The 117892-nt window shown below is 32.5% G+C and overlaps 9 protein-coding genes and 1 long non-coding RNA gene across 15 annotated transcripts; 6 read left to right on the top strand and 4 right to left on the bottom strand.

Moving 5' to 3' along the window:
* Positions 1-1878: 1878 nt before the first annotated feature.
* On the top strand, positions 1879-11612 carry LOC148618925 (uncharacterized). The gene is made up of 6 exons (XM_088578294.1): positions 1879-2108; positions 7804-7917; positions 8183-8252; positions 9260-9392; positions 10713-10821; positions 11422-11612. The coding sequence occupies exons 1-6, from the start codon at positions 1998-2000 to the stop codon at positions 11536-11538; spliced, it is 654 nt and encodes a 217-aa protein (XP_088434420.1). The 5' UTR covers positions 1879-1997; the 3' UTR covers positions 11539-11612.
* On the bottom strand, positions 2891-15806 carry LOC148618924 (uncharacterized). The gene is made up of 2 exons (XR_015921497.1): positions 15557-15806; positions 2891-3044 (listed from the first exon to the last, which is right to left on the bottom strand). It is a non-coding gene; the product is annotated as an uncharacterized LOC148618924 (long non-coding RNA).
* Positions 15807-24840: 9034 nt separating this feature from the next.
* Positions 24841-28159, top strand: LOC148618923 (monocarboxylate transporter 13-like). The gene is made up of 6 exons (XM_088577010.1): positions 24841-25042; positions 25765-25881; positions 26181-26324; positions 26613-26880; positions 27179-27834; positions 27975-28159. Exons 1-6 carry the CDS (start codon positions 24841-24843, stop codon positions 28157-28159), a joined length of 1572 nt encoding a protein of 523 aa, XP_088433136.1.
* Positions 28160-41180: 13021 nt separating this feature from the next.
* On the bottom strand, positions 41181-59759 carry LOC148618922 (tetratricopeptide repeat protein 38-like). Of its 3 annotated transcripts, XM_088578291.1 has the most exons (15): positions 59696-59752; positions 56018-56095; positions 52717-52791; positions 50099-50180; positions 49651-49822; positions 48769-48942; positions 48416-48491; positions 47834-47953; positions 47348-47407; positions 44924-44962; positions 44604-44685; positions 44149-44314; positions 43188-43344; positions 41996-42069; positions 41181-41808 (listed from the first exon to the last, which is right to left on the bottom strand). In XM_088578291.1, exons 1-15 carry the CDS (start codon positions 59720-59722, stop codon positions 41718-41720), a joined length of 1473 nt encoding a protein of 490 aa, XP_088434417.1. In that variant the 5' UTR covers positions 59723-59752; the 3' UTR covers positions 41181-41717. The 3 variants fall into 3 exon arrangements, with proteins under 3 accessions (XP_088434417.1, XP_088434418.1, XP_088434419.1); XM_088578292.1 differs by lacking the exon at positions 52717-52791 and having other exon boundaries at positions 59696-59759; XM_088578293.1 differs by lacking the exons at positions 52717-52791; positions 56018-56095; positions 59696-59752 and adding an exon at positions 50328-51386.
* LOC148618921 (monocarboxylate transporter 14-like) lies at positions 58740-67140 on the top strand. 2 transcript variants are annotated; one of them, XM_088578290.1, is made up of 7 exons: positions 58740-58867; positions 62297-62500; positions 62719-62835; positions 63583-63726; positions 65069-65336; positions 65646-65743; positions 66551-67140. In XM_088578290.1, the coding sequence occupies exons 2-7, from the start codon at positions 62314-62316 to the stop codon at positions 66694-66696; spliced, it is 960 nt and encodes a 319-aa protein (XP_088434416.1). In that variant the 5' UTR covers positions 58740-58867; positions 62297-62313; the 3' UTR covers positions 66697-67140. The 2 variants fall into 2 exon arrangements, with proteins under 2 accessions (XP_088434416.1, XP_088434415.1); XM_088578289.1 differs by having other exon boundaries at positions 65646-66304.
* Positions 67141-69381: 2241 nt separating this feature from the next.
* Positions 69382-85681, bottom strand: LOC148618920 (tetratricopeptide repeat protein 38-like). Of its 2 annotated transcripts, none has more exons than XM_088578283.1 (14): positions 85542-85681; positions 83110-83187; positions 82488-82569; positions 81923-82094; positions 81399-81572; positions 78482-78557; positions 77738-77857; positions 77293-77352; positions 76659-76697; positions 76317-76398; positions 75811-75976; positions 73867-74023; positions 71137-71210; positions 69382-70073 (listed from the first exon to the last, which is right to left on the bottom strand). In XM_088578283.1, exons 1-14 carry the CDS (start codon positions 85641-85643, stop codon positions 69983-69985), a joined length of 1473 nt encoding a protein of 490 aa, XP_088434409.1. In that variant the 5' UTR covers positions 85644-85681; the 3' UTR covers positions 69382-69982. The 2 variants fall into 2 exon arrangements, with proteins under 2 accessions (XP_088434409.1, XP_088434411.1); XM_088578285.1 differs by having other exon boundaries at positions 81923-82088.
* LOC148618918 (monocarboxylate transporter 7-like) lies at positions 85660-95032 on the top strand. Its single transcript, XM_088578287.1, has 5 exons — positions 85660-85764; positions 88202-88434; positions 88952-89046; positions 89901-90044; positions 94923-95032. The coding sequence occupies exons 3-5, from the start codon at positions 89028-89030 to the stop codon at positions 95030-95032; spliced, it is 273 nt and encodes a 90-aa protein (XP_088434413.1). The 5' UTR covers positions 85660-85764; positions 88202-88434; positions 88952-89027.
* On the top strand, positions 93320-94928 carry LOC148618919 (uncharacterized; the record flags this gene model as incomplete). The annotated part of the gene is made up of 1 exon (XM_088578288.1): positions 93320-94928. A coding segment is annotated over one exon (411 nt), but the record flags the coding sequence as incomplete, so codon positions are not given.
* A 432-nt stretch (positions 95033-95464) lies between the features above and the next one.
* Positions 95465-99514, bottom strand: LOC148618917 (uncharacterized). The gene is made up of 5 exons (XM_088578286.1): positions 99377-99514; positions 98169-98462; positions 97872-97931; positions 96910-96985; positions 95465-95671 (listed from the first exon to the last, which is right to left on the bottom strand). The coding sequence occupies exons 1-5, from the start codon at positions 99447-99449 to the stop codon at positions 95503-95505; spliced, it is 672 nt and encodes a 223-aa protein (XP_088434412.1). The 5' UTR covers positions 99450-99514; the 3' UTR covers positions 95465-95502.
* A 1390-nt stretch (positions 99515-100904) lies between these two features.
* LOC148618916 (uncharacterized) lies at positions 100905-117657 on the top strand. Of its 2 annotated transcripts, XR_015921496.1 has the most exons (4): positions 100905-101095; positions 107113-107258; positions 108664-109096; positions 114687-117657. XR_015921496.1 is itself a non-coding variant. In XM_088578282.1 (3 exons), the coding sequence occupies exons 1-3, from the start codon at positions 101041-101043 to the stop codon at positions 108892-108894; spliced, it is 432 nt and encodes a 143-aa protein (XP_088434408.1). In that variant the 5' UTR covers positions 100905-101040; the 3' UTR covers positions 108895-109257. The 2 variants fall into 2 exon arrangements, 1 of the variants encoding a protein (XP_088434408.1); XM_088578282.1 differs by lacking the exon at positions 114687-117657 and having other exon boundaries at positions 108664-109257.
* The last annotated feature ends 235 nt before the right edge of the window (positions 117658-117892 follow it).

The raw sequence follows: 117892 nt of genomic DNA, 5'->3' as shown, positions 1-117892 counted from the left end.
ATGACCCCCAATGTAGCAATTCCGACAAAAAACTTCAAAACCAAATAATTCGTCTGCTTCTAACGGTCGTTGTAGGTGAAAAAAAGCAAATAAACTCAAAAGTACACTAGCTACAGGTTAATTGGGACCTTAATTACATGTATTTCAATTGTTGTAAAACTCAATATACAATAAAAATGAAAGAAAAATCATAGTACCATTTGTTTCTTGAAGTTTTGCCTTGGAAAAATGCACATGTTTTCAAAATAACTTATATAATTAGTCTTCTGATTTTCGTACTGCTTTGCACATAAGGCCACCACCAGAGGCATCCACGACTGCCTGTCTTGGTAACAATGTTGGAATTTCCCCAATGTCCAATCCTTTTCTTTCATCTTTTTCCCGCTGACATTCTCCAAGTCTCCTTTGGTCTACTTCTCCATGCACTTTTTAGCCCACTTGGCCGAAAAACATGGCCGCCTTGGTAAAAATAGAACATAGGGGTGAGACAGTTGATTTCGCATATATCTCTAAAACCGTTAGGTTTAGCTAAATTCTGACATCCGGTAAAAGTGTTCAGCATGATAAGATCTATCTGATGTCAAATTTTCGTTTTAATCTGTTAAGTCATGTTGGAGTTATTGCCATTTTTCAACCTTATTTTGCTATTTTTAATGATATTTCTTTCAAAAATTTTCTCCTCTGACACTACTTGACCAATTGAAACCAAACTTGATCATGTGACCAGTATTTTTGCTGCTGAAGATACTAGCTGATTGGCTTTATCTGGCATACTTATAGTATATCGATGACGACGATTTCATCCTCGAAATCCAGATTTTCTAGTATTTATGCCATTGTCAAATTAGTTCTTTTCCGTTTGACCTCTTCGTAGTTAATTCTCCCAATTTAGCCAATACAGAAGATGAATAGGAGAGGAAAAAGTAGACATCCTTTAATGTAATCTTGCCTGCTTTTTACGTCGTAGATAATCAACAATAGCTGAAATTTCGTTAACTCAGGATCACTTTACTAAGAACTTTCATGGAACCGAACCTCTGTAGTTGTTATAATCAGATAAATCTCTTTTTTTCAGGTAATTTAATGATGAGACCAGTTTTCCATAAGGATTGGTATTTCCACACTTTCCCAAATGTTCTTAAAAATATTAGGTAGGCTTAGATGCAAATACCACATGATACCCCTAGAAACGACTTCCACATATAACAAACTTGCAAAAAAAAAAAAAAAAAAAAATGCCAATTTTAGTACATGTAGTAGTCTTTATAAAAATCATGTAAATTCTGCAATGTGTGATACACCTAAAATAAGGTTAAACATGATTTTTTTATCAAGTTGTTTTGTGGGACTATATGATGAAATGTATTATGCAAGCTGTCAGCTCTTAGGAGATAATCCACATTGAAAATCCTATAGTTTCTATTGTATTTTAGTGTAATTTACAGAGATATCTCCCTTAATTTTGAACTCTATATATATGCAGTACATTCTTTTATTTTTTATCTTCTAAAAGAAGGGGTTATATGAGAAGCCACATAATAATTTCTGTTAACCATAACATCAAAAATAAAAATATATAGGCTTTCCAACCATGAATAACATTTTGCATGGTTCTTACCTAGAGTGCTACTTAAAATTACTTTGCTTAAATGGGAACTTTAGGAGTTTTAAAGCTACTTAATCTACTAGTACTCGCTCGCAAGGAGTTTATGGTCAGCCCTTCCCGATTGCCTAGCTCGAACTTGTTACTTCTAAGTTTGTTTATTTTGAAACATCTCTAATTTATTTTTTAATGCATACTTGCGCTTAAATGTTTGATTGCACTGATTGTATTTTCTTTAAATCAACACTTTATTGTTAAGTATTCCTACGCGTTCGCTCTTCGGTTATAGAGGCTCGAATTGGTGTTCCACTGTAAACAACTAACGCGGCTTGTTTGAACTAATGTATGAAACGAGACATACAGAGAAAGAACTGTGATAAATATAGATACTTCGATGCCCTTCAGCTCAATGGCATCTGACAATCCTTGGAACGCAACAAGCAGTGCCCTTATTCCCCTGTCAAACACATTAAAGATTGCGGAAACCACCGGTCATATCAAGAAGGTAAGAACTAAGATAGTAACTAGTAATATGTATTGTAAGTACTATACGGTTTAGTCAATTCTGAAAAAAAAATGGTCTCATTTTGTTGAAATAAAGCTGTTTTGAGGCAGTCCGCACGGAAATTTTAAGTGTTTTGTCATAAAAAAGTACATTTTTTTTGTAATCCTTGGTGTGTGGAGGTTCAACTTCAAGTCATTTATAAGTAATTTAGTGATTATTGTTATAAAATCCAGTAGCCATGGTAACATACTGAAAAAAAATTGTATTGAGTTTTAGTCCAATCAGGGGTGCCTTTTCAAAACTAACAGTCAAATACTCTCGTCTGACTAACCACTTCTGGCTCAAATGGCCACCCCTATGTTATGTAGTACCAAAAACACACTGAACCTAGATCTATGCATTGTAAGTGCATAATTTATTTGTGTGTATTCAGATCGTAAGTAATCAAAATAAAGCTGAGAATGTGTACTTTAAAATCATATTTGTAATTTACTACCAAAGTGTATGAATATTGTTTACATGTGTGGGTAATTGCCTCCATGCTGTCAGTTAGCAGTAAAGGTAAAAATGTGGGTTTTCTGTATTATTTATTCAAGTAAATTTTGTAAAGAATTTCTGCAATTATCATACCATTAGCATAATGGTTTTGGAAGCCTTGTTTTCCAAGCTTCGCAACAGTATGTAACTTTAAGATGTCATTTGTCCTTGGAATTCAGTGAAACTTTGAAAATTACTTGTTTAACATGTAAAGTAATGGAAACATTAGAAGTGGTTAGTGAGACTTATGTTTTAATTTTTAATTGTCAACATATTTGTCCAGTGTGGTGAACACGGTTTTCAACAAATGGTCAGCATTCCAATGGGAACAGATTGTGCTCTTCAACTTGCTGACCTGTTCCTTCACTCTTATGAGGCTGACTTTATAGCTGATCTGATCTGAAAGAAAGAATATCATTTAGCTAGATCGTTTAATCTCAGTTTCCGCCATGTAGATGACGTATTATCTTCAAACAATCCTAATTTTGGGGATTTAATACATCGCATCTACCCAAAAAAAACTTGAGATAAAGGATACTACAGACACTGTGAAGTCAGTCTCATATCTTGACCGACACTTAGATTAGAAATCGATGGTAAAGGAAAACTATGGACCAAACTTTACGACAAACATGATGACTTCTCATTCAGAATTGTCAACTTTCCTTTCAACTGTGGCAACATCCCTTCAGCACCTGCGTATGGAGTGTTTATATCACAACTCATACATTATGCTAGAGCTTGATGAGACTATGCAGACTTTTTGTATCACTCTAAAATTGTAACAAATAGGCTTCTAGAGCAGGGTTATGTTGCTACAATATTGAAGTTATCACTACAAAAGTTTTATGGTCGTCATCATGAACTCATGGATTGATACGGTGTATTCATCTATGCCATGAAAACTTATTTCTTCAACGTGTAATAGTTTTCCTTTCCTCTTTTGTTTACCCTGAACTTGACTTTTTATGAGCAACTTGGTGGGTGTTTCTAGAAAAGCAGAGGGCAATTACTATACCGGTGCACCTGGTCCATGCTCCCAGTTTTTAGTGGAGTCAGAGTTGCTCATTTGCTTTTGTTATTTTGTATGTATGATTTTAGTTACTTTATGTTCTTTGTTGTGTATGTCTATTTTTCATGTCTGGTCTTTGTCCCTGGATTACATTCTTTTGATTGCTGCTATAACCTTGGTTCCCTTGATTACTCTTTTAGAAAATGTCAGCACAGAATGAAAACATGCATGGAGTAGGTGGAAAAAGGGTAAAAAGGATAACACCCTTTTCGATTCATTCTCTCGCAAATTTAGTTCCAAAAGTTCGTGCAAAATAAGGTATTTTGAAAATCAGTCATCTGATGAGGAAAGAACCTAATACAGCAGGGGACTGAAATGTCCTGGATACCATTCTTCATTTAAATTACACCTGTTTACCATTACATACTTGTATATTACATCTGTCTATGTATAAATGCCTAACTACATTTAAACAATATATCCACCAAATTTCAACTATTAATTTTAAGTTTTACAAAATTTGACCGGGTCAACTAGGTATGTGAAACAGTGCACCTAAGTGTAATTGTATAGTGCACCCTAAGAATCCCCATTTGTTTAGTCCAAGATTGCTCTGACGTGCCACCACATACCATACCACAAAAGGAAGATTGGTTCATTAATTTTTTGGGTTCTGGTTGTGAATTCATGACAATAATTTAAGTAACTACTTGTATATGTTAAGTGTTTGAATCTGAAATTGTATCAAAATATTCCATACCACAAAAGGAAGGCTGGGAAAGATTTTTTTACATTTATTTGCAAATTAATGTACAAGGTTTGATACCTCAAAGGTAGATTTTTATGAATTTAATTACTTGAATTTAAAAAAAATGGAGGAAAAAGTGGCCAACAATAAACAATATCTTTAAGTTTTTATAGATTTTTTTTTTTGTCTAATTGCAATCTTATCAGAAAGCTTATATTGTACATGAATACTACGTGTATGTCAAACATTTACTTTAATCACAATCCAAAGTCAGAGCTGTACCAATTTTGAAATAATAGTGAATGTTGGTTTCATACTTGTCCCAACAGTACAGGGACATCTGCAATCATACATTTTTTGTACATGAACATGTATCAAGCTGTGCCCGATCTTTTTATAAAATTAAATTAGAGGCAGCTGTTTTGCTGTGCTGAGTTGTCATGTGAGCAATGGCTCTCAGCAGTATGTTACATGTATAAGGTCATATGACAGAAAGCAGAAAGCAGAAAGCAGCACCAGGTATATTTAAGGATACATGATACATGTTGTACTTGCCTGTTTATGGTCAAACTCATATTAAGGTCATTTAACTTTGCTTTAATAATCATTGTAGTAATTATTTTCTTTGTTTAAACTGGATGACATATTTTGTTTTACAAACTAGTTCACAATATGGGCCTCTGCATAATATACAGCATCAGTTATAAAAAAAAATATTATATCAGTGGTGTAGCTAGAGTTAATCAATGTGTAGGCATAAGGCCCTCAGCGGGTGAAGCCCCCACCCCCATGAAGCTCCTGGGATTTAGGAAACATAGATGATGTTTGTAATTGAAAAAATACCCCAAAAAGCAATGACTCATCACAGTTAAGATCTTTAAAAGTAATCATAGGAAGTTGAAATTTTACAATTTTGATGATTCTTGTATGCTTGTCAAAGGGATTATTGTCTTATTGTTTCTATTATATATTGTGTCATTTTCTGGTATCCTTTCATTATCAGTGATTTGCTTATATTAGCAAGATTAGTTGAAATTCATTAAATAGCGAAATCTTTAAATTCGTGTATTACTAGTATATAGATCAACTATTGGTATCAAAACATGCAAATGAAGAAAAAAACACATCATGCAGATATCAGTCAACCTCTTTACTGGTTTCAGAAGAGTTTACAGGTCTAGTCAGTCTAATAAATGAGGGCCATCTTCCTGTTTTTGTGTGATACAAAATTGTCAGTTACTTTCTCTACATTTATAGGAACATCCCAGTGAATGTGCAACAACCCTAATGATTTTTTGTTGTTGGTATGTACGCCTGGGTGTTTTGACGTAAACGTAGCTACGCACCTGTATATAAAGAACACTAAAACAAAATATTAAAACAAGCTCACCTGTAAGCATATTTAAAATAGATTTTCAGAAGTAAAAATCTTAATATACATGTAAAAGAAATCCTGTAAGCTACATGTATCATTCTACTTCAAGCCGATACCCCAAAAAATGTTAAAGATAGACACAGTAAGCTAGGGAACCACTGTAGGTAGGGTACTAGGAAACAGACATAATTTTTTTTGGTGGGTGGGGGGGGGGGCTCACTTGTTACAGTGCTCCATTTGTTTCCAAGAACAAATAACTCCACTGCACATAATGTCCCTTTGAAGGTAAGTGCATACAAGTTAGAAATTTTAGTTATTAATCTTTAGTCCATTTACTCTGTAAAGGACTTAGTTTCTTGATGTAATACTAAATTTTCTAGTGAAATCCTTCAGGCAATTTAAGTTTTTTAACTTGTTTGTAATCCTGGTTCATGTACATTTGTGCAACAACTCTCTTAAATTGTCATTATGTAATGCATACTATGCACATTTTTGTATTTCATGATTAAAAAGATCATGTGTTTTAACAAGGAATTATTTTAAATTTAAAAATGTAGATTTAAACTTTACCCTACTAATGCTTCAGTGTTCTCCCTAGGCCATTATAGCGCTGTACTTTGCAGCACTATTATTCCTTAGCACTGTACTATCAGTAATTAATTTTACTTACTTGTAAAATGCACTATGAGCACTGTGCTATAATTTTGGATGAAGGCTATAAGAGCTGTGCTATGCCAGTAAGCACTGTGCTATTTAAAAATTATGGGGAGAATATTGTAAGGGAGTTAGTCGTGCTGTCATGACTAAGGGGGGTTTAGTAAGTTTTCTTTGCCTTTTGTTATCAAACTATTGTTTGTTTGTTCGTTGGGGTTTAACGTCCGAGCAGCAATATTTCAGCTGTATTCAGACAATGAACATGAAATTGATGATAAAATGAACATGAAATGATGATGAAATGAAAATGGGATGGGACACAAGGACAATGAGGTCGACACATTTTGATTGCCACTGGAAATCGGAAGAGATGGGTAGGATCGGGCAATTTAGCCTCCTGTGGCGGAGCCCTATGGTTCCTACTCCGGGAAAATACCACAGTAGGGTTCTTTAATGTGCGAGGAACGTGGCATCTTTCCCAACACAGTGCACCACTATGGTTTGCGGTCAGGTTTTCCGTATTATAGCCTGACAACCCCAGCATGTAACATGCCAGGGGTACCCCATTCCACCACTGGGGCACACATTCCAGTTGCTCTGTGGGCAGAGCGTCCTAGCCCCCGGCTAGGGTTCTGAGCACTATTTAGTCGCCTTTTACGACAAGCTTAGCGCTTTTTGACACCCGGACCTGCATGGGGCGTTATCAAACCTTACTTCTTAGCCATGCTGTTAATTTTACAAATGATTTGTTTTGCCATTTTCTAAATTCCAAAATAATTTCAAATCAAAATAATACTTTCTTTTAAAGACATTTATTTTTCATGCACATTGTTATAATTTTTTGGTTGTTTTATGTACATGTAAGCACATTTCAATATCCCCTGTAAAAAAGTTATGTTACATATATATAGAAGTCATCAAGTTTGTTTGCAAAATATATTGTAATCATGCATGCATTCATAACTCCTCCAATTTTGATGAAAATCTGTAGAAAGGATGGGCAAACGTGCAAATTTGAAACTGAAACGGTGTATCCATCTGCACCATGAAGACTGATTTGTTCATTGTGTCATAGTTTTCCTCTTCTCTTTCGTCTACTCCGGACTTGACTTTTTATGAGCAACTCAGTGGGTGTTTCTAGAAAAGCAGAGGACACTTACCCTACCAGTGCATAGTGGAGTTCGAGTTGCTCATTTGCTTTTGTTACTTTGTATGTATTATTTTAGTTACTGAATGTTCTTTGTTGTGTATACCTGTTTTCCGTGTTTGGTCTTTGTCCCTGGATTACTTTCTTTTGATTTCCACTAGAACATTGGTTCCCTTGATTACTCTTAAACCTTTGAATTCACTTTTAATTCTTCTATTACAGAGAATAGACTTTGATGTACATAATGTTTCAGATGATCACCATTACAAACTACCATCCCTTAAACTTATATCACAGCTGAAAGGTCTTAGTAAAATGAGAAAGGAACACAATAAGGTATATGCACTTGTATTAAGCATACCAAATATACATGTAATGCACTCTTCTTTCTTTTTAATTTTAAATGTAACAATTTATCTCTTTGCCATTATAATAAGTTCTACTTTAAGATACAGTACAAAATTGTCTGCATTTAATTGTTAGTGATAGGTTTCAGGAGGTTTATCTGTAAACCAACATTTATATTCATATGCCAAATATTTGACAAGATTCATTTTAAAAATGCATTATATGACTAAAACATGCTGTCTCTTTTTTGTAGATAAACTTGGAAGTGCAAGCTAGAATGCAAGATAAGGAGACAAGTGATTTAACACATTTGAAAATACTGGGTAGGAATTTATTTCTTGATTTTTGGATAGTTTTGATGTATTAGTTTTGATAGATGAGGAAAATATGCCACCTGAACTGTCTGGTTAGTTAACTATTGAACTATATTCTTGATGTACTTGAAAATAGAATCCAATTGTATATCAGCTTGTACTCATACATTTTTATGTAAAAGGGGTATATACTTGCTTCCAGCCCTGTTTTCTAGTTAAAATTTCAGCTTACCAACTGAAGAGATCACCATATTTTTGTATTAAAAAGATGACTAAACATGAAAAAAAAATATATATCAGCATTTACAAAATATGTGTGTCCAAAATAAGGTCACACTGTATCATACATGTATATGCCACTTCCAATAATTTCTTACAAAATTTTGATGTTTTTCACTGGCCGCATATTATCTGCATTCCACGACAAACTATATATTCTGTCAAAAGATATAGTAGGTTTTCAAGGTTGTAATAACTGAATTGTTGACTCATGTAGCCAATATCTCCTTCATAGAAAAATAGGATAAAATAAAGTTTTTTTCTGTCAGTTTGGTAGAAGTAACACATTTGGCTCCATGTTTCTATAAGGTTTCCATGACATACTGGTACGTTAGTGAACAGAAAAGGAGTTTGATGATGAAACTTGAAACCCTCCAAGCTGTTAATTCCTAATGGTCTGAGTGTTATGAGTTGCTGAATCCAAAAATCCTCTAATTTTACAAATTACAAAACAACTGTTCAGGGATGTTATCCATGTCAATACATGCGAAGTACATGTACTTCTCTTTATTCATAAAAAAAAGGTTTTATTGGAGAAGTATGCAGGGTTTTACTCATATTTTGACTTGACCAAGTTTATTTTCGGGCAGAATTTGATATAAACAAGCATACCCCTTTACTTTTATACATGTTCGTATTTTCTACTTTTCCTCTCTAGCCTTATTCAATTTTGTATGCTTCATGTCTATCCCACTCTTACAACATTAGACATTTACATGTATTATAAACTGTTTTAGGCTTGAAAATAGACAAAGTGAAAAGTTTAAACAGTCACCTACAGTCAGTTATAGACAGCAAAGCACAGCTACTTACTAGATTACAACAACCATATGTTGGAGAATTCATAAAACTAGAGGCCCAATATCACAGGTAAAGAATATTTAAGTCTTTTATAGTGTACTTGTATCAAAATTACAGATGTAGAGTATCAAATTCAGAAGTTTTAACTAGTGTTTTTAACATTTTGAAATATATTTACTTATTACAGTCTTTATGATATGAGAAAAAGTTCTGATTTTGCCAAATATTTATGTTGATTGTGACATTCAAATCAAGATGGACGATGCCAATTTTAAAATAGTTTTACCTTCTAAAGCAACTAACAAATGATATTATCTGAGAATATATAAAAAAAACATACTCTTAAAAAAGTGTCTGCCTATGTGTAAAACATACTGACAGAGTGTTAGAATAGGTACCTTAAAATTTACAATGTTACCAGTGATGTTTGATGTTACAGGAATGCTGCTTTAAAATTATTTGTTGTCAGAAGTTATTTGAAGAAGTAAATATGCTTTTGGAATTAGATAGTAGGTGCTGAATGTTAAATTTCTGATAGCTTATCGAGTGATGATATGTAAACATTGGCTTGCTAACATACAAGTATCAAATGTTTCTAAAAGTTAAATGATTATTGTGTGATAATCATATGATATTCATACTTAAACTGAAACTTACAATGTATGTGAATCATTTCACATTCAGTGGGTATGATATACATATGTGAATCATGTCACACTCGATTGATATGATATACATATGTGAATCATGTCACACAATGGATATGATATACATGTGTGAATCATTTCACATTTGATGGATATGATGTACATATGTGAATCATGTCACACTCAATGGATATGATATACATGTGTGAATCATTTCACATTTGATGGATATGATGTACATATGTGAATCATGTCACACTTGATGGATATGATATACATGTGTGAATCATGTCACACTCAATGGATATGATATACATGTGTGAATCATTTCACATTTGATGGATATGATGTACATATGTGAATCATGTCACACTTGATGGATATGATATACATATGTGAATCATGTCACACTCGATTGATATGATGTACATATGTGAATCATGTCACACTCAATGGATATGATAAACATGTGTGAATCATTTCACACTTGATGGATATGATATACATATGTGAATCATGTCACACTCAATGGATATGATAAACATGTGTGAATCATTTCACAATCAATGGATATGATATTCATACATGTATGTTGTATTATTTTCACATGTAGTAGACGATGGAACAACCAACAATAAAGTTAATTCAATTCCTCTGTAGCAAATATTATTATTATATAATAGGATATAAAATAAAACACTTGATTTTTTTATTACAATTATTTTAAATGTTTTTATTTAAGATATGCAAGTGAATTTTTACCACAGATGGCACCACTTTTAGCAGATTTAAGCACACATTTAGATAACATAGCATGGATGAAATTCCTTAAGTTACCTGATTCTAAAATGGTGAGTTTTATTATATATTAACATTTTCTGTGGATGATAAAAATGGTCTTTGTTTAAATTAAACATTCTTTGCAATGGAGATATCCATGTTTGTATAATTAACTGTGTGTTTTGGAGCCAAATTAACCATATGATAAACTGATAAAAGTGATTTCATGTGCAAATTCAAAATAAAAGGCAAGCTTAGACATTTTTTAAATGCATAAAATGATGGATATTGAAATTACAGTAATTAACATTTATTATATTGAGAATTGATTCAATACAGACAGTTTTGTGTGAGTTTGTCCAGAGGAATTTTGTTATAATTAATGTACCAAGAAGTCAAATGAACTCTTAATCATCTCAAGGTCAATGTTAAAAAACAAGTCTTATTGTTGTTACTAATTACCATTGTACTATTTTATATATTTTGGTTCTATTTAGTGCATTTAAATCAAATAAACTTACATTGAGAAACTGTGTATTAACAGATCATATAACAAGAGGTTTTGAAGAAAAAATGACTCCTTTTGATAATGATAAACAATTATTCATAGGTCTTTATTTCTTTTAGACTTATCCTCACATCTCAAAGTTAAACTGTATTGTTTATTTCAGGATACAATGTTAACAGAGTTAGGAACTACATTGGCTTCTCTACAGACCACTTTCCAGTCTCTATGTCAGATGAGGAATAGTATGACCAATGTTTATGCTCACCAGCCTGTAGATTGATATCATTACAGTTAGATCTGTTATTGCATGTTTTTTTTCCTACATTTTGTTGATAATAAATATTTTTTATATAATACTGTAGTGAATTTAATGTATTCAATGATTAAACAACATGCATGTCATATTAACAATTAGTTCAGGGTGAATGCTTGAAATTCTGCTTTACATGTAGGTGCTCACCATACATGTACATGTAGATGGCAATACACACATAATATGGCTTGCTCTTGCTATTTAGATAGAAAAAGTAAAAATTTTGGGGTGGTTTTAAAAACAGAGGGGACAGATTTCTTAATATTCATCTACAATGATTTTTTTATCTCTTGATTCCAAATTGATGTAGATTGAAAGTGTTGGAATACTAGAGTAAAAGTTATGAAGGGTAAATATGCAGACAAAATCACTAACACAAACTGGTAACATTAACATCATAAACAAACTACCCACAGAAAACAAGCAGCAATAATAAATTGGAAAATTTAATACAAGTCACTGCAAATGGTAGAGATAATTTATTATGCAGAATAAGAAACCATCGAACAAATGATGCTCTTGTCATATTTTAACATAACTAGAGCCCTTTCTGCATAGAAATCTGTATTTTTTAGGAAACCATGCATTCATCCACCTCTTCATCAACCAAGCCAAGAATAAAAGCTGTTGCATAGTGCCAATTTTATGTAAAATCTACAACATTTTTATATTAAAAGTAAAACAACTTTATGAAAAACTAACACTTATAATGTATATCAAAGAGCTGTTGGCTTAAACCTAGGAAGTCACTAGTTTTTTATAAGTATTTTAAAAACTGTTGAAGACACTAGTCGTAATCCGCTTATGACAATTTGTTCTTTTTGTATTTCAAAGAAGATTTATTACTTAAAATAAGATCAGTGCTTTTATCACTACTAAAACCAAATATCTACACAAAACTGATGATTCAAAATTACATTTAAATTTCGTTTTCATTTTCTCTTTATTTTGTTTCATTCATTTCGTTTTTATTTTGTTTCTCAATGTGTAATCATACAACGTATTTTTAGGTTTAAACGTAATCACGTGGAATCCGTATATGGATATCAAAGGCATTGATCAAATATAGTTCAGACTTCTATATATGTATTTGAATTTTTCTTTGACAATCATTTATGAAAAGTATAAAATTTAAATCGTATACGATAAAAAGGCAGTATATTTATACAAAATAATCAATTTATCCCTTCGGCTCCTGCATATGGAGTGTTCATATCACAACTCATACGTTATGCCAAAGCTTGCCGAAACTACGCAGACTTTTTGTATCGTGCTACAACTCTAACAAATAGGCTTCTGGAATAGGGTTATGTTGCTACAAGATTGAAGTCATCACTACAGAAGTTCTATGGTCGTCATCATGAACTCGTGGATCGTTATGGTGTATCCATCAGCACCATGAAAACTGATTTATTCAACGGGTCATAGTTTTCTTTTCCTCGTTTGTCTACCCCGGACTTGACTTTTTATGACCAACTCGGCGGGTGTTTCTAGAAAAGCAGAGGACGCTTACCCTACCGGTGCACCTGGTCCATGCTCCCAGTTTTTAGTGGCGTCCGAGTTGCTCATTTGCTTTTGTTACTTTGTATGTATGATTTTAGTTACTTGATGTTCTTTGTTGTGTATGTCTGTTTTCCATGTCTGGTCTTTGTCCCTGGATTACATTCTTTTGATTACCGCTATAACCTTGGTTCCCTTGATTACTCTTTGATACATTTTAATATTCATCTGCAAGATCTCTTTTGCGACGGAAGTAATTTTAAGGCGGTTATCAACCGGATGTCCTTTCATCGACATCAGATGGTTATAAGACTCAGAAGTCACATGATTTCCGAATAAAAATTAAGTAAATTTTGTTGGTTTCTGGCATGCATGACACCTCCTTACTAATATTTCTAAAGACTGCAAGTTAGGCCATATCCACATTTCATTACATTCTTCTGTGTTTCTCATTTTCTCACATTGTTACTTTAAAATTGCAAGGACTTAATTTAGTGCCTTTGTGTCCACTTTTTCCCAGAAAGGGTAGCTGAAAATCAATTCAAACCCAAATTAATTTTCAATATTGATTCTAGCATATTAAGGAAAAAATTGAATGGGTATATATAGGCATATTGTTTACTAATTCCATTCCAGCATTGGACCTAAATAAAGCACTGTTAAAACATGAATTATTTTGGGTTTCGGAAAATTACTAAAACAGAATATATATTATATCATCAGAAATGTGTTGAACGGAATGGAATTAGTTTATACCAATGTAACCGTAACACCTGGGAAAGGGCCCAACTCGAGTGTAAGCCGGTCAAAATGGCGTTTTAATTTAAGAGGAAAAGTATTAACAAGCGTTGTGTTTCGAGGCTCTTGTTGAAATAGGTAGCTCTGCGTTTTGTCCAGCACAATTAGTACTGGAAATGAAATGCAATCTTTAAGTCGGGACTTTATATTTTAAAAATAATTAACGTGTGATAGAAGGACGTCTGTCTTGGTAGTATAACCTTAAAATTGAACAGCATTTGACACATGAACAAAAACGTGTATTGGGGAGAGTAATCAACGGAACCAAAATTCTAGCGGAAATTAAAAAAATGTATTCCAGGGACAAAGACCTGACATGGAAAACAGACAAACACAACAAAGAACATAAAGTAACTAAAATAATACATACAAAGTAACAAAAGTAATTGAGCAACTCGAACTCCACTAAAAACTGGGAACATGGACCAGGTGCACCGGTAGGAAAGCATGCCTTTTCGCCTGTCCGTCCACCCGTCTGATTTTTTTGCAACTTTCGTTTCCTTCTATGATTTTTTAAATAAAAGTTGAGTTTATTCGTATTGCGATTAGTAGGGCTAACGACAAGGTAATTATTCCTGAAAATATGTTTCGAACTGAAAGAAACAGACAGAACGTCAATTAACAAGTCAAAAATTAGACGTGTGAATCATTTGCAGTTTTCCAGTAATTTAACGTCCACTCCATTTGAAGATCACTCCATGCCTAATGAAATTGAAAGGTAGCGAAAAGTTGTCGTATTGAATTTTGACAAGACGTCAATTGCAAAATTGATATATAGCAGAAAGTATGATTTAATAATCTCGCAATTTCATGATTAAAGTCATTTCGATAGAATATGGGACTAATGTGTCGACGATGTCTTAACAGAAACCCGAAAGGTGAAACTTTCCGCGCATTTTATTCCGTAATCGATCTAAGCAGAAGCGACTGTTAAGGAAGATTTGTGAAGCTTTTGGCAGATGACTGATGATGTCACGAGAAGTACCAGCATGCACACACAAACGGCAATGTTAAATCATTTGTTACGCAGAATTTTTAACATTTGACAAATAGTGTAACACTACCGCATTGCGTGCATGCTGGTTCTTTTCAGAAAAATGAATTAAAATCATGTGTCAAAGCTTAACAAATAATTTTAATTAGATTTTTCCGGGATCCTGCACGCGTTATATGAACATGTAGTGGAGCAAAAACTGTCTAGCAACAGATTTAAATATGTTGTACAAATGTATTACGTGGCCGAAAGGGCAAAATAACATTGCAAAATAAGTTATATTTATTAATCAAATACTTTTGCTACGAAAGCTATTTTGTTTCAACCTATCTATTACAAATCAGTCGAAAAGACATTTATAATAAAGAAAAAAAATCATTACGCAAGGTGAAAATAACGTGGGTGTTACGATAACAGATTGGATTTTTTGTCATATTTTCGGGAACTCAGGTGTCATAGAGTTATATTCGAGTCGCAAATATTTAATCGTTTTTATTCTGCAGAATGCCATATACGTCTGTAAAGTACTTTTCTATATCCATTCAAAATCAATGAAAACATATGTAAACTCATTCGGTAATTCTGAAGCAAATCACGCTTGTGGTCTGACCACCTTTAAAAACTATCACGTTAGAATTAACATTCATTCACCTTTTATTCATTGAATTAAAAGAATGCTTAAAATATTCTTACCTTTTAGTATTACATGACATCTTTGAGAAAACTGCACTGGACGAAATGGAATGTATTGAAGAGTAAGCTTTACCGACGAATTCGAAGACGCAAAAGAGGAACAATATTACCAAGACACACTCCAATGCATCATCAAAACTAATGCGAAATTTGTGACTTAAATTGATCACGTTGGCATCTTTATTGTGCAACCTTGACTCCTGAGTCTGAAATTCATTTCGGTTTGCACTTGAACTTCACATGCATTTCGTTATATAACATTATACTTTGTCATGTTAATCAGTTTTGAGCAATGTACCTGTTAATTATGTTTTAACAAATCAATGGGATTTACTTAGCGTCAGTATTAGTGGTGTGAAATAGAAAGTAACCTACACAATAGTGTTTTGTATCTTAATGATTTTTTTTACATTCGATTAAATTTTTAACAATATTTTGTCTAACTTTTCGTGTTTATCTTAGTTTTAGTATTCGAGTCTTATAGAGCAATATGTAAACTTCCGTTAAATAAAAACGTAATAATATGATACCAAAACTTATTCAAATCAAAGATTTCTAAAAAGATGTACAAACGCATCAGATAAAGAATTGGTACATAACTTTATGTGACAATGTAGTGATTATAAAACAAAAAGCAAGAACAAAAAACAAAACACCAAATTCATTAAGATCGAAAATCTGAAGAGAAAGTGTTTGAAATGGCAATACGTAATACACCAAAGTTAACGTACACTAGCATATAACTGAAATGCATTCAAATCAAAAATAAAAGGGGAAGAAGATGCACACTGACATTACCGAATTATTATTCAATTAAATGTTTTAAGATGAGGTACGGATACAAAATGGTATCCCTTACCAACAATCTAAGTAAATTGAAAAGTCGGTGTTACACTAAAATAAAGAAAAAATACTCAAAGGCATCATATCTAGTAGTACGGAATGGCACGACTTGAAAGCTATTGTAAGACACTTGGGTATAAACGACTGAAAACAAGGATACAGTTGGAATTTTGTCAAAATTCTTTCTCTTCTTTGTAGAATCCTTAGTATTTTTTTTGCCAATTTTCCTTGCAAAACAGCAATGGTGGATTTCTTTTATCCGTCCACAGCACCTGAGGTGTTTCCTGTTTCCACAGCACCTGAAGTGTATCCTGATTCCACATCACCTGGGGAGAATCCTGTCTCCACATCACCTCGGGAGAATCCTGATTCAACAGCACCCGAGGAGAATCCTGATGTAAGGGAAGTGAGTCATGCTGATTGTTTTTGTATATACTATTTTGTTCTGTTTAAAAGATCAGTGCCTTTTCTTTGTCACCACTGACATACCATACGTTCTACGAGGCAACTATAAAATATTTACAATGTATTCGACAGTGCATGCCAAAGCTATAGTCATACACAAACGTTTTATGTTTAACTTAGACTTTATAAATATTCTGATGATGTAATTATTTGGTGCACGATCTAGTGAAGCTACTTAACTTTAAGTCGTATTAAGTCATGCATGCTGCAGAGACGATTGAATCTTCGTCTGATTAAATTTTGTTATGATTGGGGTATTGTTATTGTAAGCGTTATCGTCTTTATTTCATCTTCTGTATTTTGCGGTGTAACTAATTAATTAAAAGTTTGAATTTTAGAATACTGCATTTGTATCTAGGCGAACCGTCTTTTTACGAGTAAAGATGACGTATAATGTTCATCAATCGGGATTTCAACTGAGTATTGGGAATAGTTATATAAATGGTTGAAAAATCCACGAGTTCATGATGACGGCCATAAAACTTTTGTAGTGATGACTTCAATCTTGTAGCAACAAAACCCTGTTCCAGAAGCCTATTTGTTAGAGTTGTAGCGCGATACAAAAAGTCTGCGTAGTTTCGGCAAGCTCTGGCATAACGTATGAGTTGTGATATGAACACGCTATACGCAGGTGCTGAAGGGATGTTGCCACAGATGAAAGGAAAGTTCTGAATGAAAAGTCATCACGTTTGTCGTAAAGTTTGCTCAATAGTTTTCCTTTACCATCGATTTCTAATCTAAGTGTCGGTCAAGATATGAGGCTGACTTCACAGTGTCTGTAGTATCCTTTATCTCAAGTTCTTTTGGGTAGATGCGATGTATCAAATCCCCGAAATTAGGATTGTTTAAAGATAATACGTCATCTATATAGCGGAAACTGAGATTGAAGGATCTAGTCAAACGATATTTTTTTTTCTGATCAGATCAGCTATAAAGCCAGCCTCATAAGAGTGAAGGAATAGGTCAGCAAGTAAAGAAGCACAATTTGTTCCCATTGGAATGCCTACCGTTTGTTGAAAAACACGTCCACCACACTGGACAAATATGTTGTCGATTAAAAATTACATGAAAAAAAATACATGATATATAATTAAAAATATAATTTGTATTGTATGGTTGAATTTACTGCTTTAATTTAATTGATTGAAAATATGAAACTGCCCTGGTATAACTAGAAACATACCTCTGTAGAACGCTATGTCAGAATCAAATGACCTGGTACATAATGATAACTACACTGTAATTCCCTACAAAAAAGTAAAATCCCATAACCAAGTAAAATACGTACGTTATGACAGCTTCATATGACTGCAGGGTTGAACCTTAAAAAGTAGGGACTGGGCAAGTATAGACACATTATTCAAGGTTGATACAGCTTTGAATTTTGATTGCATCGACACAGGATGAGAATTGAACCAGAATCAATGTGGCCTTTTCAGACCTTATTTGGTTCAAAACAGTCTGAACTTTCCTTTGAAGGAAGGCGCATTGTGCTTCAATTTCAAAGAAAACTTCTCTGTTTTACTCAAGTCATCTTCCAGACCTCAGGCAAATGCTTCTTTTGGATCCCTAGATCAAGCCACAACACCCAAAATGGCACATTGGAGTACAATATCAAAAAGATAAATTTACAATGTACTTGTACCTGGTATTTTAGGAAAATGCTGGTTTCTGGCAACCTTTCAGTTTATATGATTCCTATGATAGAGCAATATAGAACGGATGTTACAAAAAATGTCCAGGGTATTAGGATAGGCATCTGTAATCAAAAAAATGTTCTGTTAGAACAAATAAAATAGTAACCAGATTTCTAACAGTTGAGCAATTAAGGCTAGAGCTCTCTTTTTGTAGACACATGTGAACATAAAGGAAAATAATACATGTACTCTTCAAATGCTGGTATTAATTAAGACTCGAGAATGTGGGTCACTCAATTGCTTCTAAAAGACGTTTACATGTAGTGCCAATATTTGGAGAATTTTTGGCATTTTATGAATGTTTGTTTATAAAATGTCTGCTTGATAGTGCATGCTTTTATTAGATAGAATTAAATTCTTGTAATAATTCAGCATATCTGTGCCTTGTGGAACCATATAAGACCTAAAACATTTTTTTGTAGTAAAACTAAACACATTTTGAAAAATAAAATATCTTGCATAATTTTTCCGTAAGATCTTCTTCTTCACAGGCAATGGCGACAATAATTTCCTTAATCTAAACTGCAATTGCACTGTTCGTTGAACACTTTATTCTTAATTAACTTTTTTAATTATTTAAAAGAGGAATCAAGGTTATAGCGGTAATCAAAAGAATGTAATCCAGGGACAAAGAAACAGACATGGAAAACAGACATACACAACGAAGAACATAAAGTAACTAAAATTGTACATACAAGGTAACAAAAGCAAATATGCAACTCGGACTCAACTAAAAAACTGGGAGCATGGACCAGGTGCACCGGTAGGGTAAGAGTCTTCTGCTTTTCTAGAAATACCAGGCGAGTTGCTCATAAAAAGTAAAAATAAATGATGAAATAAAATGAAATGAAACATACATAACCATCAATTTGATTGTAAGAAATGATAAATGCCCCTATTAAAAAGTTTTAGACTCATCTATATTAAAAAACTACATTCAACAGCTGAACGTGTAAATATGGAATATTCTAATATGTAGGTGTCCGAGGGCCTATAGTTAGATTTAAATTTAACAAATCCAATATCGCTCTTTTCATAAATCGTACATCACACGAAATATTAGAAGATGTAATACTAAAATATATATTAAATATATATATTGATATAAATACTCAACTTTCTTAAAAGAAATTTACTCTTAAATAATTCCTCCGCAGTTTTTTAACCGCTTCCAATTGAGATGGACAGGGGTACCGCGCGGTCCCAACTTTTCATTTAATAGAAAAAAATGTTGGCTAATGTGTTGTAAATAGTACACAGATGTATAACATTGAAAACTTGTCAACAAATCTTAAAGGTAAATTATTCGCAGTGAAGTCACTTTTTTTATACCCTTTGCACAGGCTCTCTTCAGAATGTACTATATAATTCAATTTCAGAAGTAACACGGTTTCGGATTGAATTAAAAATTTTGTTTATCCTCTTATAGACCAAATTTTGTAATGATTGTGACATCATCAAACTTTTTGATAATTTAATCGTTGAATTTTGGTACTCAAAATCAAATTATAAGGATTGACTGTTATTTGTTCGGTCTATTTGAAATAACCTCAATTCCCGTGGTCCACACTTAAATGTAACCTGCTGCGCAGGTTATTTACTGTGCACCAGTGATTGAGGTTATTTCTTCACATACCAAAAAAATACAACAGTCATTTCTTAAACAACACAGAGTGAGGCTACTGGGGGTATATACATTTCATCCATATTTCATATTGCTACTGTGATCATTATATAAGGTTTCACTTTCTTTAAAAGTTCAGGCATGAATTTCATGAACACTCTGTCGACTGAGGTATTGAAATAACAAAACATTAGAATAACCTCTCTTTCGACTACTGCAAAGAGAGAGAGCGAGAGAGAGAGAGAGAGAGAGAGAGAGAGAGAGAGAGAGAGAGAGAGAGAGAGAGAGGGTAACGCAAAGGATTTGGGTGTTGGTACATTTCATCAAAAAAGTTGCTATGGTGATAATTATATAAAATGTTTCGCTTACTAAAGCACATAAATGATTTTCATGAACACATAACAGCCAAGCACATTAAGAAATCCCTTAGTCAGTCGTGATCATATATAACAAATACCACATATGAGTGCAAAGTATTGAATATATATTCTTTGCACGGAAACGACGACAATTACATTAAGAATAAGAACAATCAGCTGATCGCCAATGTGACTCATAGCGTGAGGTTGATTGGCCAACACTGCGTTACGAAATATTTTTGTGGATTTTTGGGGTTTATACCCAAATTAAACCCTCGAAGCTAGGTTGTCTTACAAAATGAAGGTGTAATGGAAATACGGAAAATGCTATTTTTACAACTTTATTGTTACAGTGTTATTTAAAGAATAAGCACAATTTTCTGGAAGAGAATAGGAAGTTGATGTTTATCAAAGAAGAGTTCCTCGCATGGAAAACCACAGTTACCGTATAAAATACAGAGATTGTCTTTTCTTGAACCCTAGATAAAAGCTATATTGATTGTTGTTGCTTTATTCTAATAGTTAACATATATTCATGTTGTTTGTTTGATCCTACAAGTCTCTTCAATCTGTATTTCTGTATTTCTGTCTCTTTTACTTCATATTTTTTTCATAACACTGTTCTTTTTAGATTGCATAATTACTTAAGTCTTAGACGTCTTCTAGAGAATCTCATGATTCCATTCTACAACATTTTAGGCTCAGAGCCTAACGGGCTTACTAAGAATGATTTTACTAAGATTCTTTTAAAATTCAGTATGAATTGTAGTGAAAAGGTAATGATTGTAAGATTATGAAGGTACAGAAGTTTCACTTGATGTTACATATACAAGTAGCAAATGACCTTTTGATTTACCATTAGACTCAGAGGAAACATAAACTGAACACACAGAGCCAAACTAACAAGGAGTTAAATTGATAACATTTAAATATTCATGTTTATCATGTTAACTCACACCCAAGCAACACGTATTCTTATCCATATTACTTATATTTGGATACAAAATTGTTTTTGATAGCAGTCTTGAAAGTGCTTGAATAAAAATATAGAGATAGACATAGACAGTTGTTCGAACGGTTGACAGAGGTTTTCTGTTAATTTATGGTCACTGTTTATATTGCAACTGTAATGAAAGTAGGCTTTGCAAGAGCAGGAATCAAGTTGTTCTGAAGAAAATATTTGAGTGAGTGTAGGTAATGTATTTCATGTGCATTAACGCCATCGTCGTTTTATTAACCTTCATTTAAGTTCAATCTAAGCAGCTTGTCACATTAAAACAAGCTATATTAACTCATTAAAACATGTATATGATATATAATCATACGCTTAGTATATGATTAAATAATACTATAACAATGAAGTAAAAAAAAAGATAGCTCCTTTCGAATATCAAATACTTATTGTTTGTACTTTTGTTTGTAATCATAAAGTACGAGAACTCCGTCATAGTGGGTAAAGGCTATAAGGTCTTTAATTTTGAAGGTATGAAAAATTTAATGTAAGTCAATAAGTGTCAATGCTACATCAGTTTTCAGACCCCAATGTAGCAAAAACAATGTCTACTATACATGACAAATATGTTGTCCTAACAGCAAACAAAGCCCAAAACAACATTGTTTTTATCTGCAAAATTAATTACATCCAATGTTTGTTATAAGAGGTAGACGTACAAAATAATAGCAGTAATAAGACCTATATTGCCACTACACTCTTCGAAGAAGAGTAGGTGGAAAACCATAAATCTGTGTTATCCTCTTTTGGTCTCTCTACTATAGACGATGATTGTAATCTACCGTCTATGTACTGGATTCCAAATCTCCATAAGAATTCATACATACAAAGCTACATAGCTGGATCTGCGAAATGTACCATCAAAACTCTTAGAAAACTTTCAACTTCAATACTCACAGCTGTCAAAGAGGGTATCCAGTTCTACAACGACACTTGTTACTCCCGTATTGGTATCAATCCAATGTAGATCCTGAAACAATTCGAAGATCTTCTGGAAACCCTCAATTCAAAATTATCATCAGAATAGAATAGCATTAAAACCTATGATTTTTTTCAACTCTTTCTACTCTTATTCCCCATAGTCAGTTAAAATCCCGACTCAAAAACATTGTACATCGTTGTTACTTCAAATAAGACTGTACACCTAGACACAATTATGTTGTTCTTGGTTGAGATTCTTCATAGATTTCAAATTATCTTCCAAATATACCGAAGAAGATGTAATCAACATGCTTGATTTTTTTTTTCGACAACATATTTGTCTAGTGTGGTTGACGCATTTTTTCGACAAATGGTCGGCATTCCATTGAGAAAAAACTACTTGCTGATCTATACCTTCACATTTATGAGGCTGACATTATAGCAGATCTGATCAAAAGAAGGAACATCGTTAAGCTAGATTCTTTAATCTCAGTTCCACTATATAGGTGACGTATTATCGTTAAATAATCCTAGTATCGGGGATTTGATACATCGCATCTACTCAAAAAAAATTGCGATAAAGGATACTAGTGACACTTTACAGTCGGCCTCATATCCTGACCTACATTTAGAAATCCATGGTAAAGGAAAATTAATGACCAAACTTTACGACAAACGCAATGAATTTTCATTCCGTATTGTCAACTTTCCTTTCATCTGTTGCAACATTCCTTCAGCACCTTCGTATGGAGTTTTCTGATCATAAATCATATTATTCCAGAGCTTGCCGAAACTACGAAGATTTTTTGTATCTGGCTAGACGTCTTACAGTTAGGCTTCTAGAATAAGGTTATGTTGGTACAAGATTGAACTTATCACTACAGAAATGTTATGGTCGTCATCATGAACTCGTTGATCGTTACGGTGTATCCATCTGCACCATACAACCGATTTTGTAATGTGTCAAAGTTTTCCTTTCATCTTTCGTCTTCAACGTCTTGACTTTTGATGAGCTAATCAGCGGAAATTTCTAGAAAAGAAGAGGATGCTTACCCTACCGGCGTACCTAGTCCATGCTCCCAGTTTTTAGTGGAGTCTGAGTTGCTCATTAACTTTTGTTACTTTCTTTGTATTATTTTGGTATTTTTATGTTCCTGTGTTTGTGTATTTTCCATGTCTGGTTTTGTCCCTAGATTACATTCTTATGATTTCCGCTAGAATCTTGGTTCCATTGTTTACTTCCCCCTAAATTTACAAGTCTTTCTTAAGACTGCAAAAAAAATGTCTTATAATGACATAATGCTGTTGGCGTCCTTCGCCAATTTTGTTTCCAGACAATAACTAGAACAGAGGTGTATGGATCTTTTTTGAAATAGATACTACATGTGTTGCCATACCACAACAGAAAGGGGGGGAGCGTCAAGTGAACCAATTAAAAAACAAGCATTTGCATGGTATCTGGACATTAACTTGACTACAGATGAATGAATTTATTTGTACAATATGCCATACCATAACGGGAAGTTTGGGATTGATTTTGATAGAAATGGCTGTTTTCAAGACAAATAATTCTGACTTCCTACTCTGGATATTACAGTCTGTGTCCACACATGCCCCTAGGAAGACGCCAGTCTGGTTCCACAAAAAAATCTATATCTAGGACAGCCCTCGTAGAGATAACTTACCGGTCCATCTATATAGCATACTTTAGCTAAATCTATACCAATACTTGTTTTCATTTCTTGAGTAAAGCTGGAGTAAAGTAAACACTGTAGGAATGGAGATATCCAACATGTAAAATTCACTGGTTTAGTCTTTTGGAACACATTAATAATAATAATTAAAATAAAAAAAGTAACAAACAGAATATGACAAACCTATTTAGAATCTGATAACTACACTGCTATTAACCAATGTGTTAACAACACGAATAACCAGTTCGATAACCATACTGCAAACTACGATTAACCATTCTGATAACCATTCTGCTAATAACAATTAACCAATATAATAAACATACCTACAACATCGATTAACCAGTCTGATAATCCGTAAACATTTGTGTAGTACAGTTGTCTTGCTTAAAAACTACAACTGAAAAATCATGTTAAAGTATACTGATAGCTGTTTAATACCAATGAATTACATCGTGTTTAAAAGATAAAACTGCATTCTCTTGATCTTCGTGAAAACAATGCTGTAATGCAGAAGGTGTGCGCAAGGCAAACTGTTTTATAACATGTTAATTTAAAATATTCTTGGAAAACATTATGTAACTATTTTTTGTATAAGTACATGTGACGTATATTTCAAAATGAAATGATAAATTTATAACTTTAATTTGAAGAAACACTTTGGAAAAAATGGGAAAGGATAATATAATTCAAATTTCGAAACCTGTACAGAAATCGCTAGAAACAAATGATACACATATCAAATTAGAACTGACAAAGCAAGGAACACCATGGAGAAGGGAAAGCGACAACCCACCTATTGAAGATCTGCCAGACGGGGGATGGGGATGGCTTATCGTCATTAGCAGTATGATAATTCATTTGATTGTTGGTAAGATATTTTTATCTCAAATTTTAGTGCATGTATATCGATTCTGTTCTTTATTATTATGTGGCAAAGCCTTTTAATGTTCGATCCTTTTACGTTAACAGTAAATTTCTTTTTATTGCTTTATTCGTTGATCAGTCAAAACATCCTCTCGTCCCTCGACAAACGACAGCTGATTTGTATATATTTTTTTTAAATTTCTACCATGAACACTTTTGTTTTAATATACGAGCTGAATTGGTCGTTTTTTTTTGCAATGTAAATGCAACACTTTCCCGTAAGCGTTCTTATATTATTTCACCAAATTTTTACGGCAAACGTTTGTTTTTTCCTCGCAGAAGTACTATTGAGTCTGCTTAGGAATACACTTGAGTAAGAGTAATCGAGCCTTAGAAATAACATTAAAGACTTTCAATATTTATTCAAAAGCTTTCATTCGACTCTGTATGACAAAGTTGAGAGAAAGCTATTGAGAGGGAAGGCATCAAATTCAAGCTTACCACGAATTGCATTTTTGCACTATTTTGAAAACTCTAAAAAAAGTATGATACCCACTTTTTTCTCGATCAAACTGCAGACAAAAACAATGACTATGAAACAATTTTAGCAATAAGCATATTTATTTGCATTTTTAAATATAATTTGGCAAATGAGGCTTTAAACCACCAATCGGAAGAGTAAACATAATTTTAGATTACATTTAGACCAGATTTGCTTCATTTCAGCTGGTTTTGATAGAGCAAGTGGGATATTGTATCTGCAATTTAGAGAAAGATTTGACGGAACATCATCTACCAACGCTTGGGTTGCGTCCCTATCGATCAGTCTGAAACTTGGTGTAGGTAGGTCATTAACTTTTTGAAACGGTGTTAAGAAACATGCAAAAACAAATATTAGAGGCAAGCATAGTTATTTTGTGAACGATTTTTTCTAAAACTTAATAGAATCAGGAAGATTTGCTTTTGTTTCGGTCACATTGCCAAGTAAACAAGGAAGTACTTTAGTTTAATATAATTATTACCTCAGGTTAGAATTTAAACAAAGTTGATTACAACATCTGACATGATAGAACATTCAGCTGCTAGTATATCAGAGTTATTTTCATATGAATAAGGATAATTAAACTCTTTAAATATTTCAGGGCCGATTGCACTGGCACTTTGCAACCGATTTTCTTACAGAATAGTTGTAGTAGTCGGAGGGTTTATATTAGGTTGTTCTATGATTATTTCCGGCTTGTCTCCAAATATTTATGTCTTGTTTGCCAGCTTTGGAGTTTTAGGAGGTACGTAAATATAACATTTAACACAAAAAAGACAAATTATGAAAAATAAAGAATTACCTAACACTTATGAAACAATGTAATCCACTTAATCTGATGCACATTAAAAAGTAGTTTTTGATGATTGGAATCATCTTTAAAAATTTTGCATTAACTTATACAAGAGTAATGACCAATTTCTAAACGTAATCGCATCAACACATTTTGTTATGTTGACGCATCTGTATTTTAGAAATTATGTTTGTAATTCCTTGTTCTTCACTTGATTAAAAATAATAACTTATATTGAAGGTATCGGGAAAGCATTTGCCTTTGGCCCAGGAGTTGTAATAGTAGGACTGTATTTCAATAAAAGGAGAAGTTTAGCAGTGGGTCTAGCTACATCAGGTGTTGCTTTAGGAGCATTTACAGTGCCATTAATCGTTGAGATTTCTTTCTCCCATTATGGATATTTTGGTGCCTTCCTAATAATGACTGGAATCGCTTTCCAAATTATAGTTTGTGGTTTTCTGTTACGTCCTTTCTCTTTTCAGAGACGAGTTTTGGAATATGAGCGAAGGTAATAATAACAAAAGTTTTTTGTGTATACATCTATTGGACTATCTATTGGCATATCTAAGTACTTTTTCTTTGCTATTTTGCATGATAACTTGAAAATTTTACCAACTTTTGACACAAGTAATTGTTTTAGCCTTACATTGTTCAGGGGTTGTTTTCTTATGTGATTTTATCATTTTAAAACTAACAATAAAGAATAACTTATACCATCCATAATTAAAAATAGAAAGAAAGATAAAAGAATAAGTGGAGAGATTGAGTGTAAAAAAATTTAAACAGGCAGTATGCTTTTCTTGTAGTAAAAAGAAGACCGATCATCAGGACGGTGAAAAAGAAACCGGAAAAGGCGAAATAAATGAAAATATTCAGCAAAACGTTCATGTTATGTCGATAGAACTACATGACTACTTTAGGAAACAAGACGTATTCCAAATAACGTCAACGAAGGGAAATGAAGAGATGGAAAGAAATAATTTTGGAAAGATGTTCGACATTAATCTTCTGAAAAACATCCGCTTCCTTGGATTATGTATCGCTATATTATTTTTAAATTTTACGTTTCAGTCTGCTATGATATTTTTACCGGCTCTTGCCGAACCTGTAGGAATCGGTTATTGTGAAGTGTTTCCCATAATAATCGTAGGGATATTCGATGGTCTTGGAAGAATGATATCCGGGTTCTTGTTTGACAGCAAGTATATAGCGCCAATACGACTTTACGTCTATAATTTTGCTTTAGTTGCATTTGGATTTGTTACATTCCTTTTCCCATTCGTAAGAAATCCATTACAGTTAGGATTGGTATGTGTCATTTTTGGACTTTTACTAGGAAATTGTATTTCTCAACAATCAGTAGTAATAATTGATACTCTTGGAGAACAGAACTTGTCCTGCGGATTTGGAATTCTACTTTTCTTTCAAGGCATAGGGGCATTTGTTGGTCCACCAATATCAGGTAATTTGTTTTAAAGTTTAAAGTTTTAAAATATATCAGAAAGAGAAATGAAATAAATAAACAAAATTAATTATAACATAGTTCAAGATACCAATAAACAAAACGATGTTGTTTGAAGTTATTTTTTTCTTTTTTTTCAGGTTTAATGAAAGACATCAATGGATCATATGACTACGCCTTTTACCTGGGCTCTGTGTGTGCGATTACGGGCGCTTCAGTATTAGTTGGTGCTAGTGTTGTCCACCGGAAGTTGCATAACGGCGATTTCATTGTTTCTCCACCAAATTCCCCTAACATAATAAAGCAAAGGGCATCGACGAAATAGTTCATAACTGTCATTTTTTTTTATCAAAATATATGGCGAAGATGCTCTGATGAGGCTTTGTATTAAAAATAGATATTTAGTATACGTAAGGATACAAATTGGAACTTCACACAAAAGCAATATCCGAAAAATTGGTTCACTGATACATCATATTTGTTTGTGAGTTTGTTTTCTATTGTATTGCATTGTTTGTTGTATATAATTGCACATATATATATATATATATATAATTAATGAATTATCTTTGTGATTTTGAGTGAAAAAAATTTCTCCTTGTAAAGGAGAAATTGTAGATATTGACATTAGTAGATCCTTTAAGCGTTGTTAGTGTACACTGTAAAAAGGCAAATTTTCCTTTTCAAGATAAGGACCGAGAACCAGAAATCGAGTCCATGTCAGATTAATACGAACCATCCGATATTTGTAAGGAATCGTATTGTTAATCTCAAGAAATGTGTCAATAAAAGACCCAAGTCCGTATTCAAGATCCATGAGGTATTTGAATGCCTTTCTTCACTACAAGAAAAATATGTTATCGTCCCTGCAGATAAAGCTTCAAACAACATTGTATTTGTTTGTAAAGCCCATTACCACAATTGCCTTATTAAGGAATTGGGCTTTGATAGTAACACCCAGGTAATGCAATATACAAACGTACTTATTTTGACAAAGATGAAATCCTAAACAACCAAAAGTCCTTCATGTCTTCTCTCAACATCGAAACAAATTGTGATGATTTTACTTATTTGTGGTGGATTCCCAAGCTTCCTAAGAATCCATATAAAGAAAGGTATATAGTTGGATCTTCATTTTGCTCCACCAAGGAGATGTCTATTTACCTTACAACGATATTGTAAAAAAAAAGTTCTCTATAGAAATGGATTTAATATCTATCTTAATATCCCCTCATAAATCTGGGATATAAGACCCAATACTTAAATTTAATGCATGTCCTAAAGTTATTAGGAAAGAGTTTATGAAGGAAGATGTAGTTTAATAATTTAGCCTTTACGAGGTGCATCCAAACATCAAGTATCTAGTCACTTATCTGAAAACGAGATCATTTGAATTTTCTAATGATATAGATTTTGCAAGCTTTAGTAAGAAATTGGTATTTTATTTTACAATAGTTTATAAATATATACATACCGTGCAACAGCACATGTGTAGATTTGGTTGTTTTAGCCAGACATTAGTTTATCTTTCACTAACAGAAGCATAGTTACAGTGACTTTGTATTATTTAAATGATATCAGTTAGAAAATGATATTTCAGTAAAGTGTAAATGATATAGATCTGGTTTAACTTCAGTAAGAGATTGGTACACCTCCCAGTTGACTTGAGTATACCTGCATGTGCAAATAAGTAGGACTCAGGTGAAGATAATATAGACTTTATTTTGTGAGTGAGTTTTTTAAGAGATTAGTATTTTTTTCACAATAGTTGATATATATATGTACATAATTTGCAAAACAAAATGTGTAGGTTTGCCATAATTGGGTTGTGTTAGAGATTGATTTATCTTCCACTTATACACTGTATCGGTTTTTGGCACAAATTTTGTATTGTGAAGAGTATATGTTAGTTAGAAAATAAATTTCGGGCAAGTGTAAATGCTATATAGATTTTCTTAAAATTATATAAGGTATTGGTACATCTCTATGCTGACTTGATCATATGTGCGAATCAAATGAAATAGATTTGGTGTGTTTTAGAATAAATGCTATAGATTTGGTTACACTTAAGTAAGAGATTGGTACATCTCTCTGTTGACTTGATCATATGTACAAATACGTGATATAGATTTGGTGTGTTGTAGAAAGAGATTGGTATACATCCTACTAAACACAGGTATTCCAATAAACAACGAGTGTTTAATACATATAATGATATAACTTCGAGTGGTTTACATGGTAATATAATGCCACATTTAAAGGAGTTAAAATTAAGGATTCACTGTACAGAGTCATTTAGTAAATTGAAAAATCATATTGATAAGAAATATGTATATCTCCTACTAGTAATGATTATACACGAACATGGTGGTAAAAAAATTGGTAATTCTCCTACCAGTGGTGAATAAAAATATATTGGTAAGCGATTGATATATCTCTTAAAAGTCATGAATATGCAAAATATGTGGGTAAGAGATAAATGTATCGCAACCTTATAAAAAAATATAGAGATTTTGTGCTTTATCTTAAATGGTAATTAATAATCAATTAAGGTTGTAAATGATGGCGGTGCAGACGATGTTTAGACAAAAGGCTTGTCTATCTCCTACCAATGGTGAATATAAATAACTTTTTCGTGTGTTAGAACGGTACATCTCATAACATATAGGAATAAAGGAAACCATGTTGGTAAGATATTGATATATCTCATACAAGTAGAGGATCCATGGAAACATATTGGCAAAAGATTGGTGTACCTACTACCATTGTTTAAGAGTAATCAAGGGAACCAAGGTTATAGCGGTAATCAAAAGAATGTAATCCAGGGACAAAGACCAGACATGGAAAACAGACACACACAACAAAGATTACAAAGTAACTAAAATCATACATACAAAGCAACAAAAGTAAATGAGCAACTCGGACTCCACCAAAAACTTGGAGCTTAAAAAACTTTAAGTTGATTGAAATATGTTATAGAGATTTATACGTTTACATAGTGTAAATTGCAATATAGAGTCAAAATCTCTTTAAATGTAAGAATCGATAATGGTCCAGATGATGTACTCCTGATTTTCAAGAAAATGTAAGTATAAAAATATTGTTACACATGTATATCTGTATATCCTATAAGTTATTCATTATTAAGAAAACAAAAAGTGTTTGTAAGAGATTGGTATATTAACTACCAGGACTTTTAAGGAAAAGAAAAAGTGGATCTATCTAATACATAATTAAATTACAAAAAGTAATAATCATTAAAATCAGAAATAATAAAGAAGTAGTTCAGCTAGCAAGTATCATTTGTGATATTATAATGTAATTTTTCCTATAAAAATAATCATTGTGGTAAGAAATTGATATGTCTCCCACCATTTAATGAGGTGCTCATTTAGTTTTGTTACTTTGTATGTATTATTTTGGTTACTTTATGTTATTTGTTGTATATGTCTGTTTTCCATCTCTGGTCTATGTTCCTGATAACATTCTTTTGATTTCGGCTAGAATCTTGGTTCCCTTGAGTACTCATTCATTTTGAAAAATCAATGATGTTGCGATTGTTAGTATTATAAGCTGCCCCTGTAATATTCTACCACAATTTATTCTTCCAAATTTAAACTGTACTATGAACTGTTTAGAATAGGACGGAAAGCATAAACATTCTTCAGAAAAGAATATTCTTGTTCAGTAAGAGAACCTAAACCAGAAATTCTTGCAATCTCTTTTGGACGAGTATAACTGTCACAAATCAAATCCTGGTTTACAAGTACAGATGAATGTCAGGGAAAATCAGGCTCACAATTACGATTTCCTGCAAATTTTGATCTAGAAAGGGCAATAAATAAAGCACCTCGACACCTTGATTCAAATGACTTTGAACTAAGATTTATAATGATATAATCAAAATATTTCCCCTTCCCTATGGTCACGCCTTTGCATTTATAGATTGTAGTTGCACAACCAAATTTAAATGGAATATGTTTTGTCACACAACAGTTACAAGAACATTCAATTTTTCTCTCAACTGAGAAAAAGGACAACTTTGGGTTTTTCTTGAGTAGAAGCAGAACCTCTGTAACTATCAAATTAAACCATAACAACAGCTGGTAGTGCATTTCTGGTCCTCCAAACTTACTGTATACTATATCAATTATTTTTCCAACAACCAACAAAGCCATTAAACAAGCCATATGAAACACACAGATTAATTTAAAACGATCACCATGGTTGGTAGATTTGCACATGTATACTGTCCTTAGCAACCCACCTAATTATCACTTTCAGCAGAATTAGAGTGATAACCTATTCTGATTACCTATTTTGATATTCTTTTTTTGGAGTTGGATGAGTTTCATTCAGTTGCAATTTGACCCTAGACCTCAACATGTGTAAGGAAAATAAATAAACACTTTCAGACATCTTTTAGTAAGAGTAATCAAGGGAACCAAGGTTATAGCGGTGATCAAAAGAATGTAATCAAGGGACAAAGACAAGACATGGAAAACAGACATACACAACAAAGAACATAAAGTAACTAAAATCATACATACAAAGTAACAAAAGCAAATGAGCAACTCGGACTCTACTAAAGACTGGAAGCATGGACCGGATGCACTGGTAGGGTAAGCGTCCTCTTTTTTTTTCCAGAAACACCCGCCGAGTTGCTCATAAAAAGTAAAGTACGGGGTAGACGAAAGAGGAAAGGAAAACTATGACACGTTGAACAAATCACCGTAACAATCCAGGAGTTCATGAAGACGACCATAAAACTCTGTTGTGATGACTTCCATCTTGTAGCAACATAACCCCATAAGCCTATTTGTTAGAATTCTGCACAGTTTCGGCAACCTCTGGCATAACGTATGAGTTGTGATATGATACTCCATACGCAGGTACTGGAGGGATGTTGCCGCAGTGAAAAGGAAGTTGACAATTCTGACTGAAAAACCAGTTCTATATTTTATCTTTAAATTGAGCCATCAAAAAGTTTGCAACCAACATGTAGCCTTATATTCTGTTTGTGTCAATAGAACTTCTCTCAACTGCTTTTGGCCTTCTGTCTGTCTCATGATTTGCTCTAAATGAACAACACAGTTAAAATCATTCCAAACAAGAACCCCGTGCATTGAAGCAGATATTTTTCTAAATGAGTCATAAACTTGGGAGTCTAAAACTGGAGGTTGCTGAACATCACCTAATAAAATAAAAGACAGCAACTACTGGTAGACAACCCCTACGTTTATTACAATTTTTACCCTTTCCAACACTATATCTTCACATAAATTCCATCCATCCCATATTTATGGAACATATTAATGATCTTTCATTTACTAGCATCACTTTCAGCCCTTTACAATTTTCTTGTAATGCTTTATCTAGGGATCTGTTTAGGGACTTTATTTCTTGGCATTTTTCATAAGTAGGCATTTCACGGAAGCTATGTAGAGTCACATTAGAAATATCATAAGCACTACTTCCTGTTGAACATAACACCTGAAGAGATTTATTTGAAGAAAATATAGTTCTGACTGCCTTAACTAAACATTTTATGAGGAAAGACTTTCCAAATCCCGCAAAACCAGATACTATCTCAAAGTTTCGAAATTTTCTTGATTTTCTAAATAGTTTTGACAACTATTTCAAATGTAAAATTTTGATCGGAATTCATTTTAGAAAATATCAACATTTGGAAAATTCATTTGTGGATTATTTGTAATCAAATTTGATTCCTTAACCTCATGAAGCCATGCGTCACTTACAAGAAGGTGTTATATCTCTATCATCCCTCTGTAGATACATGCATCTATCTAAAGAAATATTTTTCGTAACTATCAAATTAGAGCCATCTTTGTGCAAGAACCAGATAAGCTAATATTATGAAAACTATGACTTGATCAGATTTAGATAATGCAGCAGGGATGTCTATTTTTTGCTCTATTCATCAAAAGTTTCATAAGCATGAAAAGGTTGTAAAAAAGTTCAACGATAGAACCAGTAGGTTGATTACCTTTGCGGATATAGCCAGTAACATGTTTTTCTATGATTTCATCTACAGAGAGGTTGTTAGGGTCACTTATAGAATGAATGAGAGAAACATCTCCCAGCATTGGACGGCCTCTAGCCTTAGAGAACCATTGTTGTCAGTTCTCGGTGTTGGTGTTTCTCTCAATTCCTTACCTGGAAGAGATTCACTACCAACATCCATCCTACATTTATTGGTTTTACCCGAATCGGTAGTAAAGTAATAATCAGAACACCTATGTATAATAAATTTATTTATAAGTGATAAGTGGTCTTCAAGTAAGGAGTCTTGTGATGAACTTGCATCCATTAATAACTTGATTATTGGATTTTTCCCTCAGGTGGTTTAAGAACAGTGCCTTCTGAAGGAGGCCAAAAACGTTTTTTTTTCTGGGTTACCGTCTACATCTTTTCCGCAAGTGTAGTTCTCTGTCATCTCGCCAACAGAGCTCATGTTAATGAACCATATCACTTGACTTAGCAAATTCCTGTCTATGGCAAATAAATTGACACCAAATGCTGGCGACATGACATCATGAAAGTAATTAAGAGTCCTGATATCAAAATAGTGGGGAACAATGTGAGTGTGTTGTTGAAAACATTAAAAAGTACAGATATGTCAGGTAAATCTTTTTCTTCACCAGTAATTTTCTTTATATATGTTGACAAAGGTCGTTTTATGGGTTTAAAATGATATATTGCACACCTACATGACAATACCTTTTTTCCCCCATTTATTTGATATTGGATTAAAGCTTTTAATTTTTTTCCCCTTTGTGTCCAATATTCAGCAATACCTCTTAATGATGCACCAAAATAAAGAATGCTTTTGATAAATCAGAAACAGTCAAATGTTTATCTCCCATTTCTGATTGGCAACAAAAGAACAACATTTTTTCTGCTTATCATATTGTGCGCAATAAATATTAAAAACTAATGTTTTGCAAAACGCCCATCTCCACCCCAAAGTAATACAAGTGTGCAGCCAAATCTGTCATAGGTGTAACTATTTTAGCACGATTAATAAAAAATACCTGTAGCATAGGGAAAAAGAATGAGAAATGGAAGCGTAAAAAAATATTGAGTGGCTAATTCTGACACAGGCTCATCATTGCCAGTTGGCCAAAGGAGAACAAAATTACCTTTTTGATTTACAGCTACTGCTTTTCGATTATTTTCCCCCAAGAACATCTTTAACAAGTTTATTTACTTCCTCTAAGATATTTATTTTGGGATTAGACAAAAGTACACCTAAATATGTTGTTCCCTCAATTTCTTCTGGGCTAGTTTGATTAGGAGGAAATCCTTTATTTTGTTAAGAACATGAATCTTTATTTGTTTCTACTGCTAAATTATTTTGAAGTTCACCGTTTCAAGGGAGAGAATTTGATGTGTCCTCACTTATTATATATTATCCCTATAAGCGTGGTTATTATTTTTAAAAGGTGTAAAGCATTCTGAATTTTACTGCGACGAACTGTGTAGTCTTTTGAATGCAAAACATACCAGTTTTATACATTGTGAATTTCGATATGCTGTACACGTCTTTCAGGAGTAACCGCGCATTAGCAGCATTAAAATCAAATATGTAGGAAGATCATAATCAAAATATTAGTTGTATACAAGAAGTACTCATAACCAAATATATCGAAAGAGGAAGCCAAATCCATTACCGAGAGGTTCTACCATATGCAATGCAAGGAATGAAGTCTCGGTGTTTTACTTCGGGGGGAGTCTTGGAAATATTTGAACAGTTTCATTTACCTCTTGAAACTATACCATCATGTTTGAGAATATGGATATTCATACATGGTGTAGTTCTGCAAATTAGTTGTTGTTCTATTTTACCCAATTCTTAGGTTCTGGAGGTACTTTTAGGGTTCATGTTATTTTTTCTGAAAAAAAAATCTTTTTATTCATTTTTAAGAAGGTGACAACGTGCACACATATCGACAGTCTTCATTTTCATGATAAGTTTCTTGCATGACAAACACTGCAATAATGAAATTCAAGAGACATTTGGTTTAGCTAAAAATTTCGATTACAGTCCAAAACTTTATTAAAATTTGAATTTTTATGAACAGATTGTGCATCTTGAATAAATTCTCCAGAAAAAAAATATTTTAAGTTGTTGCCTAATTCTGTAAGCATTTCGTGCTTTTCTTTTCCTTTCATCAGATGACTCTGGGTTTTTTGTAGAAATTCCTTGGTTATACCAAGCTTTCTGTACCTTAAGTATACTTAATCGGTGGAAGGGTCATATTTGTTACTTTATTTTTTAATTTTTTTTTATTGACTCATCAATGACAGGATTTTGTGAAGTTATTAATATACCATGTAAACCGCCGTTGTAAACTTCAGCTTCATACACACATTGATCAATGTCCATCTTCTGGAACATGGCAACTGTTGTTCGTGCTATTATTTATATTTACAGGTTTTGATGGAATTGATTTCAAATCTGCTAGAGCTAGATTGCTTACATTTTCTGAGTGAATATTCCTAGTTGTTTTCATGTTTTGGTCTGTCGTGTTATCAGAAGTGTGCACAGGGTAAGGGGAATTCTCTAAAATATTATAAAATAAAATATTGTAAAAAGTATCAGAAGACAAATTTTTGCAGTGAATATTCCTGGTTGTTTTCTTGTTTGTGTCAATGATATTATGGGGAGTGTGCATAGAAGAAGGAGAATTCTCGAAAGTATAATCCGGGTGAAAAGTATCAGGAAATATCATCGGTTCTGAACATGCCCACATTTGGACAATGTACTTTCGTTCACAACCTGGGAGTTTGGCACTGGGAATTTTGTATCACAATGAATGTAATCATGGCCAATTAGAAATTTATTGGCAGTGACATTTAATTTTTGGCCATTTTCTTTACGCTTCCTTAAAAAAATAAGTAGGAACCGTCATAATACCATTTCTTACTATATTCGCTTAAGATTTTGGCTTTACGGAAAATTCAATGGTTTTAGAGTCTGAAAAGAAAATCGAATGAACTTGTAAAGACATTTTTCTCACACAAAATCTACTTTCAAACTGGATAAATTGCTCTTTCCAAGCTATAGACACACACTTCAAACAGCATTAGCTGGGCAGAAGCGGTTTCTGACCAAACGTATACAGAATCCCAAAAATAGCTATTTACGTTTCCATCGGGAGCGTATTATTGTTACTCCTTTGTTCAACAACAATATACTGTCGTTGTTTTTTATTTGGTGCAAGAATGTGTCTCTACATGCATAAAGCAAAAGCCCTATATTCCATATTGCACCCAGCCGTAGCTGAAAAAATATAGTACTGCTAGTGTTTTGTTGCTTTTCTCATTTTTTATATAGTGCTTATAAGTCTATATATTTTAATAATATATAAAATAAAACATTTTTATGAGTTTTCTGTATAACTGGAGCTATAATACATATGCTCTCTACATGTGCACTTAGATATGTTACTTAATGTGTCCTGTTAGCTATATACAGTTTTTTTTTGTTATGAAATAATAATAAAGACTTTCAAAACTTTATAGTAGAAACGTTTTCGTAAAACTAACCATGTCATTTTGACATTGATTTGAAGAAGAAGATATAGAATGATAACTGTTTCAAAACAAGAATGTCATCTATTTCTTTTAGAGTCTTGCTTCATCAAATCGTGTTACGTGTAAACTTGAAATTTGGTACTCACATGAACTATCACATATTTTGAAAAGTTCATTTTAAGAGTGACATTTTACCTAATCTTTACATTATGTTAAAAATCAAATAAAAGCCTACCCTTGTAACAGGTAGTAATTGATGTTGTGATTGCAGTTTATCTTGTTTAACAAGATGAATGCATATTTGATACAGCGGTACATGTAACATTTATATTTTACAACTGATCATGATGTATATAATGACTGCGCATTTGATCGATACGTCTGTTACAAATGTAAAAAATAGGTCTGTACAAATAACAAATCGATAACGAAGTACGGAAAGGCAAAAAAAAGTTTGTGCAAGATCTTGAAATGTACACTGACATCACTGAATAAAATAATTGGCTCATTCTTCCAAATGTAAATTTAAAAGAATTTGAAAGTGAAACATATAGATGGGAATGAAATCGTATGAATATGCATTTCCGTAATTTTTGCTCAAAGTTGAAGTTGAATCCATACAAACAACGTTTCATAGCTGGAATTTTTAATTGACAACATATTTGTCCAGTGTGGTGGATGTGTTTTTCAACAAACGGTCGGCATTCCAATGGGAACAAATTGTGCTCTTTTACTTGCTGACCTATTCCTTTACTCTTATGAGGCTGACTTTATAGCTGATCTGATCAGAAAGAAAGAATACCGTTTGGCTAGATCCTTCAATCTCAGTTTCCGCTATATAGATGACGTATTATCTTTAAACAGTCCTAATTTCGGGGATTTGATACATCGCATCTACCCAAAAGAACTTGAGATAAAGGATACTACAGACACTGTGAAGTCAGCCTCATATCTTGACCTACACTTAGAAATCGATGGTAAAGGAAAACTATTGACCAAACTTTTCGACAAACGTGATGACTTTTCATGGAGTGTTCATATCACAACTCATACGTTATGCCAGAGCTTGCCGAAACTACGCAGACTTTTTGTATCGCGCTAGAACTCTAACAAATAGGCTTCTGAAACAGAGTTATGTTGCTACAAGATTGAAGTCATCACTACAGAAGTTTTATGGCCGTTATCATGAACTCGTGGATCGTTATGGTGTATCCATCAACACCATGAAAACTGATTTACTCAACGGGTCATAGTTTTCCTTCCCTCGTTTGTCTACCCCGGACTTGACTTTTTATGAGCAACTCGGCGGGTGTTTCTAGAAAAGCAGAGGACGCTTATCCTAGCGGTGCAACTGGTCCATGCTCCCAGTTTTTAGTGGAGTCAGAGTTTCTCATTTACTTTTGTTACTTTGTATGTATGACTTTAGTTACTTTATGTTCTTTGATGTGTATGTCTGTTTTCCATGTCTGGATTACATTCTTTTGATTACCGTTATAACCTTGGTTCCCTTGATTACTCTTGTACATTTTCGGTTGATAATTTCCAAACAAATGCCTTTATACAAAAACAAATTTTGATGTCTAACAAAAATCAGTACAAATTATTCTCCACTAAAAATAAAGCTGTCGTATTATTTGAAACGTCCCTAACTATTTCATAATTGTTATGTAAGAATATGTATATAATCAATTTAGACAGACATTAGAAGAAGGCAGAACTTAAAATTATAGAATTGCCCTTCACAGGAGGAAATAAATGAACTTTTAAAACTTCATTAAAAGAATGTAAATTACAATAAAGATTCAAGGAAATCACAAAAAACTGAAACTACAAAAATAATTGCCTCTTATTATTTATTAACATCTATGCTCATTTTTGGCAAATGTGATGCTAAGAACACACATAACTTAGACATTGAAACAGGCCAGTTAGGCAAGTAAATCTATAATACCATCTAATGAAAGATACTGTGAATTCTGTAAAAAATACGGTATAAGATGAGGAACATTTTAAAATAAATTTCACCACATACCCCCAAATAAGAGAAATACTCTTTACTGTGCCCCTTATAAATCCCAACGAAATCTCTGACATGACAGTCAACCGATTACTCAACCCCATATCTTCTCAAGCACTGAAGAACATTTGCTTGTATTTAAAAAAAATATTCACTCAGGGACTTTCAAAAGTTTTAAAACTGCTTAACTTTTATTATTAATACATTTCAAATTATTCTAATGATATAATTCATTTATCCTATAAAATACAAATGCACCAAAGCAATGCTTTGTGTGTTATAGTTTTGATTGTCAGTTAAAAATAATTTGGTTGATATATTTTCCCGCATTGCCAAATAGTATTTGAATTTTAATTATAAATCGGGAAGGAATACCGAAGTGTTAAAAAATGAACTATTCAAACACGACAAAGTGCAAGTGCATGGCATTAACTTGAAAGAGTAAATATGGGAACCATGCGAATCGACCTGTTCAACGTGCCATTGTTTTCCTATTATCTTTCGTCTAAACCTGGACTTGACTTTTATGAGCATTTCGGTGTTTTTTTTTTTTTGTTTTAGGAAAAGTAGAGAACGCTCACTCTATCGGTGCACCTGATCCATGATCCCTGTTTTTGGTAGAGTCTGACTTCCTCATTTACTATTGTTTCTATTACGCAACAGTTTGGTTTTTTCATGCTTTTGTTGTGTGTGTATGTTTCCCTGTCAGGTTTTTGTCCGTGGATTGCGTTTTTTGTACTTCCGCTAAAAAGTTCTCGATCTTCTTGTGACTATTTTACTATAATCTTTATAAAAAAGCTACAAATGAAGGTCTTTGAAATATAGAATCTACAACGATAACGAGTTGATTATGGAATTTCTCACACCGAGTGAAATAAATTTTACAGTTTTGATAGCGAGGATTGCCGAGCTATTCAAACTATAAAATTTATTTCACGAGATGTGAGAAATTCATAATCAACAAGCTTTAAGTGTAGATTATTTCTCTGATGCCATAAAAACGTCAAAAATACCCACAAATGAAAAGCGTGCGAAACGTTATGATTCCGATTCGTAGGAAACATATTGACGTCACACAAACGCAAACATTCCAAACAAAGAAACCAAACGGCTTTTTCACTTCAAATCTTCCCGAGTCCCTTCATAATTCTTATTTTTGGAAGAAAACACACAAATTATCCCATTTAACTGAAATATAACTACAATGGCAATCGAGGCGATTCAAGATGGAGTCCAGGACAATCGACTTCTAAGCCAATCGTACTCTGACAACAAAAAAGTCACTGGTGATGAGAACATTTCTTTCCACACCGGTCAAGCAGTATGTAAATTGAACCAAAATGACAGAAATTGTGAATAAAAGGTTGAGACTTAAGAACATTTTTGCATTGATTAACACTGCACTATTGACAAGGAAGACTGGTTTGAGTTTGAGAATAAGATCGTGATTATTTTTCGAAAGGTTAATAGATTCAAAGTTGGAATTCTTTTGAGTTTGAGTACATTTCAAGACAATTTCAACACAAGTATTTTTGGCATTGTTATAGTCATTCATGCCATTGTGAAACACAAGTGAATAAAATGATTGCAGACAGATTACTACATGATTGAATTATAATATTATAATGATATTTTATTTGGAACTAGACGAATTTGTAAGAGAAAAAAGAATATTTTTAATTCACAACCAACGATTAAGAACAAATCAAACGATTTAGATAGTACGTTTTGATCATGCAATAGACAAAGCAAGCATAAACACGAATAATGCTAGAAATAAAGGTGTTTATTTGTTGTGTATAAAGTATAATTACATATGTTCAAAGCATTTTGAAACAAAAAAAAACAAAATTGCTCTCATTGCCATTTTAAAAGACATTACTACTAAACCAAATTTCAGACATTTGCAAGATCTTGAAATATAGTAATAAAACAAATTATGATGCCAAGCATCATTCCTTCCTTAATATATTTTTTAAAATATTTATGTCACTTCATATCATGTATGACAGATCATAATTAATCATAATTACAGATAACATGTAAATACCGGAAGACGGAATCTATTGATTATCTTCCTTTTACAGTCCTAACTTTGTAAAGTCGATCCTCCCGTTAGAGAATATTAAGATAATACTCAACGAGATGGTCGGAATACGACAACGGACTGCTTTAAGTGTAAGTATTGTCTGATTGTAGCCATTGTATTTCTATAAGCATTTGAATTAATATCTAACACTAGGTTTTAATATATAGATGACAAAATCAAGGTATTCAATATGTATTCAGGTTTACATGGCAACAGTCAGTCATCAGATAATGCAGAAAGACGATTCTCCATACGGTCTGTCAAAGGTGAGCTTTCTTTTAATGACCTCCGTTCACTTATCAGCATCCTAAATTGAAAATTAAAAACTTTACATGCATTAAGGTAAAGTTGATCTGGTTGTCACTACAGTCTACTATATTGTTTTCACTTATTTGGTTATAACATACTTATGAATGGTTGAACTTACTTTTTTTGCTAAATAGAAAAAAAAAAACTAAAGTCACAGTATAAATGGCTCCTAATAATGTACTTACTTAGCTAACTTTTTATGGATTTTGCGTTCTGATCGGATAGCTGCATGAATTAGAATCAGATTAAACATGTCTCGCTGTAAGGAAAGAGAAAACATAGTATTTACATTTTGAAATATATTTTCATATGCAGCAGTAACAACCTGAATTGCTTTATTATGATACGAAACATAACTATGTGAACATTAAAACTTAATCTACTTCTATTCAAATTATGCTTTAAATATATGTCATTGATTAAGAAAAGTACAGATAGTGTAAACGATCGAGATATATGGACACATTTAAGTTAAAGTAAAAGTTTTAAACGAAACATTTTTGCTGGATATTAAATCAAAATAGTAAAGTATAAAGAAGAAAGTGATACACCTTACATAAGTCGACTTAACAATATGGAGTGTGTGGATATCTACATAGAACACACTTTTTTACTATAAAGTTTTATGAAATTTAATGAGTGTTCAGAGAAGTTACATGGACAACATCTGTCAATTTTATTTCTTTAAAAACGACCCAGCTGTAAGTCATATTATTGATTTAAGAATTCCTGTAGGTATGAATATATTTACATATTACATGGTCAAGTGTACTGGTTAGAGAGTGCCGATGACGAACCCCAGTTTAAATGATATGTAAACTTGAAAGGATTGTAGCTCCGAAAACATTTTGCGATATGCACATTTACCGGCTGTATCTTTACTAGTACAAAACGTCATTTTGTATTTTGGTAAATTAATGAATTCATGCTGACATGAATATGACTTTTAAACTAAAGGACAAATATGTGGTCTTTTTCTTCTGCCATTGTGCATGTACTGTGTTTCATAACGATATTAAAAATAGGTAAAAAACGAGTATGAGAATGTTTAGTCAAGGAATACTGTCAGATTAATTTTGACCATTTTCAATATCATCATTATTTCTGTATTACTTTATAGTACATTATCTTTCTTTTTGTATATACATATTTTGTCCTCGCTGTAATGATTTTTGAAAATTTACAAAAAAGGCAGAAAACTTGTTGAATGTAGTGATATTAATTTATAAAACCGGAAAAAATTGACAACCTTTAGAGAAGTTCAACAAATAATATACTAGCCGTTTCCCCGAGCCATTTTTTGTCGGACACTGTTTTACGAATTTCAAAACAATAATTTCCCAAAACTTGTCTCATTTCAATGGCAAATTAACAAACCTGAGCATTACTGCCACCCATTCTGATAATATCATATCTCTTTGGATATATAATGTCAACAACTTTACTGAAATCTTCATCATCATACGCCACTAACGCCTCACAAACATCGGCTCCAAATGATTTCATAATATCATGAGTATCACCTGTTCCATTCCTTTAAAACATTTCATTATTCATTGCAATTGGTCATCAGCAGATACAAGTAATATTTGTCGAAGGTAACTCTTATAATTATAAAGATGAAACGGTTTTCAATTATTAACATAAGTTTCAAAACATTTTCTTGATATAGACACCATCGTTCACACAAATGTATGTTCTATTTAAAAACGATGCGATGTAAACAAGACTTCGTATTGGATAATACCTAACAACAACAACAAAAACAAAAATTACAGTATGGAGATGCTGTTCAAGTTCAAGACAACTGCTTTGGAATAAGAATCGTTGCATCAATTAAAGTTTTGATCTGTCTAAAGGTTGTCAAGAATGGAAGATACAAACACAAATAAAAATACATACACACAAAAAGAAGTGTCACACAATAGACTTTCGTAGAAATCTACAAGATTAAAACCACATTTATTTTTTTATCTCCTCTGGTTTTGGATATATAAGTTAAATTTTATTTCTTGACTCAACTAGAAAAACGAATTACGGTTTAAAATGGGAAAAATAAATGTTATGTCCCACCTAATTTTTATTCAAATTTGGTTCTATGCAATAACAATATCCTAGTTTAATTTGCAGTTTTTATTGAGTATTTTTGTGAAAGTCAACGTTAAAAAATATATGAAATCTTTGTTCAGTGAGTTTACACCATCATTTCGGTGATAATGAATCAACAGAATGAAAGTCATTTCAATCTGGATACGTAAAATGAGGTGTTCTCGGCAGGTGTAAATAACCTTTAACAAATATGAAAGATAAAATAAAATAAATTAATTTGAAATATTACCGGATAAAATCCTTGATAGATCTTTTGAGTAGTTCTGTTGTCTCAGGATTGTTGGCACCAAGACAAGCCAACATGAAGTTAGCATCAATAAAACCCATAATGTGGTCATCGAGATGGCTGTGGCATATTTCAATAAGGGCCTTAAATTTGTCTGTTAGTTTAAAGCCTTTGTAAAATAAACACAACTGTATTGTATAATGGTTTTGCTCTCTGCACAGGAAAACGCGTAGATAATTTTGTTATAAAATATCCAACAAGTAACTAGTGACGATCCTGGATCCAAAAATAAATCTCAACTTTATTTTTTCTAAACAATTATCAATCAAAGCACAGAATATCTAATGTAAGGTTCGTTTGCATTAATTCTGTCTTTGTACTTTTCTATATGCGAATTCAATTATGTTTATTAAGTTTATTAAATGATTCCTTATCAATGGCGACATTTGAAATCAAACCTTCAATCTGCAGTCTGCTTAGATATGAAATAGAATTAACAACTTCCATTGTAGATTTCGAATGTAATGCTCGTCTACTAATCTGAAAGATATCATTGTACTATTGTCACTGTTAAGGCCTTGAAAAATCTCAATTCACAATGTCCCAAATATACAATCTACAATGTACATATAAAAATAAAATGACTTTTAAATCTCAATAAAGTAATTAGGCACCAGATCGTTATACAAAGGACCTTTTATGATAACAATATTTGTTATTTGTCATTATGTTATGCAAACCTTTATTTTTCATGTGGCATTAATAACATCATATTTACCTCCAAGTCATACAATTCAAAAGCTTCCCCAAAGTCACCCTGTAAATCATAAGAAATGAAATAAAAAGATCTATATGAAAAGAAATATTCAACAGAAGAACGTTTCATTATTTTGGATTAAGTTTCGTTTATGTCATTTCTGTCTCTGTTAAATATGATTACCATCGTTTTGTGAATAAGAGTAATCAAGGGAACCAAGATTATAGCGGTAATCAAGAAAGACCACGTTTACCCTTTTGAACAAAAAAAAATATGTCATTCTTTCTTGCAAGTCAATATTTCAAAATTATTTATCAGTTCTTAATGACTAAACGAAACTTGAATAAATAAAACAGAGTTCCAATGCCCCCCCCCCCCGCAAAAAAAGTGCAGAAAACTGTTAATATACTGAAATTCTCTAAGTTCAAGGGTCATAACTTCCGTAAAAATCATTCAATCGTAATCAAAGTCGAAATTAATCTGTAACTTTACATAGTTATACTACAAACAAAATGTAAAATTAATTGGTAAAAGTATTACAAAAAAAGTGCAGAAAACTGTAAATTCACTGAAATTTTCTGTCCAAGGGCCATGACTTCCGTAAAAATCGTTCAAACGTAACTACAGTCGAACTTAATCTGTAATTTCTCATAGTAAGATTACATACAAAATTTAAAATCGATTAGTAAAAGCATTACAAAAAAGTGCGTAAAACTAAATTCACTGAATATTTCAGTCCAAGGACCATAACTTCCGTAAAAATCATTCAACCGTAACCAAAGTCGAAAGCCTATAATAAGGCCACATACCAAAAACAAACTTTTTTGGTAAAAGAGTAATCAAGGGAATCAAGGTTATAACGGTAATCAAAAGAATGTAATCCAGGGACAAAGACCAGACATGGAAAACAGACATACACAACAAAGAACATAAAGTAACTAAAATCATACATACAAAGTAACAAAAATAAATAAGCAACTCGGACTCCACTAAAAACTGGTAGCATGGACCAGGTGCACGGGTAGGGAAAGCGTCCTCTGCTTTTCTAGAAACACCCGCCGAGTTGCTCATAAAAAGTCGTCCGGGGTAGACAAACGAGGGAAGGAAAACTATTACCCGTTGAATAAATCAGTTCTCATGGTGCTGATGGATACATCATAACGATCCACGAGTTCATGATAACGACCATAAATCTTCTGTAGTGATGACTTCAATCTTGTAGCAACATAACCCTGCTCCAGAAGCCTATTTGTTAGAGTTCTAGCGCGATTCAAAAAGTATGCGTAGTTTCGGCAAGCTCTGGCATAACGTATGAGTTGTGATATGAACACTCCATACGCAGGAGCCGAAGGGATGTTGCCACAGATGAAAGGAAAGTTGACAATTCTGAATGAAAAGTCATCACGTTTATTGTAAAGTTTGGCAATAGTTTTCCTTTACCATCGATTTCTTAGTGTAGGCCAAGTTATGAGGCTGACTTCACAGGCGTGTAGTATCCTTTATCTCAAGTTCTTTTGGTAGATGCAATGTATCAAATCCCCGAAATTAGGATTGTTTAAAGATAATACGTCATCTATATAGCGGAAACTGAGATTGAAGGATCTAGCCAAACGATATTCTTTCGATATTCTTATATTTAAAAGCATAACAAAAAAAAAAAAGGAAAAAAACGCGGACGAACAGACGGATGAAGAACGGACGAACGGATGGACGAACGAACGCCCGGCATTCCATGTCCCCTGGCGACGCGTCGCGGGGGTAAAAAATGAAGGAGTAATCAAGGGAAACAATATTATAGCAAAAATCAAAATGATGTAATCCAGGCAAAATACCAGACATGGAAAACAGAAAAAACACAACAAAGAACATTAAGTAACTAAAGCAATACATATAAAAGTAACAAAAGTAAATGAGCAACTCGAATTCCACTAAAACTGGGAGCATGTACCAGGTACACCGGTAGGGTAAGCGTCCACTGTTCTTCTAGAAACAACTAGAAAGTTGCTCATAAAATGTCAAATCATCTGGGGGAGACGAAAGAAGAAAGGAAAACTATGACCCGTTGAACAAAGCAGTTTTCATGGTGCGGAATACTGAACTGTCAAACATGCGAGAAACAGCCGGGTTCTATATATATACATAATTTGAAGAACAAATTGACATAAAGCAATTAACAAATACACACACAAAACCGGGCAAATCAGGTGCTTTGGAGGGATGTGCTACTTCTCCTTTTGGCTGTTTCAGGTTATAAATAAAAATTAATCGTCTTATTTAAAAAAACTTATTTCATTTTATATATTGCTAAATGAAAATATTCATACCATTTTGATAACATTAAGTTTTCTGCTTAATAGTTTTCAACTTTTTATACATGTATATATGATTTGCTTCATGAAATACACTACTTTTAATATGAAAAAGCATACTAAAATATCGATATACCTTTTCAATGAAAAAAAGACCTAAGTGCCAATAGTTATGACATGCTGTCATTCCACACGTCTAGAATAAAAACAAAAATATTTAAATAAAAACTAGTACACATTCTTAGACAGGATAATATCAATCTCAATATTCACATTCGTTGCTATGCTTAACAGATAACAACGAAAGAATAACGTTTTAAACACAAGATACTACAAATAATAAAGACGCAAATATAGAAAATTTGACCTACCACCTATGGTAATGACAGGTCATAGAATTTGACAATCAATTCAAGAAGAATGTTTTAATAATCTATGTCTTATTTTCCTTACTGCACACCTAAATTGAAACCTTGTTATTCGTCTTGATATCAGATTTGACTTTTCAACTCTCCTAATAGTCAAAAGTTTCCTAGAGGCAATCGCCCTCAAAAGCCATGACTGATGCATTTTTATCTTTATAAACTGCAACTTCCGTCTTTTCAACCTATATTGGAGTTACCTTCCAGTCGGATTCAGTACTAGTCATAAATTGAATGCCTTTTTCGTGCTGTCCCGTCATTTCATACACATGTGCAAGTGCATGTGTCGCCCATGCATCATGACGATTAATTTCTAAAGCCTAATGAAAAATAACACAAACACTATGCATTAAAGATAAATAGTAGATGGTAATTGATCATGAAAATATCTTGAAGCAAGTCAACATACTAACATTAAACATAAACAGGTTTAAATGGCAAGTTACGTAATGTAAATAACGAGAACGTACTATGATATCATTCCGACATATTGCAAACATATTGGGGATACAATTTCCCAAGTAGTATTTCATTTATATTTTGAGCTAACGAGCAATAAAAGAACAAAGTACCAAAACAATAACCCGTAATGGTAAAACATGGCCTATTTACTTTCATATCAATAACGGCATGCACTTTCAGCTGTTTTTTGTTTTTTTTTTTTTTTGTTTTTTTTTTTTTTGAATAAATGCTATATAGGAAGACCAGCAAAAAATTTAATTATTCAATCATCACATGTATGAACAAATGCTCAGTTTTCCTTAGTCATTAATTCTCTTTACTCTCTTAGCCTGTGTTCTAGCTGCATCGTAGAGATGGGATTCTTCAAGACCAAAGGCATGCATACCAACCAAATACCTGAATATATCAAAAGCATTACCATACCATTTAATTGAATGACCGAATAAATGAAACGAACATAAGCAGATAAGCAAAATAAACCCCTTACAACAATTTAACAAGGTCACAGTGAACTTTCTGGGAAACATTTTGTGGACAGCATAAACTATTTAAGAAAGACTTTTTCGATCTTTTAAAACAATATTTTTAAATGGTCAAGTTTAAACTATAACTAAAAAGACCCTAATCACCTAAAGTGGAGACGACAAAAATGTCTATTACTTGAATATATTACCCATATAATGGCATTGACATATTCCAGAACGGCAACACTCTCGCAATAGAATCTCTCATTTGTTGGTGATATGACAGACAGTAATAACAGTCATGGGCAAACTTTACAGCCAACATATCAATAGGATTCTCCATTAAAATACTCTCCCAAACACTGCAAGCATTCTTTAGATGCCTAAACACAAATTTTAAAAATAGTATTTAATTATATTTTGTTTTTCACTATTTCTGCAGGAGCAAAAGTTGCTTTTCTATTTCTACAACTTGTAAAATACAGAGGTTTAAGTTAAAGTATTGCATTACAGATATTCTTTAGATACATTATGAATTGATAGAACGGGTTTGTAAGAATACAAATATATCTTTTGTTTATCAGTAACACTTTAGATATTATGAAGATATAGTTAAAGTAATATAAGTACATTTAAGTACTATAACCCAGCCGCATTTTTTTCGCATGTCCCAAGTCAAGAATTTATGGCCTTTGTAAGTTGTTTCGTTTTCACTTTCGGTTACTTGTAAGTTGCCGGGGTATATTGCGGCAGCTATTTCGCTGTACCAGTGTATAATGCAGGTTAAATGACCAGCTGTAGCTTGCCATGTGGTGTAAGGGTTTCCACATCTTTCATTGAAGACCCATGAGTGACCGTAAGCATACCAGTTGTTGTCGCTTTGACATATTCATCAAATTCATTCTCGTGATATATTTATTACACTTTACTAGCAAGTGTACTGTAAATGAAAACTTGCTATGTTACTGATTGAAACATTGTATTATTATCATGCTATTGACTTTATTAAGGAACATACATTATGTGTACATAACTATGCCAGTAAAATTGAAAAAAAGTAAATTTTACATTTATATTTATAGTCCACATACCCCTCCGACCATAACTTCACAGCAGTAACATGACTTTTCTCTCGCTTTGAAATATCTTGATGATCAACAATGCTATTCATGATATCAATATTTTCCTTTAAGGATTTACAGTTGTGAATGTTTTTACTTAGCCCTGATAAATCCAATCCATTTTTCAAGACATGACCTAAAACTTTAAACAACATTTCCTCTTTCATCAATGTGGTAGAATGATTTTGAAACTTTTAGGATCAAAGCGTGTCTACTGATTTTCATTATGGTAATTTTTAGATTGAAATGATTTACTGCCAAGATTAATGCAGATGGCAAATTGTTTAACAGAGCAGAAAAAACAAAAATAGTGCATTGGTGCATATTTGGTAAGGATGGTCCAACACACACACACACACACACACACACACACACATATATATATATGTATAAATATATATAATTCTGAATAACATACCGAAGTTTGGATCCGCTTCCATCATTTTGTTGATACTGGCTTCGATACCACCAAAAGTATGATCCTCATACCACCCTACATACTGAAATCATACTTTGAAATATAAAATTTAGCGATCAAGGAACACCTGAGTAATCCCTTTAGATTGGTCGTCATCATTATTTGATTGACCTATATGAAATTTGTATCTCACAGATGACAACATATCTTCAATTTTTACACGTCTTACCGGATTGACAGCCTAAGGAACTTGATAACAGTATTTTATCAATTACAGATACAAAAACACTACTATCATGTAGAGGTCGTTGAAATGACAGAGTGATACATTTCATTTCCTTTAAAATTCTCAAGTAAATTCTTGACACGATGTCAGTGTTTTCCCCAAGATTAATTGCTGTGTTACATCACGATTCCGGCTTTCTTACATATGTCGTTGATATTGTCACATGTTTTATGTCGATTTTTGATTATCCTTATTAAATCTGTCTATTACAGAAAATTCCCACCGATATTTAGTTTGCTCGTGGAGTTCATGATGAGGTTTTTCTGTGTGTATTTTCAGTTTTGTGTGTGTGTGATTTTATTGTTTGTTTTAATCAGTTTATGTGTTTTTGAAATATTATCCAAATTATTTCATTTTCTTATTAGATACCCCTCTAATTGTATTTTGGAATGGTTTTTAATCACATGGGACCAATATTCAATTATTTTTTCGTCATTCCTTTATCTTTGATAGATATTGGTCTAGTATTAGCTGAGACAAATGAAAAAAATATGTTCCATATAGAGTTTCAAAAGCAACTTAAAACGGTTGTAGCTTATTTCTGAGTCACAATAAAAGCTGATAGCTACTTTTTCTATTAAACGAAACGAAATGTTTAATGTATGTGGAAACACTTTCATATTTACGTCCTGTTATGTTACATAACATTTTGTTAATTATTAGCAGAGATTAACGCCAAATTCTCCTCATCCCATTGTTTCAATTTTCCCTCCTAAGACATAGACAGTAATGCAAAGATAATTTCACCAAAGAAGCAGGATAAGAGATATATGCCTTAGTTGTGTCGAGTATTGTTTTCTGTACTTAGCAACAATATCTTCCTCGTGTGATAAATTTACATTGTTTGGTATTGAGATGTAATACCCTCTTCTACAAGCACCATCACAGCTAGCACAAGTAATAAAAATAATTTAGATACGTTTCCTTAAAAAGACTGAAAACATTTCTTAGAAACGTTTTTAACACGTAAAAATGTATGGTTGCAGAAATGTTATAATAATAATGTTTTCAATAACCAGTCACTATAATGTTATTATAGCGTTTCCTTAAAATAACTGAAAACATTTTTAGAAATGTTTTTAAAACTTAAAAATGTATGGTTGCAGAAATGTTATAATAACGTTTTCAACAATCATTCACTATTATGTCATTATAATGGTTTTTCAATAACATGTTTTAAAAACAATTTTGAATTATGAATACTTTAATGCAAAAAATCGCATACACATACAACAGGTCTAACATGAGATAAGAAATTTGTGGAGTTCTCTATATTTTGTAGATGCGGCAACAAACTAAAGGAAATTTCAAAACTAGGTTTTCTCAGTTCACTTATTGATCTTCAGGCATCTCAAGCAGCGTCATTTTCCATTCTTTGGTTTCACAAAAAGGGTGTGCATGATTAGTGGTATAGTCACGATATACATACCTACAGTAGTTTTAAAAAATATACATACTATCAATTACATATTACTAGATTTTTTTGCAACAGGTGTATGTGTCAATCATGGAAATACTATTGTCTTCTAGATTAAAACATGCTGTTTTGTATCAAGATTTTATTTGCACTTTGAAAAACCATGAATTGATTTTTTAAGCTGAAATTGTTGTGAGCAGAGCTATATACACCTTTAAAATATATATCCTCTTCAAACAGTAAATGGATGTCCATAAAACCAAACTTCATACATGTGTTCTATAATTAAAACTTTATTGAAGTTCAGCAAAAAAACATAGATGGATCCAAGATGGACCCAGGGCCCCCTCATTTTTGAAAAAAAAAAACAATTTAATTTTATAGAAAATTAATGATACTACCAATAGTGAGCCCCCTCAAAGGCCGTATTTCCCTACCTTTTCGGAGTTTCTAGATCTGCTACTGATTTATGTAAGACAGTGATTGCATATTGCGGTCAAATGAATGAACATATACACTAAAAGACTAACAAATGCCATGTCATGGTCCAATCAGATTCTCATCACTATATAAAACTTACCTTGAGAAAAAAAAATTAATCATCTTGGTTTATTGGGAACATTAAATCATTAGGCATGAGCATAATTTTACAAACATAGATATGTAAAAAATCATAATATTCAAAACTAACAGAACACGTTCAATATTATGAACTTAATTTTGACAATATGTGTAGTTGACATGTTTCAAAGTTTCTGTCAATTTGGCTTCCCGTACATGCAGGACATGAAGTAATGTTATAAATACAAAATACCAGTACTCATACACATAATCACAATATCCATACAGCTATCATGACGATGAAAAATGGTTTAAACATACATCTGTAATCCAAAACTGTTGGAAAATACACACTTCAAAATGACTGTAAACTGTTGACACCAAACGTCTATATTCACTCAGAAGATAGTTGTTTTCTTTGACACATACCTTAAAAGTACCAGGTTTGGTCAGGAATTAACGTAAAGGTTGAATGTAAACATTGGCAAAACTAGTGACGGTGTAAATATCTAGGTACAGTCCAACATGTATAACTCGTATCCGTACCAACTTTTCCCCGTGTCCACATACTATTTTGTCAATTTCGTCATTATTATTAGCTATTTTCAGCTAAGAGTTGGTACACATTTACAAAATGACATGATGTTTAAGCAAGAATTAATGATTTTAAAAATGTTTGTCGAAAAAACAAGATTTTATTCGATTTTCTGTTTTCAAAATGTCTAAATTATATAACCCGAAATTCCCGTACCCAAAAATCAAAGTTCAGTATTTTTATATCTGTATTAATTTAATGCATATTTGACATTAGAACATTATAATATTATCAAACTTTTCATTGACGATAACTTAAAATCTCATCAGGCTTTTTATGATACTTTGTTTTTCATTCTGGATAAGATCGTATCCATTCTTTGCTGGTACGGGGATTGATGTAAGGTACAGTGCAGAATCAAAACTCAATCACTTCTTTTTCAAAACAATATCAAATCTTTCAAAACTTTACCTAAAGTCTTAGGGTGAAGTTTCAACCTCTATTGATTTTAGAAAAACGTTAAATTCGGACAGGACAGTGAGAAATAGTCAGTAAATTGTAACTTCTGGTGATACATTTTAGACCTATTGACTTCAGAAAACCGATCAAACAAGAAATATCTGAAAAGTATACATCATTTTCTTGATGAGAATGAATTGAAACGGACTTTTTCATATCTCATGCAATTTTCAGTTCTTAACATACCGTAAGAATGAATATTTTAGTAAAACATTATTTTGGTACGGGAAAAGTTAGTACGAGTACGGGTTACACATTTTAGACCCAACCAAATATATAGGACGTTCTTTGTGACGCTCAAAATACACCTATTTATACAAAGTTCGGCAATATAAATATATCAATTAATTCACTTATCTGCCATAAGAAAATAATCAAAAGTTAAAAACTTACTCCGTGCGGGGTCAACACATAATTGTTTGATATAAATTTTGACATGCTAACTTTATCATTATGTTCCGGACATGCAATTGAATCCATATTGAATCAAAACAAAATAAAAACAAAATCAGAAATCACTTGAGTGTTTGTACAGCGTGATGTTGTCTAGTGACTGGGAAATTGTAAAATGACTATACTCGGCGTCACATAAATAACATACTGTTAAAATTTGAATAAAAATATTTTCTACGACTTTATTGACACCTACCGTCGTTTAAATTGTCTTAAATGACTTGCTCATTCGTTTAGCCAAACGGCTTCTCCCTAAATATTGAATCGATAAATTCCGGTCAGATTTTAATTCTCGGTGCCGATATTTACATTGTAAAAAGTCGGCCATGTTTACAGTGATCGGGTTGCTAGGAGATGTTATTTACTTTTAAATGGTTTGTCCAAAAACCGAAGAACCCAGAATGCATTTCGGCGTTATTTCGGATATCTCGGATTTATTTTACGCGAACAACGTACAATACCGAGAAGTTGATCAAGCAGACGATTGTCACCGGAGTTCGACGGGAACTTACGAACTTCGTTTGTAAACAGATCGTCCTGTAGAAACCAACATGGCGGATATTAGTATGGGATTTTCCCGTAAGAATTTGTTACGCATGATTTAAGCTAATAAGCGACTCGTTGGTACTAACACGTCATGCATATATGCGAACTATCTTCATATTAAATAAAAGAGAGACAACTCTAGCGGTAAGTCCCGACGGTTTAAAAAGTAGAGCTTCAATTCGAAAATGTGTTGTATGTGACGTCGAGTATAATTGACCAGCTATGTTTATAAAACAAGGTTACACAGACTAGTATTTATTCAAAGTACACTACTTTGGCATACAATTTTCAACTATCTAATTACAAAGAATTGTACTTACATCTTGTTGAACAGAACCTATTTCAATAGCAGCATGTGGCACACCATTTACACTATTATTTCATTATTTCTATGGAGGTGCCATCATCTATATATTATCGATGTTGGTTAATTAAAAGACAAGGAACAGTAAACTGGGATGAACTAATTGAAAATCAAATATGCATGACAAATTAAGAAAACTAGTATTACATGTACATGTATAATCCATGTGTATAATACATGTATCCTTGTTTGGTCATTTAAAAAAAATTAAATAATGATGTAATTATATATAGCCTCTATACTATAGTGCTAGATCATCAGAATTTTAATTTCATGGCCTATTTATTTTTTATTCTATATTTGATATTTTTGAGAATTTTTTTTTAAAATATGTAATTTAAAAAAGTTCAGAAACATTTTCCAAATTCGTTTTAAAACGTTTTTAAAAATAATATATTAAAATGTTTCTCTTACTATTTATTGAACATTTCAGAAAACCGTATTAAAACCATAGCTGGAAATGTTTTAACCTGTTTCAAAAGGAATGTAATGAAAACATTATCAGAAAATATTTTATCGTAACATATAAGAAACATTTTTATAACATATTCAAATAATGTTTAAAAATAGATCCAAAAACATTACAATGACATGTTATTTAAACATTTCAAGAACATTTCAATAAACAGTTCTGGAAACTTTTTTCAAACTTAAACGGTAAAATGTTTCGAAAACCTTATCAAAATATTTTGAAAAAAATCAAAATGTTTGTTTTAAAAACGATTTTAAAATATTCTGTTGAAATTGTTTTAGCAAACTACCAATAAACTCCAAATAAAATATTTCGAAAAAGATTCGTACTAGCTGGGATATGCATAATATCAACTTTGTTAAATAACTGTCCATAACAACTAAGATTTGTGATAGTTTGTGATTAAGGCATTTGGTTACTATCCGGTTTGGTCAAGCGGAAACAAGCAGACCTTTTGAAAATAATTATAGAGACTAAGAGATTAAGAGAGAAATGCCGTTCCAAAATTAAAATGACGCATAGAATTTCCATGACATATTTATCATCGTAGAATATAACACATGAGAATTATGGAGGGTATTTTTCGGACCAATCCATGCCCAAAAGTCAGTGTCAAGTGGGTTTCATGTATTTGAGCAAAATGTTAACGTTTATGGACGGTGGACACAAAGTTGTGACATAAACCTTTAGTCCAGATGTGCTGATAAAACTTTATTTATTGTCATAGACATTTTGCAAATGTATACGAGTGATTAATTTTCCTCACCTGTGTTAAAACAGAATCAAAATATTTACAAGCTTCGTCACTGGGTGTTGACATAGGAATACCGTAGTCAATCCAATCCTGTAATGCATACAGTGTTAATTTAATTAAATTGTTTATTTAGAAAAAATGAAACAAACGAACAAAATCAAGAAAAAAACACGGCTTTCTTAAATAGGCAGCATTGTTTTTCCTTCGATTAATTTTAACACATAATTATTGAACAAAAGTTCTATGACATGATTTTGTTGTTTAAGACGTTTATCTCTAAATTAAAAACAAAAGATTGTTTAACTTTATTTTAACTTTCATGTTTATGGGAGGGTTAAGAGTAATCAAGATAATCAAGATTCCAGCGGAAATCAAAAGAATGTAATCTAGGGGCATGACCAGACACGGGAAACAGACAAACACAACAAAAAACATAAAGTAACTAAAATAATACATATAAAGTAACACAATTATATGAGCAACTCGGAAGTAAGCGTCCTCTGGTTTTCTAGAAATCCCCGCGGAGTTGCTCATAAAAAGTCGTCTAGGGTAGACGTAAGAGGAAAGGAAAATTCATTCAGGTTTCTTCATGTTTTAAACTAAGAAAGTTAGGTAATCTTAAATGAAAAAAAAAACATGGAATTTATGTAAAATATTTTTTTTAAACTAAAGAAGTCTAAGATTTTTTAAAAAACATATTCAACGACAGAATATAGGCACGTTTTATGACCGTCTTATAACATAGCTCGAAGGTCCCACGTTAAAGATGAAAGAAACTTTTTTTGTTCAAAGTGTTGTTTTTCCTCTGTGGTCGTATAAGATATGTTCTGCACATCATTTTGTTACATTGTTCTTTTAATTCATAGTTACTCCGATATAATCTTTTTGTAATATAGATTATACTTATTCAAACACAGTTTCTGCACCCTTTTTAACAAAACAAGTTAGTCCTTTTGATAAACACTCCCCCTTCTTGTTATGTAAAAAGTTACATGGAATGATTTAATAAAGTAGCACTATTTATGGTAATAATTTATCCTTGTAAAAATTTAATTCATTGAAAGCAAAACAATATCTAAAGGCCATAGTCAACTCCAAAAGGTATGGTTTTATTGATATTGAGTTGAAATCATAAATAAATAAGTTTCATTCTTACTTTTAACATTGTCTCAGTACTTCATCTTTGTTATTCAAGTTTTTATTCATTTTTTGTGACCATTTATATCCATTTATTAAATAAACCAGACATTTCGTTGAAGTCTCATCATTGATAACTCAAAAATCGGTTTTGACAATACAAAAACCTTCTGAATAGCCCTCTTAATGAGTCAACAAGACAAAGAAAATTGTTAAATAAAAAAAAACATAATAGTTAAGCAACTAAAAAGTGTTGAAAACAGAAATATCAAGACTGGTAGATTTGTCTTGGTGAACAGAAATTAACTGGTCAGGCAAAGCTTCCTGAAGTACCCAAGTAAGCCTTAAGACGAAGCCGAAGGGTGTACAGGGTACTGAAGGGTTTTAAAATCTCCATATCTACGGATATTAAAGTGGATAACGGTTTTATCCAGGTCTTTGCACAATTAACAGCATTTAGGGACAAATAGAAACAAGTATGTAGGTCAAAGTGACGTTTTTCTTACTCTTACTGAAATAAATATGAAAAATCGAAAATTTGGATATTCTTTTGCAAAATGTAGGGTACTCCCTTCCGTAGAACCCTACACCTACCAAAATATTCAACATTTATCTTTCAAAATAAGAGAAATCGACCAACCATAATTTCGAGGAGAACGTCTCGCGTTGCAACATCACAAGTGTGTCATTTGCATAATTATGTCAGGACTTTCATTCTTGAAAACATCGTGACATTCTATATCATAGCATAGGAGATGAGGATATTACAGGGTTTCGCGGAATAAAACTAGGGATCAATGATGAAATTTAATAGCAGATAGATAATTGTTTCTATAGAATTAATTTCTCATTGAAAACAAAGTGCAAATGGAGTAGAAGTCATAGAATAAGTACGCATGTGACGTATACAGGGGGAATAGCTAGCAACGTTCTGGTATATGGGTTAGCAACACTCGGGTATATTGGATTTTTTAACAGGTGCCATCAATCAATCGAAATCCTGGATTTTTTTTTACAGCCGGGGATAATAGTTATTAACAGATTCCGCGAAAAATAGGAAACATAATTTATTTTCTTTAATTAAACATCTTTTTTGGATTTATCTATTAATGTTTAAGTCTTATCTTAGCTATACGAAAGAGTGTTGCATTTTAAAGTGAGATTAATTATTATCATTTATAAAGTTGATTCATGGAATTTGATACAGATTTATTTGTTCTGCTGTAAAAATTTGTTCTTTCAATATGACATAATTCTTTTTGTTTCTTGTGGGGATTTCCTGGTTTTTTTTTAAATAAAACTTTTCAAAAATTTGATAGATGAATACTCAGCTCAGTGGTTGTGATAAAGAATGTTTCAATTTTTCAAAACTGAAGATAGTGAGCTCCAAGGATCATACACATATCTTATAATTTAAGCCGAATCTATTTTATAACAGGCATGCGTAAGGAATCTTTTTGGACCAACTTTTAAAAGAGTTCAAATAAAGAAGAGTATGGGTAAATGTTAAAATTCGTTATTTAAATAATATTTAAAAAAAAACAAAGTTAAAGGTTAGACAAATAAGAATACTATCACATTAAGTCACATGTCCTCATCGAAAATGTTTGCTGTTTACAATAAATAAATATTCACAACAGGAGACGCTCCTATTACATCAACATATTTCGGATAACTTTATTGGTTATAGAATCCGTGTTTAGTTCGATTCACATAACTACCAAGGTAAGGTTTGTATATTATATCACGGATAAAAATCATCTACATCAAAAGCAGAAATACGGAGGATACACAAATACACAGAATAAAAATAATATCTAATGTAATCATAATGTCGTCATGTTCCTTGTTCATTTAAATGGTCTTTTTTCCTTTTATGCCAGCTGCAATTATACAGTTACATTGTGTATTAAACGTATTTGCTAAATATATCACCGTTAATCAAATTGGTGGAGGTAAAAAGTCTTTCATTGTTAACTCATTTGATTTGTGTAGGATTGTACTTATTTAATATTGTGTTTAACTATGAAATACAAACTGTTGAATGTCGTAACTTCTGTAAAAATCGTTCAACCATAATGTCATTCGAACTTAACTTGTAACTTGTCATGATAAGACTATATACAAAATATGAAATCAATTGGATGAGGCATTACAAAAAAAGTCCGGAAAACATAAAATTTCATGAAATTTTCTATGTCCAAGGGCCATAACTTCTATAAAAATCGTTCAACCGTAACGTCATTCGAACTTAACTAGTAACTTGTCATGATAAGACTATATACCAAATATGAAATCAATTGGATGAGGCATTACAAAGAAAGTCCGGAAATCCAATTGTGACTGACGGACGGACGGAGTGCAAACCTAAGTCCTCTTCCGCATTTGACGAAAGGGGACAAAAAGCTGATTTTTTAGAAGCATCTAAAAAAAAGAATTCGATAGCACAAATATCAGCTTCAATTATTCTACTTCTTTTAAGATTGTAGATCTCTACTTGGACCCTATTTCTTTCAAACTATTTAAAACTTTATAAAGCTATAATATAGTTACCTTACAGTTTCTCCAATTAGAATGCATATTCTATAATGTATAGTTCCAGAATATGTTTGCATCAAATGGGACTAAGTTTACAATGTAATAATATTTATATTCATAAGAAATTCAGCTTAAACGAAGATCCGCCCATTTTCCCTGTGATCCTATTGCATGCCGGACTTTACATCGTGTAAATACCCACAAATGTGTTAATGTGAATAGTTATGTGAGATTTGTTAATCATATTATGCAAGTGACTTGGAAAGTAAGACTTGATTCATTATATGTAAAGCAAAAGCACTGAATTAACTAATTCTAACTGGACAGTTATTCTAAAGTGTTACAGCATTCACGCAAATCAGTTAAGTAAAAAGTGTTTGTTTGTTTGTTTTTTGTTGGGGCTTAACACCCGAGCAGCATTATTTCAGCTATATTCAGGCAATGAACATGAAGTGGATAATAAAATGAACATGAAATGATGACGAAACGTAAAATGGGATGGGACACAAGAACAATGGTGTTGAGAAATTTGATTGCCACTGGAAATAGGGAGAGTTGGGTAAGGTCGGGTAATTTAGCCTCCTGTGTCGGAGCCCTATGGTTCCTACTGCTGAGGAATACCACAGTAGGGGTTTTTTAACGTACGAGGAGCGTGGCATCTTTCCCAACACGGTGCACCACTATGGTTTGCGTTCAGGTTTTCCGTATTATAGCCCAGCATATAACACCCCATTCCACCACATGGGGCACACAACCCAGTTGCTCTGTGGGCAGAGCGCCCTAGCCCCCAGCTAGGGTTCTGAGCACTATTTAGTCGCCTTTTACAACAAGCTTAGCGCTGCTGCATGCCTATTCTTTTGACACCCGGACCATCACGGGTGTTACTTGTTTATGAGTTACTAAGAAATCTTAATTATCTGCTTATCTTGCAAGTGCAACTCATCCTGAACCATATAATGAATTTATATAAAACATTATTTAAAGGTTTGACATTTGTTTTACCATAGTCAAGCTTGTATGCTCAAATATTGTCTACACCATTCAATCAAGTATTACGAAAACACATATAAACCAAGTCAGTAGGATGACGAACTTCCTTCTAAAAATACCATAGAAGGGTGCATTATTTTTTTGCGATCGTGTTCTCCGTATTGTGGTCTGACGTACTAGGTTGGCAGAGCGCCCTGACCCCGGGCATGATTCTGAGCGTTATTAAGTCACCTTTTACAACAAGCTTGCCGTTGCTGTAAGGTTATTCCTTTAACACCCGGACCTATATTTTCAATAATATTTCAGGCGGGACTTTGTGGTAACCGAGACATGACTTTCCAAAAATGTTTACGGTCTAGTATATATCGGTGAAACACCAGAACAATTAAACAAACGGATGTGCGGTCATCGTTCGTGAATTAATACCACCAAATTCCCGACGGTTTATCAACATTTTAATGAACAGGATCATTTAATCCTCTCTATGAAAGTTCGTATTCTTGAAAGAAAAATGTACCATCCTAGGAACAATCCTGTCCTACGTAAAAGCTATCGTAGGAAAAGAGAAGAATACTGGATACAGCAATACCTTACGTGTGCAATGACAACATACAGAGTATAAAAAAATCTTTCAAGCCTATATAACAAAAAACATCCATGTGATGAATTTATTTGACAAAAATTCAAGACTAGGGGTCATAGCCATCCCTTATATACATCAGCTAAGATGCATGATGTCTCAGTAGATGGTCTTCCTTCCATACAAAAACCCCTTGGACTACATAACATTCGAGCAAACTCTAGGCTATAATTCTCACTCTACTACACTCCTTTTACAAAATCAGTCTTGACACTCCTGTTTCTGAACATACTTCATCATGAAATAGATTCATGGCCATCATTTTGGATATTGGTTTCAACTGATTATTTAAACTAGTTTTTGTCAAAGGCCGAGATGAAGAAAAACTATCATTTCTTCCACTACCGGTTGCAGCAAAGGTATAGATACAATTAATTTTTCTAACATCCTCCATCACAAAAACGTCACGAACAAATTTCCCCAGTTTTACAAAGACAAATCAATGCCGATATTTTCATATTCCGATACTTCACCTAGTGCATCCAAAAATTTCAATTATAAAATGCTATTGCAGGGCCTCGAGATTGAGGCCGTCAAGGCTAAATCACCTGACTGTTCTTGCAAAAACTCTCCATTCAAATATGGTCACCGGTCACGTCATTACGGGAGATTTAAACATCACCGAAAACGAATCTCTTCGTCAGGTCATTACCAAAGGTCCTTAGTACCCTGAACCACGCTCCAAAAATTGGAATTTTAACTTAAAAGTTCTTATAAAGTTGAGGACTACTGGATTTTGTATGATATATGTATGATATGATATGTACTAAGGACGCGATTCTATTTTATAAAACAATACTATGACAAGGATTTTCCAGTTGTAATACATAATTCTTCAGGATATAAAATGATAAATATTCTAACAAATAATAATTTATTTTGCACTAAGAACAACCCTCCTTTTTACAAAAATAATTTCAATAGAAAGTATCTCGTAATATATCAGTCAAAAACAACATTATATATATCTTGTAATGTTTTGGAAGGTACGTCGAAGTGAGAAATGGCAGAAGATTATAAAAGTAAAGTAAATAAGTTAGAAGAGGAGTTAAAGGAAACAAACAAAGACAATTTACAACAGCAATGGAAAGGAAATTTAGAAAACGACCATTCTTCTGGAATGGAACTAACGGACGGTGGTTGGGGCTGGTTTATCGTTGTTAGTAGTATGGTTATTCACTTGATTGTAGGTAAGAACTATCACAAATAATTCAATTGCATAAGATCAAATTATGTTCCTAAAATGTGTGCAAGTAAATAACAATTTGAAAATAAAAAAAACCAACTAAAGAATTTGTTGTTTGTTAGACATTTAATCTTTTCCAAGAAAGTTTATCCTACTTGTGTCTATGAGTGTTAGACTGATTGTTTGCATTTATATATTTGTTATAACATTGCTTTACTTCAGCTGGTTTGAACAGGGCAGCTGGAATTTTATATCTACGTTTCACTGAAAAATTTGACAGACCAGCATCTATCACCGCATGGGTGACGTCTCTATCAGTGAGTTTGACTCTTGGTATAGGTGAGTTTTGAATGATGTTGCTTATGTTACATACCTTGACTTGACTTGACTTTTTATGACCAACTCGTTGGATGTTCCTAGAAATGCAGAGGACGCTTATCCTACCTGTTCACCTGGTCCATGCTCCCAGTTTTTAGTGGAGTCCGAGTTGCTCATTTGGTTTTGTTACTTTGTATGTATGATTTTAGTTACTTTATATTCTTTGTTGTGTATGTCTGTTTTCCGTGTCTGGTTTTTGTCCCTGGATTACATTCTTTTGATTACCTTTGTAACGTTTGTTCCCTTGATTACTCTTTAACCCAATTTTAGCTGAAACTTTCAAAATATTCATGTCGTAATTTTCAGACTACGTAATCTCTTTGGTATAAACGATAATGTTTGAGATGATTACTTTGTAAATGATACACATAATATATCCCAGTATCTATTGTTTCCACCGTTTTACCAAAAAATATCAACAGTAGTTCGGTTGCCTTGATAATAAAATTTACAAACCATAACCATATTTATTCTTTGTAAAAGCAAACAAGAACGAATATTTATTTGTAAAGGAATATGTATGGACGACGTATGGGTATTAATTTAGGGCGTTTAAAATTCGTTATTATTCTAGAGTGTACATGTAACTATCACATTTCAAATTACAAGTCAAATGAATTGTTCATAATTATAGACAAAAGTTCCTATATCAAATTATACTTCAATGGATGAGATACTGAAATACTATGATATATGATAATGTTTCAGGACCAATTGCATCGGCACTTTGCAACCAGTTTTCTTACAGAAAAGTTGTAGTGACTGGAGGATTTATTTTGGGTTTTTCAATGGTTGTTTCCGGCTTGTCTCCAAATTTATATGTTTTGTTTGCAAGCTACGGGATTTTAGGAGGTACGTATAAAAGGAATTGATATGCAACAATCTGACTATCTAATAAAATGGCATAGAAATACAGAAATAAATTTTAAATAAGGAATTACAAACCACTAAAAAATATTTCCGTAATCAAATACAACACATGTTTAATAACTCACCATCCTGCTGATGCACCTGGTCCATGCTCCAAATGATTAGTGGAGACCGAGTTGCTCATTTACTTTCGTTACTTTGTATGTATTTTTTGTCATTTCATGTTCTTTGTTGTATGTGTCTGTTTTCCATGTCTGGTTGTGTCCCTGGATTACATTATTCTTTATTTCCGCTAGAATCTTTGTTCCCTTGATTACTCCTTAACACAATTTAAAAAGAAGAAACATAGATTAAGATAATTTGTTTACATTATTTATGTGTGATTTTAGTTTTGGTGTGATGATGATAACTATCATATTGTACACCTGTTTTAAATGAATAAATATTTTATGGCATTTTATGTTTAGATTTTCAAAATGAAATTTTATAGTTAAAGAAGAAGGGAGTCAAAGAGTAATCAAGGGAATCAAGGTTATAGCGGTAATCAAAAGAATGTAATCCAGGGACAGACCAGACATGGAAAACAGACACGCACAACAAAGAACATAAAGTAACTAAAATCATACATACAAAGTAACAAAAGTAAATGAGCAACTCGGACTCCACTGAAAACTGGGAGCATGGACCAGGTGCACCGGTAGGATAAGCGTCCTCTGCTTTTCTAGAAACACCCGCCGAGTTGCTCAAAGGCTATAATTTACCCAAAATACATTTGAAAATTAATCATCAAGTGTGTAAAATTTTAATTGTTAATTTGAAGAATTGAATCCATAAAAACGAAGAAAACACAGAAGAGACTTCATTCATTAAAAGGCCTAATTAATAACTTAAAGTTTGCTGAAATTCAGATATTCCGTTCGTTTTGTACTTTTTGATCACTTACTGGTCATATTTCTAACATATTTTCTAAAGAAGAATTTCATTTTGGTGAATACATTCATTATTATATAGTTTATTATATGTGGAAATATAAATTTCTTGGGTGTGGCCACAGTTTCCTAGATGAAGATATGTCAAACAAAACAACAAAATTTACCACAAAGACGTATAACTGCGGCATCATTGCATTGACTGAAAGACTAAAAACATTTAATTGTCTTGATATTTATATATTTTCTATGTTTTAAACATTTTTTGTGGTACGATAACAAAATTGATATTCTTGGGAAATAATTATACCTTAATGATCCTTCCCCCAATTCAAAGTGAATTTGAAAAGTTAAATTTTCAAAATGGTGTTTTATCTAAAAATGATTCATTGAAGGTGTAGGGAAAGCGTTTGCTTATGGTCCAGGAGTTGTGATTGTAGGGCTGTATTTTGATAAACGGAGAAGTTTAGCTGTAGGATTAGCTACATCAGGTGTTGCCTTAGGAGCATTTGTTATACCATCAGTCGTCGAGATATCATTCACACATTATGGATACTTTGGTGCCTTCCTGATAATGACCGGAATCGCTTTCCAAATGATTGTTTGTGGTTTTCTGTTACGTCCTTTCTCCCTTCAAAGACGATTTTTAGAATATGAGCGAAGGTAATGTCAGTGATTCTTTTTTTTTTACTTTGTATGTAAATACATTCAATCGCACATTGTTGTCTTAAATACAACATTAATATTTCATTATCACATTGATACGCTTTCAAGTCTTTCTTTCACAATTATACTTTCCGAAAACGGAAAAAATGCCACAATTTGCCTTGCTTTAGTTGGAATACTGAACTATTTTATTCCTTTAATATTATAAGATACCTGTTGTGTATCAAACGCAAAATATGGAAATTTAGATCTATACACACTCTAATTCAAACAACTTTGATATGCTTAAATGTTCTATTTGTAAAGGAAAATAAAAGCAAAACATTTGAGTAGAAGGAATGGATCTGAAATAAATGGAAGTATCCAAGATCAGGACCAGAATGATACCATGGCGGTAAAATCAAGTGACTACTTAGAGAAGGATCATAATGGATCACTTGTTCAGCAAACAAACATAAAGAATGTGAAAAGTGGTAGCCTCTCAGAGATCAAGAAGTTTGATATAAAATTGTTAAAAAATGTCCGCTTCTTTGGGTTATGTGTCGCCATATTATTCTTTAATGTTTCATTCCAGTCTGCTATGATATTTTTACCTGCCTTGTCAAAACCAGTGGGAATTGTTTATTTCGAATCATTTCCTGTGGTAGTAGTAGGGGTCTGTGATGGTGTTGGAAGAATTTTATCTGGGATTCTATTTGACCGAAAATGCATATTGCCATTTAGAAGTCACATATATAATTTTGCATTATTTGCACAAGGTACAATAACGTTCTTTATTCCATGTGTAAAGACACCCGTACAGTTAGGATTGGCGTGTGCTTTTTTTGGACTTTTCTTAGGAAATGGCGTTTCCCAACAGTCAGTAATAATAATCGATATTCTTGGAGAACAGAATTTGTCCTGCGGATTTGGCATTCTACTTTTCTTTCAAGGTATTGGGACATTTATTGGTCCACCAATATCAGGTAAGATAAAACTCGAACTTTATCAAATGTATGATTAACTTAACAAAGAGAGAAATATCAATTGAGGAAATCAACTTTTATTTAAGAGGAGTTCAATACGAAAAACACCAAACAAACAATCATACCGGTATATTGCAAATTTTGATATGCTATACAAGTGTCTCAAAGAGTAACCTTAATCAGTAGCATTAGCTTCAATGTAGGAAGATCTAAATATAAAACTCAACGATTTATTTCTGCTTTCAGGATTGATGAAAGATATTAACGGGACATATGACTTTGCCTTTTACATAGGGGCTGTTTGTGGAGTCATTGGAGCGTCAGTCTTTTTTAGTGCCAATATAGTCCATAGGAAATTACAGAAAGATATCTATTTTGTTTCATCACCTTAAAAAGATTTCTATAATTGCCTTATTATATCATTATGACTTCAGTATGGTAAGGAAGCAATTTTAATTCTTCTTTGTGTAAAAAGTAAATGCTGAAATTGGAAATTTGTGTTTCTGAGAAATTAGTAAGTGCATAGAGCTTACACTTTAACTATCTCTTCCTTCTGAGGACAGACATTGTACGTATGAAAACTAATTCCAAAGTTAGATTGTTTCGCTTGTATCTTTTACATTATAGTGTGTAAACATTGTTTTTTTTTAACATTAAATTTTCCTTATTTTATTGCTTCAGTATTTATGAGCCGATACAAATAAATTCTTTGATTATTATTTGTCATGATAGTGTTTGACATTAACACTGCGGAGTATCTTACAACCTTATTATCGTTCACATGTTAGTTAATGTTTGAATACTTTAACTCATATTTCAATAAATGTTTGATTTTGTTACTTCTTTTTCCTTATCTTTTCCTAAAGATCTTTTACGTTAATAACAAATGACAAGAGAGACAACTGTAATTCGAGTTGTACATTCATAAGAACATTCTTTAAAGTTTCCATAAGTTTACAGTGACTTTCCTACAACCATGACACTCTTTTGTTACCAATCTGCTGAACAAAACAAAAAATTGACAAAGCTATTGGAACATTTAAACTGACCAGTTGCTAATATAAGAGTTGATGAATAGGTAGCCATTAACCTATGAAAATTTACCTGGTCAGGTGTAAGGCAGCCAATACTCGCTATGTTTCACATCATATGGAATTTTCTCAGCTTGTGAATATTACTCACAATGTGTTTTGAGATAATTCAGTGTGTTTTTTTTTTACATAATTGGTTTGTTGTTTAGTTATTGCATTTAGCAAATTGACAGAAACATATTTAATGTATTTTTTGTACTTGCTAACACAGGTAAAGTACTAATGTGAAAAACAGAAACCCAAGTGGATAGCAAATATGAAATGGAAAATTAAAGTGAAATAGAAACACTTTCATGGAATAAACAAAAACTTGATATCACAATGTTATGCTACTATTTATTTGAATTGTCCCATCTCAAATTAAAGCTGAATCCAATATATGCATTGAAATATAATCCTTCAAAGTATCTACTTTAACAATAGTTCGGATTTTTATCAATTTCTTGCACAAATTTTCATATCATTTAAAATATACATGTACAAAACGTATATATAGTTCTGATGAAATTTAATGCACTTCAGCCGTAAGTATATTTCCAATAAAATCGTTTTTCACATAAAACACTCAAATCATAGCACTTAATCCAGAACAACTATTACAATGAACATAAAACTAAGAAATATTCTTCATATATTTCCAGTTACATGTATATCATTGCACATAATCCCAAGCTGTACTTCCAATGAAAAAAAAGCAATTAATCCAAATCTTTAATTTAAAAATAACCATTGAACTAGATTCCAAACTACATTTTATGGTAAGGAAAATCATTGCATTTTAAAAATGCACTAAATCTCAACCTACTACATTTGAATGATAATCATTGCACTTTAATAATCCGCAAAGGTTTCAAGGAAAACAGCATTTAAATCCAAACCTATAAGTTCAATTAACTGCACTTAATCCAAAGAAGTCTCAATGTAAATAACACTTATTCCAAATCGTAATCTTTCATTGAAAATCTTTGCACTATAATCCCAAATTTAATTCAAACAAACTCAGTGCACTAAATCCCAACTATAACACAAATGAAAACTATTAACATGATACTTAATCCCAAACTATGAAAACAAGTTTATCCGGAACATCATCATAATACTTCACAATAAAATCAGCACTTAATTCACTTTTAAGCCTACTCATACTAAAAATGGAATAAAATAAACTCATAGCACTATTTCAAAAATTGTAATTCACGTGAATCCCAAACAGTTTACATTTTGTATAACACTTGTTCCTGAACTATAGTATGTATCACATACTCTCCATTAAAAGGGCACTTTGGTAGGCCTATTCCAGTTTTATGAAGGAGGGAATAAATATTAATTGCGGTCTCATTTTTATAATAATATATAAGACTTCTGTGCAATGTAGTTAAGATAAAATAAATACTTTAGTATACTATTTTAAATCATGGTTTTCAACATTGTCAACAAAATACAAAATGAAATATAATTTATTAAATTTGAACTGCCCTCACCAATTAAAAATAGAATAGCCCAGGTAGCTGCTTTAAATTTAAATAACTAGTAGCTAGTTATGAAAAGATTCATAGGTAAGTATTCATCAATTCTTTCAATAGCAACTGGTCAGTTAAAATGTCCCAATAGCTTTGGCAATCCCTTGTATTGTTCAGCAGATTGGTAACAAAAGAGTGTCATGGTTGTAGGAAAGTCACTGTAAGGGTAATCAACGGTATCAATGTTATAGCCGAAATCAAAAGAATGTAATCAAGGGACAAAGACCATACAGGGAAAACAGACACACATTACAAAGAACATAAAATAACTTAAATAACACATACAAAGTAACAAAAGTAATAGAGCAACTCGGACTCCATTAAAACTGGAAATCTGGACCAGGTGTAGGCTTAGTGTCCTCTGCTTTTTTTTAACACCCGCCGAGTTGCTCATAAAAGTCAAGTCCAGGTGAGACGAAAGAGGAAAGGAAAACTAAGATATGTTGAACAAATCAAATTCTGTTAGTTAGCTAAGTAAATCTTTATTGATTATTCCAGGTATAATCAAAACTCAGATAAGACTTTATCCGAATACACTTTGTCACATTTTAAAATAATCCAAAGCTCTGTTCTTATCAATAAAACATGGCTTACTAAAATAAAAACCTTAAGGCCTTGTCTAGATTGTGATTAAAACTTTAGTATAATGTGTAAAAAAAATGTAATTTCCTCAATGGATTACATACTGACAATTCTATATATATAAATATATAGTACACTGACAATTCAAGGTTGTTGAAGTATGCACACGCCGAGAGATATTATTTTAAAAAATGCATAAGACAGTAAAAACAAAACACATGAAGACGGAATATATTCACTATCGTACTTTACAGTCATAAACGTTATAATGTCGAGTCTCCGGTGAGAAAATATCAAAGGTTGGTCATCGAGATTGTTGAAATACGACTGTTTATTAAGCACCACTAAAAATGATGTCTGCATGATGAGCCTCTGTAGACCATGTATTCAAATTGGCAATTGAATTAATATCTTTGTATAGAGAGGAGTCAATAGATAATTAAATCAAGCTATACAAAATGTATCCAGGTATCCAATGTTAACAGTCAGTCATCAGATATCAAAAAAAGACGTTTTTCAAGGCGATCTGTCAAAGGGGAGTTTTCCTTTAATGACCTCCGTTCACTTATCAACATTCTGAAATGTGAAATGAAAATAAGAAACTTTGTTTGCAGTAAAGTTAAATTACTCTTCTTATCTTTACAGCATACAATAACAATGATGTTTACACTTGTTTATACTTGGTTATAGCATACTATGAATTGTGAGACAATGGTTGAATAAATAATTTGGCTGGCAAAAATAATAGTTCATTATTAAGAACAAAGTATAAAAACGGTGAATACATTTCTTGACTTGTGCCATATACAAGCGTTTGTAGCAATGTTTCAGACTTAAATGAACAAAATTTCTGTATTATCTGTAAATTGTTCAGTCAAGGTTTTAGTTTTCATAAATAAATTAGAATTCAAATAAACTCCATAAATATAAAGATTTGATGCTGAAGTTTTCGCTGTACTTGTAACTTTATCAACAATGGGATTTCACATCCTAATGTTTACGGTTATGTGATAAAAAAAAAAAAGCTCGAAAGTTAAAACAGAATCCTTTTAGTCTGGAAAAATATTTGAATTAATTTTTCCATAAGGGTTATCGTCATCGTATCTTTGTTAAATCTTTGAATCATGTTTTTATTGGTTCTAACATTGACTCTTTTCATTTTTCTTATTTGTTAAAATGTTTGCATTCTATATCGATTTCAAGAGTCAAATCCGAATTCAACAGATGTTTTTATACTTCCATCATATTGTAGTATTTTCCCAAAATTGTCCCAGGTTATTTTCAGGTTGAGCGCTTATGAACACGTTTCAGCCCGCCACACACTATATGTGCCTGTCCCAAGCTAAAAATAAGTAGTCCAGTGGTTGTCGTTACAAACATTGTTGTTGTTTTTTATGTTCATTGTTATTCGTTTTAAGTATTTTTTTTATATAGATAAGGTCAATTTTCGTCTTTTATAAATAGTTTCACTTCATTTATTTTTGGGCCTTTAACAGCTTGCTTAAAGATATGGTTTTTGCTTATCATTGAAGACCATATGGTGACCTATAGAAATTTAAATGTTCGTTGCTTGGATTTCGGTAGATGACTGTTCTTTGCATTCATACAACATATTTTCATATTATGATATTGCACTTACTTGGCTAATTTCTTATGGACTTTGCATTCTGACTTAATAGCTGCGTCAATTAGAATCAGGTTGAACATGTCTCGCTGTAAGCAAAGGAAAAACAGATATTGTGTACACATTTATTCAGTAAAATCTATTATAATTTCTTTTCATTCATTTATAACTTGATTCTATAACTGTGTAATCTGAATATTAGATGCGTGAATGCTAATGAGATGATAATGTCATGTTTAATTTTGGTTTTTGGGCTAATCAAATAGAATACTTTAAGGGCAGTTGTTCAAAAGATAATGTTTGGTAAGGACCAATTTTGGCCTCATAACTTGGACAATTTTTAAAATTTGATTCAAGTTGATTTCTCGGTAGTAGTAGTATAGTAAAATAGTCACAAACATTGAATATAAGATGTTTGCGACTTTTTTACTATACTACTACCAACTAATACACAAAATATATGAAGCACGATAGTCAACACGCATGTCGCCAGTCTTAAAAAGTGAAAGAGTAATTAAGGGAACCAAGGTTATAGCGGTAATCAAAAGAATGTAATCCAGGGACAAAGACCAGACATGGAAAACAGACATACACAACAAAAAACATAAAGTAACTAAAACCATACATACAAAGTAACAAACGTAAATAAGCAACTCTGACTCCACTAAAAACTGGGAGCATGGACCAGGTGCACCGGTAGGGTAAGCGTCCTCTGCTTTTCTAGAAACACCCGCCGAGTTGCACATAAAAAGTCAAGTCCTGGGTAGACAAACAAGGAAAGAAAACTATAACCCGTTGAATACATCAGTTTTCATGGTGCTGATGGATACACCATAACGATCCACGAGTTCATGATGACGACCATATAACTTCTGTAGTGATGACTTCAATCTTGTAGCAACATAACCCTGTTCCAGAAGCCTATTTGTTAGAGTTCTAGCGATACAAAAAGTCTGCGTAGTTTCGGCAAGCTCTGGCATAACGTATGAGTTGTGATATGAACACTCCATACGCAGGAGCCGAAGGGATGTTGCCACAGATGAAATGAAAGTTAACAATTCTGAATGAAAAGTCATCACGTTTGTCGTAAAGTTTGGTCAATAGTTTTCCTTTACCATCGATTTTTAAGTGTAGGCCAAGATATGAGGCTGACTTCACAGTGTCTGTAGTATCCTTTATCTCAAGTTCTTTTGGGTAGATTCGATGTATCAAATCCCCGAAATTAGGATTGTTTAAAGATAGTACGTCATCTATATAGCGGAAACTGAGATTGAAGGATCTAGCCAAAAGATATTCTTTCTTTCTGATCAGATCAGCTATAAAGTCAGCCTCATACTGTACAAACTGTACAAAATATCGTGTTTTTCAGTTTTTTAAACAGATTTTCCATATCTCGGCTAGGTTTGAAGGGCATATATGACCGTAAATGTTCAAATTATTACCATAAAGCAATCAAATCAACTATAAAACGCATTAAAGAGCTGAAGAAACAAAATAAAATTTTCATCATGTAGACTTTGTTTTTTTCGGCCAAATTCTGCCCTTATCGAATCAACTTCTATGTTGTTAAAATTGTTTAGGACAATTTTCTGTTTTTTTAACAGATTGTAGCTTTGTAGTTGTTTCTGTTTTTCATTGGGTTACTTTTTGCGAACTTTTGATATGAAATTTGCTGGGTTTGTTGATACAAAATGTTGTTTTATTTGTGTTATTATTATTCATCAATCTCTTCTCTACCCTAAGTCATCAGAAAAATTAAACAGGCCAAACTACCGCGATTTTTATCATTTACAGTTTTCTTTTTCTGAAAATTTAAAAACAATCCTGGTTTACTTTGTAATACATAATTTCACGTACGTCTTAGTTCTTTGATTTGGTTTAATTATATTTAAAAGGAGTAAAATTCAATCAGCTAGTGTGTACTTACTAGAATCAAACATGAATGCCAACATTTTGTTTTAAAAACCCAGAATAACATACCAAAACATTTAAACAGCCAACTTTAAGTTAAGGAATGAATCGGTCGAATACAAATCGTAAATGTCTGTTACTTACTTATCTATTCGTCTTTTGCCAAGTATGATGACCTTTGATCCACCGCTGAAGGCCATTGCATCAATTATAACTTTACTATAATTGTTGGGCGGGTGTATTATGATTTTTAATATAAGTGTTTCTTAACAAAGCGGTTTCAGAATTAAGTTAGAAATTAAGAGAAAGGGTATTAATTGTAATATTAATAAATTTCATGAAATCTCGAAAGTCAGGACACTTATAACAAAAAAAACCGGAAATATCAGGCTCTTTAATTTGAGTGGCCAAGCACCATATATACCTTAAACATACACCCCAAATATTGCAAAAGAAATTAGGTACCCTAAATTAACTTTAAACATTATATGCTTAAGCACCATTTAACACAACGAATGAGTTAAAAAGAATTCAAGTTTAACATCATCACTTTCAAACTACAAACACACGCCAAGCATGCCAATGTTGTTCCCGCTTTTCGATATGACATATCCAATAAATGCATATGAATGTCGCATTTATAATTTCTTTTTATTTTTAAACATGAATTACAGACACTGAAGTGGTACTCACAATTTTGTTGTCGTTTGAATTACTTATTTGAGATTATCTCTGTCATAAAGTGTGTCTGTAGTAGTATAAATCAAAGTACCAGTATCACTGATCATTTCGCGAAACGGTCTCATGGATATTACTAAAAGTATTTAAACACACCTGAGCGTTACTGCCTCCTATTCTGATAATATCATATCTTTTTGGATATATGAGGTCAACAACTTTACTGAAATCTCCATCTTCATACGCTACTAATGCCTCGCAAAGATCGGCTCCGACTGATTTCATAATATCATGATTATCTCCAGTACCATTTCTGCAAAACATATTTCGGTTCTTCCCAAGACAAACTTTAGGACACACACACATATAAAAAAAAATTATCAACACTTCCATTATTATAGTTAATTATGGACAGTAACATTCTGAAACGTTTGTTTGCAACATATACTTCTCAATATATTCCAAAATATAACAAAACATGGTTGTTTGGGGTGTATTCTTTAGGTGATTTGCATAGCCAAGGCAAATACTCATTTAATGGCAAGATATATGTGAACTCTACCCTTGACATTGTTTTAGGAAAAGTAAATCAAAATGAATATTTACTTCTTGCACAAAAAATCATTTATTTCACTTTGAATATATTCTCCAGTAGAACCAAGATTGATATTTCGGTGATCGAACGACAAGTTCACAAAATATATGGGAATGAGAATTATTATTCCTTTGCCTCTGTTTTTTTAGGTTCTACAATTACCAAACGATTTATGTACATGAAAATTCACATTTTCATAAAATTGTTGATAAAATAAAGATGTGATTAATATTTATCGAGAACTCCTGTTATTTATATGTAAAGAAGATTCACAGTTGCCATAGTATCATTTAAAGGATGATAAAAAATAAGCAGTGATATTGAATTCGACGAAAAAATCAAAACAAACAAAAAAACAAAACAAAACAAAAACAAAAAACAATGTCTATTACGTTTTATCAAAACAGAAAAAAGTCGCCAGGTTAAGTTTTTTCTACGAACATAATGACTTTAAGGAAATGTCGTAGAACTCCAACCTAAAAGTAATGTTTGTAACCCTTGTGAAAAAGATCAATCAAATTTCAATAAAGTCATTAGGATCTTGAAAAACAAGAAGTCCCCTGGTCCAGATGATATACCAGCTGGAGTAATTAAAGCAGATCTTTAAACATTAACACAAATGTTACATGACTTAATTGGCAAAATCTGGAGAGATGAAGATGTACCACAAGATTGAGAGGAAGGACACCTTGTAAAACTACCGAAAAAAAGGTGATCTCAGCAATTTTCTTCATATGTTTTTAAAAGTATTTTTTTTTATTTGATGTAAAAGCAAAAGTCGTCGTGTAATTAATCTTGCAACCTCAGTCCAATTTTGACTTTCAACGGAAACACATCTCTCCAGGTTTTGTGGACCAATATCAACCCAATGAAGACTTCCAAATAGTAGTTAAAGAAAAATGATCGCTTTTTTTGTTAATCTTCTATTTTGTTTTTGATATTTGTTAAAACTAATAACTTCGCTCCCATGTTCTATTGTTAGCATTGATGGTCATGTTTTTGACTAACTTTGATTTAAAGAAGTCCTATACGACGAAGACAACACCCGACGATTAAAAAAACGACGACGGTCTCTTCTTGACTACAACTAAAGAAAAAGAACGAACACATCCAAATAAGATGTCAAACACCATATACTCAAATTTCAAATTTATGAGCTACTCGGCGGGTGTTTCTAGAAAAGCAGAGGACGCTTAACCTACCGGTGCACCTGGTCCATGCTCCCAGTTTTTAGTGGAGTCCGAGTTGCTCATTTGGTTTTGTTACTTTGTGTGTATGATTTAAGTTACTTTACGTTCTTTGTTGTGTATGTCTGTTTTCCATGTTTAGTCTTTATCCCTGGATTACATTCTTTTGGTTACGGCTAAAACCTTGGTTCCCTTGATTACGCTTCGACAAGGTTTCTTTTCGTAAGAAACGCGATTATTCATTTTGGTGAGGTAATGCTAGTTCAATTAGAGCAATCGAATAAGCAAAGAAATTAAAAGAATGAAAAAAAATATTACCGTACAAAATCAGTGATAGATTTTGTTAGTAGTTCTGATGTCTCACGATTGTCTGCGCCAAGACTAGCCAATATAAAGTTTGCATCGTTAAAACCCATAATGTGGTCGTCCAGATGGCTGCGACATATTTCGTTTAGGTCTTTATATTTGTCTGTCAGTCTCAAACCTGTGTAAGATAAACGTGATAAACAGATAAAATCTGTTTTATAATACTGTGTTCTAAGCCATTTTTCTTTGGAAAATACTAATCATTGTTTAATACTATGATGACCGAGCAGAAATGTACGTCATAAAACTTTTACATTATGTGTTTCTTATTCGTATTCCTTTCAAGTCAAGTCATAGAACATATTTCTACACGCTTTGTTTCCTTTATATCTTCAAAAATGTGTGGTTCTATTTACAATGCAATTACTATCGCAAGACTGATATTATTTCCTCTATAGACTAATAAACGACTGTTATATCAAACTATATTTTCATTATGATGACATTTGAAATCTAACCTTCAATCTGCAGTCTGTTTAGATATGAAATTGAATTAACAACTTCCATTGTAGATTTCGAACGCAATGCTCGCCTACTAATCTGAAATAAATAATTATATTAGTCTTTTAATTGTTAAAGTTGAAATAAAAGATAAAATTGTAATATTGTAAGTGAGAAATCACAATTTAAAATACAATGATTATATAAAGTTGACTGTGAAAGGCAAAGGATAGTTATAGGATAGAAAATTTCCATTATTTTCTGTTGAAACATGTCAATTGTTTTTATAGGAATTTTTATCTTCTACTTATTTAATAAATATATATATCTGATATTGCCATTTGTTGGGAAATATTCACCTCAGCGTCATACAGTCCAACAGCTTCATCCAAGTCACCCTGCGAATATAAATGAACAAAATATGAAATGATAGTATTGAAATTTACTGAGGAAAACATTTCTTTATTTTATGTTTTCGGGTTATTTATGGATTGTTAACGTGCATGGAATTGATCTATGATCAATGTTTTTACGGCTCGTATTATAAATATCCGTTTTTTATCCCTCAATATTTCAGGATCACTGTTTTATTGACTACCGTAATGTTTCATCATAAGCAGTATCAGGTGATCATGCTCAGAATAAGTTGACACCATTTTGGGCCATTTAGTTATATTATACTATTATAATACTTCGATTAAACAAGTAGGATATATTTAAACTAAAGAGACACCCTCAATCTTCTCATTGTTGGTACTTTATGTTATTTCATGTCACGCGAGCATCTTTGACTAATGAGGCAATTTTATCATTTCAGAATAGATTTCTTATGAAGAGCATAAAATGAATTTTAACCATTTAATATTCACATACTTGCTTGTAAATTTATTGCATATAACCAGTTTATATGTATTGCCGTTAATGTTGATTTGTTTAATAATAACAGTAAAAATGTACACAATGTAAATGATTGCTCGCACAAAATGGGTGTACCTTTTCAATAAGGAAAAGACCAAAGTGCCAATAATTATGACACGCTGTCATTCCACACGTCTAAAAAAGAAAACAAATTATTAACTACATCAGAAAGTTATCCTACTAAGATAAGTAAATCTCCATATTTCTTTTTTTTTTTGCCATGTTAACAGATAACAATTACGGAAACAATTTAAAATGAAAACTACAACATACAATATAAAACACAAACATTGAGTAGTTCATCGTATCATTAACATTAATGATTGTCGTAGAACTTTGTAATTAAGTTCATGATATTTTTTTGGTCGATATTATTGTAGATGCACTGCATGTAGATTGAAACATTTGTACCTTTTTGATATAATATTGCCTTCTTATTTAACAGATTTGCCAGATGCAATTTTTAATAGACCGTCGGTGAAGTCTTTTTGTTTGTGTCATTAATTTTCGCTGCATTTACCTTCCAGTCAGTTTCAGTACTAGACATAAATTGAATGCCTTTTTCATGTTGTCCTGTCATCTCATACACATGCGCAAGTGCATGTGTAGCCCACGCATCATAACGATTTAATTCCAAAGCCTGAAGAAGAGTCAAATATTATGTAATGAAGGCAATTTATATGTGTTTATTCAAATGATGAAATTTGTCAAGCACAAGCAACGTGATGTGTGGAGAATTTTTACGTTTGATAGATGAAATTTTATTTGGTATATGCATGACTAGGGGGACATTATTTTAAGTAGTAGTTAATCAGTAATGTAACCTGTATTCAGGCAAAAATATTTTAAACCATTTTATTGTTTATCAGGGTAAGAGCTTCTTTTAAAAGATCTTTAATAATAACGTCGTACCTTTAAAGCTGTATTTTCATTGGTGCAATATTGCAAGATATTGCACGCCTATGTTTCCTTGCCTTCAGCTCTAAATATCATGATGGAATTCAATTATCATGTTTACGCTAATATAAATTCAAGCAATATTATAAGAAAAATGAAGATTCAGCATGACGAAAAAGATAAGTCTATCTTCATATTCCTTTGATATACTATATAAGGATTTTGGCAATACTAAATATTGTAGCAATTTAAACCTAGATGAGAAAAAGATGCTTAGATTAAATAATATTATTCAACTTTGGGGTTAAAAGATGAGAAAATTCATTTGTATATGGTCCTTTGTCTGTACTTCCTTGGTTGTACTCACCCTCGTAGCCTGTTTTCTAGCTGCATCGTAGAGATGAGATTCTTCAAGACCAAAGGCATGCATACCAACCAAATACCTGTTGAAGTATTAAAACATTAAATCTTTTATTGTATGGTTTATTTGTTTAACGAGGTAAAAGCAAAAAACAAAAACAAAAACAAAAACAAAAAAAGATATTGTTCTTTTTAATATGCTTTCATATATTTTGCAGCCTTGAGGAATAAAAGAAAAACTGGCTCGGAAGTCGCCCAGTATAAAGAGGTCCGAACCTGACAGCAGATCGGACACACTGATGTCGTGTAAGAATGTGGTGTCCCATATTTCAAATACAAATCCATACCAATTATTTCATATTCCTATACTTAATCCATTGCATCCAAAATTTTCAATTATAAAAGGCTATTCCAGAACCTTGAGATTGATGACTTCAAGGCCAAACCACCTGACTGTTCTTGCAAAAACTCTCCATTCAAATATGGTCTTTCCGGTCACGTCGTTACGGGAGATTTGTTCATCTTCGAAAACGAATCTCTGCGTAATATCCTTTCTAAAGGTCCCAAGTACCGTGAACCACGCTCCATAAATTGGAATTATAACTTTATAGTTCTTATGGATGCATTAAAGGATTAGGTAAAGTCTTTAATTTTGAAAGTTTCAAGTAGGTCAATGAGTGCCAATGCTACGTTAGTTTTCAAAGACCCCGATGTAGGAAAAACACTGTCTACTATACATGACAAATATGTTGCCGCACCAGCAGACAAAGCCCAAAAAACATTGTTTTTGTCTGCAAAACGTTTTACATCAAATGTTTATTATCAGATTGAAAAGTAGAAAATAATAGCAGTGATAAGACCTATACTGCTCCCACACTCTCCAAAGAAGAGATTGTGGAAAACTATAAATCTGTGCTATCCTCCTTTATTCTGTCTACCAAGGACGATGACTGTGATTTACCGTCTATGTACAGGATTCCTAAACTCCAAAAGAATCGGTACAAACAACGTTACATAGCTGGATTTGCAAAATGTACCACCAAATCTCTTTCAAAACTTTAAACTTCTATACTCACAACTGTCAAAGAGGGTCTTCAGTCCTACCACAACACTTGTTACTTCCGTAGTGGCATTAATTCAATGTGAATCCTGAAAAAATTCGAAAGATCTCTTGGAAACAATCAGTTCAAGACTAATATCAGAATATGATAGCATTAAAACCTATGATTTTTCAACACTGTATACTTTTATTCCCCATACTTAGTTAAAATCCCCCCACCCCGTGCAGGTCCGGGTGTTAAAAGAATAGGCCTGCAGCAGCGCTAAGCTTGTCGTAAAAAGCGGTTAAATAGTGCTCAGAACCTTAGCCGGAGGCTAGGGCGCTCTGCCCACAGAGCAACTGGGATGTGTGCCCCAGGTGGTGGAATGGGGTACCCCTGGCGTGTTACATGCTGGGGTTGTCAGGCTATAATACGGAAAACCTGACCGCAAACCATAGTGGTGCACCGTGTTTGGAAAGATGCAGTGTTCCTCGCACGTTAAAGAACCCTACTGTGGTATTCTCCCGGAATAGGAACCATAGGGCTCCGCTACAGGAGGCTAAATTGCCCGACCATACCCACCTCTCCCTATTTCCAGTGGCAATCAAAATTTGTCGACCCCATTGTCCTTGTGTCCCATCCCTTTTTCATTTCATCATCATTTCATGTTCATTTTATCATCAATTTCATGTTCATCGTCTGAATATAGCTGAAATATTGCTGCTCGGACGTTAAACCCCAACAAACACACAAACAAACGGTTAAAATCCCGACTTAAAAACATCATACATCGTTGTTTTTCCAAAAAAGGTGGTACACAAATATATAGTTCTTGGTAGAGATTCCTCATACATTGTACGAAATGATTCCAAATCATCTTTGAAATACACAGAAGAAGATGTTTACAAAATGCTTGAATTTTTAATCGACAACATATTTATGCGGCTGACTTTATATCTGATCTAATCCGGAAGAAAGAATATCGTTTAGCTAGATCCTTTAATCTCTGTTTCCTCTATATAGATGACGTATCATCTTTTAACAATGCCAGTTTTGGGGATTTGATACATCGCATCTACCCCCAAAGAACTTGAGATAAAGGATACTACAGACACTGTGAAGTCAGCCTCATGTTTTGACCTACACTTAGAAATCGATGGTAAAGGAAAACTATTGACCAAATTTTACGACAAACGTGATAACTTTTCATTCAGAATTGTCACCTTCCCTTTCATCCGTGGCAACATCCCTTCAGCACCTGCATATGGAGTGTTCATATCACATCTCATACGTTATGCCAGAGCTTGCCGAGACTACGCAGAATTTTTGTATCGTCCTAGAATTCTAACAAATAGGCTTCTGGAGCAGGCTTATGTTGCTACAAGATTGAAGTCATCACTATAAATTTTTTATGGTCGTCATCATGAACTCGTGGATCGTTACGGGGTATCCGTCTGCGCCATGAAAACTGATTTGTTCAACATGTCATAGTTTTCCTTTTCTCTTTCGTCTACCCCGGACATGACTTTTTATATACTCAAATTTCAAATTTATGAGCTACTCGGCGGTTGTTTCTAGAAAAGCAGAGGACGCTTACCCTACCGGTGCACCTGGTCCATGCTCCCAGTTTTTAGTGGAGTGAGAGTTGCTTATTTACTTTTGTTACTTTGTATGTATGATTTTAGTTACTTTATGTTTTTTGTTGTGTATGTCTGTTTTCCATGTCAGGTCTTTGTCCCTGGATTACATTCTTTTGATTACCGCTATAACCTTGGTAACCTTGATTACTCCTTGAAATATTATTTTTAACTTCATAATGCATAGCAGGACAAAAAATTAATATATCAATTAAATACATTAATGAAAAAGACTATGCCTTCTTACCCGTAAAGTGGCATTGACATGTTCCAGAACGGCAACACTCTTGCTATAGAATCTCTCATCTGTTGGTGATATGACAGACAGTAATAACAGTCATGGGCAAACTTTACAGCCAACATATCAGTAGGATTCTCCATTAAAATGTTCTCCCAAACACTACAAGCATCCTTCAGATGCCTTAATAAGACATGATAAAAAATCTCTTAGGTTTTTTAGTTTGTTTTTTTTTTATTTTATTTTTTTTATTTATTTTTTTGACATTTTGACATTTTATATTTGATATTTTATAAAACTTCAACTATCATTTAATTAAATTAAATAATCAATTGACGGGTTTGCAAAAATACAATTATGTAAATTTAAAGTATAACAGACGTATTAAAAGTAGATATGTTTTGCATATTACACTCTCAAGATATCCGTGATTTCACTTAGCATCTTACACATCATCTAACATTTTTATGTTCTTCTCATAAGTCAGGCAAGCAATATAAAAAAAGGATAAGTAAAACAGAAAGACAACATACCCCTCCGACCATAAGTTCACAGCAGTAACATGATTTTTCTCTCGTTTTGTAATATCTTGATGATTAACGATGTTGTTCATGTTTTCAATGTTTTCTTTCAATGTTTTACAGTTTTGAATGTTCTTACTTAGACTTGATAAATCCAATCCATTTTTCAATACATGGCCTAAAACTTAAATAAGTTATTATTACCTCTTTAAAAAACATTAAGGGATAATGGTTAAATTTTCAATGAATTAATATTTATACTTATTTTTATTTAATGTATATTTAACGTGTTGTGTTTTATTCTTGTTACCTTGTGGTACTTACCATTTCGTTTTTTGACAATATTTTTTTTTCATTTATTTAACAACATGGGAGACCCAAATCTTCATCTTATGAATAATAATAATATTTTTTGTGTTTTTTGTTTGTTTTTTTTTTAGATTCTATAGAAAATAATACAAATGTATTAAAACTATGCGATATCAAATTGATTCGTTAAAAAACATAAATTTGTTAATAAATTCATGACTAAATCTTGCTTTCCATACACACACGCGCGCGCTTGTCAAACACCTACCGAAGTTTGGATCTGCTTCTATCATCTTGTTAATGCTGTGTTCGATACCACCAAAAGTTTCATCCTCATACCATCCTACGTACTTAAATCATACAAAAATGTATTAATTGAGTGTTGAATCTGATAACCTTGAGTATACAAAACCTTTTAGGTTTGATTTTGACAGGCAGGGATTCAGTTTACACAATTTGATTTAACATGATTTAGGGAGAATTCGGATTATTCAGGAAATTTGTAAGATAGGTTTTACTGTTTTAAGTATCTTTTCCGTCCTCCTAAGAACCAAATGGATAGAGAACGGACTTGGGAATTCTTTTACATTATATTTGCTTGTACAATAAATATATTGATGTAAACATAACATTAGTATCTTAAAGTCCTAAGCCACCCACTTGGAAGAAAAATGTTGGCTATATTATTCGAACACGAAGAACCTAAAATAAATCATTTGAGGGGGTCCTTCTGTGCAGTATCCCTGCAACGTTTTTGAACTTATGGTTTAGTGTAAGTAGAAACTAAAATAAATGTTTCCCCACAAATAGTTGGCGGACAACGATCAAAGACTGTAAGTGATAGTAGCGGATATTTTCAGGTATTACTTTGAGGAATAAACTGCACTCACCTGCGTTAAAACAGAATCAAAGTATTTACAGGCTTCATCACTGGATGTTGACATTGGAACACCATAGTCAATCCAATCCTATAATACATACAGTGTAATTAAATAGCAAAGTAGGAGGTCTGCAATATTCAAATACATTTTAAATAAATATTTTTAATTTCGGTATGCCATACACGTGCTGCAAGAAGTAATCTCTCATCAGTGAATATAACCAATTACAAAAGACATTCAAGATGAAACTTGATTAATTAACTAATTAACCTGAAGTGCTAAAACAAAAGATATCAAAATAGGAAATAAAAACAAGCACCGATACGTTCTACCAAAGTGTGTTAAATGAGATACACTTTTGTAGCAACCATGTGTATTACGAGGAGTGAAGTCCTTGTGTTACAGTTTTGTTTTTTATTTTGTGCTACTGTAAATCTCGGTAAATAGTTTATGATACATAGATCGGATCTAGCAAGTCCAACTACTTGGTCAGTGAATATACTTGGTGGCCTATGATCCAGAAGATAGCTGAATTATATGATACCAAATGTAAAAGCAACGTCAATTTCTGTTTTTTTTAATATTGTATTGAATAATTGAAAGGAATGTACTGGAAACAATATTTTGTCGTTTTGATACCCTTTTTTATATAGGAGAAATAACAATCATACAGTCATGAAAGTTTTGTCCATTGATTCATCAATGGTCATTGTAAAAAGACATTGCGTTCATGAATCAACCACGCCCAATACTACAAATGGTTTGCATACACATTTGTCAATTCTACGATAATGATCATAAACTATCTTCATCGATAAGAACATTGGCACTAGTTTCCCTACGGTAACAGGTTGTTCATCGCATCATCTGTCGTTTAAAAAATATATATATTTTTTGAATATGTCGATCATTTTTTTAATTATTAATATGAAAAACATTTCATTACGGAAGTTTTTATGGCTATCATTAGAAGCTCAGAATCTTAACGTTTACAATTTCTGAATTCCCTTTTTACATATAAAACAGGCTTATAGAAAATAAGAAAAAAAAAGTGGAAATAAGATTGACAAATGTCCTAAAAACATAACATGACCGTCCGTCAAAAGAATGTATCTGGTTTCTACTTGGACAGTCTTAATTTACGTACATTCTCTTTGGCTATAGGGTATGTAAGTCTTGTTCTAGTTTCATTTTCTTAACCGAAATTTACGATATAGAACGTATTGAAAACCGGAGACCGATCTGCACTTTATTGTTTACTTCCGGGTACTCGAAACGCTGTATAACAATGCAAAATCTTATATTTTATGTTTTTTTCTTAATATCTTTATCATATAGAAAGATATTTGTTATTTTTATCGGTATTTTTTTTTACACAAAAAGATGTTTTGCCCACAACACTGAACTAAACCCTCTCTAAATAACAAGTCTCCATGCTTTTGAATGGTAGACTAGGACCCAATCTCGTCAATCACGGGGTCACATGACGAGACTTACATACCTTATTTACTCAACTCAATCACATATACAGTAATTGAAGTTTTAAAAAAAGAAATGTATAATATAATCAGCGTTTTACTATTTAAAAAGAAGTAGGTCTGCAATGAAAAAAATAATATACATTTTACTTTGATGTATATAATATTGCCTTTAAGACATCACTGTCATAAGTTTAATGTTTACGTAGACTACAATGTATTAAAGGATGTAATGCAAATTTTATACAAGTGGGCTGAAGTGTCATTTATTGTTATTCATTTATAAACAAAAACCACATACACGGAAGAGGTTTAGATCTCCAAAAGTAATAATCATGTGATATTTTGTGGAAAAAATCTTGTGCATGATATTTATTTGGTTTTATAAATAAGGTTGACCTAGTATTTTCAGTAGACTGTGACTTGGTCACTGGTTAAATTATCCAAAGAGAAACCTTCTTCTCATGCTTTCTGTTTATTTCATTTTGATTTAAAAGTAAAGTACAAGTTAATCAGCCTTTTCTTTCAACACTGATCGGTAAATGTCGGAACAACTTCCGAGTTCAGTTTAGTTCTAGTTATATAACTACAAAAGTAAATAATTTGTGCTGATGCATTGATACAGACAGATTTGTCTGAAAAGAAATACAGTGGAATAGAAAAAAGAAAAGGGAATAAACGGTTTCTATGTCTGTGATACTGAAATATTCTAAGCATATGTTTGACTTTACTACGCAGATATTATGGAAACTTTTAGCTTTTGTTTTGGGCATTGGGAATTTCATCAAAAAGGAAAAAAACAGTCTAAATTTAGTCACTTTCTGAATGATTAATCCTAATTAATGACAAGTGTTTTACCGTAAAATAACCGCTTCGTTCTAATCGTAAAAAAAACTTTAAAGATCTGTTTCATTTGTCTTTAATCCTTAAATGAAACTTTAGATTGCTATAGTATTACGTTACCTTACAGCTTCTCCAAACAGAGTGCATATTCAACCATATATGCTTCCACGAAGTTTTGCTGGGCAAAAGAAGAATTATACACGTTACAATATTTATACCCATAAAGATTCAGCTGAGACGTAGATCCGCATATTTTGCATATGATCTCATTACAAACTGGATTTTACATAAGGAAATATGCAATATGAATTTGTGAAATTATTACTTAGTATCCACTTGCAAAGTAAGATTTTTTATATTATAGAAACATTTAAACAATTATCTTAAGGTTCTGCGAATGACAAAAAATAGGATATAACAGTCCAAAGTAGTTTAGATAATTCTTTCAATTAGACATAATCTAGAAAGAGTGAATTAATATTTCATTTATCAAACAAGTATATGTCATGTTTTATTGAGCTCATAGTTTGCAGACAAAATTAATGTGAATAACAAATTCTAGAATATATCCACAAATAATTAAAACTTGTAAAGCTGTTTATCTATTTAAATACTCGTCGATAACGCTTCGTAATTAAGGTCTTTCTCTTCCATGGAAAATCTTATTGTTTGTCTTAAGTTTTTTCTTCTAATATTTACTTTGACATTGCCCTTCTTTTAATATCTAAAATCTTTAAAACCATTAAAGATAGAATCAATCCAAAAACGGTTACAAGTACACACACAGATGGTCTAATGAATAAACATAAACAAGTATTTTGTTATCAAACCTTACGGGATCTTTGGTCCATGCAAACTTTCATTTGCACCCAAGGGAAAAGTTCCAGGGTGTTAAAACCTTTGTCACTGCAAATTTCAGTCCTTGATATTAAGAAAATAAATAAGAGATAAGTGCAGATCTGTTATGACAATAGTGCAAAAATTAGCTCTGAAATTGCCTGATATTTTGTTACAGTTTTCAACTTTGAGATATCTTGTCTTATTTGGGATCCATTTTATTTCAAAATCCACAAAAGAATTAAATATTTTTAAAGATCTGATCCAGTACTTTGTGCGACACCAAGAACCAATTTATAAAAATGAAAAAAACGAAACTACAACAACTTGATTTTTTTTAATATTTTACAATAGTTTTGTATATTTCATCAGTACCTATTTATAGAACTGATATTACACTATTTTTTAACTTCGTCGAAGGGGGTCATGTAATATATCATTTTGAAGGATTTCAAAAATCACCCGATTTTTCATGCATGTTTGATGGGTAGGGTCATTAAGTGCAAATATTTAAAGTTCTTAATCGTGGCATATCAAAGGTCTTAAAAAGTACATCCGAAATATCGAAATTTTGTCCCCAAAGTTGGGTTGGTGGGGTAAATGAGTGCAGAGACTAAAATATTTTATATGGTTATGTTATGGTTATTGTGTACATCACAAATGTGAATTTTGTCTTACCAAAAAAAGAATCTGAATGGAGTTAAGTGCGAATACTCAAGTTCAAAGAAAGTAAGGTTGTTTCATATCCAATGAAAGGTCATCAAGTGTACATCACAAGAGTAAAATATCTAGTAAACATATTAAAACAGATATTGTGTAAATTATTCAGTGATATTGTCGCATAAAGTACAGAATGTTACGATGGTACAAAATATGTTACTTAATATAATATTAACTTTAATAATATAAATCTAGACCTTTTTAGCTAAATAATGCAGTAATTATTGAGAACATATATGCTTGCTGTTTCGGAACTGCGATTCATTTTCGTGCTTTACATCGTATCTGTTTGCTTATGTCGCATTCTGGCCTCTTCTTTAAAATTGACCATAAGGGTTGTCCCTTACATTACAGAGAATAGGTTTGATTTACGTTATACTGTTGCCTATTCTCTTAAACTGACCATAGGGGTTGTCCCTTACATCGCAGAGGATCGGTTTGATTTACGTTATACTTTTGCCTATTCCCTTAAACTGACCATAGGATTTGTCCCTTACATGGCAGAAAATCGGATTGATTACGTTATATTTTTTGCCTATTCTCTTAAACTGACCATAGGGGTTGTCCCTAACATCGCAGAGAATCGGTTTGATTACGTTATATTTTTGCCTATTCTCTTAAACTGACTGTAGGGGTTGTCCCTTACATCGCAGAGAATCGGTTTGATTACGTTATATGTTTGCCTATTCTCTTAAACTGACCATAGGGTTTGTCCCTTACATCGCAGAGAATCGGTTTGATTACGTTATATTTTTGCTTATTCTCTTAAACTGACCATAGGGGTTGTCCCCTGATATATTAGTGTCAGCTATCAACTGCAATTAAAAAGGTAAGATACAATCTAACATAAATACATGATATTTAAAAAAAAAAAACAATTTTAGTGGCCATCATTTTTGGTTTTACCAACCGGATTTTGTATCATGAAATACAATGTTTTGTAGTACACCATCCTAAATAACAAAACAAAACTTTTTGACCGAAAATTCCTGAACGTTTAAAATTAATTGTAAACACTAATTCTCCAAAAGATGAAAATGATTTATATATTTACGTTATCATGAAAAATAGATTTATCCCTACGGACAACTTTCCACATCACAAAAGAATCTACAATAACAATTGGGAAGATTGTACTTTCATAACATAACCGTTAAAATCTAATGTAAATAAATAACACATTTTTGATGGTTTGATAAATTATTTTTTTTGTAACTTTGAAGGAACACATTTTGAAGGAAACTGATCGCGCTTATTAACAGTTAAGTTCAAAATGACAACAAAAGCGAAAATGAAGGAGACAGTCGATGTAGAACCGAGAGAGCAGAGAGAAAAAGGAGAACTATGGAGAAGAAATCGTAAAAAAAAAACAATGAGAGTTCTGAAAAGGAAACAATGGACGGTGGGTGGGGCTAGTTAATTGTCGTTAGTAGTATGATTATTCACTCAATAGTAGGTAAGAATAATCGATATTGAATCAAATTAAACTTTTGTGATTTACTTTTTTAAATCTATGCTATGATTTGTTTCAGTGTATATGTTCACTTTCATATGTGAATTTCATAAAATGGTATTTGTAGAAGTAAAAACATGTAAATCTGTACTAAAATAAAAGTGATATTTGGACTTAAAAAAAAAAAAAAAAAAAAAAAAAAAAAAAACAACTAACCAACACACACAAAGAAAATCAAATGAGGACGTCGCTTCACAATCTATCACATGCAATGTGACCCACCAACTTATCGTAAAGAAAGAAAAAAAATGCCATTTTAAACCTTTAAACCGAACTTAATACAAATAAAATATGAATTGAGATAAAATGTGACGTTTTATTATGAGAGGCTTTGTTATAACTAGAAGTATATCTTAGCCTTGAAATGTGTATTCACATAAACCCTATTTATGGAACATAAACCTATTTAACGTTGATTATTCGATCTATATTTCACTTATACGTATGCATGCCCATTTAGCTGGTTTGAACAGAGCAGCAGGAATTCTATATCTACGGTTCACCGAAAAATTTGACAGACCAGCATCTATCACTTCATGGGTGACGTCACTATCAGTAAGTTTAACGCTTGGCGTAGGTAAGTTAGTAACGATGATGTATAGTAGAACTTCAGCTGAAATTTATGTATCGGCAAAAAATGCTGCAGCGTCAGCAGTTGGATTATTCAAATTCATAAAAATCCAAAAACATGGCCTAAACGTGAACACATGAATCAGACGAACTACATACGCAATGTAGCTAACTGAATAAAAAGCATTACACATAAAACACATAAAAACCAAAGATAAGGGAAGCAACCATCAGACGAACAATCTAAAGCACTAGCAATATGCACTCACCACAAAATAAAATAAAACAAAATAATAAAAAAAAATAATAGTAATCAACTTATAATAAAAACTATAATAAAAATATAATAAAAAATATAATAAAAAAACGGGAGTGACATCAGATGCTCACGAAAGCTAAGCATGTTCTGCTCAGCCAGCGACAAGTGATTGTAATCCGGTAATAATATAGCAAAAATAAAGAAGCTCCCCGAGACGTGTAAAATATTGTTGTTACTTATTTACATTCTTTAATAAACATTTTAGTAAAATACATACAAGACATTATCTTTAGAACAAAAGTGTCCAACAGATCGTTTGTTTTGCTAAAGAAATGTATATACTTTGAGGAAAAAGTAACAACAATGGAAAATGGTTTTGAACTATCCTGAGGTCATATGGAAATTAAACAACAGTGTTTTTAAATTCTTTATAGCTTTTCCAAATAAATATAAATGAAAATATAAAGTTACATGTAATTACTATATGAAATGGGTTCGTCATGTAGTAATTAGAAAAGTCGCTGTTTCACTTTAATACTAAAGAAACTGGAACACGTAAATACTTTTTTACTTATTTCAGGGCCAATTGCTTCGGCACTTTGCAACCGGTTTTCTTACAGAAAAGTTGCAGTGGCCGGAGGATTCATTTTAGGCATTTCTATGATAATATCCGGCTTGTCGCGAAATCTATACGTCTTATTTGCAATTTATGGAGTTTTAGGAGGTACGTGTTTACGAAATGTAACTGAAGTTGGGTTTAAACGTATTTATTATCTCAAAACATGTGTGGATACAGACTGGTATTGCCCGAGGGGCAAGTATGGACGCAGACTGGTATTGCCCGAAGAGCACATTCGTTTTGTCTTGAATGTGTTTGCATTGACCAGAAAACAAAAAAAAGTTGTGGTATTTAACAGCAATTGACGCCAAAGGGGGGCTGGGGCACTCTAATACTTCTTTTAAAGGGAAACTAAAAGATTCCATGAAAGTTTCATAAATTCCATGTAGTTGTGAAGGTGTAAAATCAAGCCATGGCAACTCCCCTGCGTAACGATAGAAAGGAAGGATAGACACTATAAACTCCCACTAAAATTAGGGGGTAAATTGATTGAGGATATTTAATCTGCTATACATAATGGAAATGGAGGGTACTTAATTTTCAGAGTTGAAGTCCTATTTCTCAAAAACTAAGGTTTAGATTTATATATTATAAGAAAAGTTATATACACATACATTACAATTCTTCTTTCCTGAGCATGCACTTGCATGGATGTGTTGAACTTTGTCATGTTAAGGATTGACTATTTCGCATAATGTAGATTTGTTGCTATAAATCTGGACTCCAAGATTTTTTTTTAGTTTAACAGGAACTAACAGTCCCACAACTCTGAAAGGAAGCTGCATAGTTGGTGCTATTTTTCTGGCATTTTGTATCTTTAGGAGAAAGAATGCAAAGAAACTTCGTGCAACCAATAATTAGTTTCAAGCAACAATTTCCTGTGCATTTCGTCAATGAATGCAAAACACATAATGCAATTAGTGTAAGATGATATATTGTTTTATAGCAAATGAATGTGTAAAGGTTGGGGTCATCAGTGGGTCCACACAATCAATGTCAGTATGTTGTAGTTTTGTATTGAGATTTTAAGACAGTTTTGCGTTATAAATTCCCCATACATACGGCGCCAATTGGACTTGTAATATTACTACAAATATTTTGAAAGTAATACATGATATATAAGTAAAAATATAATTTGGATTGTATGGTTGAATTTAGTTCAAAATGTACTTCCTTTTTGGTTGTCATTTGGTTCAAATTAGTCTGTACTTACTTCTGGGGAAAAGGCATATTGTGGTACAATATCATAGAGATCAGTTCTGTTTTACTCAAGTTATCATCAATACATCAGGAAAATGCTTGTTATTGACCCCTAGTTTTTAATCAGATCAAGTCACATCCCCATGGCATCTAGTAGTACTACTCAAAAAGATAAATTTACTTGTACCTGGTGCTTCAGGAAAATGCTGGTTTCTGGCCTTTTTTCTCCCATCATGTCTTAAAAGTTTGAAACAAGTCTAACCTTAGTGGTATAGAAAATTGTAGAACAATATCAGAGACATTCATTTGTTTTTACTTGAGTTGCATGTATATAGTTCAATTCTATGAAATGTTTGCTTTTGGCCCTTATGGATGAGGTCATATCTCCCAAATACAATACAAACCTTCATGTTTGGATTTAAAACTTGGGCAACCAACTAATACATATATTACATGTAATTATCACACGGAACTAAGTGTATATTGACATGTATGGATAACAGAGAACAATGTCGAATCATCATGTGACATCAAATTTTTGTAATTCGAATAAAAACACAATTAATCAAATTTTATTAAAACTGGTGGAAAAGTTTTCAAGTAATTTTGAGTAGTGCATGCAAATACAGGGTTCTTCGATTTTTATTTTGAAAACCATGCATAATACTTGTAGTACATGCTGTAGCTACATCTATAGATAGAAAACCCTATCAGTTGATAATATGATTCCTTTGATAGAGCAATATAGATATGGATATTACAAAAATGTCCAGTGTATTCGGATAGGCCTCAGTAAATTAAAACAAATAATTGGAACAAATAAAATAATAACCAGATTTCTAACATTACCAGTTGAGAAATTAAGGCAGTTCAGAGCTCTCTTTCGTAGATGTATGTACATAAAGAAAACAATATACATACTCTTCAAATGATGGTATTAATTTAGACTCTGGGTCACTCAGTTACTTCTTATAAATTGTACACATGTAGCACCAAAATGTGGAGATTTTTTGGCATTATATGAATAATATGAAAATGTCTGCTTGATACTGCATGTTTATATTAGATAGAATTAAATATTTGTAATTACTTAACTAACCCCTTGTGGAACCATATAAAACCTAAAACTTGTATTTCTAGTAATACTAAACATATTTTGAATGATAAAATAACTTACACAGATGTACATATTTTTTCCAAAACATTTTCTTCTTCTCAGGTAATTGCAACACTGATTTTCCGCGAAATATTTGGTTGGCCTAAGATATAGGTGATCGATGACTTACAATGACTAACAAGTTAAACTGTATTTTCACTGTTCGTTGAACATTTCATTGTTAATTTAATCTGTAAATTATTTTAAAACAAATTGATCAAAATAAAAAGAAATGAAACACATGTGTAACCATCAATTTGATTGCAAGAAATTATAGACACCTCTATTTAAATTGTTTTAAATTTATCTATATTGGTGCAACTGAACGTGTACAATTGGAATATTTTACTATGCATGTGTCCGAGGGAATAGAGTTAAATTTATTTTTTACAAACCTGTATCCAATATATCCCTTTAAATCGTACATCACATGCAATATAAGAAGATATAATACTAAAATATATGTATATAAAATATATATTTATATAAATACTCAACTTTCTTAAAAGATATTTACACAGAGTGTAAACATAAGTAACCCCTCCGCAGAATGGTTTTAACCGCTTCCAATTGAGATGAACAGGGTCAGCGTCACTCTTATCGTGCGTTTGATTGGTTAACACTGCTATACGAAAGATTTTTTGGTTAATTTTTGTTATTTATATCCACAAGGATAGTCAAATTATATCCTCAAAGCTACGCTGTTTAAGCTTTAAAATGAACGAAATGAAGTGTGTAACGGATATATGGATACTTCAAAATAGTTACAAAAAAAGATTAATATTCCTAATTGGGAAATTTATTTTAAAAAAAAATATTTTAGAGAGATAGGCACAGCCTAACAGTTGCATTAGTCGGGTTATGATACATATTGTATGTCTTAAATTGATTTTGAAGGTATTGGAAAAGCGTTTGCATATGGCCCGGGAATCGTAATGGTAGGGCTTTATTTTGATAAACTAAGAAGTTTAGCTGTAGGACTATCTACATCGGGTGTTCAAAATGGTGTTTTATCTAAAAATGATTCATTAAAGGTATAGGGAGAGCATTTGCTTATGGTCCAGGAGTTGTGATTGTAGGACTGTATCTTGATAAACAGAGAAGTTTAGCTGTAGGATTAGCTACATCAGGTGTTGCCTTAGGAACATTTGTTATACCATCAGTCGTAGAGTTCTCATTTGTTATACCATCAGTCGTAGAGATATCATTTGTTATACCATCAGTCGTAGAGTTCTCATTTGTTATACCATCAGTCGTAGAGATATCATTTGTTATACCATCAGTCGTAGAGTTCTCATTTGTTATACCATCAGTCGTAGAGATATCATTTGTTATACCATCAGTCGTAGAGATCTCATTTGTTATACCATCAGTCGTAGAGATCTCATTTGTTATACCATCAGTCGTAGAGATATCATTCTCACAATATGGATAATTTGGTGCCTTCTTGATAATGACCGGAATCGCTTTCCAAATGATTGTATGTGTTTTTTTGTTACGTCCTATATCATTTCAGAGAAGAGTTTTGGAATATAATCAAAGGTAATCAGAACATATTTGTATATTATATTAAGTTCTGTTTAATCTGTCATTCTTGTTATCTTTAAGTCATAAACATTTTATTATGACATAGACCATTTTTGTAAATCTTTTTGAATACGGCAATAAATACTTTATTGCTACTCTTTGCTTTTCTAATAGTGAGCTACTACGGTTCCTTCAGTCAACTGTGTTGTTCTTTGCACTGTGTATTCAAAATGTTCGCTTTTGTTTTTTCAGTGTATTTCATAATTTTAACATTATATATTTTAACTAAGCCATGAAATACTACAATGAAATGGTCTATTTGTATCGGAAAGCAGTAGCAAAACATTTGAATAGAGGACAAGCAACTGGAAGAATTGAAAGTATTCTTAATCCTGACAATAACGGTGCCATGTCAGAAGGTACACGTGACTGCTTAGCGAAAGATAATGGATCATCTGAAAAGCACACACTTATAAAGAAAGTAATATATGTGAACTGTAGGAGCCGCTCCGAGTACAAGAAGTTTTACATAAAACTGTTAAAAAACGTTCGCTTCTTTGGGTTATGTATCGCCATATTATTCTTTAATGTTTCATTCCAGTCTACTATGATATTTTTACCTGCCTTGTCAAAACCAGTGGGAATTGGTTATTTCGAATCATTTCCTGTAATAGTAGAAGGGGTCTGTGATGGTCTAGGAAGAATTATATCTGGGTTTTTATTTGACCGACAATGTATAGTGCCAGTAAGATTTCACCTTTATAATTTCGCATTATTTGCACTAGGTACAATAACGTTTTTTATTCCATTTGTAAGGACACCGGTACAGTTAGGATTGGCGTGTGCTATTTTGGGACTTTTCCTAGGAAATGGCGTTTCCTAACAATCAGTTATAATAATCGATATTCTTGGAGAACAGAATTTGTCCTGCGGATTCGGCATTCTTCTTTTCTTTCAAGGCATTGGGACATTTATAGGTCCTCCAATATTAGGTAAGATAAAAATGCAAACTTTATTAAACATATTTTTACGTTACAAAGAAAGAAACTTTATAAATAGATGTCTTTTACACGCAAACATGTTTTTTTTTCTGTTTTTAGGATTGATGAAAGATATTAAAGGAACTCATGACTACGCCTTTTATCTAGGGGCTGTGTGTGGAGTTAATGGAGCGTCTTTCTTTTTTAGTACCAGTATAGTACATAGATAGTTACAGAAAGATATTTATATTGTTTCATCACCTAAACGCCTTAACATAGGCAGTTAGTAACACGGTTTAATTATTATTTTGAACATTACTATGTAACGTGGATATATAGATATCTATTATAGCGTGGGTATATAGATATCTATTATAGTGCGGATATATAGATATCTATTATAATTGATAATCAATTATATATATTGTGAAGTAGCTTATTTAGCGTAAAATAAGAATAACAAACAGGTGACCGCATTTAAACGGTAAAGGGCAACTAAATAAAATAAAATATAACTGAAAGTAATTATATAAGACAGAAGTAAATACATAAATCATTACAACCAATAAAAGGCTATGTAACGTGCAAATTTATCTTGTATTTTTTTTTCGCTATTTGAAAAGTCAACTGTTTGTAAAGCATGTCCTTTTATGATTCTAAGAGATGTTTTAGTTTTTATTTAAAGTATCATTTTTTCTTATCAATCAAATAACGTATTCATTCTAGCCTGAGTTCGAGATCCTGTAAATATTGGAGTGAATCCAGCCGAGATTCTATCATACTGAACAGTACTTCTATCCTCAGCATACAATGAGAAGTCCAGATCGTCTTCATCTATACTCCTTGTATACCCATTCCGTTCTCTCCATCTAAAATATCAATGTATATCATTTATTTCAACTGCTAAGTAATTGTCGACACTTGTTATACTTGACTAATTAATTTACGTGTTTGTCTTGTTTCAATAGTTACCAAAAATCCTTACATGTGTACTACAAAAATACAAGGTGCATATGCAGATAAATATACAGAATGTACACATGTAGAAGAACGAAGACTGAAGTAGATATAATCACCAAACGTTCTGGTAACCAATATTTTTTCTGTTTCAAAGTTGTTCGTCAATCGGTTTCGCGTGACGAACCACGTGAGAGTAGGTACATGAATGTAACAATGATGTATGCGAGGAAAAAATCAACATAAAATTATAAGTCCACCTTCATCGTTATGGTGTATCCATCTGCACCATGAAAACTGATTTATTCAACGGGTCATAGTTATCCTTTCCTCGTTTGTCTACCCCGGACTTGACTTTTTATGAACAACTCGGCGGGTGTTTCTAGAAAAGCAGAGGACGCTTACCCTACCGGTGCACCTGGTCCATGCTCCCAGTTTTTAGTGGAGTCCGAGTTGCTCATTTGCTTTTGTTACTTTGTATGCATGATTTTAGTTAATGTATGTTCTTTGTTGTGTATGTCTGCTTTCCATGTCGGGTCTTTGTCCCAATATTACATTCTTTTGATTACCGCTATAACCTTGGTTCTCTTGATTACTCTTTCTTCTATGCATTTAAACAATTGGTTATTTTATCACTGAACAGTAAATAGCTGCCTAGAGATTTCTGGGAATGCTTTTAGCTTATGGTGTATGATAAGTTTGTTATGTTGTTCGTCTTGTATTAGCTGTTTAAACATACCTTCGCCATCTACAAACGGAAAAACAAAAATATAAATGAGTTTGATGACTACCCTGTTGTACTTTACCTTGAAGGGCAGGCTAAGAAAGTTAATTTTGTCAAAATTTATTACTGAGATTCATCGTTTTTATCCCTAATATGCATTTTCTTTTATTTAATTCATCTATTTTTTTATTCTTGTTTACTTTGATTTAAATTCTAAGTTATCTTTCTTAGATTATGGCAGAAAAATGATTCATGCGAACTTCATTCAGTTATATTTTTCTAAGAAACTTGTACAAATAAAATTTAGTGGAACGTTGGCAGGAAAGCTCAAACGATTGATTTTGTGTTTCGGTACTTTTACATTACTTAAACCTGATTTAATTGAACGGTGTTCACCGACAATAAGGCATTTCATGAATTACTTACATTCTTAATCCAACTACCGATAAAACAACAGCAAAAACTCCAAATAGAGTGGCCAAAATACCAACTGCAATAACCACTGAAAAGAAATACATAAAGTTAAAAATTTCATGTAGAGAAATCTTGATGCGTTATGATTTGATTCATTTGTATTTTTTAATGTTCATGCATTGTGAAATCGGTGGCATATGTAATAAAAGCACTTGTTAAACAAAATGAGGATATATTGATAAAGATAATGGTCGCTTCTTTGATTGACCTACTATGGAGTGTCTGAATGAATTATATTTTGTCAGATAAGTCTTTCTTGTGTAATTGTACTTCGGCGAACATGGTAGCGCTTTACAAGAAACAAAACTGCTTAACCTCCCGAGGCTTCCAAGTCCCCTTTCGGTACAGGTGGATGGATGAAATATACATATTTTTTGTCCTGTGTGTGAAATGGTATTTGTCTGTTGTCTTTCAATGTATCTGGCTGTACCCCTGTCTTTAAAGTATGTAGAATGAATCTATGAAAACAATTGTTGAAATGTGGAAAGTGCTAGACCGGAGACTGAGTAAAAAAGGCAGAGACCGACATACATTACAAAAATCTCAATGATGACTTCGAACTTACAACATTACATTTTTTACATATAGTATTTAACATTCTTGATAGGATGTTTGACTTCAGTCAAATGTTGAGTTTGAACTGAAAAACATATTACTAGTGACGGATTCACAGAGGTCAGTGAGAAGGTTGACTTCGTTCCCCCAAACAAAATGTTTACTTCTGACACAAATGTATACTTTTTTTTAACTGGAATTGAAAACATAATTTCCCCCAAAATTTATTCCAAAAACAATTCTAAGCCTTGTTATACTCGGTCATAACTAACATTTTCTACATTCTCATAATCTTAAATTTTGGATCCGCTCCTGTATATAATGTGATACAAAGATAAAAAGATATAGAGATAACTTACAATGACTTGAATGTCCAAACTGAGTGATATCTTTATTGCTTGTGAAGATAAAATTGTTCGCTGTGGTGTACAAAAAGGAAAATGTATTAATAGAATATGACAGTAGTAGAAAGCATCCAGAAGACTGATGATGTCATACTACGGATTAATGATTATTTTTAATTTTAGAACAGTTATATTTAGCTTTTGTCCCTGAATTCTTGACTATGTCAACTTTAAATATCTTTTGTTATACTTAGTGTAATTATACTTAATGGTCCTTTGTTTTAAAAAACTTAATGAACTATCGATACTTACTGCTATTTACGTCCACACATTTGTACTTAGCATCTACATAACTGTTCACCGCCTTACAGCTATCTCCAAAAAACGTTTTGGTGGCTGGTATAAAACATTTTGATTTTCCATCACATGTTTTTTGTATAAGTGTCAAGGCATGGTTGCTTTTGCATAGACTAGTATCATTATCAGCACACATAGAGCTTGATGTTCTACCAAATATAGCAGACACAATACGTAGAGTCGCATTACCGTGACATGCTAATATTGAGGTACTATTTTCACATATTATAGTTCTTATCTCTCTTACATCTGCAATGCGAATAAAAATTTTCATAACTCGAAAATAAAGGATCAAGAAAAAGGTAAAGTAAAACATGAATGAATAAACTGAGAAAGTTAAATAATTTGTCTTAGATGATAGTCTGAAATGATTTTAGAGTAGTGCGACGGATATTGTAGTAACAATGAGACTTCTCGTATTTTGGCTCTTCTCTGATATATATATATTCTGCAAAACAGATAGCATTGATTAGGTGTGTAGTAAATATGTAAAAGTGCCAGAATTTTGAATCCTTGATATTTATAGGGACAGTTCTTTCGAAAAAGAAGTGAATTTTGTTGACATATTTTCGTCAGTTGATGATCTATTTATCTTTAAAAAAAGCAGTGTTTGAATAATGCAAATGACGACTGAAATTTTGATTGAGCATCATATAAAGAAAGAAAATTCAATGCAGTTTATGCTGTTACATTCAAATAAGATTCCCATAATAATGTTTTCAAGCAGATCTTTTTAATATTCAAATTATTTAATCAGAGTAGTGGTTACTTTCGGGACTAATTTGACATTTGTAAGAATGTATGTTAGTGGTTTGAAAAATGGTGGAACCTTTCGAGCAAGATACAGCTACTTGGTCGACAGTTAGCTAAAATTCGTTGGTTTAATTGTCGTGGAAAAACTATCAGAAAATGATAAATTATACAATAATAAAACAGAGCAATAAATGAAAAAAAATCCTTATTTTCCTGAAAAGCTGCATGTTGTACTAATAAAGTGAAATACTTATTTTATGAGGTGCTGACACCCTTTAAGTACAGTGCTGCAAATGTCCAAGTTTTCGGTCTGTCTCATGGAGCCAATTTCTTATAAAAAAAAATATATATATATATATATGTAAATATCGGAAATTGACACCAAATGACCAAATTTACCATAATCATACCTTTTGGAAATAATACCACTAGATGAGCTGTAAATATCACATATACTAAATACATGTTGAATATTGAACACATTTTAACACATCAACACAATGTATTAGTCAATCAATATAAAATAAGATGTATATACAATCACCCGGATTTAAGGATTAAGGAAATTAGGAAACACTTAAAATACTCCATATGTAAACAACGGTTACCTAAGGTTAAAACAAGGCTACAATGTTATCCGTGAAGCAATACAACAGCAGGAAGTTAGATGAAATAGTTGTGGTTGTCGGTCATCAAAAATCTTTTTCATCAGAAAATGTGGCGGAGTCATTAGTGTTTCAGAAAAAGAAATAAGCCCAATCTCTTCTGTTAGAATTTCAATTTTACTTTATCTGCCTAATTATTTTACATGTATATATATATGTGTGTGTAGCTGCGTTATATTAACGCTGAAAAATCAGATTTTCAAATCTGTACTGACCGGAAGAACTTTTCGAAAGGGGTACAGATTAAATCGATGTCGAGAGAGTACTGACATGATCGATTCTGCTTCAAAACACACACAATCGATTGTGCTTGCGAACAGACACGATTGACTCTGGTTGAGAACAGACACGATCGATCCTTTGCTTGAGTACAGACATAATCGATTATGCTTGAGAATCGATCGATACTACTTAAGTACAGGTACGATCGGTCTTGCAAGAGTATCGATCTATTCAGCTTGAGTATATGTATGATCGATCCTGGTATGAAATATGGACACTCTATAGATTTTAGTTACACGGTTTTGTTTTGACGCAGATTTTGCCAATTCATATTCACCTATCTTCAGTACGATACAAACAATTATACACAATGTCTACGGTTATCGGTTGGTGCGATATCGAACAAGCAGCTTGTTGGCCCAACGCGAAGTTTTTTTCCGTAATATGGTATTGGAGATAACTAGATGATGGAACATATACGCTGAAAACTATCACCCAGGAAACCAAAAAAAAAAAATAAACAATCGCCCAGGAAACAACATTTTTGAAATGTAACTTCAACCCAGGAATGTGGATGAGCGACGGGACTAACTTTGACTCCAGCATCAGCTGCGGTATCCCCGAAGCGGTTCGGTGAAATTTCCAAGCCTTTTTACAATCAAATGCATACCATCTTGCTCAATAACACCATTCAACATGGTAGCTTATTTTTATTGGGCATTATTCTCAATGATAACTTTGATAGTAGGACAAAAAGATTTTTGATGTAATATATGTCACGCTAGTTTAAAAGGGAACAAACATTCTATTCAGACTTTATCTAAAGCAGCATCTAAATTCTCTCAACTTGCACGCTTCCTGAATTTTAATCATTTACTTGTAGAAACAGAATATTACTCAGTGTCGATTTTCAATAACCAAATAAAGAGAAATCACGAACATTGATTTCTACTAGTTTAATTGAATGTAACTTCTATGGCGCAATATTTACAGATTCCTGGAAACAAGAATCCTATAATGGATCATCGATTAGTCTTTAATTAAGGTAAAGCCCTGCTATTTACTGATACAGGCGAAGCATTGGTGTGTTGATTTGAAGTGGTTTATACCAGTTTTTTAAAATTATTTTCTATGAGAATGGGACAAAGTGCGGTTTTATATGTTTGGAACATGGAATTAATAACAAAATGAAATTCAAAATTAATCTTGTTATTTTGTGTTTGTTAGTTCTTGCAGTAGAAGGTAGGTTTCATATCCATTTTAGTACAAACAGTTGACTGTCAAAATCTAAAAGATTATTATTTTGATTGTCAATTATACTCCATTCAAATATACCTTTAAAAACAAATAAAATGAACAAACATATTGTTCCACAAATACACTGTTACTTTACTATCCAGATACATCAAGATGAAACAGAAACCAGCTCATGTGACAAATTTGCAGATCTAATTTGCTATCTGTAGAAACAGAGACTATGAAGACCACAGTAGTAACTTTTTGCAAAATAACAAAATCAATGACATCATAACAATATGGAGGGCTGTGTAAATATTACTTTTAAAATGTCAAATACAGCAGTCTAGTAGATAACAAAGTGACGACCACTTTGTGAATATATTGTTTAATAAGTACAACTTGATTCTCTAACAGACATTCAGAGCCCCCACTGCAACCCAACCGATAACTAATGTTTTATAGAACATGCGGATATAAACAATTAAAAGCTAAAGTTCATTAAGAAATAGATACATATAAGATTACTATAAAGGAAAGATGTATGTCAAAGTACTGATACAGATTTAAATTAGAACTTCATATTTTGTATCACCTAGTTTAACATAAATAGTCATATTAAACAAGAAATGAAAAAAAAACATATCATTCTTTCCTTCTGAATATGTTTGATTGTATACTTTTCTCTTAAAGACCATTCAGCATGGAGCATCTGTATGCTTATATAAGCAATTTACATATCGTTTTTCATAAACCAAAGTGTAGAAAGTAATAGCCGGTTATTGCTCTACTTACCCATTTATTATTGTTTTTACTGAAAAATAAATCAATCATTTTTCTTTTACGACATTAGGAACTTCTGAATATCAATATCTCTTTTTGTTAAACATTTTAGTTATTAAATGATCGTGATCTATCAAAATAAAGTATTTGAAGCTTTTATGTCTATAAAATAATGTAACATACAGAGGTTCACATATTTTGTTCATGCAAACAAAAAACAGTTTTACAACCCGAATTATCTTGTTTGTTTTTTATCAGTAGAAATTTGCATAAAATATTTAGATTAGTTGCATATTGAGCATTTTTCCATTCATTACTCTTTGTATTCGGTTACTCATAGAGTCTCGATTTCAAATATAGTCACAAATTGACGTTCATAAAAAATGGATCGTGACATTCATCACCAATTTTAACTAACGACTGGCATTAATTACATTTTTTTCTTTTCACGGGCTTCTAATAATTCATAGTTCTAAAAATGCAAACTCATTCTCCCCGCCCGATTAAATAAAAAAGTTTTCAAACTATTTAAAATCAATTCTGTAATTACGTGACAGCTTCCGATGACATACCAGCATATACTCGGAAAGGTATATTCAACTTGGTTCTATTATAAACTTGAGGAAAAGTGAGCAAATAAATTTTTACAATGGTGGAAAATTCTTGAATAGGATGGTGTTCTTTATTCTAGCACAGGCCTTCAAGTAGTGACTGAAAAAGGTGCTATATGTACATTCGTGGTAAAAACACATATACAATTTACGATTTTTGATTTAAAAAATAAAAACAAACAAACAAACAAGACAAAAAATTCTTATCGATTCAATTAACAAATTTTAATTTGAATTTTAAAAAAAGTTTCATAGAACTTTCCACGAATTTTTTTCTGAGAAGAAATATTTCTCTTCTGTACATTCTTTATAGTTATGTTAACTTCGATTAATTATTTTACACTCATCTTTCCATTTGAAATCTATTGTTTCCTTTATTCAGAAATGGTAGTAAGTCACTTTAATAGCAACCAATCTCCTGGCAAACCGCTCATAAGGAGAATTAATTGTTTTGACTCATTTCAAGAAACAAATCATTGAGTTAAAAGTATCAATCGAATAAGAAAGCGTTATTCTTTTTATGTTTTAATGCAAAAAATGAGTTCACTATGTACTTTTTCAAATGTGTAAGTAAATTAAACAAATACATTTGGGAATAATTTAATTCGCTTATCGCGTTATTGAGATTGAAAGGCAATGAGACAATAACTATTACATGAAATATTAAATAATTCTTTATTGTCTGTACGTCATTTGTTTTTTGTTTATTATAGATTCCTTTGTCTTTGTGTCATTTTTATCTATTTGGTCTAATAAGGTCAAAGTTGAATCTCTATGAAATCCTTCTCGGTTTTCATAAAGCCATGTACGTTTGAAGTTCGGTCAATATCATGCCTTCAGTCAGTTATAACACCACTCACTCAAGTATTTTTAAAAAGTATTAATGGCCCGTTTGCATTTTTTTTTATATATATATTTCGCTCATTTCAACAATTCTTGCGCCATTTTCATCAACGGATGCAATTAGAATGGGATTCTTTGATTTTTTAAACATAACAGTTTTAGCGTTAATGAATTATTGACTTTAGTGACGACGACCATGTCTTTTGGTAATTGAAAATCGAAACGGAAACATCGACGTATCGGTACTGAAAACACATTATACTGTCGTTAATTGCAGGATAATGATGCCAACACACAAATATATATGAGAATCCTTTCAACGAATTGATAAGTTTTAGGAATATTCATTGATAAGAATTATTTTTTTACTTCGAGACAGGAATTAATTGTGCAAAATGAGACGGATAATGTTTTAAAAACTTCGCAAATTTGACAATTTTAACATCATTGGGAATTTTTCAGACCCTTCTATGCTTATATTATCTTCCCTGTATCAAATTGATCCGATGGAGCGGTGAGGCGAATAGAGTCGTCATATTCTGACACTTTTTTGTATGTATAAATATATTTATATATATATTTACAGTCCGTCAAAAGTTAAGCATAACCTATTTATATTGATATTTTTTCAATAACATAAAAAATGTTAAGATGTTATATTTCGTTAGGAAATATGGACATATGATATTTTTTATTTCCATTTTCAAAATGCAAAATGAAATTTTAGTATAGTCGAATAACGAACGCAAAAAGTAGGATAAAAATCAACAACATAAGAGGCGATTTCAAGTTTCATGATATTTTTTAGTGTTCACAAAATCAGTCTTACAAGAAGTCATACAGTCAAAGGTTAACACGTACACAATCGTCTGGCGTATTTTCCATCAATATAGGGTATAACCTCCACGTTTCCGGTGTAAATGTTCAACACACCGCCTTATTCCAGCAACCAAACGCCAAGTTAGTACCGTGGGAATCACTGCCATTCTTCTACGACAGCGACCCTCAGTTCGTTTACATTGTGGCATCTTGGGTTCCGTTTATTGATTTTATGTCCATTTACATGTAAGTCCCACAAATGTTCAATCAGATTCATGTCCGGTGACATGGCTGGCCATGGTAGTGATTCAATGTCTTCTTCCTTAATAAATTCCCGAACAACACGGGCTCAATAGAGTCGAGATTTTCCGTCTTGGAACATTGGTCTGCCAGCCAGCAAGAGCATGATTATCAAAATGTAGTCTAACATGACCATCCAAGATGTATTTCCGACCATCCAATCTACCGTCAATGATCCGTAAAAAAAGCTTACAATCATTTGAAAAAGACCCCCTAACGGTAACGCCGCCACCACCGAAAAAAATTGTTCCAACAACATGATTTTCATTCAATGCTGTATTCCTTTCCCGCCAAACACGTACCGTCAATAGGTTTCAACATAAACCGGCTCTTATCTGACCAATAAATGCAACTCCAACTCCTGAAATTCTAGTGACGGTGATATCTTGCCCACTGCTTACGTGCATGGCGGTGCCTCCTTTCTTTCCTCTTTCTTTCTTTTCTTTTGTATTTCCTCCACTATCTGCAGCACACATAAAACTCTGGTGAGAACTGATGAGGGAATTATGCTTTAGCAACTTTGTGCATATGCAGGTAAAATAAATGTGTTTATAAAAGGTGTGGATCCAGCATAATCGGTTCAGTCCAAAGAATACGAATACTGGCATAGAATAACAATCTACCAATCTACGATTCCCACCTACCACCAAATATTACAAAGGTTAATAGCATCACTCCACTACAGCAATATCAAAGCATCTATGAATTATATATACATACTAAAACAGCACACTACACAGCATAGTAAAAACTGTTTAAAAAAACATAAAGCTTAGCAGAAAATATTAAAAAATATGTATATCTTATCAGTTATAAGATCCCTGTAAAGTGGATATCAGTCGTCAAATAGGTATATATTAATAAAATGAATATTTGCATTTAGTATATATGATGAAACCATACTCTAAATAATAAAATCTAAAATAATCAAGGAGAATCGGGAGACGAAAACCATAACTTAAAACCAAATCATTGAACAGTACTAAAAAGATAACAAAACCTTTGAACACATAAAATATCATATAGGTTGTAATTATGATACGTGTAAGACACCAGAAAAAATTAGGAGGCTTTGTGCACAACTCTGATGACAGTTATCAAAATAAAGCTGATAGAACGTACATACTTGTATGAAATTATAGGGCTTATAGAAATATTGTAAAACTTTTGACGGTTACTATAACTATATTTTTTAAAATTCCCCCTTATTGACTGATATGTATACTGCAGTGTCTAAAATGTCAACTTCAATAGAGAGCTTCTTTCTTTATGTAAGGCGTATACAAGTCCTATAGAAACAGCTTCGACCTTTTTACCAATGTAAGACTGTAATACAATCGGAAGCGAAGGATGTGTCACATTGAGTTGAATCAACTTTTTATTGTCATTAAATATCATACTTTCCAGATCACTGTCAATATCTCGAATAGTAGATCATATACGGGCTTCTAACTTGTTCTGTCTTGTCACAGAGCAGCAACAAAATGTTTAATACATGTATCTTAATCGTTCTACTCATATAACAGGCAAAGAGGACTTCCTTTGAACTGGTTAAATTTACTACGGTTTGACTTCAGTATACCCTCTCCAGAAAGGAGTCTCGATTTGATCTTAGCCTTCTTAATAGCTATCGAGTCATATCCACAGGTACACCATACGTTATGCGTTGATCTAACTGTCACTGATCTAACAATAAGAAATTTCATAGAAGATTTTCCAACTGCCATATAATCAAGTTTGTCATGCTAAAATACATCGATTTTCCTTTTAACTAGATATTTCCAAACATTCTTACTACATGTAGGCATATCACCCAACAAGTAAAACACTGCGTCAAAGTCAGTTTTCCTTGTCAGTTCTAGTCGTTTCAAAGGTCTTCGAGCGTGTAAACGAGAACTGTGAAACCTCCGAATTAATGTCCTGTCACTAATACGACCACCAGTAGGCCACATTCTTCCTAACTGTCCCGCTGTTGAAATTGGATGTAATCTAGCTTGACGTGCAGGGAAACGGTCCTCTCTTGAGGTCGTTTTACGAGACCTATGGGATCTTTGACGGTCTTCGACTGATACTGTCGGTCTATGCTTTGTTACGAGTCTGCTAATCACAAAATTGCTCACTCCAAAATTGGGTGCTATTCTGCGATTGCTCATGTCAGCATTCTTCATTCCAATTGCTCACCGGCGTTTGGCGATAATCAATTTCATATATTTCGACTTACCATGTTAAGAAGTCTTTTACAAATAACAATTAACAATAATGTCCACGTGCAATTGGTCAAGGCAATTTGAGAAAAAATTAATACGTTGATTTGAAGCAAGACGAGATTTTGGAACCGGTTTTAAACCTTTAAATCTCTAATAACCGACATCTTGCCTGTACGTTTTACACAGGTATTGTTTAAAAGTATTGAATGAATGCATCAGAAGCTGGCGTATTAATTTTTATAAAATTTATTTTAGCAAATATTTTGGTGATGCTTAACTTAAGGCTGACTGTATATGTACGTAAGACCAAAATTAGTCTTAATTTACATCCCATGACATAAGACAAACATTCCTATATTCTATCCAACTAAAGACTGACGCACACGTAAATAATCGTTGTATGAAAACATTGCAGTTTGGGACATGTGATATAAAAGATACCTTATTCATAATTTTGCAGGTTTAGTCAGTAATAATACCACTCTATGGTGTTATGAGTGTGAAGAAAAGTTTGAAGATGAAAGATGGGACCCATATACCGAGTGCCAGGCCTATCCCGAAATTACAGCAAAGAAACCATGCCTTGATACTGAAATATATTGTTTGGTAATTTTAATGTATTGATATGATCACCGTAAAGAAATGTTTTCCTTTTATGTATTAAACAGCTAGATAATTTTATTACATTCATAATTTCTAAGCTAACACCTAACAAAATAAACGAAAGCAACTGTCCATTTACATGTAAAGTTATGGTGTATATGTATATTAACCTTTTTCGTTTCGTTTTAAAGGATTTTGAAAGCACATACAAACGATCGTATACCTATAACCGCATACACATTGCATAACATAATTCTGAAAAAAAAAATAACTGAGTTATCTTTCTTTGATTGTTGAAGGCACCAAGATTCTAGAGAGGTCTACTTCTAGACACGAAAGTTTTCGAGATATCCTTAAGTTATCACACCTACACAACACGTAAAAACGTCATAATGAAGTAAAAAGATGATGAACGATCATACAATGTAATAACCAATATGTGTTTGAAAATTTTAAAGTGAATAATTTTATAGAGAATAACTGATAATTTATTATTTCTAGCAATTTGACTTTTTTGCAGTGACTTATATTATACCCCTGACCTTGACATATCGCTTGCCACTTGATACGTCATGATCAGCTGTTAAATGTATGTCATTTCAAACTTATAATCGAAAAACAAACTAGAAGAGAGAAAAAGGATCAAATGAAACATGCTTTTCTCATGGAAGATTTGAAAATTTCAGTCACCCTTGCGTAAGATTATGATAAGAAAAATAAAATAAGTGATTGATAGTCACATTGAAAAGGTAAAAGAGTACTAAACACAAACACATAATTCAAATAAAACGCATAAAATATAAGAATGGAGGCCTTAGTTTTTTTCATCAGGGTCAGAAAGCTCTAAAGGTGAAGACTGTCGACCTAGACTGTAGACACAATTAAGGTTCCCTTCAAAATTAAGCTTGATCACTGTGAAGGCACGTCAAGTTTAACAGGAAAATAATGAAATTGCAAGAACTAAATAATGCGGGTTTTGTCATTCATTCCGTTGTTCAATGACCTATCGCTGTATTTCATCTCCAAGGAATACGTTTCTGAAAGAACAGTTACTTTCATGTTATTAACGCAGTAGTTGGCCTCCAAAAAAAAAAGTTCACCGACAGGACCATCCTTTCTATCGGTGACGCTTTGTTTGTGCTCTACAAAACTATCACCCTAACCACCAATAAGTCTCGCCTACGTAAAAGCCATTTTGCAGCGTTTGCAAACCAATTCTGATGTACATGTGAATTCATCTTTCGACTTGAAAACGTTGGCTGGCCAACGATCTCGTCATTTTTCCAAGTAAGAGTTCCCTCACTCAGGAGAGCATCGTTGGGGAACGATTGAATTTTACCCTCGGGTACCTAGGATTTCCCTTTTATTGCACTCGTGCAGGTGTTAGATTCTTAATATCTCTTTGTAGGTAGAGAAAATAACTCTTTACGGCATAACTACAAATATAAAGAGAAAGTGTACCACAGAATGTTATTATGGATGCAGAGCTAGTAGTTTTGGTTTAACCACGATGAAATGTACATCATGCTGTCAATACCCCGGATGTAACACGGACAGCTCTGCAGTCAATCTATTTCACTCATGGAATGATGTCATTGTTTTAATGACCGTATCAATTCTGACGTCATTGACCCGGTGATTATCACAACTCAGCCAAAATTGAGTACATTTGTCAGTATTTACGTACACATCTTGTATATGCCATTATGTAAAATGTCATTCTAACTGAGATTTATCTCCGCAGACTGTCATGGGTTACTGTTTGTCTTCATCTTCTTCCTGTGTTAGGAGGTAAATCGAAGACATCATTAAGTACCAGTCCATATAAAATTCAGCCTAAGGTAAGGTGATTCATGGTGTAGAAAAAACCCATGGATCAAATGATTCTTTTATTGGCTTATATATGCTATTTTTATGTGGCAATAGTCCTTTCTGTATTTAGATCTGTACTATTGAGAAAACTGCACTTTATCATCACAATAAAATCAACCAAATCAAACCAGACCAAGAACCATAACTCTTGCAAAGTGTCAATTTCATTTACAGTCTACATAAATTTTATCGTAAAAGCGCAACCCCCAAATGAAGAACTAAGACTGGTTATACGATCCATAATTGTTTCTGATCAAGAAATAATACTGGATTCGCTGGGCTTTTGTTATGCATGAATCACCTGTCTGATTTTCATAAGAATGATACTTAAAAAGTGTTATTAATTTCCGTTCTTCGTGACACCTTTTCCGAACTTACGGTTATTACCTTTGGTGGAAATACTGATTGTGGGTAGTAGAGCAGTCAAACATAAATAGATGCAATACTTGTGAAGGTAAAGAGATGTAAAATGCATGCTTTTAACAATCCGAAAAGATTCGGGTCCTCACCGGATTGGGTATTCTTCCTTGCACAAAGCGGCTGTTTTTTCAAAAATGCAAAATTTCGCACTAACTTTAAGAATTAAAATCATGAACAAATGAACAGAAAAAGATACACTTTTTATTTGTTTTTTTTTTTACAATAATACCATTCCCAGTTACTTTTTCTGGCAGTTTTAAAGTGCCTGATATTTTAGAAAACCTGGTTTTCTTTACAATTATTTTTGGGAAAGCATCTAAAATTTGTTATGAAAACTGATATATATATATTTATTATGTTACCATGGCTACAGATTTTCATGACAAACAGAAAATACATTCTATCTTTTTTTCATGGATCTCCATAATGTAAGGTTTTGAAAAATATATAATTTTTACAGGAAACAAATTTTGGATTTGCTTGTTTAAGTGTCTCAATATAGCTTTATTTCCACAAATCGTCATAAAGTTTTCTGCAGTGACCTATCTATATAGTGGAACCTAAAGTTCGTAGATTTATATTTGATGACAATTCCCTAACATATCAAACTGCTTTCTTTTTAAGTCACAAATTTTGTCAGCGACTTCTTGCACTCGTAATTTTAGCACTTTATATTCGCATATGATTTGAATAATTACCACTCCACGTTATGCTGCAGATCTGTACCGTGTTTACCGCCATAGCGACGTGGTTCTAGCTTCATACGAGATACACATGTACCTCATAAATATCATACACGTGTGTTCTACGTGCGTTTCTTGCTTGTATGAGAACGGGAAGTTTACATGAAATGACCGGTTAGTATTGACCATTACCCAGTTGCCCCGATATCTATAAAATATCATTGCCAGTTGTTTAATCTGGTTCCTAATCTGGTTCCCTTGTCAATATCATAAGCGACCCAAAGTTTACAACAAAAGATGAAATTAATGTACCCAGTTTCCGATTCAAACACAAGGCTACAGTATTTAATACTTGACTATATAGGTCATATGCTATATCAGGGCCCCGATATCAATATATTGACATTGCCAGTTGTTTAATCTGGTTCCTGGTAACCAGTTGTTTTGATTGAAATCATTCTGGTCATCACGGTTACAAAACAAACAAAACCTTGATATTACTTTCATCTTAAATCAACAAATCGATAATATTAATAGGATAATTATTTGTAAAAAGTGAATAAGCCAAAATATGAACACGAGTGCTGAGAACGCCTAGATTTTACGAGTATGTGGAAATTGTTCCGTGAAAGAGTTTAATCTTAATGTGTTCTTGGCACGAGTGGTTATATATTGTTTATTCACGATAACCAATTAATTATTATTGTTTAAGTCGCTGATGTTGTTAACGACTTCTTGCACTCGTATAGAGCATATCGAAGTTTGCCGATCTTAGCCGAATGGCGAACTGTTGCGTTACACGACAAAGTTCAAAGTTCAAAAGTGATGTCGGTACATACAAAACATTACAACACAATCTCTAATGAGCTTTTAAAACCGACATAAGCTTTTAAAACGTTCTAAAATGTCAAGTATATTTTCGAAAAGGAATACACTTATTTTGCCAGTAATTTCGATGTGTTAAAAGATGTGAAGAATTTTCAATTGATCAAGTCCACACATAATTCTACGCCAAGGTTTATGGCGAAAATGAGAAAATCGCTTGTTGATTAAGAGTTAACTTAAGTAGAGCATTTAATTTGCCTTGATGTTGAAAGCAAGCCAAAAATTTGTGGCATAGAATATTTGACGATTAGCGACTTTGAAGACTTCAGTCTTTGATTTTAATTTTGGCCCTATTTCAATTTTTTTATTGATTACCTCATAAAATCTCTGCAAGGGTTTTTCAGTCAGTTTTCAGATACCTCCTATAAGGGGTCAATGGGTCCACATCCCAAAAAATTAACTTTTTCATTTTGGGTACAATTTTGGTACAAGTTGAAAGTGTATTTACAAGCCCACTACCATTACATGTCCACACATAGAGCATTAAATTCGCCTGGATGTTGTAAACATGCCATAATCAGTGGCATAGAATATTTGGCTATTAGCGACTTTGAAGACTTCGGTCTTTGATACAAAAAGATTTTCACCCTTATTTGCTGGCATTTTCAACATTAAAATTTTGTGTATGGCGGATTGATATACATGTTGTGATGTTTTGTGGCGTTTCGGCTGGGAAAAACCCGAAAGTGAAATTACCGAATTTATTTTACAATGTGAACTATCGAAATCACTGATATCTGTATAATATTTATCAAAACAGGAAAATTCCATTAATTGGTGTGATTTAATTTAGAAAATTAAATTAAATCAAAGAATATGGAATAGCCAATATTACACAAACACTGACTAAAGATTAATTTATATTAATATTTGTTTTTGTAAGATAAGATATATGGAAATATCCAAATGTACAAGCATGCCAAATTATTCCATTTACCCCACTACCGCCACAACCAACCCTCCACCCCCCCAAAAAAAAAACAAAACAAAAAAAACAAAAACAAAACAAAAACAAAACAAAACACAACACAACACAACAAAACAAAACCAAAAAAAACGTAAATACAAAAAAAATACAAAAAAAAAAATCCTCCAATTTCTCGAGGGAGTTTATTTTACGGAGTGTTAACTGTATCGTCAACAACTACTAGTACTACGCTGTTGTAAAAAGTGAAGACTGTTTAACTATCAGTTCTGACGTTCTATAAATCCCTCGCTGTAAATAATAAGCAGTTATAACAAACAACAAGGTACGTTATTCGGTGTCTTAGTGCGTACGTGAACTTCTGACATCTTCAAGTATGACATTAATAATTAACATAACTTAACACTGTTCTGTATAGTCCAATATAATGTTATAATGATGTAACCTCCCACGCTGAAGTACACTTTAAGGTTTCGTAAAGGTTGAACGAATTTAGAGTTTTATGAAAGAAAGCGTAACGAAGTTATAATCTGATAGTACAGCCATAGCAGATTTTGACAAGCCAAATAAAGGAAGGAGTTCTTTGGCTCCGATACAAAACAATCAAAACAAATTAAATTGTTTCTACTAGAAACAAAGGAGTTAATTAAGACCATCAGCTGATCATTGTTCCTCTTCACTTTGATGTTGATACTTGTATTGTATTGTAATATTTTGATTTAATTATACCCCAGGAAACCCTCGTTTTCTCTTACAGAGAACAGAACCATAGATGTACAATAGAACTTTGAAACAACCTTTATTTGTAGACAAGTAGTGAAATTCAGCACCAAATGAACATGGCATTATGTAAACTTAATATAGCATTACAATCTAAGTAAAGGATCGCTCAAAGCTAAATTAGAAATCGAAATCCAGATTAACTTATAATTTTGCACTGGAATTTTTAACTTATATAATCCATCTGCACATAAACGTACCATTAACACATCTTCACATAAGTGTGCTACTAATGTTTCACATGTGTGCGACCGCCACATAAGTGCACCACAAACGATATAACATGTTTACCGCCATATTGATACCACCAACGCTTAACATATGTATCGCTTTCACATATGTGTACCACCAACGGGTCACATATGTACATGTACCACCTTCACATAAGTGTACAAATAACGCTTCACATATGTACCACCTTCACATAAGTGTACAGGTAACGCTTCATATATTTACAGCCTTCAAATTAGTCTACAATTAAGGTTTCACATATGTACCACCTTCGCGTAAACGCACCACTAACGTTTTACACGTGTACGACTTGCAAATTAATGTACTACTTACTCTTCACATGTGTGCCACCTTCACATAAGTGTACAACTAACGCTTCACATATTTACAGCATTCAAATTAGTCTACAATTAAGGTTTCACATATGTACCACCTTCGCGTAAACGCACCACTAACGTTTCACACGTGTACGACTTGCAAATTAATGTACTACTTACTCTTCACATGTGTGCCACCTTCACATAAGTGTACAACTAACGCTTCACATATTTACAGCATTCAAATTAGTCTACAATTAAGGTTTCACATATGTACCACCTTCGCGTAAACGCACCACTAACGTTTCACACGTGTACGACCTGCAAATTAGTGTACTACTTACTCTTCACATGTGTGCCACCTTCACATAAGTGTACAACTAACGCTTCACATATTTACAGCATCCAAATTAGTCTATAATTAAGGTTTCACATAAGTGTACCACTAACGCTCCACATGCGTAATTGTTTCACATAAGTGTACCACTAACGCTTCACTGCGTAATATTTTTATATAGCTGTACCACTAACGCTTCATATGCGTATATTTTTTCACATAAGTGTACCACTAACGCTTCACATGCGTGTACCACTTGATTCACATGTATACTACCTTCACGTTAGTGTACAACTTACACTTCTTATGTTTACAAAGTTGTAAAGGAACTTAGAAGTTATCAAGATAGGGTTGATAGAAAATTATGTAATTAGAATTCAGCATTATGCAATGAGTAGACAAACCAAAAATCAGACAGGCTATCAGCAAAATACAATTTATGGATACTTCAATAGATTTTAACGGGCCATTAATAATTTACTTTAGTAGATTCTAAGCACTCAGTACCAAAACATGTTTTGTTAATAACATGTTGACAAAAGACGCGTTGTCTTAAATTAAATTTAAGGAACACGAAGTGAATCAATTAACTTCAAAATAGACCATAAATGGACCATAAATAGATCGTAAATGTGTGTTAAGCCTATAGACAAAAAGAGCATACTTTTTGTTATCGGCAGTAATTACATTCGAAATAATTTCAGAACTATAAAGTACATTTAAGAATGAGATTTTCTTCACCATCTCTGCTTAATTCAATAAACATTTCCATTAAAGAAATGACTGCAGGTGTTTTACCGATTTTCCTCGCTAGTTCAACACCAATATTGCATTCGGAATACTTAACAGAATTTCTGGAATATCCTTTGCATCATTCGAAAAAAAGCGGATAGGCTGTACCCAATTTATGTAAGTCGGGTAATCGAAGACACAGTCAGGCTAATACTATATAATAAGTTTAAACTTTTCTCTTACATCCAGACTGATTGAATTTAGTAGAAATTTCCAAAAGCACAGTGACAGAATCGTACTGGCAGTATTTCACAGTGACAGAATCGTACTGGCAGTATTTCAGTGACAGAATCGTACTGGCAGTATTTCACAGTGACAGAATCGTACTGGCAGTATTTCAGTGACAGAATCGTACTGGCAGTATTTCACAGTGACAGAATCGTACTGGCAGTATTTCAGTGACAGAATCGTACTGGCAGTATTTCCAATAATAAACACAACCAATCAGTTAAACATTTATCATAACACTTATTGTGAGAGAAAGTGGCTGAAAACGATAGTTGTAATCATGCTTTAATTTTCATACATGTGAACATCAACAAAGAATACGAAACCTAGAAAGAAACATGATATAGAACGAAACAAACTGGAGCCTCGAAATGAGTTAATGCAGTGCTCCAGTGAGGCAGGCAGTTGATAGGAAGGAAATATAAAAAAGAAAAGACAAAACTCCTTTAAAAAGATTTTTTTTCTGAATGAATACCATGAAATCATTCTATATGTGAGGTTTATGAGAACATCACATACGGCATGCTTTCATTTTTCATAGAATTTGTGAGATGTTGTTTACATCCTTAATGTTATGAAAGCCTGTTATGTGTTTTTATAGTGTAATCTGCGTATGGAGTGTTCATATCACAACTCGTACGTTAGCCAGAGCTTGCCGAAATTACGCAGACTTTTTGTATCACGCTAGAATTCAAACAAATAGGCTTCGGGAACAGGATTATGTTGCTACATGATTGAAGTCATCACTACAGAAGTTTTACGTCATCATGAACTCGTGGATCGTTACGGTGTATCCATCTGCGCCAGGAAAACTAATTTGTTCAACGTGTCATAGTTTTCCTTTCCTCGTTTGTCTACCCCGGACTAAGCATTTTATGAGCAATTCGGCGTGTGTTTCTAGAAAAAAAAACAGAGGACGCTTACCCTATCGGTGCACCTGGTCAATGCTCCCAGTTTTTAGTGGCGTTCGAGTTGCTCATTTGCTTTTGTTACTTTGTATGTATGATTTTAGTTACTTTATGTTCTTTGTTGTGTATGTCCGTTTTCCACGTCTGGTCTTTGTCCCTGGGTTACATTCTTTTTTGTTATCCAATAACCTTGGTTCTCTTGATTACTCTCAGAAAAAAGGTATATTATTTAGATAAGTTTACTCTTTGGTTTTAAAAATGACATTAGTTGTTTAAAATTGTTAGGGTATTTCATAGAACAAGCTGTATCTTTTTTATATCGACCGTGATCCTAATGAAAAATATATAATTTAGAGTTTGCAGAATATATTTTAAGTGTACAAATGTAATAGTATCATAGATCGACGAAAGGTAAAAAATGTTGTGTCATCTTTAAAAACTAATTTTTTGTTGTATGGAAACATATTTTAGAATGTACTTCAATTCGCGTTGTTGTTGAAAAATACTCAGTGTCTTCTAAAACAATGAGTTTTTATTGTTTTTTGTAACAATGTTTTTTTTAGTGCTGATGTGACCGCTGATTTACCGATTATGACAATAGCATGCAAATGCTTTTTGATCACCATTGGTATAGTCATGCCGCAATGGAAGAGGGAGGTTTAGCGCGCTGTAAAACTTAAGTTTAACCCACCATTTCGTCTGAAGTGCCTTCAGTAGGGTAAGCATCCTCTGCTTTTCTAGAAACACCCGCTGAATTGCTCATAACAAGACAAGTCCAGGATAGACGAAAGAGGAAAGGTAAACTATGACACATTGAACAAATCAGTTTTCATGGCGCAGATGGATGCACCGTAACGATCCACGAGTTCATGATGACGACCATAAAACTTTTGTAGTGATGACTTCAATCTTGTAGCAACAGAACACTGTTCCAGAAGCCTATTTGTTTGACATCTAGCGCGATACAAAAGTCTGCGTAGTCTCAGCAAGCTCTGGCATAACGTATGAGTTGTGATATGAACACTCCATACGTAGGTGTTGAAGGGATGTTGCCACAAATGAAAGAAAAGTTGACAATTTTGAATGAAAAGTCATCACGTTTGTCGTAAAGTTTGGTCAATAGTTTTCCTTTACCATCGATTTCTAAGTGTAGGGCAAGATATGATGCTGACTTCACAGTGTCTGTAGTATCCTTTATCTCAAGTTCCTCGGGATAGATGCGATATATCAAATCCTTAAAATTAGGATTATGTTGTTTACATTGCTGCTGAAAATTGAAATAAATCACATTTTTCCCAGGAAAAAAAGGAAAATAACCAGCAGGTGTGTGTTATTTGTAATAGTATGTTTTTTAAAAACTACATGTACAACACGATGAACTCAAAATTTTTTTTAACAGAACATTAGGTTTCCTGGTTTCTTTAATTAAAGTCATATACGTTCTACCAAATGAGTTCAAATATTAGGATGCCATTCATTTTGTGTGTTTAATTTAGCGACTGTCAATCTTTACTTCACGGGAATATGCAATATAGTACTCAAGACTTTAACATATACGCCTTCCAAATATCAAGGTTAACAGAAAACTGTATTTTGCCGTATCGACAATTAAGAAGGCAACAGTTCCATTCATGTAATCTTTCGTCAACTTTAAAATACATTAGATTGAAAGATGTGTATGTGCTTGTATTATTGCTTGTTTATACAAATATACGATATTTAATACCATTACTTGCTTACTGAAATTCCTTGTCAATGTCACCGATATTTAAAACAAATAAATCAATTACCACAGACGGACAATCCTAGAAAAAAAACAATTATCATTTTATACTGTAACAATCTAATTAAATAAATTAAGTTAAGATGTAGACCGATGGAGGACAAATTTTATTTCATTGACTGTTTACAGGGCTGATAATGTATCTCACTTTCATTGTTCGTTTTCTTGAGTGTTTTTTACCTATAGATTCTAGAGAAACCATAGTAAGAACGATGTTAAAACCTATATATATATATATATATATATATCTTTATTCTCAAACAGCCAATTTACATTGGTACAGAGTACAAAGAAAATCAACAATCAACAAGTACATAACATACACATTCATGGACAAACACAACTATTTACAATATGTACAACACTGTGACAAAATGATGGTACAGACAGATAGTAAGCCAGGAGATCAAACAGTATCGTTAATGTGTTTAATAAATTTACATAAATTGTTTAATAACTTTTTGTTATTACTTGAC

This window comes from Perna viridis, chromosome 4 (assembly GCF_037379345.1).
Source record: "Perna viridis isolate PV_CMFRI_1.1 ecotype Kerala chromosome 4, ASM3737934v1, whole genome shotgun sequence".
Lineage (NCBI taxonomy): Eukaryota > Metazoa > Mollusca > Bivalvia > Mytilida > Mytilidae > Perna > Perna viridis.
Note: the sequence above shows the minus strand (reverse complement) of the source record. Positions and strands in the feature narration are given on the sequence as shown.

Excerpts from the sequence above, each read along its gene's own strand:
- LOC148618925 (XM_088578294.1), top strand. The coding sequence starts at position 1,998 with ATGCCCTTCAGCTCAATGGCATCTGACAATCCTTGGAACGCAACAAGC. Across the intron at positions 8,253-9,259 it reads AACACATTTGAAAATACTGG|GCTTGAAAATAGACAAAGTG; the intron begins GTAGGAATTTAT and ends AAACTGTTTTAG. Across the intron at positions 10,822-11,421 it reads AGTTACCTGATTCTAAAATG|GATACAATGTTAACAGAGTT; the intron begins GTGAGTTTTATT and ends TGTTTATTTCAG.
- LOC148618923 (XM_088577010.1), top strand. The coding sequence starts at position 24,841 with ATGGGAAAGGATAATATAATTCAAATTTCGAAACCTGTACAGAAATCG. Across the intron at positions 26,325-26,612 it reads CAGCTTTGGAGTTTTAGGAG|GTATCGGGAAAGCATTTGCC; the intron begins GTACGTAAATAT and ends CTTATATTGAAG. Across the intron at positions 26,881-27,178 it reads GTTTTGGAATATGAGCGAAG|TAAAAAGAAGACCGATCATC; the intron begins GTAATAATAACA and ends CTTTTCTTGTAG.
- LOC148618922 (XM_088578291.1), bottom strand. The coding sequence starts at position 59,722 with ATGCATTCTAATTGGAGAAACTGTAAG. Across the intron at positions 43,345-44,148 it reads TCTATCAAGGATTTTATCCG|GAATGGAACAGGTGATACTC; the intron begins GTAATATTTCAA and ends AATGTTTTAAAG. Across the intron at positions 41,809-41,995 it reads ATCCATAAAAAGTTAGCTAA|GATGCTGATAAGTGAACGGA; the intron begins GTAAGTACATTA and ends TTTTCAATTTAG.
- LOC148618921 (XM_088578289.1), top strand. The coding sequence starts at position 62,314 with ATGGCAGAAGATTATAAAAGTAAAGTAAATAAGTTAGAAGAGGAGTTA. Across the intron at positions 62,836-63,582 it reads GAGTTTGACTCTTGGTATAG|GACCAATTGCATCGGCACTT; the intron begins GTGAGTTTTGAA and ends ATAATGTTTCAG. Across the intron at positions 63,727-65,068 it reads AAGCTACGGGATTTTAGGAG|GTGTAGGGAAAGCGTTTGCT; the intron begins GTACGTATAAAA and ends GATTCATTGAAG.
- LOC148618920 (XM_088578283.1), bottom strand. The coding sequence starts at position 85,643 with ATGGGTATAAATATTGTAACGTGTATAATTCTTCTTTTGCCCAGCAAA. Across the intron at positions 83,188-85,541 it reads CTGTTTGGAGAAGCTGTAAG|GATTGGATTGACTATGGTGT; the intron begins GTAACGTAATAC and ends TATGTATTATAG. Across the intron at positions 78,558-81,398 it reads ATGTCAATGCCACTTTACGG|GTATTTGGTTGGTATGCATG; the intron begins GTAAGAAGGCAT and ends ATACTTCAACAG.
- LOC148618918 (XM_088578287.1), top strand. Across the intron at positions 90,045-94,922 it reads AATTTATGGAGTTTTAGGAG|GATTGATGAAAGATATTAAA; the intron begins GTACGTGTTTAC and ends TTCTGTTTTTAG.
- LOC148618917 (XM_088578286.1), bottom strand. The coding sequence starts at position 99,449 with ATGTGTTCAATATTCAACATGTATTTAGTATATGTGATATTTACAGCT. Across the intron at positions 98,463-99,376 it reads AGTGGTATTATTTCCAAAAG|ATGTAAGAGAGATAAGAACT; the intron begins GTATGATTATGG and ends TTCGCATTGCAG. Across the intron at positions 95,672-96,909 it reads TCGGTAGTTGGATTAAGAAT|ATGGAGAGAACGGAATGGGT; the intron begins GTAAGTAATTCA and ends TTGATATTTTAG.
- LOC148618916 (XM_088578282.1), top strand. The coding sequence starts at position 101,041 with ATGAAATTCAAAATTAATCTTGTTATTTTGTGTTTGTTAGTTCTTGCA. Across the intron at positions 101,096-107,112 it reads GTTAGTTCTTGCAGTAGAAG|GTTTAGTCAGTAATAATACC; the intron begins GTAGGTTTCATA and ends ATAATTTTGCAG. Across the intron at positions 107,259-108,663 it reads ATACTGAAATATATTGTTTG|GTAGAGAAAATAACTCTTTA; the intron begins GTAATTTTAATG and ends ATCTCTTTGTAG.